Genomic DNA, 143,249 nt, shown 5'->3' with positions numbered 1-143,249 from the left:
AGATGGAGCAAGCATCAGAACTAAACATGGCAGGGGTGTTGGAATTATCAGACCAGGAATGTAAAACAGTTAATATAGTCAGAGTTCTAATGGATAAAGTAGACAGTAGGGAAGAACAGATGGACAATGTCAGCAGAGAGATGCAAATCTTAAGAAAATAAAAAATGCTAGAGTTAAAAAAAAAACTGTAACAGAAATGAAGAATACCTTTGATGGTGGGCTCACTGGAAGACAACATGATTCCAGGAAGAGTCTCTGAGCTGTATGATGTACCAATTTGTTGTATTAAGTAGCTAAGCTATGTCCAACTCTTTGCCACCCCCTGGACTGTAGCCCATGAGTCTCCTCTGTCCATGGGATTTTTTCCAGGTGAGAATACTGGAGTGGGTTTCCCTTTCCTTCTCCAGAGGATCATCCCAACTCAAGGATCAAACCTGTATCTCCTGCATTGGCTGGTGGATTCTTTTACAGATAGAATCCTGAAAATCTGAAAAGCAAAGAGGACAAAGACTGTAGTTGTGTGACATGCATGGAATACCAGGAGAAGAAAAAAAAAAAGAGCAGAGAGATATTTGAAATGATACTTTCAAGAATTTCCCCAAATTAATGTCAGCAGGCCACCCATCCAGGAAGCTTAGAACACCAGTTGGGATAAATGCAAACCCTCCTTCCCACCCCATCCCCGGATAACCCCTACACCAAGATAGATCATTTTCAAACTACAGAAAATAAAAGATGAATAGAAAATCCTGAAAAAGCCAGAGGTGGGTAGGGGGTTGGGGGAAGCCCATCTTAACTAAAGAGGGAGAAAAAGGTAAGAATTATACTTCACTTCTCCTCATGCAAGCAAGAAGAGAGTGAAATGAATTATTTGAAGTGTTAAAGAGAAAACCCCACTAACCTACAATTGTTTATTCTGGGAAGTTATCCTTTAAAAATTAAGGAGAAATAAAAGATTTTCTCAGAGAAACAAGCAAACAAAAAAAGTAAGAAACTGTTGCCAGTAGACCTGTCTTGCAAGAAATATTAAAAGTTCTTTGAAAAGAAGAAAATAAAGTAGTCCACATAAAGTAAGGAAGAGCATTGATGTAGAAATAGTGAAAATAAATACTTTCTATTTTTTTTAACTTTGCTGGGCCTCGAGGCATGTGGGATCTTAGTTCCCTAACCAGGAATTGAACTCTCACCCCTGCATTGGAAGAATGGGGTCTTAACTACGGGACTGCCAGGGAAGTTACAAAACTTCTATTTTTCATGTTCTTAATATAGCTAACAGATACTACTTTGTTCAAAATAATAATAGCAAGAATATATTTGATTATGTCTGTTAATGTGCATGTATGCTTATATGTGATCAGATATAAACAAAATGAAAGATAGCAGTAACACAGGGATAGGAGGAAGAAATCATGAATAGTTTCTTATTATAAGGCATTCACACTACCTGTGAAATGGTATGATGTTATTTGAAAAAGAATTTGGATTGCTTGTAACTGCAGCCTGCCAGGCCCCTCTGTCCACAGGAATTTCCAGGCAAGAATACTGGAGTGGGTTGCCATTTCCTACTCCAGGGGATATTTCTGACCCAGGGATCGAAGCTGCATATGTTGCAAACTCTATGACAACTACCAAAAACAGTTGGGGGAAAAAGTACAATTGATAAGCTAAGAAAATAGAGAAAATGGAATTATTTATATACTCAATTGAATTGACAAAAGACATACAAAAACAGAAACAAAAACAAAGGCAACAAATAGAAGATATTAACGAATATAGTAAATATTAATCCAACTATATCAATAATCACTTTGAACATTAGAGGTCTAACTGTACCAACTGAAAAACAGATTGTCAGAGTGGATAAAAGCAAACAAAAAGATCAAAGTATACATTGCTTACAGGAGATCCTCTTTAAGCATAGAGACACAGAGATTTAAAGTACAGTTGACCCTTAAACAACACGGGCTTGAACTGCATGGGTCCACTCTATGTAGATTTCTTTCACAAGGTACTACAGTACTACATGATCCAGGGCTGTTTGAATTCATCGATATGGTGAGTCAAATGGAAAGTTGTACCTGGATTTTTGACTGCACAGAGGGTCAGCTCCCCTATACCCAAGTTGTTCAAGGGTCAACTGTAAATGGATGAAGGAAAATAAACCATGCTAACACTAAACAAAAGAAAGCAGGAGTAGCTATATTTGTTTTAGACAGAGCTGACTTTAAGGAAAGCTACAGGGATAGAGAAGCCTATTACATAATGATACACAATTCTCCAAGAAGATGTAACAATCCTCAATGTACATGTGTATCAAACAACAGAGCATCAAACAATGTGAGGAAAAAACTAATAGAACTACAAAGAGAAACAGATAAATCCACTATCATCCTTGGAGACTTAACACCCCTCTATGAGAAATAGACAGATTCAGCCAACAGAAAATCAGAAAGGACACAGCTGAACTTAACACTAGTCATCAACTGGATGTAACATCCTCAGACTACATCATTCAACAACAGTAGTTTCTTCTCAATTTCTCACGGAACATTCATTAAGAGAGACCCCATTCTGGGACTTAAAACACACCTTCCCAAATTGAAGAGAAATCATACAATAAGACATTCAGAACCCAATGGAATTAAACTAGAGATCAAGAACAGAAAGGTGACTGGAAAATCCCTGTGATTGAACAAAACACTTCTAAATAACACATGGGACTAAGAATAAATCTCAACAGAAAATTTGAAATATGTGAAAATGAAAATACAACTTACCAAAATCTGTGGGATGCAGCACAAGCAGAGCTCAGAGGGAAATTTAAAGCACTGAATACATACATTAGAAAGGACAAAAGATCTAAAATCAGTCATCTTAGCTTCCAAACTAGGAAAATAGAGGAAAAAAAGAAAGAAATGACAGTGAGCAGAAATAAATGAAATTGAAAACAGGAAATCTATAGGGACAATCATGAACCCAATGCTGGTTCTTTGAAAAGATCCATTATGGCAATAAGGACTTCACTATAGATTCTATAGACATCAAAATGATAAAAAAGAAATAGCATTATTTGATAGTGATTAAATTGGCCAATTCTTTATAAGATAAAATCTACTAAAATTCATGCACGAGTAGATAACCTGAAAAGAATAGGCAATCTAAATGAACCTATCTATATTAAAGAAATTGAATTAATAATCTTCCAAAACAGAAAACAAGAGCCTGAGAGGGGCTCACTGGTAAATTCTACTAAACTTTTAAGGAAGAAATTATACTCATTCCCTACAACCTATAGTGGATTATATATTTTAGAAAAATATATATTTTAGAACTTTGTCTTCTGATGCACAAAATTTTTAAAGATTTTTAGGAAGTCCAATTTTTCTGTTTTATTGCTGTGTCTTTGGTTCATGCCCAAGAAATCATTGCTGAATCTAGCATTGTGAAATTTTACCCTATGTTTTCCAAGATTTTTACAGCTTTGGGTCTTATATCTTACATACATTAGATCTTTGATCCATTCTGAGTTAATTTTTTTATATGGTATTAGGTAAGGGTCCAGGTAAGGTCCATTTGTTAAAAACTACTCTTTTCCTCACTGAATGATCTTGATAGTCTTGTCAAAAATCATTTGATGATATATGTGTTGGTTATTTCAGGTCTTTCTAGTCTATTTCATTGGTCTATAGGTCTCTCTACATGGCTAGTACAATGTTAGCAAACACTGTTTTAATTTACTGTAGCTCTGTAGTAAGTTAAGTTTATCTGCTCTAACATGTAAACTTTTAAAGAAAGCATCTGATAGTAAATATTTTAGGTTCTGTGGAGGAAGAGCAAACTCAATGATGTACATACTTATATAATAAGAGAAGAAACAAGTTTTTAATTGATGAAATTCAAAATATAATAACTAATTTTTGTTATATAGGTGTGCTAATGAGAAGAATGGAGTATTTAGGGGAGGGGGATAATGTTTGCTTAGTTGCTGATCAAACTTAGTGTCCCTTATAATCAAATGCAAATATTCATCTGTAAACGCTGATCTGTGATGAGGTTTCGTTTTTCATCTTTGAAAATGCCCTTTCACACAGACAGGCACTTCCAAAACTGGCATCAGTGTGCAAGCATGTGATTTTAATTGAGCATCTTCATCACATACAAGGCAATCACAGAATTCTAGTAGGTTCTTCTCCTGACATTTCCATTTAGCACGTCATTGCATTACAGGTTAATCACTTCCCATTGAACATTGGGTAGAATCTACTCGGTTACAGAGTTAAATGGATTTTTGAATATGTAGACTTCTTTTGAGTTTGCATCAAAGTCTAAAAGACACTACTTGAACTGCAGTTTGAACTCAGAAACTACATACACTGTGAGTTTGTTTGAGAATTGAGATCTTCACTCTTGTTTCAAATTTGAAGCATGAGAGGTAAAACAACTTGACATTATGTGTGATTCAAACACTTTTAGTTAATAACGTTGAAATGACTGAACCACAGTATGTTTTATATATAAACTCTGTATAGCCTTTTGAATATTAGTTTGAATTCATTAAAACAAAATTTTCAAGTCCACAGCAAAATTCAGTTTCCAAAGCCATTCAATATTTGTAATAGTGGTTGAAGGAAAGAGGTTATTCTCATTCGGAAAAATTTTAGTCTTGACTCAGAGCTCAAAATATCTCGATAAAGCTTGGCTAATGATAAGCTTTCAAATTTCTGAGTTACAACAAAGTTACAATATTCTGAGTTCAGCATGTCCCTCTTACAGTTCTGACAAAATGTCACCGAACTAATGTTCATGTCCACAAGAAGAAATGAAGTTCACTATTGCTACTGATTCAGTAATACATGATAGATTCAGATTGAAGTACCTGCTGATAAATAATACAGTGAATTACCATAAACACCTTACATTTTCACAAGCTTTGCATGTTTTCCAGTCAAGCCAATTGCTGTTCCACCCATATTTTTTCCCGTTTTATTGAGAAATAATTGGTACACAATCTGTACAGATTTTAGGCATTATGATGGTTTGATTTACAGAGATTGTGAAATGATGACCACTGTAGCTCCGTTAACAGCATATCTTCTCATATAGATACAATAAAAAGGGGGGGGAAAAGAAAGGATGGGGCGGGAGGTGGATTCTCCTTGTGATGAGAACTCTTAGGATTTACTCTCTCACGTTCCCCGTGTGTCGTATAATAGTGTTAGCTCTAGTTCTCTTCTGCCTCACACCTTCAGCGCTTCTTCATCTTATAAATAACTGGAAGCTTGTACAGTGTGATGCACACATACTTTAACACCTCTGGTTGTAACACACCGTCGTTGATTCTCCTTCAGGCTGCGCTGAATTTGTGTTTTATTAATGTCTTTGAGAGCTCTAATAGTACACAACCTTCCTGCCGACGCAGGAGACCTAAGAGACGTAGGTTATTCCAGCCCTGGGTCGGGAAGATCCCCTGGGGGAAGGCATGGCAACCCACTCCAGTATTCTTGCCTGGAGAATCCCATGGACAGAGGAGCCTGGTGGGCTACAGAACATGGGGTCACAAGAGAGTCAGACACGACTGAAGTGACTTAGCCTGCACGATGTCTTTGAGTAACTACAGGTGAGACTGTTTTCAATCTGACTATTTAGAGAAGCTAGTTCTGTCATCACTTCTATCTTAGCACTGACTCCTTAAATAAACACCAAGTGAGTACTAACATCTGCCCTGTTTTTAAGTTGTTCTTGTTCCCAATGTCCTAAATTCCTCAAGCTTCTATTCTCAGTATGAGGCTAATATTCTTTAAAAACATTTTGTTTCCTGGACCCATTTATTCAGCTGTTGCAATCAAACACCATTTAATTAACTTACCACTTATAAATGGCTTCTTTCTTGGCTAAGAAATGAGCCCCTTGACAACCAATTTTGGTACTGGATTCTTTTTCATTTTTGTATGTGTGTTGAAGAAAAATTCTGTCACAAGATAGAATTTTCTGTCACAAGAAAATTTAAGACAATCTTTAAGTTTTCCAATCTTTCTAATCTTCCCTTTGATTTGGGAATATTTGGATGAATGCTTAGTGTGGTTGTGGTCCCACTAATGTATCCTGTAGTTTTTAAACACAGCTCTAGTGTCATCACACAAACACAGCATCTTGCCGTGTAATGTAACAACACCAGAACCCACACTCCATTATGCTTTACAAGCATGAGAGTCCGTCCACTTTGGTCTTCTTTTCTTGTTCTAACATAAACATGAGCACTGGAAACTTTTTGTTTAATCACAGTATGGCAATATATGTGGCACTCCAAGTGCTGCTGAGTTCTAACTGTGAAACTGCAATTTGCATTGTTCCAACCATTGGCATAAAGCCACAAGAGCACCGTCCAGTCTCTGCTACAGTTACTCACCTTTGCTTCGGTAGCAGGAAAACACCCACAGAAAGTATGTAAACGAATGAGCACGGCTGTGTAGCCTTAAAGTCTATGGACATTGGAACCTGAGTTTCAAATACTTTTCATATGCTGCCCAAGAGTCTTCTTTTATTGTTTTCAACCGTTTAAAACTGTTTAGAATGAAATAATGCCATTTGCAGCAACATTGATGGACCTAGAGATTATCATACTGAGTGCAGTAAGTCAGAGGAAAACAACATATGATCATATATCACATCTACGTGGAATCTAAAATACAACACAAATGAACCTACCTATGAAACATTAACAGACTACAGACTTAGAGAAGATGCAAGTGGTTGCCGTGGGGGAGAGGGATGGATGGGATTAACAGATGCAAACTTGTATATATAGGATGGATAAACAACTAAGATATATCCCTGTATAGCACAGGGAACTACATTCATTATCCTGTGATAAACCATTATGGACAAGAATATGAAAAAGAATGTATGTTCACACACATAACTGAATCACTTTGCTGTCCAGTAGAAATTAACAGAACATTGTAAACTGACTATACTTCAATTTTTTTTATAAAATATAAGAGCTGTTTAGCTGATGGGTCACACAAAACAGGAGGCAGGTCAGATTTGGTTCACAAGCCACAGTTGCCAACCCCTGCTTGCGCTCATTTAGTTGTATCTGACTCTTTGCAACCCTATGGACTATAGTCTGCCAGGCTCCTCGGTCCATGGGATTCTCCAGGCAAGCCAACCCCTGCTATATGTCAATAAATGTAGTTTTTATTTTTTAAACTTAAACTTCATTTCATTGTTTTTTTTTTCATTATTTGTAATAGGTAATTATTTTCACATGATCTAAAATGGAATAAGTTCATGAAAGGCAGAAAATATAAAATCTCCCTCCCACCTCAGCCACCAGCTCCTGATCCCCCTGGAAGAAAATCAAGGTTGCTAGTTTCTCATGTAACATCCCAGAGCTATTCTGTAATAATAATATTCTGTAAAATAATAAGTAATTACACACGTTTATACCCTTCTTTCCTCTTCATCTTTACATGAAAGGTAACACACTCCACACCTACCGATATGGCAACAGTCAAAGGTGGACAATAACAAGTGCTGACAAGGATGCAGAGAAATTGAAACCTTCACACATTGTTCGTGGGAACAGCAAATGCGGCAGCTACTTTGGAAAACAGATCGGCCATTCCTCAAAAAGTTAAAGAGTTTATATACAATCCAGAAATTCTGCCCCTGGACATAGACCCAAGAGAAATAAAAATATGTTAACACAAACATATATACACAAATGTTCTTACCAGCATTATTCATAACAGCCCCAAAGTGGAAAGAAATAACCATCACCTAGTGAATAAACAAAATGTGGTCTATTCATATAATGAAATATCATTTAATCATGAAAAGGAAATGAAGTACTGATATACAATACAACATGGTTGAACCTTGAAAATATGACGCTCACTAAAAGAAGCCAGTCACAAGAGACCACATACTATATGATTCTATCTATAGGAAAAGTTCATAAAAGGCAAATCCAGAGAGAAAGTAAGTTAGTGGTTGTTGGGGGCTGGGAGGCGGGAGGACTAGGAAGTGACTGCTAATGGTAACAGGGATTCTTCTTGGGGTGCTGAGAATGTTCTGAAACTAAACAGTGCTGATGGTGGTAAAATGTTGTGAATATACTAAAAACCACTGAATTGTACACTTTGAAAAGATGAATTTTTTTGAAAAGGTGTGAGCATTATTTCTCCATAAAATAAGGTAGCATCCTATACACACACCCTTTTCCCTTAACAGTATCCAGTGTGACCCCATGAACTACACAGTCCATGGGATTCTCCAGGCCAGAATACTGGAGTGGGTAGCCGTTCCCTTCTCCAGGGGATCTTCCCAACCCAGGGATCGAACCCAGGTCTCCCGCATTGCGGGTGGGTTCTTTACCAGCTGAGCCACCAGGGAAGCCCAACATTATCCAGAGGCCAATTTAAAGGGGGTGAGAAATGCAGAAGCTGGGAAATAGAGTGGCTGCCTCCCTCGGCATCAGCAAACTTTAAATTACCAGTAGCCCATATCTCGAGGAAGGGAATAGAATCCAAGAGCCTTTCTCCTATGTTCAAAGGCCTTTGAACTGGGTATAAGAAGGCCCTACACCAGCAAAAACCAAACCATCACAGATGGACCCTGTGGCTTGCAGAGTATACTTTGTCGAGTTCACTGTCTACAGTACATTTAACTGAAAGTTAGAGCAGTAGTTGAGAAAGGCTGACAAGCTGAAAATGAAATTAAAATATTCAGGAATAGTCTGTGATTCCCTGAGACCCCATCACCCTGAAACACCCCTCACTGTTCAGGGTCTCCTCCCGAAGACCCTCCCCTTCCCAGCAAAGACACCGTCCCCCATCCTCCTCTCTCCAAAGTTTGCTTGGCTGGGAAACAGCGTACAAACCCAGTGTGGTATGGGAGCAAAATGCAGAACCAGAAAAATGCATTACACTGTGGAAGAGGGGCAGGAACTGGCTAGTGCATAGAGGCACACACCTTGGAGGCACCGGTGAGAATGGACTTGGGGTGCATGGGGAGGGAAGGTGGGGTTCTCTTTTCCATTGGAATGAGGTTAGGGGTTTGAGTGCATTCTTTAGGAAGGCATGACAGCTGCTTCTGCAGTTTGCTGTTTTAGCTAATGTTCCAGACACTCCCCCATGCAAAGTGACAGGAGGAGGCCAGTAACACTTTGGCATCAGATAGAGGAAAGGATTCAAAGACTTCAGGAGAGAGGAATGCTGAAACCTGAATGAACTTCCCCAGTGCCCCCATCTCCTACCCCGCTCCGTCTCCCATTAGACCTGGAAAGACCACGTGTTCCTTCACCTTGAGGAATGGGCTGGGGAGAAGGACATCAGCCTTTTAAAATGGGCTTTAATTGACTGTTTTCCTAACTGGGAAAGGCTGGGGGGTGGGGGCGGGGGCTGCAATGGGCCTTCCTGATCAATTGCAGCAGGGATGGGCAGAACCAAGGGTGGCTGATCTGGGTGTTACCTGTCAGAAGTAAAGTGGACCTAGTTATCGTAACTGGCAACAGAACAGGTATGTTTATTTAACTTCACGAACTGGTGTGGTGCCCAGCGATCTTAACTGTGATTAGCTCATAAAGTTCTCAGGAATTAAAGTGACAGATGACCCATTTTTTCCCCCATAAAATAAGTCCAGGTCTAATGGGAATATGCCTAACTTAAGAAAACCAACAAATTCTATGTAATTCTTAATGCTGTGTCCATTCACTGATTTCAATCTCCATCTACACTAAAGTAGATGTCAGGTAGCCTTGAGACCAACCGAAGCATCATAGCAAATTATAAGTCTGCTTCCTCATGTTCCCTGAAGAGAAATGTGCCCCAGAGGAATGGACATACTCAAATCTTTGGTCTACTGGATACTTATTCCATGTTAATGCTAATTATCGGGATCCTATAAACCTTGTTTATTGCTTGCCTTCTGGAGTGAAGGCTACATGGATCTAGAGATAAATGGACCACGTGTACCTATGGCAAGTTCATTGTTGTTTAGTCGCTAAGTCATGTCTGACTCTTTGCAACTCCATGGACTATAGCCCACCAGGCCCATCTGCCCATGGGATTTCCCAGCAAAGACTACTGGAGTGGGTTGCCATTTCCTTCTCCAGATTTTCCTAACCGAGGGATCAAACCGAGTCTCCTGCATTATGGTAAGTTCATCCAAAGGCTATTTTCTGTTCAAACAGAAACAGCTGAGATGGACTGTCAGTATCATGGAGAAAGCCTGGACTGGCTTCCTAAAGCACGGAGTGACACTGTGGTATGCAGGGCCAAGAAAAAAACACCGGAACTCCTTCCTTTCAAAATAGCAGTCAAAAAGCAGTATCACCTCTTGAATAAAAAATACGGATTGTTATAACCACCAAATATTTAAAAGGGGTATGTTTGGTGGTTCTCATTGACATCCCCACTGAATCCACACAGCCCATCACATAAAATGTCAGTGAATTAACACAAACTTCATCAAGTGTATTCTCCTTACCCAACAAAAGCAACAATGTTGTCTGGAAACTGGTGCATACTTTGATTTAGCAAATGTTTTCTTAATTCCTTTACAGTCCTTCCTCAAAGCCCTCTCTCACTCTAGGGCTTAAATTGGTCCCATTAAAGAAACACCTTACACTATCTGGTCAGTTACACTGGAAGCATCATTTTTTGTTTGTTTTGACTGTGCCATGCGGCTTGCAGGATCTTATTCCCCTGACTAGGGGTTGAACCCTCACCCTCAGCAGTGAAAATTCCCCTGGACTGCCAGGGAATTCCCAAAAGCCTTGTGTTTGATAAACAAGGAAGGTAAGAAGTAACAACTGCCCTGAAAATTTCTTTAGGGTTTTTCTGCACCAAGAGATCCTTGAAGGGGCAGGAGTATGTTCATTCATCATGCAGCACATTGGTTTCTGCAGCAGGATGAGTATTATTCAGACACAGTCAAACCAGTCAGTCCTAAAGGAACCAATCCTGAATATTCATTGGAAGGACTAATGTGGAAGCTGAAGCTCCAATACTTTGGCCATCTGATTCGAACAGCTGACTCACTGGGGGAAAAAGAAAAAACCAAAACGTGATGCTGGGAAAGATTGAGGGAAGGAGGAGAAGGGGGCAACAGAGGGTGAGATGGTTGGATGGCATCACTGACTCAATGGACATGAATTTGAGCCAACTCCAGGAGACAGCAAAGGACAGGGAGGCCTGGCGTGCTGCAGTCCATGGAGTTGCAGAGAGTCAGACATGACTGAGTAACTGGACAACAACAACAAAAAGCCACGTGTGTATCTCACCCAGAGAACCCAGGCTTGCAGCTGTGTTTTAGTTGGCTATGACTTTGCGTTATCTTCATCTGGAAAGTAAGCAAGATTCTGGAATTATCTAGGAGATGGACGTGGAGGAATTTTAAACGTTACACGGGATTATGAGCAAGTGTCTATGCAAACACACATGTGTACATGCACACATGAAAGCTAAGAGGTGGATGCAGTCGGCAATTACTGGTTTGGCCAGGCACCCTGATGCCTTTAGGGAATAGTTATCTCCAGCTCCATCCAGTGGTGTGAAACAGGTGCCAATCAGAGGACCTCATTCTGTGTTCTAACCAGGACTGGAAAGTGACTCAGGCTGACCATAATTCTGTATTGGTAGGAACACGGTAAGTGTCAATACACAGAAAACCCAACAAACATGCTTTTGAAAGAAGAAAAGCTAAGGGGTGTTGATAGAACTACTCTACACAACAAGAGCAGATATTTCAAGGACATGTGGAACACTCACCAAGCTAGACCATACCGTGGGAAATAAAGCAAACCTCAACAAATTTGGAAGAGCTGGAATCATACAAAGTATATTCTCTGGCCACAAAGGAATTAAACTAGAAACCAAGAACAAAAAGTATTAAATACCCTCAAATATTTGGAAATTAAATAATACACTTCTAAATAACCCACAAGTCAAGGAAGAGCCTCAAGGGCAACGGAAAATATATTTTTAATTCAATGAGAGTGAACACACAACTAATCAAAAGTAGAATGAAGATAAATAGTGCCTCGAGAAAAAATGATAGCATTAAATACTTATATCAGGCAAAAGGAGTCAGTGATCTATCACCTTAAGAAGCAATAAAAAGAGTAAACACACAGTAAGCAGAAAGAAGCAAATAATACAGATAAAGTAGAAACCAATGAAATTGAAAACAGAAAAATTATAAAGTCAATTAAGCCAGAAAGTAGTTCTTTAGATCAATACAATTTATAAACCTCTAGCCTAACTAAAGAAAATAAAAAGGCAGAGAGAAGATATAAATTACAACATAAAAAAGAATGAAAAAATAAAAAGAATGAAAGATCTTACACTATAGACCTTAGACATTAAAAGGATAAGGAAGTGTTTTAAACACTATACCTCCAAATTTGATGATTACATAAAATGGACGGATTCTTTGAAAGATATAAACTTCCTAAGCTCACTAAAGAGGAAACAGGTGATCTAGATAGTCCAATATGTAATCTAGAAATTGCATTGTAATTTAAAACCTTCCCCTCAAAAGCCTAAATCAAACCAAACCAGAAGTCCAGGCCTAGATGTCTTCAGAGGTGAATTCTACCAAACATTTAAGAGAGAAATAATATACATTCTCACAAAATCTCTCAGAAAATGAAAGAGAAGCAATTGCTTTCTAACTCATTTCTGAAGGCCCTACTTACTGTCAAGACCTGAGATACATATTACAAGAAAAAATAACCTTCAGACCATATCCCTCATGAACACGAATACAAAAATTGTGAACAAAACATTACCAAATTGCATCTATCAATAGATAAAAAGAATAATGTATCCTGAAAAAGAAAAGGAGATTAGATTACCCAGGGAATGCAAAATTGGTTCCATACTCAAAGATGGATTAATTTAATATGGAATTCAATAAAGCATGGAAGAAAATCCATACGAACATCTCAATGCAAGCGAAAAAAAATTTTTTTTAAAGCATTTAACAGAATCTGACTAAGTTGCCATAAAAAAAAAAAAATCTTTCCACAAACTAGGAATAGAATGAATTTTCTCAAACCAACTGAAGGTAATTACAGAAAACTAACAGGTAATGTTACATTTAACTGTGAAAGACTGAAGCTTTTCTCCTAAAAACAAGAACAATGCAAGAATGTTCACTCTTATCACGTCTATTCAACATCATTTTGGAGGCCCCAGCCAGTGGAATAAGGTAAGAGCAAGAAACAAAGGTCATGTAGGTTGGTGACAAAAAAAAAATAAAACTGAGTTACAGATGACATGATTGTCTATGTGGAAAATATAAAGATTCTATTTTTAAAAACCTTCTAGAACTAATAAATGCATTTAGCAAGGTCACAATATTACAAGGTAAATTTAATCAACTAAATTTCTAGACACTAGCAACGAACAATTACAAGATGGAAATTTTTAAAGTACCATTTACAAGGACACACAAAAAAATCATGAAATGTACAGGCTAAAGTATAGCAAAATATGTGTAAGACCTGCGTACTGAAAAATACCAAAGACTGATGAAAGAAATAAGACCTAAGTAAACAAAGAGATATTTTTTGCCTTCATTGATTGAAAGACTCAATACTATTAAGATGTAATTCCACCAAAATTGATCTATAAATTCTGTAAAATGCCAATCAAAATCCTAGAATGATTTTTGTAGGAATATATATGACGACTCTAAAATTTTATTGGTAAAAGTAAAGGAACTATAAGTGCCAAAATAATTTTTTGAAGAAAAAATATGGGACTCCTGGTTTCCTGTCTGGCATGTAAGAAGCTTAGAAGTCACCACTCCATCCTAAACAAGTAAAAAACTGAACTGAAAAATCAACCAGTTTTGGCTCCCAAGTTAGAAAGACACACAGGCTGACAGAATCACAACTTACTTGGGCGGAAACCTCCAGAACCAGTGCCTAGGCAAGTAAAGTCGAGTTCGGAAAATCTCAACATTTTTTGGACAAATTGCTGGAGGCTCAGTATAGACAGTTCTGAGAGTTAAAAGACTTCAGGGGGACCCAGTGATATGAAAACACCCAAGCTTTCGTGGTTTTGCCTCCAGGAGCTTCACTGGGATCCCCACAGTGACCACCAGAGAAACATTCCCTCGTCCTTCCAGGGAGGTGGAGGAGAGTGGGTTTAGTCGCTAAGTCCTGTCCGACTCTTGCGATCCCATGGACTGTAGCCTGTCAGGCTCCTCTGTCCATGGGATTCTCCATGCAAGAATACTGGAGTAGGTTGCCATTTCCTTCTCCAGGGGATCTTCCCGACCCAGGAATCGCACCTAGGTCTCCTGCATTGCAGGCAGATGATTTACCAACTGAGCTATGAGGGAAGCCCCCCCAAAAAGTGAAAGTCGCTCAGTCATGTCTGACTCTTTGTGATAGTCCATGGAATTCTCCAGGCCAGAATACTGGAGTGGGTAGCCTACCCCTTCTCCAGGGGATCTTCCCAAACCAGAGATGAAAGCCAGGTCTCCAGCATTGCAGGCAGATTCTTTACCAGCTGAGCCACAAGGGAAGCCCTGGAGGAGAGTAGCCAGGTTTAAATATTCCAGAGCATTCTGTACTTAACAAGGCATGCCCTCAGGAGAAACTACTTTGGCAGAGCCCAACCTACTAGGCTTTTACCAGGCGTAGCCTGCAGGGGGCGGGGGGCGGAAATACACAACTCCAGCCGCCTCCAGCGCTCCCATCCCACCTAAGAGCCGGAGGCGGGGCGGGACTGGAGGCCTTAAGCCAGGAACTCAGGCTCACCAAAGACCAAGACCAGACCTAGGACTAGAGAACCCTTCCTTTACCCCCGCGCCATACCTCAGTATTACTAGAGAAGTGCAGGTCCCTTACCCAGGACAGCAGGTTGAAAGTTGACTTGCTTTTTTTTTTTTTTTAACCACACCAGGCCCCATGGGATTTTAGCTCAAGAACCAGGGATCAAACTCACAGACCAGGCATCAAACACATACACACACCCCAATGCATTGAAAGTGTAGAGTCTTAACCATTGAACCACGGGGAGGTTCCCGGAAAGCTGGCTTTAAACAAAAAACGAAGAGGCATACCAAAAGGTAAAAAATGCAATTTAAGGAAACAAAATAGACATCAGAACCAGAGAGATGGCAGGGAGGTTGGAATTATCATATCAGAAGGTTTTTTTTAAATCTGCTAAGGGCTTTCATAAAAAAAGAACTAAATAATGTCATTTGCAGCAACATGGATGCACCTAGAGATTATTGTACTAAGCCAGAAAGACAAATACAAATACCATATGATACTACTTACATGTGGAATCTAAAATATGACACAAACGAACCTATCTATGAATTAGAATCATGGACATAGAGAACAGATTTGTGGTTGCCACGGGGGAGGGGGTTGGGGGAGAATTGGGATTAGCAGATATAAACTATTATATATGGACTAGATAAACAACAGGGTCCTACTATATAGCATAGTAGGGTCCTACTATATAGTATATATACCTGTAGTACCTATAGTAGTATATATACCTATATGGGTATATATATGTATAGTACCTATAGTAGGGTGCTACTATATAGTTATTCTTGGAGAATCCTACTACATAGGTATACCTGGAGAATCCCATAGACAGAGGACCCTGGGGTGCTACAGTCCATGGGGTTGCAAAGAGTCAGACACGACTGAGGGACTAACACACACTGTATAGCATAGAGAACTATATTCAATATCCTATGAGAAACCATAAAGAAAAAGGATATTCAAAAACATATATATGTACAACTGAATTACTTTGCTGTACAGTAGCACTAACAACATTGTTAATGAACTATATTTCAATTTTTTTAAATATTAAAATTTTAAAAATAGGCTAAAGGCTTTAATGAAAAAAGCAGGCAGCATGCAAGGACATAAGAATAGCAGAGAGATGAACACTCAAAGAGTAAAAGAGAAATGATGGAGATTATTAAAAAAAAACCCACGACAAAAAGGAAGAATATTTTTGATGGAATCATTAGTACACTGGACACAGCTGAGGAGAGACTCTCTGAGCCTGGGGTTATGACAATATAAACTTCCAAAACCGAAAAGCAAAGAAAAAATACTGAAAAAAAAACCAAACCAGAGTATCCACGAACTGTGAAACACCTATGAAAGGTATAACATAGTCATTGACGGGAAAACCAGAAGGAGAGGAAAGAAACAGAAGAGATACTTTAAAAAATGATGATGACAATTTCCCCAAGTTAATGTGAGACAAAAAAGCACAGGTCCAGGAAGCTCAGAGAACATCAAACACAATAAAAACAGCAACATGAGGACCCTAGGTATCTCATTGAAACTTAAGAAAATAAAAGTAAAGAAGAAGGGAATTCCCTGTGGTCCAGCAGTTAGGACTTGTTGCTTTCACTCCTGGGGCCAGGGTTCAGTATCTAGTTGGGGAAATAAGACCCCACAAACTGAGGACAAAAAAAGAGTTTAAAAAAGAGATATATATATAGGAAAGAAGCCAGAGGAATGAAACCACATTATCTATAGAAGATCAAAGATTTCCTTCTTCTCAGAAACCATGCAGGCAAGAAGACAGTGGAATAAAATATGTAGTGTTTAGAGAAAAAGAAACACAAACCTAGAATTCTGTACCCTCAGAAATGATCCTTCAGAAGTGAAGGAGAAATGAAGACTTTCTCAGAAAAACAAAAATTGAAGATATTTGTAGAGCCAGTAGAACTGCCTCATAAGAAATGTTCAAAGTTCTTTAGAGAGAAGGAAAGTAATACAGGTCAGAAACTTGGACACACATATAGAAAGGAACAACACTGGAGAATAAACAGTAAAGGTAAAAAAATCCACTTTTATTTTTCTTATTTTTTATTGATCTGATGAATCCAAATGATTAATCCAATTGATCTTAATTAATCCAACAATATCAATAGTCACATTAAATAGCAATGGTCTAAATATGCCAATTTGAAAGAACTAGTCACAGTGGATTAAAAACATTACTTATCTTTATGTTGTCTGCAAGAAACCCATTTTAAACATAAAGACATGTAGATTAAAAGTAAGTAGCTAAAGGGACTTCTTGATGGTCCAGTGGTTAAGACTCCATGCTCCTAATGCAGGGGGCCTGGGTTTTATTCCTATTCAGGGATCCTGCATGCTTTAACTAAGACCTAACATGGCCTAGTAAATAAATATTTTTTAAAAAGTAGATCAATGGAGAAAGCTATAGCCTGCTAATGCTAATTTACAAAATGGGGGCAGGTATATTAATTTCAGACAAGGCAGACTTCAGAGTAAAGAAGGTTACCGGAGATAAAGAGAACGTTAGTGCTAGTGCTAAGTCGCTTCAGTTATGTTCAACTACTTGGCATCCTAGGGACCATAGCCCACCAGGCTCCTCTGTCCCTGGGATTTCCCAGGCAAGAATACTGGAATGGGTTGCCATTTCCTCCTCCAGGGGATCTTCCCAACCCTGAGAGTTCAGATGGTGAATAACACTAGGACCTAAGAAAAAACCTCAAGAGAAAAAATTTTTAATTTTGGCCTAAATGAAAATACAACTTTTCAAAATTTGTGGGATGAAATGAATGCAGAGCTTAGAGAAAAAGTTACAGCATTGACTAGATGTATTTGAAGAGAAGAAAGATCTAAAATCAATCATCTAGGGACTTCCCTGGTGGTCCAATGGTTAAGACTCTATGCTTCCACTTCAGGGGGCATGAGTTCAATTCCTGTTCAGGAACAAAGAGCCTGTCACATGGCCAAAAGAATAAAAAGAGAACTAAAGATCTATATCTCCCATAAGTATAGATGCAAAAATCACCAACAGAACATTAAGACATCAAACCTAACAATGTATAAAAAGAATTCTGAAGCATGACCATGTGAGATTATGCCAGGTCTGCAAATTTTGGTTCAACATTAAAAAATTAATGTACTCCCATTGTATCAGTGGTGAAGGACAGGGAAACCTAGTGTGCTGCCGTCCACAGGGGTCAAAAAGAGTTGGACTGAAAAAACATCATCAACAAGATAAAAAAGAAAAATCACATGATCATATCAACAGATGCAGAGATAGCAGGTGATAAAATCCAAAACCCATTCATGATAAAAACTTTCAGTAAATTAAGAATAGAAATTGAGCTTCCTCAATTTGACAAAGAATATCGACCAAAAAAAAAAAACCCCTTTACAGCTAATATCATACTTAACGGTGAGCAACTTGAAGCTTTCTCGCTAAGATCAGGGCTAACTGGGTGGCATAGTGGTAAAGAATCTGCCAGCAAATGCAGGAGACAGAAGAGATGTGGGTTTGATCCCTGTGAGGAAGATCCCCAGGAGTAGGAAATGGCAACCTACTCCAGTATTCTTGCCTGGAAAATTCCATGGACAGAGGAGCCTGGTGGGCTGTAGTCCAGTCACAAAGTTGGACGTGACTGAGCAATTGAGCACAGCACAGCACTAAGATCAGACTCCAGGGAAAGATAACTCCTCTGTTTTTCAACATCTGCAAGTCCTGGCTAAGGTAATCACACACAAATATAAAATAAAAAGGTATACAGATTGTGAAGGAAAAAATAAAACTATCACTGTTTGTAGATGACATGATTGTCTATAAAAGAATCAACAAAAAACTCCTGAAACTATTAATAAAAAGTGATTATAGCAAGATCGCAGAATTCAGTATTCAAAAGGCAATTGCTTTCTTGTATACCAGCAATGAATGAGTGGATTTCAAAATTAAAAACACAATACCATTTGCATTAGCACCAAAAAAAAGAGATGTGCTTTGGTATGAAATTTAAAAAAAATGTACAAGATCTATATAAGGAAAACTAAAGACTGTGATGATCAAAATCAAAGAATTAAATATGGAGAGATTGTCTATGTTTATGGATTGGAAGATTGAATAAGGTGAAGATATCAATTCTCTCCAATTTGTTTGAAAGATTCATCGCAATTTCAATCAAAATCCCAGTAATTCAGTTTGTAGATATTGACAAACTGATTCCAGAGTTTATGTAAAGAGAGAAAAGACCCAGAAGAGGCAACTCAATATTGAGAGAGATAAATAAGTCAGAAGACTGACATCAGCCGACTTTAAGACTTACAATAAAGCTATGATAATCATCCAGTGTGATATTGGCAAAAGAATAGACAAGCAAGGTGATGGAAATGAATAGACAGAGCAGAAATAGACCCATATAAATGTGTCACCTGATTTTTAACAAAGGATGAAAAGCAATATAATGGAGAAAAGAGAATGCTTGTAACAAGTGGTTAGTACTGAAACAACTGGACATCCACATGCAAAAAAAAAAAAAAAAAATCTAGACACAGCCTTTACACCCTTCACAAAAATTAACTGGGGTCATAGACTTTGATGTAAAACACAAAACTATAAAATTCCTAGAAGATAACATAAGAGAAAGTCCAGGGATTTCCTCGTGGGTCCAGTGGTTAGGATTTCGTGCTCTCAATGCAGGGTATACAAATTCAGTCCTTTGTCTGGGAACTAAGATCCCACATGCTGCACAGTGTGGCAAAGAAAAAAAAAATCCAAATGACGTTGAGTTCAGTGATATGAAAGAAATAATTGATAAGCTGGACTTTATTAAAATGAAGATTTCTGCTCTGCAATAGATGGTGTCAAGAGAATCAAAAGACATGCCACAGATCTGTAGAAAATCTTTGTAAAGGATGTTATCTGATAAGGACTCTTATCCAAAATATGGAAGGAACTCTTAAAACTCAACAATAAGAAAACAAACACACACAAAGCCCAGTTATAAATTGGGGCAATGACTTTAACAAACTTCCCACTAAAGGAAATGTAGAGATGGCAAATCAACATATGAAAGATGCTCCGTTTGGTAGGTCATTAGAGAAATGTAAACTAAGACAGCAAGGTGGTACCACTACACACCTGTTAGAAAAGCCAAAATTCCACACACTGGCAATGTCGACTATAGGTGAGGATGTGGAGCAAGAGAAACTATCATTAACTGCTGCATGCTGAGTTGCTAAGTCATGTCTGACTCTTTGTGACCCCATGGACTGTAGCCCGCCAAGCTCCAATGTCCATGGGATTTCCCAGGCAGGAATACTGGAGCGGGTTGCCATTTCCTTCCCCAGGGGACCTTCCCGACCCAGAGAGTGAACCCTCATCTCCTGCGTTGGCGGACCAATTCTTTACCAATGAGACACATGGGAAGCCCCATTAGCTACTGAGGGAGATATTAAATAATACAACTTCTTTGGAAGACAGTTTGGTGGTTTCTTATAAAACTAAACATACACTTACCATACATTTCAGCAATCAAGTGTTAGTGTTGTGTCTATTCTTTGCGACCTCATGAACTGTAACCTGCCAGACTCCTCTGTCTCTGGGGTTTTCCAGGCAAGAATACTGGAGTAGGTTGCCATTTCCAGGGTCAGCAATCAAACTACTTGTTATTTACCCAAAGAAGTTGAAAACTTATGTCTACACAAAAACCTGCATACAGTTGTTTAAGCAGCTTTATCATTAATTGCCAAAACTTGGAAGCAACCAAGATGTCCTTCAGTAGACACATGGATAAATAATCTGGGGTACATTTCAACAACAGAATGTATTCAGTACTAAAAAGAAATGTGCCATCTAGCCTTGAAAAAACATGGAGGAGATTTAAATGCATATTACTAAGTTGAAGATGCCAGTCTGAAAAGGCTACATATTTTATGATTCCAAATATATGACATTCTGGAAAAGGAAAAGACTATGGAAACATTAAGAGGAGGGCATGTCAACCCACTCCAGTATTCTTGGCCTGTAGAATCCCATGGACAGATGAGCCTGGTGGACTACAGCCCATAGGGTCACAAAGAGTTGGTCACGACTGAAGTGACTTAGCACGCACAAACCCCTGGAGACAGTATAAAGGTCAGTATCTATCAGGGCTAAAGGGAGGTGGAGAGATAAGTAAGCAAAGCACAAATGACTTTTAGGGCAGTGAAACTACTGTGCATGATACTGAAAAGGTGGGTATGTAATTATAAATTTGTCCAAACCTATAGAGTATACAACAGCAAGCGTCAACCTACGGTGAATTATGGACTTTGGATGATGAGGATGTGTCAGGGTAGAATCATCAATTTTAATAAAGTGCCACTTTAATGGAGGATATTGATATTGGGGGAGTCTACACACAGGTGAAGGCAGGAGAAATGGGAAATCTCTGTACCTCCCATTCAGTTTTTTAAAAATGAATGAATGAACGAATCTTTGACTGCTCATGGGCTTTCTCTAGTTGCGGTGAGAGGGGCTACTCTTTAGTTGTGGTGCATGCACTTCTCACTGTGGTGGCTTCTCTTGTTGCGGAGCATGGGCTCTAGGCCACTCAGGCCTCAGTAGTTGCAGCTCCCAGACTTTACAGTACAGACTCAACAGTTTCGGTACACAAGCTTAGTTGTTCCACACCGTGTGGAATCTTCCTGGGCCAGGGACTGAACCTGGGTCCCCTTAACTGGCATGCAGATTCTTAACCACTGGACCACCAGGAAGTCTTCCATTCAATTTTGCTGGGAAATTAAAAATAATATTTAAAATCAAAAGATAGTGATTAAAAAAAAAAAAGTCAGTGGTCAGGCCCAGGAAAAGCCTTATCAACATTTAAGTAGACCAGATTTTATCCTCAGAACATTAAAAAATGGCTGGTGAATGTTGTGTTAATTTCCTACGACTTCTGTAACAAACGACCACAACCTGCGAACTTAAGAGAAATTTGTCCTCTAATAGTTCTAAAGGCCAAAAGTCCAAAATCAAGGTAGGGGCAGTCCTATGCCTCCTTTGAAGGCTCTAGGGGATTTTTTTTTTTTTTTTTGCCTCTTCCATCTTTGCCTGGTTCCAGTATTCCTCGGCTGTGTCTACCAATGAATCTCTCCATCTCTGCTTCTGTCTTCACGCAGCCTTCTTCTTCTCTGTGGATAAGGAAACTTGTCATTGGATTTACGGCCCACCCAGCTAATCCAGGATGATCTCTTGGATTGAGTTAAGATCCTTAACTTAGTTGTATTTGCAAGACCTCTTTTGCAAATAAGGTCACATTCACAGATTCTGGGGATTAAGACATGGACGGAGGTTTTCGGGGGCCACCACAAAACCTAAGGCGATGTTAAGCCATATAACACACATCCATAGCGTTTCTGTGTTAGTTAAGGCTCTTTAAGTGCCATATGAAATCTACTCTGGCTGAACCAAGCCAAGAAAGGGAGTAGGGAAAAGAGGGTTATTGGTATAATACTGAGGTCACAAAGTTGACGAGAAGTGGACAAACTGGCTTTAGAGAGGTCCATCCAGAGCAGCTCTAAGGACCTCATCAGTGAGAATTCATGAATTATGCTTTAGATCAGGGATTGTCAAGTATTTTCTATCAATGCCCATTGTATATATTTTCAGCTTTGCGGGCTATGCAGTGTCTGTTGCAACTATTCAACTTTGCTGTTGTTTGTGAAAGCATCCATAGACAAGATGTAAATTAATAAGTATGGCTGTTTTCCAATATTTATTGCATGTTTATTAGTAAAACTTTCCAACTTTATTTTAAAAAACAGGAAAGGATTTGATTCAGTTCAGTTCAGTCACTCAGTCGTGTCTGACTCTGCAACCCCATGGACTGCAGCATGCCAGGCTTCCCTGTCCATCACCAACTCCTGGAGTTTGCTCAAACTCATGTCCATCGAGTCAGTGATGCCATCCAACCATCTCATCCTCCGTCATCCCCTTCTCCTCCTGCCTTCAATCTTTCTCACCATCACGGTCTTTTCCAATGAGTGAAACTGAAGCTCCAATACTTTGACCACCTGATTCGAAGAACTGACTCATTGGGAAATGATCTGATTAGTCTGCTGCAAGTCATATGCCCACAGCAGAGTGATGGAGGCACCAACCTCTCCTATTTCTCCTCCTCCTCTTCTTATTAACGACTTTATTTATGACTTCCACATGTGGCTTGCAGGATCTTAGTTCCCCCACAAGGGACTGAACATGGGCTCTCAGCAGTGAAAGCATGAAGTCCTAATCACTGGACTGTCAGGGAATTCCCTACTTTCCACTTCCATGAACTCAATTACTTTCAATACAGTTCAGTTGCCCAGTCATGTCTGACTCTTTGCAACCCCATGGACTGCAGCACGCCAGGCCTCCCTGTTCGTCACCAACTCCCAGAGCTTGCTCAAACTCATGTCCATCAAGTCAGTGATGCCATCCAGCCATCTCATCCTTTGTCATCCCCTTCTCCTCCTGCCTCAATCTTTCCCATCATCAGGGTCTTTTCCAGTGAGTCAGTTCTTCGAATCAGGTGGCCAAAGTATTGGAGTTTCAGCTTCAGCATCAGTCCTTCCAAAGAATACTCAGGACTGATTTCCTTTAGGATGGACTGGTTTGATCTCCTTGCAGTCCAAGGGACTCTCAAGAGTCTTCTCCAACATCACAGTTCAAAAGCATCAATTCTTTGGCATTCAGGTTTCTTTAGGGTCCAGCTCTCACATCCATACATGACTACTGGAAAAACCGTAGCTTTGACTAGATGGACCTTTGTCATCTATTTGTCAATTACTTTAGCTATCTCCTATAAGTGGAATTACTAAGTGTTTGTCTTTTTGTGACTGGCTTATTTCACGTAAGTGCTTCACCAGTGGCTCAGATGGTAAAGAATCTGCCATAATGTCCTCAAGTTTCATCTGTGTTATAGCAGGTGATCAGACCTCCTTCCTTTTGAAGGATGAGTAATATCCCATTGTTGTGTAGACCACATTTTGCTTATTCAGTCATCCATCAGTGGACACTTGGGCTGCATTCACTTCTGTTCTTCACTATTGTGAATCATGTTGCTACAAACATGAGTGTACAAATATCTCTCTCAGTTCTTTGAGATATATACTCAGAAGTGGAATTTCTGGATCATATGGTAATTCTATTTTAATTTTTTGAGGAACTGCCGCACTGTTTTCCATAGATGTTGCTGCACTTTACAATGCTACCCTTGCTGACTTTTTTTTTTTTTTTTGCTACTTGTCCACCAATTGTCAAGAGTGAGGTACTGAATTTTTCAATGATTGTTGTTGAATTTTCTCTTTTTCCTTTCAATTCAGTCAGTCTTTCCTTCATTTACTTTGGGCTAACCGATAGAAGTTGACACGTACATATATAATTGTTATATCTAACTCTTGTATTGACTCATTTATCATTATGATTTATCTGCAAGACTTAAAGTTTCTTCATCTGATACTGATAAAGAAACTCCAGCTCTCTTTGGTTACTGTTTGCATGGTATACCTTTTTCCTATCGTTTTACTTTCAACCTATTTGTGTCTTTGAATCAGAGTGTTTCTGTTAAAAACAGCACATGGTACAGTCTTGCTTTTTCATTTAGTCTGACAGTCTCTGCCTTTAGAGGTTTTAGTCTTTGCACATTTAATGACATTCCTGATATGATTGAATTTATGCCTACTATTTTGCTATTTGTTTTCTATTTGTCTTATGTCTCTTTTCTTCTCCTTTACTGACATATTTTACATTAAATGTGTTTTCATGAACTATTTTAATTTATTGCTTCATTCTTTTCTACTTTTTAAAGTTGGTTTTTTTTTAGTGATTGCTCTGAGGGATTATAACCTGCATCTTAATTTAGCACAATCTGCTTCAAAATAATATTGACTTCATTTCAGCAAAATCTGGAAACTTTGCTTCAGTATGTCTCAACCTCTATCTGTTGTGCTATTGCAAACCCAGCCATACAGTGTTACAAATATTGCTTTGTCCAATCATATATTTCTTAAAAGGCAAGAGAAGAAATGGAATCTATTTAAAGAACCCTTTATATTTGCCATTCCTGGTTTTCTTCCATTCTTCTTGTGAATTCAAGTTATGGTCTAGCATCAATTTCAGCTTGAGGAACTTCCTATGGTATTTCTCATAAGGCAGGTCTGCTAGCAACAAATTCTCTCAGTCTTTGTTTATCTGAGAATGTATGCATTTCACCTCCATGCTTTATATTTGCTAAATAGAGAATTCTTGTTTGATGATGTGTTTTATTTCAGCATTTCGAGTATGTCATTCTGGCGCCTTTGGTCTCCATTGTTTCTGATGAGAAGTTAGTCGTGAACCGTATTCCCCTCGTTGCTTTCAGGCGTAGAAGCCTTCTCAGGCAAAAAATAAAAATAAAAGATCTGATTTTCATACTGTTCTTACCTGAACTTTGGCGTGTGTGTGTGTGTTAGTTGCTCAGTTGTGTCTGATTCTTTGTGACCCCACAGACAGGCTCCTCTGTTCATAGGATTCTCCAGGCAAGAAAGAATACTGGAGAGGGTTGGCATTTCCTCCTCCAGAGGATCTTCCTGACCCAAGGATTGAACCCAGCTCTCCTGCATTGCAGGTGGATTCTTTACTGTCTGGGTCATCAGGGAAGTCCTAAGTCAACTATACTCCAATACAAAATGAAAAGTTTTTTTTTTTTAATAAAAAAGGAAATATGAACATAGAAAAAATAAAATCTTCTTGTTTTGAATTTCAAGAAAACTTTATCTGCACTTCTGTCACAGAAAATGTCAGTTTCATCTTCATAGTTAAATAATCTCTCTCCTTGGTAGATTTTCAGCTTCTTGATGGGATGCATCATAGTCACCTTGATCACCTTGCTTCCTCTGTGGTGTGTAACCTTGCATCTAGAAGTTCAGTAAGTATTTGTTCATTTTAGTTGCATCAGAGGGCACAAATTATAAGAAAAAATGAACATTTTGCAATCTTTGGACTCTTTTCTTTATGGTAAGGTGATGCAGCAAAGTTAAAAAGAAGAAACACTGTGGATGTTTGGAGAACAGACTAAGTGAGGCTCCTGTAGTCTCTGGGTGAGAGTGGAAACCTGGCCAGTGGGTGGTAGTGGAGATGGGCAGAAGTGAGAGATGTGAAGTGTGTTTTTAAAGGGGAATGAGGGGCTTTCCCTGGTGGTGCAAAGAACCCTCCTGCCAATGCAGGGAAGACGGATTTGATCCCTGGTCTGGCAAGATCCCATGTGCTGCAGAGCAACTCAGCCCCTGCTCCATAACTGCTGAGCCTGTGTGCTGCCATGATTACGCCCGCTTGTCTAGAGCCCATGCTCTGCAACAAGAGAAGCCACCTCAAGGAGAAGCCATGCACCGCAACGAAGAGTAGCCCCTGCTTGCTGGAACCAGAGGAAGCTCTTACAGCAAGAAGACCCAGCACAGCCAAACATAAATACACAAGCAAATAAAATGTAACAAAGTGGGACTGATAGAGGATTTGTCTTTGGATTGAATGGGGGAGGGGAAAGAAGTTAACGATGACTTGTAGGTGTTTGGGGTTGGTAACTGGAGCTGATGGCCTCATTTCTTGAGAGGGGATGAAGGCAAAAGCACCAGGTTTGGGGTGCTCACGGAGATGCTGAGGTACCCATGGGGAAGCCTAATGGTGAAGTCAGGGGGCAGTTGGGTGGGTAGATACATGAGTCTGGAGATGAGAGAAGACACAAGGGCTGCAGGTACAAATTTGAGAGTTCCCAGCACAGATGGCTTCAAAGATTGGGGGTGGAAAAGATGCCCTTGGGGAAAGTGAGGAAGGAAAGAGTCCAGGCCTGGGTCCTGAGGCTCCATGGTGCCTAGAGATCTGAAGTCGGAGACAGAGCAGCTGAGGAGGAGGAGGAGGGAAACCAGGAAAGCGAGGAAGGACAGCATTTCAAGGTCAGAGCTGCCCATGCCAATTATTGTCAACAGATCAAACAAATGAAATCACAGAAGTGTTCTTTGGGTGGGAAAGATGGGTTGCCATTGACAGGTGTAGTTCAGTGGCATGAAGAAGACGGCAAGACAGAGAGGGGACTTCCCTGGTGGTCCAGTGGTTAAGAACCTGCCTCACAATGCAGGGGACGAGAGTTTGATCCCTAGTTGGAGAACTAAGATCCCACAGGCCGAGTTGTGTGGTACAACTCGGCCTGTGCACCACAATTAGAACTGTGTACCACAACAAAAGATCCTGCGTGTCTCAAGGAAGACCTAGCATACCACATCTAAGAACTGACATGGCCAAATTAATTAATTAATTTAAAAATTCACATTAAAAAAGGAGGAGGCAGAGGAGTGGGCTGAAGCATGACTAGAAGATGAAGAATTGAAATATTGGGGTGTTTAATATACACTCATTGGATAAGACCATTCACTCTTTACCTGTCCAGCTTCCTAAGCCTCTCCCAAGTGTACTCACTCCATCCCCATGCCCGCCTCACTCTCAGTTACCATCAAGCCTCACCTGGACATTTCATCCACAGCATCCTAACTGGTACCCAGCCCCTACTTTGCTCCCTTTAAGCCCTTTCCCTATGGGGCCAGGAGAGCCTTCTGAAGACCTTACCTTTGATCATGTCACTCCTGTGTTTAGACACTTTGGATGGCTACCCATGACCCTGGGATAAAGTCCAAACCACTTGTAAGTTTTTAGGTCATCTGGCTCCTGCCTAGATTTCAGTATCTCTCAGTATTTCTCTGTCTGTCTCTCTTCCCACTTCATCTCTGCTCTTCGATCATTTTCTTTTACTGTCATCTTGTATTTTCTCTACTGTGCCCTACTCTCTTTGTCCTCCAGGTTCAAGTCTGAAGTCTGAGATTAAACATCATTGCCCTAGAAAGGCTTCCCTTGACCTCTATGAGATCATGCCCTCTCATCTCCACACTTCTTCTATCATCAGAAATGACATTTCTCTTTTCCACCATTAGCGTTAGATAAACTGTTTTCACAATTTATAGCTACATCACAGTCCATGACACTGAGTAGGCACTCAGTAAATATTTCTTTAATAGATTAAGTGAAACCACATTCTCATTTCTAAGGAAATTCTCCACCAGAATTTTTCTGAAATAGGAGAATCTCTTAAAAGACTTTAGAGCCCTTATTTTTAGTAATGTAAGCTAATTTGGGCATTTTAGACAAGGCTTTTTGAAAACAACCAGTCAACAATATCTTAGGAGGTAAGACCTACAGACTCAATTTTTCTAAATCATCACTACTTAAAGACTGAATGTAATGCTTTCATTATGGGTTGTTTGTTACTCTGCTTAATAGTAAGTAACCTTTTGGTTGAGAGAGAGGTAAGTTAAATAATCCCTGATTCCATAGAAGCAATTAGTTATACATACATTAATTTGCCTGCTTTCAACTCAGGTACTATTAAAAAAAAAAACAAGAGGAGAAGTAGTGGGAGTTTAACAGCCATCTATTCTTTGTGACATTTTCAGAAAGCAAATGAAAATAATCCCTGAAACAAGCCAACTGCAGGGACATTCATTAACTTGATATGCTTTAATCTTGTGAATAGAAGCTGGAGCCGAGTCACTGAATCAAGAACTGCACACTCCCAGCTCTGGATGCCTGCAAGACATCCAGGTATGAGTGTTCTGACTGCACCTCCGATCAGCACGAACCAATCTGAACTCAGATTTGGACTCGTGAGGGTGCCGTGCAAAACCTACCCAAACCCTGGACTCCCTACCTCTGTGGTGCTCCATGCCTGGCACAAGGCTGCAGGTCTCAGCAGCATCTTCCTGGGCAGGCTCCTTGGCCATTCCCAAAGCTGCTGCATCCTCAGGACTTAACCCTGTGCCATATAGTAGGTCCTTGTTGTTTACCTATTTTATATATTGTTGTTGTTGTTCGGTCACTAAGTCATGTCCAACTCTTTGTGACCTCATGGACTGCAGCATGCCAGGCTTCCCTGTCCATCACCAACTCCTGGAGCTTGCTCAAACTCATGTCCATCAAGTCAGTGATGCCATCCAACATCTCATCCTCTGTCACCCCCTTCTCCTTTTGCCCTCAATCTTTTCCAGCATCATGGTCTTTTCTAATGAGTCAGTTCTTTGTATCAGGTGGCCAAAGTATTGGAGCTTCATATTGGAGCTATATATTTTATATATAGTAATGTGTAACATGTAATTTGAATGCAGAGTTCCAAAGAATAGCAAGGAGAGATAAGAAAGCCTTCCCTAGTGATCAGTGCAAAGAAATAGAGGAAAACAATGGAATAGAAAAGACTAGAGATCTCTTCAAGAAAATTAGAGACGCCAAGGGAACATTTCATGCTCAATAAAGGACAGAAATGGTATGGACATAACAGAAGCAAAAGGTATTAAGAAGAGGTGGCAAGAATACACAGAAGAACTGTACAAAAAAGGTCTTCATGACCCAGATAATCACAATGGTGTGATCACTCACCTAGAGCCAGACATCCTGGAATGTGAAGTCAAGTGGGCCTTAGGAAGCATCACTACAAATAAAGCTAGTGGAAGTGATGGAATTCCAGTTGAGCTATTTCAAATCCTAAAAGATGATGCTGTGAAAGTGTTACACTCAATATGCCAGCAAATTTGGAAGACTCAGCAGTGGCCACAGGACTGGAAAAGGTCAATTTTCATTCTAATCCCGAAGAAAGGCAATGCCAAAGAATGTTCAAACTACCGCACAATTTCACTCATCTCACATGCTAGCAAAGTAATGCTCAAAATTCTCCAAGCCAGGCTTCAACAATATGTGAACTGTGAACTTCCAGATGTTCAAACTGGTTTTAGAAAAGGCAGAGGAACCAGAAATCAAATTGCCAACATCTGCTGGATAATCAAAAAAGCAAGAGAGTTCCAGAAAAACATCTATTTCTGCTTTATTGCCTATGTCAAAGACTTTGTGTGGATCACAATAAATCATAAAAATTCTTCAAAAGATGGGAATACCAGACCACCTGACCTGCCTCTTGAGAAATCTGTAGGCAGGTCAGGAAGCAACAGTTAGAACTGGACACGGAACAACAGACTGGTTCCAAATAGGAAAAGGAGTACGTCAAGGCTGTATATTGTCACTCTGCTTATTTAACTCATATGCAGAGTACATCATGAGAAACGCTGGGCCGGAGGAAGCACAAGCTGGAATCAAGATTACCAGAAGAAACATCAATAACCTCAGATATTCAGATGACACCAGCCTTATGGTAGAAAGCGAAGAAGAACTAAAGAGCCTCTTGATGAAAGTGAAGGAGGAGAGTGAAAAGTTGGCTTAAAGCTCAACATTCAGAAAACTAGGATCATGGCATCTGATCCCATCACTTCATGGCAAATAGATAGGGAAACAATGGAAACAGTGATAAACTTTATTTTGAGGGGCTCCAAAATCACTGCAGATGGTGACTGCAACCATGAAATTAAAAGACGCTTTCTCCTTGAAAGAAAAGCTATGACCAACCTAGACAGCATATTAAAAAGTAGAGACATTATTTGCCAACAAAGATCTGTCTAGTCAAGGCTATGGTTTTTCCAGTAGTCATGTATGGATATGACAGTTGGACTATAAAGAAAGCTGAGCACTGAAGAATTGATGCTTTTGAACCATGGTGTTGGAGAAGACTCTTGAGTCCCTTGGACTGCAAGGAGATCCAACCAGTCCATCCTAAAGGAGATCAGTCCTGAGTATTCATTGGAAGGACTGATGCTGAAGCTGAAACTCCAGTACTTTGGCCACCTGATGCAAAGAGCTGACTCAGTGGAAAAGACCCTGATATTGGGAAAGATTGAAGGCGAGAGGTGAAGGGGATGACAGAGGATAAGATGGTTGGATGGCATCACTGACTCAATGGAGATGAGTTTGGGTAGACTCTGGGAGTTGGTGATGGACAGGGAGGGCCTGGTGTGCTGCAGTCCATGGGGTTGCAAAGAGTCAGACACGACTGAGCTACTGAACTGAATGTGTATGGGTTAATCCCAAACTCCTAATTTGTTCCTTCCCTTTCCCCATGTTTGTTTTTTTTTATGCCTGTGAATCTATTTCTGCTTTGTAAGTAAGTCCATTTGTATCAGTATTTTAGATTCCACATATAAGTGATATCATAAACCATGTTGCCTGATAAGGCTGCCCTTCTCTTAACCCAGGGGTCACATGAGCAAAGTGATGCTCAGAGGACCAAAAGTCCTGGTGAGAAAGACATGGGACCAGAAACCAGGCCCTGTATGAGTCTAGTTTGAAACTTCTACCTATCTAGAGCCAACATCCCTGGGGCCCAGCCAGGTTGCCTTAGGGGATCTACTCCAGCGGTTCCCTCTGCAGCGTAGAGACCGCACTCTGCGCCCCGCCCCTTCGCTCCGACCAAGCCCCTCCACCTGGCCCCGCCTCTCCACCTGGCCCCGCCTCTCCGCCGGGACCCTGAGCTTCCTGCCTGGGGACGAGGCGCGCGACCGCAGGGGGCGGGGCCTCGGGGCCGCGCGTGTGCTCGCCGCTCCGCCGTGCGCATGCTCAGTGTTCTCGCGCGCGCTCGCGAGAGAGGATGGCGGGGGCCGCGCCGGGCGCCATCATGGACGAGGACTACTTCGGGAACGCGGCCGAGTGGGGCGACGAGGCGGAAGGCGGCCAGGTGAGGGGGGCACCGGGCGCCCCCGACGAGGGATGTTGGTCCCCGAAGCCGGCTGGCCGCCCCTGCCCCCGCCGCGTGATCCAAGCACAGCCCGCCCCGCCCCCTCCTGCCGCGCGTTTCGCCCCTGCCTCGAGCCCTCCCCTCTTGTTGCCGCCGCGGGGACCCACCGCGCGGCCTCTTTGGGGCGAGGGCGCGGGACGATGACCAGGTACCCGCAGGGACAGGCACGGGCGCCGCCCCCCAGTCGTCACCTGAGCTGACCCTCCGACCACCCTGGGGCGGTCTCAGAGGCGGGTCCTGGGAATTCTTAGCCCCCCGGGCGGGGCGGACGCAAGCTCCAAAGTAGAGGATGGAGCTCAGACAGTTTGAAAAGTAGTCATACTTAAAAAAAAAAAAAAAAATCCAAGTCAGCATCAGGAGGAGGGGAAAGTGCAACTTTGTACTTTCTCACACGTGCTTTACTGTTTGTAAACCACACTCTTGGCGCTCTGGCTGATTCAGTCAGTCCTTGGCCTAAGTAACGACAAAAGGATCGTCCATCCTTGACCTTCAAAATTTTGCTGTGGATGGTGAGGGGGCGGTCACAAACTTCTCTTCTGAAGTCAGGGTTGCAGGTCCCGAACTGGGCGCTCTCGCTGGGCCAGGGGACCCCAACCTGATTCTGATCCGAAGACCCTCCCGAAGTGATGTTTGAATCCCAGCTTCTCAGGCTCCTCCCCTGGGGACTGGAAAGCAGTTGGTTTAGAGGGCAAGAGGGAGGAACCTGCCTTTTATTTATCTGTTTATTTAATCTTTATTGGAGTATAGTTGCTTCCATGGTGGGTGAGCGGTTAATGAATCCGCCTGCCATGCAGGAGATGCAGATTGGATCCCTGGGTCTAGAAGATCCCCTGGAGGTATAGCTACCCACTCCAGTATTCTTGCTTGGGTAGTCCCATGGACAGAGGAGCCTGGGGTCTATAGTCCATGGGGTCACAAAGAGTCAGACACAACTGAAGTGACTTTTAATGCAGGGGGTCTAGTTTTTTTTCAAAGTGTTGTGTTAGTTTCTAGGGTGGAACCTACCTTTGAACAGGAGTCAAGGTTAGGTGTGTGTGGGACAATCGAAGTTATGTTTGAAGGAAAAAAGCCTGCAGCGGCATGTTCTTCCTTGAAAGAGGCAGGTGGGGCATGGGAAGACATCAAAGCCAGGGTGCAGGGGTGCAAAGGTGGGCACTGTTTTCCAGGACCTGAGAGGAGGTCTGTGTGCTTAGTTGTCTGGTGGAAGCAGTGGGCTCTAAAGGGCCTTTGAGAGCTGCTGAAGAGCATGACTTGTTCAAGAGTTGGAGCAGGGAGTGACACTCCAAGATTCAAGTGTTGGCTCATTCCATGGTGTTGGAGGCTTAGAGTGGAAGGATGGAGTCAGATTTAGCTAACTGAAAATCTGGGCTGGTCAGGTGCTTTCCTGCATTATCTCATTCCACGGACAAATACTGAGTTGGGTATCACTCTGCTCATTTTGTAAATGAAGAAAGTGAGACGGGAGGACCTGGTCCTGCCCACAGTCAAGAAAGTAGTACATGAAGGAAGGGGATCCCACCTACATCCTTTGTCTCCATCACCACTCTAGCAGATGCTGGACCACCGAGGTGATCCAGAAGAGAGACACGTAAGGCATCAGTCAGTTCAATGGTGGGTTGGTGGTTCAAGCATCTTGTTCAAAGTGCCCTAGTATTTGTCACATTACACCTTCTAGTCATAGTGATACACCTGGGGCATGTCTGAGGGCTGTCCAGTCAGTGCCCTCATTTTATAAATTGAGGGCTTATGCTGTTTTGAATAGCAGAGCCAAGCCTAGACCCCACAGCCAGGGGCTGGGGAGGCTCACTTTTGGGGAACTTGAAGCACAATCCTGATCTGGTCCTGCTAGGCTCCCACAATGGAGGGGTGGACTAGATGTTCATTTCCCATTCAGTCTGAGCATGACTGTGGAGGAGGGAGGGAAAGTCACCCAGTTTGCTGATCCCTGGCTCATCTCTTACCGCACTGTGTAAGGGTCAGTTGTACTGAGGTTGGTCTCTCCTACTAGTTTGTAAACTCCTTCAGCAGAGAAAAACTGTCCGTTGTCTTTCATTTGCTTAATTTTCCTGGTGACAAGTACAGTGCTCAGTACAGAGTGAATGTTCAAAACGCATCTGCTTGTTGGTATAACAGTGTTAGAGCTGGACAGACCTTGGGGTCATTGAGTCCATCACCTCCACATCCTCATCCTGCTTTGCCCTTGGATTCAATGACTGGCTAAAGGTAACTTCGGTGCAGAATGGGGACTAGAGTCCAAACAGCAAATGGATGGCTTGTGTCTTCAAGAACCACTTCATCAGTCTTTGTTGGGAAACTTTCTGTGGCACATAAGAGAGAGTAACAGTGAAGACAGTAATCGTAGCTGAAATATGCTGAACTCTTATTGAATGTCAGGTGCTAGGCATCGCTTTTCCAGAAATCAGCTTATGGGATCTCACAGCAACCCAGTGGGCAAGGGCCCTGCTCTTACCTTTGTTCAGGAAAAGAGAGACAGGTACTGGGCAAGGTGTCCTTTGTGAGATGCAGTAACTTCTGTGACCACCGTGCATGCTACGCAAGCATGGGGTCATGCTGCAGGCCCACTTGGTGTGATTCTCAATTCCATTCTCTTGGTCATTTGTCACTTGAAAGTCAAATGAAATGATAAATGTGGAACGCTTGACATGGACAGTGTTACATGGGCTTAAGGTGAAATTTCAGGGTGTCTGTGGTAATGAAAAAATAACTTGGCTCTTTCTGCCAACCACAGGAGGATGACTATGGAGAGGGAGAAGATGACGCTGAGGTCCAGCAGGAGTGCCTACATAAATTTTCTACCCGGGATTATATAATGGAGCCCTCTATCTTTAACACTCTAAAGAGGTACGTGAGAAAGTCTGGCTGTGTTGGGAGGAGAAAGCTGCATAACAGACCCAGAGATGACATGTAAAGTCAGAGGGACATGATGCATGAGTGGAAGGCTTCCAGGGGCCCCCACTTTAAAAGCATGAACAACCCGTCTTCCTCCTCCCTACCCCCCGTGGCTGTCCATCCCCATGCCCTCTGTGTCCATTCGAGTGCCACAGCTTGTCTATCACTTTTCTAGGTATTTTCAGGCAGGAGGATCTCCAGAAAATGTTATCCAGCTTTTGTCGGAGAACTACACAGCTGTGGCACAGACCGTCAACCTGCTGGCCGAGTGGCTCATCCAGACAGGTGCTTTGCGGGGGTGCCTAGGGCCTGCCTGTTCCCCACCCACATCTTTCTAATTGGATCTTTTTTTTAAAACTTTATTTTATGTTGGAGTATAGTTGATTAACAATGTTCTGTTGTTTTCAGGTGTATAGCAGATTCAGTTATACCTATACATGTATCTTTTCTTTTTCAAATTTTTTCCCGTTTAGGTTGTTACATAATATTGAGCAGAGTTCCCTGTGCTGTACAGTAGGTCCTTGTTGGTTATCTATTTTAAATATAGCAGTGTGTACATGTTGATCCCAAACTCCCTAACTGTCCCTTCTCCCACCCTTCCCATTCTCTCAAGTCTGTGAGTCTGCTTTGTAAGTAAGTTCATTTGTATCATTTATTTTTAGATTCCCCATATAAGCTATATCATATGATACTTGTCTTTTTCTGACTTAGTTCGCTCAGTAGACAGTCTCTAGGTTCATCCCTGTTGCTGCAAATATGGATCACTATAATGCTGATAAATTGGAAAGCTTTTCTTTGTTTTTCTGGTTTTAAGACTTCTGTAAGTAAGAGGGACTTCCCTGGTGGTCCAGTGGCTAAGATTCCATGCTCCCAGTGCAGAGGACCTGGGTTCAATCCTTGGTCCGGGAACTAGATCCCACATGCCTCAACAAAAGATGTCATGTGCTACAACTAAGACTCAGTGCAACAAATAAATAAATTTAAATAAGAGATAAAGACTTCTCTAAGTGAGAATTGAACTTACCCATTTTCATCTGCTTGGTTCAATAATTGAGGTTTGCAGAGAGCTTGCAAGTGTAATTCTCAGTGAGTTGTTCCCTGCCATGTTGTAGAATTGGACGGTGTATGTTCAGTGTGTTATTTTTAAGAAGTCTATTATAGCGAGCAGTGGATGATGGGTAATTGAGGACCAGGTATGATTATGGCTTTTAGCTAATACGATCAAAGTAGGGCCTTACTGGAAATCAGCTCCTTTGAGTAGGGATGACATGGTGGGGTAAGTGCTGCCCAGAAGCAAGTCGACTTGCTGCTGTCATGGTGACCACACCGGAGTGCCTCTTGGCTGACAGCGATCTGTTCTGCTGTGGGGGCTGTTCTTCTATCATCCTCCCTGTCTGTTTGGCAATCTGTCCTTGTTCCCTGCAAGCCTCAGAAGACGTCACCGTGCTTTACACATAAACAAGCATCTGTGTCTGTTTCGCCCTGGTCTCCTTTTGGGGTCTTACCAATATGTTAAATATGTGTAATATTAATTTTAATAAGAAACTCCAAATCCTAAATGGTTAGAAGCAGTTTTGTAATACATGATTTGCACATGGACTTTTGATCTACTTTCTCTAAAGTAATGCGAATTGAGAAGTAGCCATTTTCCATTCCGTTGCTTTCATTCTCTTCCAGGTGTTGAGCCAGTGCAGGTTCAGGAAACTGTGGAAAATCACCTGAAGAGTTTACTGATCAAACATTTTGACCCCCGCAAAGCAGACTCTATCTTTACTGAAGAAGGAGAGGTGAGGAACTTCCCCTTCCTCTGCCCCAGCTCCTAGAACACGTTGCTGATTCCACATGTACACCGGCGCCTGGCGTGCTGTCATGAAAGAGTTGGGGGCTGAAGTCAGGCTGGGAGACCCAACTTCTGAATCGCCTGCTAAATGCCCCTGCTTGGGGTGGGAGGGCATATGACCTCACCAGCCCTGGGCCTGCTTCCTCTTACACAGGACACTGCAGCTGAAGCCAGGAGCCCAGGGGCTCTTCTGTGATTGTTGGCACAACGTAACTTTCACTTAAGCTAGAGCCAGGCTTCTTACCTTGCTGTTTGTTTGTTTGTTGTCAGACCCCTGCTTGGCTTGAACAAATGATTGCACACACCACTTGGAGAGACCTTTTTTATAAGCTGGCTGAAGCCCACCCAGACTGTTTGATGCTTAACTTCACTGTTAAGGTAGGAAGGATCCTGGAGTCAGAGAAAAGATAAAAGTACTCATGAATGAGGGTTACTTTGAGTTGGTTGGTTGGTGGTCTGTTCCCTCTGAAAAGATCCTGTGTGCTTTTTTGGTAAAGGTCTTCATCGTTTCACTTTAGTAAGTCTTGTTAAATGTTGAGAAAGAAAAGCACAGAATGTGTATGTTTTGGGGTCGACATAGACTGTGTTTTAGGGTTTGGCAGTAACACGTTACAGAGCCCAACGTGTTCTGAGAGGAGCCTTTACGAGTGTCTGGTCAGTCTCCTCCGTCTCACAGATTAAGCGTCACGGGTTGGGGGTGGGGAGTTGGCTGGGGCTACCAGCCTAGTTAGTGGTGAAGCGGGCACCCAAGTAAAAGTTTGAGACCCAGAACCAGTGCATGGCCCTCCTCACCCCATACCCCGCCGTCGGTCACCTTCTTGTGAACCTGTGACCGTGGCTCATGTGTTTGGCTTCTCCTTTCTGTGTTGTAGCTTATTTCCGATGCAGGATACCAAGGGGAGATCACGAGTGTGTCCACAGCCTGCCAGCAGCTGGAGGTGTTTTCTAGAGTGCTCCGTACTTCTCTAGCTACAATTTTGGATGGAGGAGAAGAAAACCTTGAAAAAAATCTCCCTGAGTTTGCAGTAAGTTCTTTACTTTATGTGGCTCAGATTAGAAGGAGGTCATTTGAGGTCATGTGTTTTCAAAAGCAAAATGCTCTTTACTCTGGAGAATGTCTGGGTCAGAGGTCACCTCCCCAGAAGGTGTAGAACTGTTGGCGTCTGACTCCCATCTGCCTTTGCTGTTGCTGTGGTCACAAAGCCCAAACATGCTCTTCTCTCCATTCTGCAGAAGATGGTGTGCCACGGGGAACACACGTACCTGTTTGCACAGGCCCTGATGTCCGTGCTGGCCCAGGAGGAGCAGGGGGGCTCGGCTGTGCGCAGGATTGCACAAGAGGTTCAGCGCTTCGCCCAGGAGAGGTGAGAGGCGCCATCTCTGTTCTCTCACCTCCACACCATTGCCCTGTGTCCACAACTGAAGACCCTAGGTCCTCCTGTTTTGATATAACTTTCTCTTAACCCGTAGAGCTGGGAAAGAGAGCTTGCATTCTAAAGTCTTGCTTTGATGAGTATTTTGTAAAGGATTTGCTTACAGTTTAATTCACTGTATTTATGAATTTATTTATTCCCAATATGTTGGGATTCATCAGTAGTAAATGACAGTAGACTTGAAACAGTTCTTCAGTGGTCCAATTGTTAGATTGTGGTTCATCTTTTACAGAACAGAATTATTAGCTTTATTAGCTAATAAAAGTTTATTTTTACTAATTAGCTTTATTTTCTACTCATAGAGTCTTAAGATACTGAAAAGTGCATGGTTCCTTTTAGGAAGCCCGTAAGCTGCACTGGATCCTTCTTTCCCAGTTAGCTCCAAATGTTTTCATGGGTCAGTAGGTAAAAAATATCAGTGGGTGAGAGAAATTTGAAAAAACAAAGAGACTCCAACAATTCAAAGCATAAATGTGAAAGGCAGGAGGGAGAGAAGGCAGGGGAGGGCCGGGCAGGGAGCCACCTTACCAATGATGGGTTATTGATATTGTTTCATCAAGAGGCCACGATGCCAGTCAGATCACACTGGCTCTGGGCACAGCTGCCTCCTACCCCCGGGCGTGCCAGGCCCTCGGGGCCATGCTGTCCAAGGGAGCCCTGAACCCGGCTGACATCACAGTCCTGTTCAAGATGTTTACGAGCATGGACCCGCCCCCTGTTGAACTCGTGAGTGGCCTTTCATTTTAACCGTAAGGTGGGACACCTTCAATGCCAACTGGAAGTATATTCTTTTGGAACGTTGGTGCTCCTCTTAGTTCTCAGGTTAGGGAGTGCACATGCCTGTTGAAATGTTCCTGTCCTCTCCCTGGTCCGTCCTTATCATGTCCTCGGCCCTCAAGCCCCCTGGCACACTCTCAGTGAAGGACCTGAGCTGGCACTCCCGCGTGGGCTTGTGTGGACTCACCTCTCATCTCGTTCCTGCTTTCGTTTTCACTGAGTTGTGTTTCTTTGCAGATCCGGGTACCCGCCTTCCTGGACCTGTTCATGCAGTCACTCTTTAAACCCGGGGCCAGGATCAACCAGGACCACAAGCACAAGTATATCCACATCTTGGCATACGCAGCGAGCGTGGTGGAGACCTGGAAGAAGGTGGTGTCTGTGCTGAGAGCGCATGGGCTTTCGGGAGACATGCACCTCCTCTGTTTGGTGTTACGTGTGAATTTTGGCTGTAGAGTCACAGGCCCAACTAGTGTCTGAAATGTCTTTTCTGGTGTTTCTGCATAAAATAGCCAAAGTGCTAAATGTCTTAAGGAAATGTGCATCGCATCTATGATACTAATTCAAACTGTAATCTGAAGTGTGACTAAAGAAACGAAACTGATTCCCTAAGACACTGAGAGACACAGGTCCCTCTGGTGTGCAGTGTGTGTTCGCTGTGTGACGGGAACACTTGACTTCAGAGACGGGTTTGCAGAGGGAAGGCGGAGGCTGGGTTACCTCGACTGCAGGGACACGGTGCCATCAGGATTCACCAGCTTGCTGTGTTTGCAGAACAAGCGTGTCAGCATCAATAAAGACGAGTTGAAGTCCACATCAAAAGCTGTTGAGACTGTTCACAACCTGTGCTGCAATGAGAACAAGGGGGCGTCGGAGCTCGTGGCTGAGCTGAGCACCCTCTATCAGTGCATCCGGTGAGCAGAGGAAGGTTCTAGATGTAATTCTCTGGAGAGGAGCTGGTTTGAATTTTTATATTAACAACTCAAAATATATCACAAAAGATTCAGAGGTACTTACTCATTTGTTTTCTCTTTTGTAAATATATAGAGAGAACTTTGTTTTAGCAGCATGAGTAATTTTCAGATGTTTACGTGCCATTTACCTGCCAGAAATCTGTTCACAAATTAGACTAAGAAGGAAGATCAACCAGAATTACAAAAATTGATTTGAAGAAGAGGATCTACTCAGAGTAAAAGTTAGACCAACAGAGTTTTGCCTGGATAGATGTGTGTTACGTCAGTTCTATAAGAAAGTGCTCACTAGGAAAGCTTACACACAGGTGTCTTCATAGGCATGTGAATTTTCGTCTGTTCGTTTGTACTAGAGCCTAAGGGCTTGCTTCAACCCAGTCCACCAAGCTCTCAGAGTGCCTCATTAATGGCCTTCCTCTTCTAAACCAGCAAAGTTGGTCTAAAGTTGGTAGAGCATGGGTTTCGGGTTCTGGCACCCAAGAGGGTGCTGCTCTCATCAGACTGTACTCATGGCGTCTCCCTGGCAGTGCACGTCGAAGAGTGAAGTGATAGGCTGGACTGAGTTGTTTGGTTTTGGTGTTTGCATTTGCCTTGTTTGCCGGTAGGTTTCCAGTGGTGGCCATGGGGGTGCTGAAGTGGGTGGACTGGACGGTGTCCGAGCCGAGGTACTTCCAGCTGCAGACCGACCACACCCCGGTGCACCTGGCACTGCTGGATGAGGTAGGGGCTGCGAGGCTCCTGCGGCAGCTCTGTGTCCTCGCCTCCCACATGTCTGTTCCGTGCCTTCAGAAGACAGTCTTTTCAAAGCTAGTTATTTCTACTCCAAATGAGGAGTTTCCTTTTAAGGAACTAGTTTCGTTGATTCTGTAGACTTCTCAGTTTCTATCAAGTGTTCCTGAGAGGATGAGGAACGGGACAGAAGTTGACTGGCCCTGGGAACCACTGTCTTGCGCCACGAGCCGTGTTTGGTGGTGCTTCCCCGAGGCCGATGGGGAGCCCATAGCCGCAGCTGTGCGGCTCAGGGTGGCTCCCTCTGGCCTCTCTGTAGATCAGTACCTGCCATCAGCTCCTGCACCCCCAGGTCCTGCAGCTGCTGGTGAAGCTCTTCGAGACAGAGCACTCACAGCTGGACGTGATGGAGCAGGTGAGTGGCAGCCTGGGGTGAGATGGGCAGCGGGGAGGTGGCCATTCTCACACTTGTGGCTCCACACCCGCAGCTCGAGTTGAAGAAGACCCTCCTGGACAGGATGGTGCACCTGCTGAGCCGCGGCTATGTGCTCCCTGTGGTCAGCTACATCCGCAAGTGTCTGGAGAAGCTGGACACTGACATCTCCCTCATTCGCCACTTTGTGACCGAGGTCAGTGCCCTGGCAGCACCCTCTGGGCTTGATGTCACCTTGCACCCAGCAGTAGTCACGGTGATGACAGTGATTTGGATCCTGGTCCTTCAGGCACCTCCTATCCACAGGAGCTGTCATACCTTTATGTCCCCTGCCCATCTTCATGTTGGAGTTGGGGATGGTCTCCAGGAAGAAGAGGGTGGGAGTGGGGACAGGGTGGGGGTCCCTCCACGCTGCTGCCATCTGACCAGCTCACAGGCTGTGCTCCCCACAGGTACTGGATGTCATCGCGCCCCCCTACACCTCTGACTTTGTGCAGCTTTTCCTCCCCATCCTGGAAAACGATAGCATTGCTGGCACCATTAAAACCGAAGGCGAACATGACCCCGTGACAGAGTTCATAGGTAAGGCTGGCGTGAGCATCCCTGTGCTGCACTTTTGATGTCATTGTTTCCCTCTTTTTAACCCAGGTCCCTACTGTTTGTTACAGCTCACTGCAAGTCTAACTTCATCCTGGTGAACTGACTCAGACATCCCCAGAGTGGAGCCGGCCCCTCCGGGAGACCCCTGTGGAATAACCCTGTGCAGAAGCCGTTGTTGGAAGACGCCCCGTCAGCGTCTTGGAAATGGGCTCTGAACGGGAGGACGTAAAGAACTTGTGTGTAAAGGAAAATGTTAGCAGTGTAAGTGGAAAACTTGGGAATGGGCCCTCTCTAAGTCCAGGTCTGCCCCCTGGATCCCGTCTACAGTGTCACTTCCCCTGGTAGTGGACTAGGCTTCTAAGACCCCTTAGGATGTAGTCAACTGTCAGACCTGGGGTGGTAGAATTCAGAGACTGAGACACTCAGATGAACTGTTTTCAAAGTTGGCTTTTGTTTTTGCACAAGATCTGATTGGTTAGTTCATATTACTGTGATTACTTTTATTTTCCAAGAACGTATAAAAGCTTTTCTGTGGTGAGAAGGTGTGGATCCCGGTGTCATGTTGTTCTTATGTGTAAATAAAGCATTCAGATTCAGCTCTGGCGTGAAGTGTGCATTTTATTCATCACTTGGGCAACTCAAAATTGCCATCTGCCCCCTGTGCGCCCCATTGATTTCAAGGTGACAAAGGAACTGGTGGTGAGTCCGAGCTGTTTTACCTCACAGACCACAGCTGCCAGATCATCTGTTGTGGAGGTCACATCGTTCACTGCCCCTCGGATCCCTCTTCTCCAGGCTGTCCTCGCGGCAGGGAGCCATCCAGTGCAGGCACGGAGCTGGCCTCTCCCCGGTTCTCCCCTCTATCAGCCTGTGGCATTTCCACCCGTGTCTCCTCCATGCTCAGGGCCATCACTGGCTGTCACAGACGTGAACATCAACCCCCAGTTCCTTCAAACCACGGCAGCGCCACCCCGATGCCTGTGACGATGGGATCCCCTCTGGTTCCGGCTCTCGCGATCCTTTCTGTAAGAGCTGCTCTGCCTTAAACGATGGGGTCCCCAAACGTGCAGCTCTCCTCGATGGCCAGGTTGTAACGGGCACCCTCCCCACCTTTGTAGGTGCTGGTCACGATCCGCATCCAGCCGTGCTCACCCTGTGAGGAGTGGGACTGTGCATGAGGACTGGGGACACCCCCCACACCCCGCATCTCCTACCTCCCGTCTGCTCTCAAGAGACCCTCTCCTCCCTCTTCAATCCACCTTGAGCTCAGGAAACCCGCAGTGTCCAAAGTCACCTGCTCAGCCGCCCCTCCCCTTTCCTAAGACTCCTATTCAGATACCGCTTTTGTGAAATATTTAAACTTGGTTAATCCTTAACACAAGGGGTACATGGGTCTGTATACCAAGAACTAATTAATGTAGCTGAAATGTTGACTCTTTGAACCAGATGTTTGGACTACATATTACCACCCCCATTTATAGTCGTTGAATAAAAAATACTGATATTTCAACACTGACATAAATCATCTTCCCTGGATTTCATCATAAAGAATTAGTGTCTGAAGCTGAATCATTAATACGAGGTCTCAGAAATGAAAATTCTGGCAGTTGATGTAACTCCCCTGGGTTTTTAACCCAACCTGAATAGTGTTTTGAACTTCCCTGGTGGTAGAGCAGATGAGAGCCCACCTGCCAGTGAAGGGGATACAGGTTCGATCCCTGGTCTGGGAGGATTCCACACGCCAAAAAGCTACTAGGTCTGTGGGCCACAACTACCGAGTCAGCTCTGGAGCCTGGGAGCTACAACTATTGAGCCACACGCCACAACAACTGTGAAGCCCCAGTGCCCAGAACCCAGGTCCCACAGGAAAAGTCACTGCAATGAAGAGGACCCCCTGCTCACTGCAACTAGAGAAAGCCCGTGCAGCAACAGAGACCCAGCACAGCCAAGATTAATTCTTTTTAAAAAAGGTATTTTTGAGGAAACCCCAGTTATTACTTAGGAGACCAGAAAATATGACAAGAGAAAGAATGAGATGGTTGTAAAGGAATAAAGCAACTAAATGGAAACATTTAAAGTAGGGCTCCTCAACCAGGGTCTTCCCCACCTCCATGAGATGTCTGGGGATGTTGTGGTTGTCACAGCTGGGAAACAGAGAAGGAGCATCTGGCATCAAACGGGTAGGGGCCAAAGAGGCTGCTGAACACACTGCGATGCTCAGGACAAGCTCCCCACCACCACCATGTGGTGCAGAAGCCCCCCAACCTCACATCTGGAGCCCGAAGCCCCACTGCTCAGGGCTACAGTTCTCAGCTACAAATCCCCCAAAACCACCCACGTGAGAGCAGTCCCAGTAGATTCGCCTTACCCATGGTTCGCCCCACGAGTTCCGGACAATCCAGTACTCTGTGCCGTCGCTGACACCCCAACCGGCCACGGAGACGATGTGGTTTATGTAGGCTTGCTCATTGTATTCGGAGTAGATGCCGCCAGTGTAGTTAGACATCTTGTTTGTTGCCATTATGCCACAGCTGAGAGCAAGCAGGGAGAATGTGCACTTTCAGTGGCCACTGTTCACCACGGTTAGGAACAGCTCAGATAACTCACACCTGACGGTTCTGCCCAAACTTCTGTTGTTACTCACCTGGCGTCCCCCCTATGGTTTCTATACCGGCAGCCCCGCAGCATGGGCTGCACCCTGGGACCTTCCCACACACGTGTGCCTCCTTCCCAATAATCCTCCCAGGGGCACATAGACTGTTGAGCTTTACTTTTTGATTAGCTGCTAAGTTATGTTAGGCTCTTTTGTGACCCTGTGGACTGCAGCCTGCCAGGCTCCTCTGTCCATGGGATTTTCCAGGCAAGAACACTGGAATGGGTTGCCATTTCCTTCTCCAGGGGATCCTCCCAGCCCAAGGATCAAACCCGTGTCTCCTGCATTGGCAGGCAGGTTCTTTACCACTCAGTCACTGGGAAAGCCCTGAGTTTAATTTTGAGAAAACTCACGTGGCAGTTGTTTCTAGCCTTGCGGGTACAGTTGGCCAGAAGAAAAGGGATGAAAATGACCTGGGTCCCCTCAACCTGAAGCGCCCACTGAGGGCAGGGGTCTCAACTCCATACCTGATGGGGCCATTGGCGTAGATTTCGGCCATCATCTTCTGCCTCCCCGAAAGGGAGCCGTAGTCACCGACCTTCCAGAGGGTGTAGTTCTGGATGACGTGGCACTCTTTGAATTCAGTGCACGTCCCGCACTGGTTAAACTTGTCACACTCTGGGGACCACATGGAGAGGCAGCGTGAGACCCTTTCCTCGTTAACATGCAAACAAAGCAGTGCGTCCAGACCCCAATCTTCACTTTTCTAGCTGAGTGCTCCATCCACTAGCTAATAAAACAAATCACCTTGCGCTCAGGTGTTTAAATTACTCTCTTCCTTCAGCTATAGGAGTCACCATTCCTTCCCCAGCTCTCAGCAAAAAGACATTAATTAGCACGAAGCAGGCGCTCAAAAGCTCGACTTTTCCTGAAAGCCAGGAGAAAGGCCTTTGCATAAGACTCTACAGCTGAGAATAGAGGGTAATTAAATTCTTAATTTTTAATAATTTTTAGTAATTTCCTTTGATTTCCAAGGGGAGCAGCCTTTATAATAAGATTATATTGTTGGCTAGTGAATAGGTTAACACATCTGGGGGGAAAGTTAGCATTTTCTTGATTTGAGGAGGCATCAAGAATTAGGGTTCAAAACAAAGTGCGGCTGTTAGATTTGGAAGACGCCACACCGTCTCGTGCGTTCTCGCCTCATCCATCCTGCCTCCGGCCCACAGCCCCACTCTTGACTGCTTTCATGTTACCTATTTCTGCCATAATTTTCATGCCTGTCCAGATTCCTCCCCCCAGGACAGTAAACTCTTTGAGGATTAAACTGTTGGTTTAATTCACCCCTTGGACACCAAATGCCCAGGACACCCTGAAACATGGTGGATCTGTGGCCACATTTGCTAACAAAAAGACAAGACCACTTAACTGCAACCAGGGGCCGACGAGTTCCATCTGGCCCTATTGTTCTAGGTGGGCTCCAGGGCCTGGCTGAGGGCAGACACGACCAGTTCTGGGCAGAGCAGGGCCCCAAGACCACCTGGGTCCCCAGTTCTGAGCCCTCAGGGGCCCCCCTTCTCCTTTTCACCCTGGGCACCTCTCTCTGAGCCTCTGACCCCTATGGCATCTACCGCTTCAACAAGACTCACTCGACCAGTCTGGGGGGATGCTTTCTGGCTGGGAGTACAGCCAGGAGGCAAGACAGGGGCACCCGTGGGCGTGGGATGGCGCCATCAGAAGGCTCAGGGGCGGGAGCACACGTTTTATAGATGGGGTGGGGGGGGGCGGCAGAAAAGTCCCCTCCCTGGGCCCCTGATCATCCCCATCCTCCCCTTTCCTGTCTCAGAAGGCCTTTTGAGTTGGCCCCAGCTCTGTGCTCTGGTTACAAGGGAGCTCAGACAGGAGACTTAAAACTACCCACTATGGGTCTGGGGTTTGGACCCTTTCTCTCCTTTGGTTTCCAAGGGGAGCAGGTTGAAAGGAACATGCCAGCTCCAGGGACTGCAGGCCAGCTTGTGTCCACTAGTCCATGCAGTGCCCTCGGCTCAGGGTCGTGACTCAGGCCAGGCCTTACTGCTGCCTGCTGGCTCTCCCTACCAGGCTCTTGGAAACACTCTTCCCTGGACCCACGTTCCTCTTACAAAGGCTGTGAAACCACTAAAATGCCAGATCCAAACACCAGGGCCTGGCCTGGCCACAGTGCACGCAGGCTGGAGAGCCCTGCCCCAAGTCTTTCTCATCGGTCTTCTCAACAAGGACGCCAGGCCCCCACTTCCTGATCCCCCAGCCCCACCCAGGGGGCTCCGTCCCATCCTCCCCCGGGGCCGGCCACAGGACCTGAGAAGCGTGTGGGCCTGGGCTCTGGACCACACCTGCCCTGGGAAGAGGGAGGCGTGCGTGTGCCCATGTGCGTGTGTCTGGGGTGGGGTGGGGGGGGCAGCGAGCGGTGCCTACCTTGGTCCTTAGCCTGGTAGTTGTTGCAGGTCTCGTCGGGGATGCCGTGCCGGTGGGCATACTCCCACACCGGCAGGTCGTTACCCCCCTCGCAGGAGCCGGCGTCGCCGCAGTCGATCACGTGCTGCACGGACAGCAGTGTGGACGGCCACGCCCCCTTCCTCTTGATGTTGATCCGGTCTGCGGGGACAGCAGCCACATGGGTGGGCACCAACTCCCACCACCAACTACCAGGACAGCTTCAGGGGTGTCCTGCCTGAAGGCTGCTACTGACCAGCCCCCTCTAGGGCACTGCAGAGTCCAGACCATGGGGCGGTGGGGTGACCCCTCTCATTCCCCACGCACCTAGGCCCACACACCCCACAGGCAGCTGAGGGTGGCCATGCCCTTTACCCTGCACGTGCAGAGTCCTGGGGACCCTACAGCCAGTCCTACCCTAGCCAGCCACCTCACTTGCCCCCTCCTGAGGTGATGATCCCACAACTACCCACGCTGGCCCACATCTTGAGATCCCACCTCCAAATCAGAACTCCCAAGCCTGTTCTTTCCCTGATTACAGTGGGCAAGCAGCCAGGTCCTCCACCCCCCAGCAGCCCCCTCCAGGCGCTTCCTTCCTGCCCTCCTGCAGTCCCATGCCCCCCTACATCCCTGGGGTCACCTCCCAGGCTCTGGGCCCACAGGGCTCTACATCCGCCCCTGTGACCTGCCCTCGGCCTTCTGGAACCCACACCCAGTCACCAGCAGTGCCCTAGCTCTTTCCCCAGCGCCTGGACCACACTCCCCGGGGCTCTACGAAGACACACCTCTACAGAGCCTCAGGCGGCCAACCCCTCCCAACCACAGGTCTCCCCAAGCCCCTTCTCAGCAGCTTCCCACAGCCGTCTGCCCTCAACCCTCACAATCCCTCCCCAGCCTTGCTGACCCTCCAGCTGACATCATTTCACCCATTAACCCTACCCCTCGCTCCGTTGTTAATGGACCATCTCGCTCCCACAGTGCTGGCATAGCATAGCTCCTATGCTGCCTGGCACGTCGTTGGTGCTCAGTAAATAAATGTGTTCAGTCATGTCCAACTTTTTGTGACCTCATGGACTGTAGTCCACCAGGCTCCTCTGTCCACGGGATTCTCCAGGCAAGAATACTGGAGTGGGTTGCCATTTCCTACTCCAGGGGATCTTCCTGACCCAGGGATGGAACCCTTGTGTCTGCGGCACTGGCAGGCAGGTTCTTTACCACTGCGTCACCTGGGAAGCCTGCTCAGTAACCACCAGCTGCCTAAATGAACTCACTGAGGTTTTACTGATTGCAGCCTCACCCTGGCTGCCGGCCCCTGGAAGCCCCCTTGCCATGAATGTGGAGGTTCTCCATCCTGGTCGCACACTGGGCAAGGCCTGGAGGTGGGATGAGGGCCCCCTTCGCTCCCACTGCTGTTTTCCAACCAATCTGCACCTGACCCACCCCCAGAGGTTAGCACTTGGCACTTCCTCTTTCAACCCCTCATCCTCCCTGCTCATCCACGGTCGCCTGGTCAACTACTGTGCACCAGGCCCTGTTCAGTGAGCAAAACAAAGCTCCCACCCTATGAGCTTCACGTGGTCGGGGAGACAGGCCACGCTGCCAGGAAAAGAGAGGAGAGGATGGGGGGTACATACAGACAGTGGGGGGTACTCATGGGAGGTAGCAGGGGCCTGGCCTGAGGTCACTCCCCCCCACCCCCATTCTTCAGCTCTTGACATCCAAGCTGGGTCCCAACACCAAATAAGGAGTTAGCTAACATAGGGGCTGTGGGCAAGTCAGGGTTTTGGGCTAATCTGCCTGAAGTCTTAAAATAGTTTCAAGCAGGACAGAAAGGGGCCCCGGCCTGGGTCGGAGTTGTTTGAAGCCTGAGGCGGGGCAGCAGGGGAGCAGCAGGTGGACTGGTCGGGCAGCTCCGGCAGCAAGGCCAGGGCCCAGTTCCAGCAGAATCCCTGATATACCTTGAAGGGAGAACCCAGCCCTATGGCCTGATTGTCTGAAGGTTAAAAACAGGTGGCCGGCATGCTTCTGGGCTTCGGCCGGAGTGAGGGAAGGAAGGCGTTCTGGAGCGATCAGGAGGCTGGGGAAGAACTGGTTTGGGGGTGAGGGTGGTGGTGGAAAGGAGGAGCAGGTGAGGTTTGAGGTGTCAGGTGTCCAAGTGAGAAGAAGAGCATCAGGCGGATGTGAAAGCCAAGTCCAGATGTAGGGTCCTGGGAACCCAATGTTCAGAAGTTAAGTTGGGAGGATGCAGAGCCAGAAAGAGGGTCCAAAGGGGCCAGGGAGGCAGAGATCAGGGGCCAATGTGACTGAAAGCCAGGAAAGCACTGGGGTGGGGGGTCACGGATCAAGCACAATCAGGCAGGGAAGGCCAGGGGGCGACCACCTGGCCTGCCCATGGCAGCCCCATGATGGAGACCTTGGCAAGGAGCTGGAGGTGCGGCTGGTGGGGTTTGAGGAGGTGAGAGAGGAAGTGGGGGCTGCAGGCACCTCTGAGAGCCCAGAAGTGGGGTGGCAGCTGGAGGTTGAGTGGGGTTCAGCAATGAGCAGGGGTGGGCATTGGCTGGAGCGGCCTTGGCCAAGGGCTCAGGTACTGGACGCCCAGGGATGGGAGCGCAGGCAAACTATGACCAGCTGTGGTAGGTGGCAGCTGGGCCGGCACCCTGGAAGTCCCCTTCTGGAGTCTTCTGTTTTCTCAGTGAAAGAGGAAGAGGATGTCTGCTGCTAGGGAGGACGTCGAGGGTCGGGAGGGGGCAGCCATTGTTTGCCTGCCCAGGAGGGTCCACTCTGGTCAGTGGAGGGTTGACCTCTGAACAGGGAAAGGTCAATGGACCAGACAGCCCTTCCAGGCACCGTGTTCCTTTACAGATGCAAATTTTGGCTTGTGACTCCCTCCTAAGATCCCTCAGGCTTCCGCCAGGCCCCTCCCCTGGGCGCAGGGCCCCTGGTGACCTTCTCAGCTTCCCCACCACACCCTCAGCCCCCGCCACAAAGGCCCTCTCAGTTCCCCTAGGCCAGTGAGCGCCATTCTTGCCAGGCCTTTGCCACGAGCTTTGGGTTCAAGGCCGGCCACACCCTGCCTGCTGCCCAACACAGACTTCTCCCAGTGGCTCCTTGGTTAAACCTCTGGCTTCACATTTTCCAGGGGCCCTGTCCATCTCCATTCCAGTCAGCGGGGGCCTCCCCAGTTAAAAATGGGGCTCAGCCTACCAGTCCCTTCCCTCCTCCATCCTGAAGGGTTAGAAGTACCACCTAGTCCCCAGGAGAGATGGGGCAGGGCCACCACGGAGACCCACCAGGTGCCCCTGCTACAGTGGTGGGCCCTGGGGTCCAAATTCCGCTCTCCCACCCCGCTCTTCACCCTCAAGGCAGCCCAGCTTATGGGCTCAGGTTCTGGCTGTCATGCTCACACAAAGGTCTAGTCTCCTGACCGCTCAGCCAGGAGCCTTGGTTTCCTCTTCTACAAAGCGGGAGCAATCACAGGGCACTCAGGAAGCTTCAATGATACACAGAACGTTGGCCAGCGGCAGTAGCCACACTGTGGTCAGTCTGCCTAGCACAGTGCCTCAGGGCAGGCGTTTCAGAGACTCCAGTGTGGAACCCCCGGGTTGCCAGAAGACCCAGGCTGTTGTGAAGTCTGCAACCCACCCTCCCAGGCAGGCCCAGCAGCCTGCTCAAGCGGTGTGAACCTCTGATGTCCCCTCCTTCCAGGCCTCAAGCCTTCCAGCCCTCCCTGTGGCCAGGCGGCAAAGGTCCAGATGAGAAGAAAGCTGGACTTGCTCAATAGCCCAAGCCCAGGACAAGCATTCATTTCAAATATTAACTACCCTGAAAAGCAGCTTCACGTTCACATGCCCCACTCCAGCAGGCGACTCTGTGGTGTGGGCCCTGATGGCCCAGGTCACAAGCTTTGAGACAGATGAGGGCCTGGGAGCTGTTTGTCACCAGGTTTCAGTTCCGTGACCGCTGGGCACGCACAAGGCCCCAGATCGGCTCCCCGAGGCCTGACACAGACACCCCCCTCCCCATCCCAGGGTGACTCCCCGGGACCCTGGGCTGCAGCCACCCATGCGGACAGGAAGGCAGCTGGATGGGCCTCGCTGGCCCTTGACCTACCCGCCATGGCACTGGTGCTGCCATGCGCCCAGCAGGAGCCACAGTACTGAGGGATGTGCTGGTTTCTGGTGACACTGGCGTAGTTGACCCCATTCACGTTGCGCCAGTCCCAGCTCTTGGGGAGATCCGACGGGGACAGGTACTCATGAGGCCGGGGGTACGTCCTGGGAACAGACAGCACCAACAGAATCAGCACTGGGCACCTCTCCCCTCTCCCGGGGTAGGGGTGGGGGGCCCAGACATCCTCCCCAGTGGCAGGGTGAGAGGGAATGGGGGCGACCCATCTCACGCTGGGAGATCCCCGCCCTCTCAGGCTCTGAAGCTGGCAGGGCAACCCCCCCACCCCCACCCCCACCTCCAATGCAGGAACCAGACTGCTCCAGCCAGCAACGCCCCAAATGCAGGTCGGCGAGGCTGGCCTGCTTCCAGCACGGGTGAGGCCCGTCCAACCCCGCACAAGTGAAAAAGAGGGCCCCCAAAGCCTAGGGGCTGGCCCTGACCCTCAGAGGTCAAAGGAAGCAGGGCGCCCTGGTTGCTGGCACACCAAGGAGGCGGCTGAGCGCGCGCAGCCCAGGGAGATGGGCAGGGACCCCCAGCCGCCCCGACCTGCGCCCCAGCTGGGTGAGCCGGTCCCCCCGCAGAGGCCGGTAGCAGCCGCGGCCCGGGCGGAAGTGGAGGCCGGCCCGCGCCGCGCCAGCCAGCACCACGAGCAGCAGCAGCAGCGGCGGCACCAGCGGCCCGGACGACGCCATGGCTCCCTCGCCGGTGCGATCGGACCCCGACTCGAATCCTAACTCGGATCTCGCGCCGGTTACCCCTCCGCAGGCTTCCGCCCCGGCCCGCAGGCCCTTAAGGTGTCTGCGCCTGGCGGGACACTCCCCCGGGGCGGGGCGCGCAGCTGCCCCCGGTGACCCGGCCCCGCCCCGCCCGGCCGCCCGGCCCGTCCGGGCTCGGGTCACGCGCCGGGCCTCGGCGGACCCCGCCCGGACCCCGCCACTTGCCTCTTGCCTCTGATCTATCAGACCTCATTCATTCTTAGGGCCCCCCGCCCCCAGCCTTGGCGTCTTGGGACCCTTTGGTCTGGAGAGATGCCCCGGATCCCCGCATCCCGCCTGGGTCCAGCCTCCAGGGATGATGGGCAGGGGTCTCCCCGCAGAATTGTGTCCTACTCTAGCTTCCTGATGGAGGAGGGCATGGCAACCCACTCCAGTATCCTTCCCTGGAGAATCCCATGGACAGAGGAGCTTGGCAGGCTACAGTCCCAGGGGTTGCAGAAGAGTCAGACACGACTGAACACCTGAGCACCCTAGCTTTCCCTGAGGCCGAGACCCTTTCTGTAGAGACGTTGCCCCTACACAGAGAAGGAAGGCTGAATCCTTCTAGAAAAGGCCCCTCAAGGAAAATCTCACTTGGAACCTGAATCTTCTTTCTCCCTGCCAACTTCCAAAGCTGCCTGGGGATGTTTCTGCTAACAAAGCATTGCATCTTCAAACAACTGAAAGCAGAAGTGTGACCCCAGGGGCCTGGGTTTCGTAACTCAAGAGTTCCCTCCTCCCCCAGCTCCTCGTGACTGGTGGTCACCTGAGCCAACCACAGAATGGCCTCCCTGGTCTTGGGAGAAAAGGGTTCAGGCTTTTTGTCCTACGGTCCAGTGTTGGTATAGGGTCCTCCGATGTGGGGACCCTGTTCTTACCACATGGACACCTCCCCCCTGGCCCCTGTCTTTTGCCCTGCTGGTACCAGGCTTGCACACAGAAATCACAGTAGCTGCCCTGCAGACCTCCAGCCATTTCTGTGGCCGCCCTTGGAAGCCCTGAGGTACCCATGGAATCTCAATAGGGCTTGGTCCCCGCTCCTGAGAGGCTGTCTCTCGACATGTAGACATGGCCTCTATCCACTGAGGTGTCCTTTATCTTCTTGGAAAGCAGGCTCCTTGGTGCTTGCCCCAGCATGTGTCCTGGGCCTGGTCCCAAAGCCTTTCCCTTTCCCCAGGTGCAGAAGGTGTGGGAAGGGAGTTCCCAGCCGGGGTTTCCCCATCCCTCATGTCTCTCCTCCACAGCCAAGGTGAAGCAGCCAATGGGTCCTCCATCCATAGGAGGAAACAAACCAGCGGGGTTGTCCCGGGGTGACCCTGGTGACGTCCACCATCCAGGTGGGGTCTTCCTAAGAGGTGGGTTTTGGGTCTCCTTTAAAGAAAAATATGAGCTGCTCAGGTCGTGCAGTGTTAAAGAAACTGCCTGACAATGCAGAAGACATGGGTCTGATCCCTGACCTAGGAAGATCCCGCATGCCACAGGGCAACTAAGCCCATGAGCTGCAACTACTGAACCTGTGCTTCAGAGCCTGTGGTCCTCAACAAGAGAAGAAGTGAGAAGCTTGTGTGCTGGAGAGTAGCCTCCACTTGCCACAACTAGAGAAAAGCCTGAGCTGACACAAAGACCCAGCAGAGGAAAAAATAAATAAATAAACATTTTAAAAAATCATAAAAGCTCATCGTTGCTGAAGAATGACCATAGTGGTCCCCCTATTGTAGGGTGATGAATATTGTGGGGACCTCCCAAGTGCCTATAGATGGTCAGGGCCCAAGAGGTGCCACACAGGACACAGATGGCCCGTTGGCCCCACCTCAGGGGAGTGCTATGAGGTCTGGGGCTGCATCCCTGATGCTGGGTGGAAATGTGCCGGGTTACAAGCTCTTCTGTTCCTGCAGTGTTGGGGGACCTGGATGCTCTAAAGGTGTTCTGGGCTTCTCATAGATGGTCCACACGTGTCAGTATTATGATGGTCAGGGCCAGTGTCGTGGGCGTGTGACACCTGACATCAACAGGGCCCTGAGCACTTGGTGAGATTCTGGTCTGCCAAGGCCCCCCCATTTTCATTTTGAGCTGCACATTCTGGAGCTGGGCCTGCCTGATGACACAACTCCGTAGGCCAGGGTCTGTGAAAGGGTCAGAGTGGGGCAGTGGTCACACATTGGGCCCTGCAGAAGGCAGGTTAAAGGGAGGGACGGTGACATTCTCAGGCTGACAGGTGGTGGTGTACCAGGGTTTCCCTGCCCTGGAAGCTATGCAGACTCAGAGGATGATGGGAAAATCTAGCAGGTGGAGCGGGGAGGGAGGCCAGACATTTGAAACCACAACTTTCAAGGCAAGGAGAAGCGAGTGCGTTCTCCTGTGACCCACTCTGCCTCTTCAGCACCTGTGATGGGTGCACCACGTGGCGTCAAGCCTCTGGGCCATTTCTCCCCACTGAGGTTGGCTCTGGTCCATGGGTATACGTCTGCCTGGCTCCCAGCTCTGAGGGATGAGCTGGCCGCGTCACTTTGGGAGTCCCTGAAGGCTGCGGTCTGTTGAGGGAGGGGCCCTAGCTCTGGCCACTGCTGTGAGGGGAGGGCCTTTGACTCCAGGAGCTCTCTGAAGGTGCACAGATGAAACTCAAAACCTGCTGGGACTGCAGAGAGGAAGGAGTTGCTGGACCTGCTGCCCCGCCCACCCGCTCATCTCTCCCCAGAGCAGGTGCACCTGCGTTGCAGGTTTGGGGACCCTGCGGATATGAAAGCTCTGTCTCTTCCTGACGCCACCACTGCTCTGCGTGTCTGGGAGGGTGTTTTGTGGGTAATGACTCGTCTTATCTGCCTGGGACAGAAGCTCAGGGAGCCGGCCTGTAACTGAGTAACTGATTTGTCCCTGCCGCTCAGCCGTGCCCGAAGGCAGATACAAAGTCAGTCTAGACAACTCCTGTCTGGGAAAGTCTTCTCTCATTTGATCCTCGGGACAAGCCTGTGAGGTGGGAATCAGATGCTGCCACCCATTTTACAGATGGGGAGACTGAGGCTCCAGAGAGGATGAGAGACCTGTACTCAGACCGAGGTTCATGGGTGTCGGGTTTGAATCTAGACTGTTTATCTTTTTTATTGCCCCATAAAGTCTCCTGGCAAACACGTGATGCAAGGCCATGACACAAAAGCCTATTCATTTCTAAAAATAAGGTTGACTTGTCCCCTCGTCCTGATAAAGAAATCTCTCACACTTTACAGCCAGGCTGGGGCTGACCCAGCCTCCCCACTTGCACAAGAACACAGGTGAGTTTTCATTTACTGTGGACTTGCCTCCGAGCCCTCTTCTCCTTCTTGGCTCGTGCCATGCTGCCTACATGACACGAGCAGACACTTCCTATTCGCTCACCTTCCTGGGCTGAGCCAGGTCTTAGATACTGCCTTTATCGTGATGGGTGCTGGCGTGTTGGCAGGCATGTCTGGCTCGTGGGCAACATGGGTCCCTCGCCAGCTGCTCCTCTGTCCACACAGTCACTCGGTTAGATGTTCACGCTGACCCTATGCCGTGAATGTGGTCCCCAAACGCCATCGCCACCACACCCTCTGCTGGTCACACAGGCTGGCTTGGGAGGGGACTCGCCTCCTGGGGGTCACATTTGTGAGACTGGCCTGTCAGTCTCACCTTCAGAGCACGCCCCCCACCATCCACCCGGCAGGTCCCATCAGGCCCACCCAGGAGCCTGCCCTGGAGCCCTTGGAGCGTGGCCTGCCTTGTTCACTGGATCCAGTCTTCTGAGACCCAAAAGGGAACTTGGCAAGCATGCTGAGAATCTAGGATGCGCCATGTTGTTGTCCCAGTCCTGGGGACACAGGAGTGTCAGTCCCTGCCTGCCAGGAGTGGACATTCTGGTAGGGGGCCACATGGAAACAGGAAGAGTGTCCAAGTAGAAAGAGCTGGATGCAAAGATAGGGCCTCTGGGAGTTTGCTCTGGGGTGGTTCTCTTAGCCATCCTGTGAGTTGGGATTGACTGATGAGGATGCAGCCATGGAAAGTGCTGGACTTTTCAAGCATGTGCAAGGACCTTGAAAGGCAGACACTCTGGGTAGGTGTGACCAAGTGGCCTCAGAGATGGCTGGAGAAGAAGGAGGCTGGGCGAGGTCCCTGGGTTGTAAACGCACCTCTCAGCTGCTGCGCTCTGGGATCTAAGGCCAGCTTCCTGCTTCCCAAAGGCCACTGTCCTCAAATGCAGGGCTCCTCCTCCACCGCCAGGTCCCAGCCAGCCCTCCCTTGTCCCTCCCTCCACAGGGGCAGGCCTGTGTCTCCGCCTCCTTTGGCTCCCTCCCTGCTCCCCACTCACTCCAGGGGTTTCCCCATCAATCGGAACAATATATCAGCTGCGGTGAGAGGGTGGTTTTACCCTGGTGGCCGCTAGTTTCCTGGGGAGCAGTGGTGATGTCTTTATGTTCTATGAGCTCCCTCTGGGAGGAAGGATGGAAGGATGGAAGGCTAGGGGGTGGTGGTCAGTTAGAGGCTATTGTGGTCAAGAGCTGCTGCTGGTGGTGGGTTACTGATTCGGCTGGAGAGATGCTGAGATGGGCGGCAGGGCTCGCAGGACCCAGTTATGGACCAGAGGTGAGGAAGAGGCCTGGCTAACGGCTGTCTGGCCGACCTGCCTCTCCACACCTGGAATCATCTTTTTAGAACCACCTCTGGTTCTGCCGTGTCATCCTGGGACACGTGTCAACCCATCAGATCCCTGTCTGAGCTTCAGTCTCTTCCACCAAATGAAAGAACCATCCCCTGACTTCTTGTTGTTCAGTTGCTAAATTGTGTCTGACTGTGTGACCCCATGCATGCCAGGCTCCTCTGTCCTTCACTATCTCCAGGAGCTTGCTCAGATTCACGTCCATTGAGTTGGTGATGCCTTCTAACCATCTCATCCTCTGTCCCCCCCTTCCCCTCCTGCCCTCAATCTTTTCCAACATCAGGGGTTTTTCCAATGAGTTGGCTCTTCGCATCAGGTAGCCAAAGTATTGGAGCTCCAGCATCAGTCCTTCCAATGAATACACAGGGTTGATTTCCTTTGGGGCTGACTGGTTTGATCTCCTTGCTATCCAAGGGATTCTGAAGGGTCTTCTCCAACACCACAACTCAAAAGCATCGACTTTTTGGCACTCAGCCTTCTTTATGGTCCAACCGTCATGTCCATACATGACTACTGGAAAAACCACAGCTTTGACTCTGCGGACCTTTGACTGGAGGTGGGTGCAGCCAGAGAGATGGTGGCAGAGCACTTGGTAAAGGACAGAGAAGGGAGGTTTGGCAGGTGAGTCCCCTCTGGAGGGCAGGAACCACATTTCTGACATTTCTGAGGTCCTTCAAGCTCTTCTGAGTTCCTCAAAGAGTACTCAGCCAACATTTGTTGGCTAAACAAATAGAATTCTGAGGCTTGTACAGTGGAGGTTTCTTGGACAAACACTGGGCTAGAGGAAATATATATTTTTGTTTGATTTCATCCATGTTGTGTTATCTCTCTTTCTGCCACTGAACATGGCTTATCAGGAGCTGCACACCTTGGGAGATGGGAGAGATATGAGTGAGAAGGTTAATGTTTCTATATATCTCAGAGCCACGGCGGCTCACGGGAAGTGTGTGTGTGTTTCCTCCTGCAAATGAGAGGTGCCACATCCCAGGACGCTGATTCTCAATGTACCTAAGAGATGGCATGTCATCCCCATTTTGGACTTGAGGCTGGAGAGGGATGGGGAGCCGTCGGCGTGGGGCACCCAAGGGAGAGAAGGTCTCAAACTCTTCCGTGGAACTGGGCAGCCTGGCTTAAAGAAAAACAGTAACTAGTTTCTTGCTTACTTTTTCTCTTCTTGCAGTTACTTATTCATTTTCCCAGAACTTTCTTTTAGATTAGGAGAATGCATGAGGAGGAGAGTACAAGCAAGTGGAACTCAGTTCATCTGATGATCTGCCCACATCCGCTGAGTCACTCCTAATGGCCCCTCAGATGTCATTTTCTTACTAAGACATTTGGAAAAATTTCTGCCTCTGAATCACAAGCAAACACTGTAATTCACCAGCCTTCTCTAAGTTATGCAAGGAACTTTGATGCGCTCAGAAGTGGAAGCTTGGGGCGGATGAAATCAATGAATTCTCTGAGAACTTTGTTTTTCTCCTACTTGAAGTTCATTTGCTAAGTGGAGGATGCGGGGAGCTCCATCCGACCACTGGGGTCACCTCCGCAGGAAGTCTGGGAGCAGCTGATGTGGGGTTTCTTGATGACACTGGTTTTCCTTATCATCTTGGTCCTGTTCCCATAATAGACCCGAGTGTCATCCAGGAAGGGGCTTGCTGCCACAGCGTCTTGTCAAGGGCTGCTCCTCACAACAAAGGGCTGGCCTGAGGGTACTTAACCATCTCCAGGGGGGTGTGTGGGGTCACCCCCAGTGTGCAGGGGGCTCCTGCCCACTGCCCCCCTGGAGCTCGGTTCAGGCCCTATCACTGTCACCTGCCTTTGTCACAGTCCTTCTCGGGGGAGAAGATGGCTTTGTCGCTCATATGGTGGCTTTGAATCCCTTGCTGTGCTTCAGGGCAAGGGGTCACTTTCTGCCTGGCGGGAGCACAGACCTTGGGTCCCCCAGGGGGGGGCTGTTCACCTGTGTGTCAGGAAGGGGGCACTCCTAGGGGCCTGAGAAAGGCATTGTGTCTTCACCACCTCACTGGCTCTCGCTAACCTAGCAGCCAGAGGGGCGCGGGTTCCCCAGGGGAGCAGGTACCTTCATAAATAAGGACAGAGGGGCAGAGACAGGCTGGCGTCAGCCCTGCCATGTGTCCTGCCTCCTGGTGCTACCCAACATGTTAACTCCTGCGCCCACAGCAGCTCAGGCCAGACACACAGTAGGCGCTCAGGACCCAGGCCCGGGAGACAGCGGCGTCTACACAGTCAGTTGCATCGCTGCCATCCATCACGTGAAGCTGACTCTAAAAGCACTGCCGGTGCAATGGTTGAGGGCTGCTCAGTCCTTACTGCAGACTTGGGCCTTGGGACCTCTGTTGGGCTTTCCAGTTTGAGGGAGGTGGGCCTCCAATCCCAGCCTCCCTGCCTGGCATCCGCACCACCCCCATCAGCCCCCACCCCTGACAGCGCATGCCACCCGGGCTGAGTAAACACCACTGGCCCCACCGGAATCAGAGCAAACAGGGTTCCTCTTCTTCCCCCTTTTTGCTACCATTAACAGAAAAACCTTTTAAGCGCTCATCTGGAATTCTGGCAAACTCAGGTGACCCAAGGAGGGTGCTCCAAGGAGGGTGGAGGCTGGGGGCGCCCAGCTTGTTGGACTGCATTCCTTCGGAATGGAGTGAAAACACAGGTGGAGGGCACCCCCAGACCCTCCCAGCAGCTCTGCCCCTCACCGCCTCCCGCAACTTCCCAAAGTAGGTCTGTGCAGACTCCACGGACCATCCCTGTTCCCTGGAACCGTTCAGCCTGGACCACCTCCTAGGAAAGGAGGAGAGAGTCCCCCACCCCACCCCCGCCCGTTAGGACACACTCCTGAATAAACACATTATTGGCTGTGGGGAAGCTTGCCCTTCTGAGTGGGGCTGCTCACCCTCGCCCAGCTGTTGGTCTGCACTCAGCAAACATTGACTGAGGCACTTTGGGGACTCGAAGGTGAAGCGATGCAGCAACTCCCAGGCTGTTGGGGAGATAAGGCAGGAATATAAGTGATGTGCAAACAAGGTTGAGTGTTGGAAACTGCCATCAAAGCTCTAGGGCCACCAGAGTAGGGGGGGTGTCCCTGACCCCCCAGGGTCTGTCTCCTGCTCCAGCCTCAGAGACGCAGGGGCCTGCCGGGCCGGGGGAGGGCGGGCAGGGCAGGTGGGGACATGAAGGGAAGAGGAAGAAGTAAAGGCAAGTGGGGTGACGTCCATGGGAGCTGAAAGGCTCATTCTGTGTGTGTGTGTATATGTATTTCTTAATATATATTTAACTATATTGTGTTAGTTTCAGATGTTTAACACAGTGATTCTTTTTTTTTTTTTAAATAAATATCTATTCTTTTTCAGATGATTTTCCCTTAAAGTTTATTACAAAATATTGAGTAGAGTTCCCTGTGCTGTACGGTAGGTCCTTGTTGGTTATTTATTTTATATATAGTAGGGTTTGTCTGTTAATCTCAAACCCCTGGGACTTCCCTGGTGGTCCAGTGGCTAAGACTCCACTCCCCCAATGCAGGGGACCTGGGTTCGCTCTCTGCTCAGGGAAATAGATCTCATATGCTGCAACTAAGACATAGCACAGCCAAAAAAAAAAAAAAAAAGGAAAACTCAACTTCTGAATTTATCCCTCCCCACTGTATATTTTTTAATTCGTGAAAAATACTGCTAAGCACATGCATATTTCTTCTCTTAGATTTACACTGTCTCCTCTTTACCTTGGGGGCAGCCAAGTGTGGAGCAGACGCAGGTGTGAATGATGTGGTCATTCAACTTGGAGTAGAAAGAACTTTCCAAACTAAGAGACATGTTGCAAGAGTCCTCATCTCATTTCTAAGTTTGGAAAGATTCGCCAACTCTTAACACGTCCCAGTTTGCTTAACCTCTCTCTCCATGCGTCACTCAGTCATCGTTGCCCTGCTGTTTCAGAGAAAGTTGCGTGGTGGCCTTGAGTACCTCAAAGTGTCTCCTGAAAACTAGGGCTTGCATGCACGTGTTCCCCAGGCCAGGATCAAGTTCAGGAAATAGAACGTGACTGCAATGTTATTATCCTATCTACACAGTCTGTGCTCAAATGTCCACAATTGTCCCCTTCGTGTCCCTTACAGCAACTCTTCCCTGGTCCAGGACTTGTCCAAGGGTCATGGAGCTCTTAGTCTGCACGTGACAGGTGAGATCACTGGACAACAGACAGGAGTGGGCCTGAGGCCGGCACCACAGGGACAAAGTCTTTCTTCCCCAACTGTGGTTTCCCTCCCAGCGTTCACCTCAGCTCTTGGCTCTGTGGTTGAACTCCTGGGAGGACTGGAGACTATATTCCCCAGAAAGTCCACTGGGGATAACTTCCCTGCTCATGTCACTGACCTCACATCGAGGTCTCCCCAGGCCTGTAGGAAGGCAAGTGGTGTAGGAGCTGATGATGGTCAGGCTGGGGCTTGCAGGGTGAGAGGTGATGGGCAGGGGCTGGTGGTGAGCCTGGTTTGCTGGGAGTGCGGGGCTAAGCATCTCCTGTGTGGCCCTCACAGGGTATCAGGGACTTCATCATTTGGTAAAGGAACCAAAGTCAGTGAGACCCCCGTGATGAGAGCAAAGGGGCAACAGAGGAGAGCTGGGTGGCAGTGTAAAGCGGCAGCCGGGCTGTGTCCTGGGCAGAAAGGTGGGCGGGGCTGTCACAGGCTTTTACGTTAAAGGGGGCCTTGTCATGTCAGGGCGGGGCGAGTGACCGCCAGCATGAACATGTACTGGGAGAGAGCTGAAAACCCCACGGCCCAGTGTGGAGGAGGGAATATTCCAGAACCCTGACCATGCAGGACCGAAGTCTGGAGGGGGTGCTGGGATGGAAGCCTGGAACCAGGTTAACAAAGGCCTTGATGGCAAGCCGGAGAGTTTAAATCTTATGCTTCCATTCTGATTTCCCAAACTCCCAAGAATCACATGTCACCCATACAAATTTGGCCAAGTTGAAAAAGCAGACTTTCTCTTATCATTTTACTATTGGGCTTCCCAGGTGGTGCTAGTGGTAAAGAACCTCAGTAGACATAAGAGACGAGATTTGATTCCTGGGTCAGGAAGATCCCCTGGAGAAGGGCATGGCAACCCACTCCAGTACTCTTGCCTGGAGAATCCTCATGGACAGAGGAGCCTGGTGGGCTACAGTCCATAGGGTTGCAAAGAACTGGACATGACTAAAGAGACTTAGCAAGTTTTTTTTTTTCTATTAACATTAAAATATACAACATAAAAATCAGAACTGTCCATCCATGTTCCACCTTAGCACCACCAGTGGCTTTTAGCAAAGCACAGCTGAAGACAAGGGAGCCATGGCAGGTTCTTGAGGGAGGGTGGGGCGATGTCTAATTGGTTGTATGTGTGGCTGTAGTGAAGCCACTTCATGCTCTGGAATTTGTGGACTCATCTGTCATGCCATGCATTTAGACTAAAGGATTTCTGATAATACAACTGGCTTGGGTGGGAAAGGTCTCTGGAGGTGGTCCTGGTCACCCCGGTGAGCTAGGAGTCTGACCAACTGGGGGCCCGGAGCTGGTACCCAGACTCCACCATGCAAGACTGAGGCCTGGTGCCAGTCCTGTAGGCACCGCACACAACAGCAGCCTTTGGTCTTGAACTCTAGGAAATGATTGGGCAATATTCCGTGTTGGGAGAGGAAGAACTCCCCCTCTCCAAGGATGACAGAGCAGAGAGGGGCAGGGGCTGGGCCTCCAGGCTGGACACACCCTTGGGTCACTGCGGGAGGCAGCCTGGTCAGTAGGTCTTGTCACTGCGATGACCAGAGTTGTGTGAGGCTTGCGGTGGTGACCAGCAGCTCTCCCAGACTGGGGACTCGCTCCAGGCAGGTCTGATCCTCGGGCGCAGAGCAAGGATGCGTGAGATCGTACACATCCAGATTGGCCAGTGTGGCAACCAGATTGGAGCCAAGGTAAGAAACGTCCAGCTACTACTGTCCATAATCCACAGCATAGAAAAAGCCCCTAAGGTAGCAGGGAGGATCTGAACCCAGCAGATCTATGCACTTGTCTGTGTTTGACTTGCTGACATCAAATGGTCCCTGTAGTAGTTAAAGAAACTGAGGGCATAGGAAACGGCTTAAAGGGTAAATCTAACTCCTGTTAATTTTGTGGACAGTCACATGTGTATAAAACACCTGTCAATTGTTTTAACTTTGATCACTTCCGCATTCGTATCTAAAACCAGTAATTTTGTCTCAAAATAGTTTTCCAAATTTTCTTGGGAAAATTTTTCCACTGTATCACTAAGATATCTTTCCCTCCCCTCCTGTATTTATGTTCCAGTTAAAAAAGATCAACTACTAATTTATTTCGAATGCAACAGAAAATCTACTAATTTATTTCGAATGCAACAGAAAATCAAAGTGGTAAACCTAAAATTTGGGGGGTTCAGCAACAGAAATAATTAAAATATATCCTTTGCGATATAAATAAGTTTTTCTCCTCCTCCATCGCATTTTTTCGAAAAAGTACTTGGTTCTATTGACCAATGCTAAGAAACAGATACCAGAGCCCAATACCTCCAAGTCTAAGTTTTTTAAAATTTACTTTTAAAAAGATTTATTTATTTATTTTTGGCTGTGGTGGGTCTTCACTGCTGCATGTGGATTTTCTCTAGTTGTGTCCAGCGGCCGCTACTCTTCATTGCAGTAGGGGCAGGCGGGGGGAGCTTCTCATTGCAGTGGCTTCTCTTGCTTCAGAGGATGGGTTCTCGGGAGCCTGGGCTCAGTAGTTGTGGCTCATGGGCTTCGTTGCTCCATGGGATGTGGGATCCTCTCAGACTAGGGATTGAATTGGTGTTCCATGCATTGCAAGGTGGATTCTTAACCACTGGACTGCCAGGGAAGCCCTCTTCAACTCTAATTTTAGAGTGATCAGTTCTATTATGAAACAGCTGTCTGATTATTCTCTTTACTATTTTGAAATTACTTCTACTAGCATGAATTGCATTAAAAACTTTATTGCATTACAACTTAAAAGTTTATATGTGATGAGATGATGTAAAATTTACCATCTGTAACCATGTTTAAGTATCTACTTCAGTAGTCTTAAGTATAGTTACACTGTCATGCCTCCGATCTCTGAAATGCTTTTCTTGAAAAACTAAACTTAAATTGCTTTTTTCCTGTAAGACTAAAACTTCATACATACCATTAAACACTACCTCCCCATTTCCTCTCCCCTACTCCTGGCACCTGCAATTCTACTCTCTGTCTCTATGAATTTCATTATCATATAACAGTATTTGTCCTTTTGTGAGTGGCCTGTTTCACTTAGCATAGTGTCCTCAGGGTCCATCCCCGTTGTAGCAGGTGTCAGAACTTCCTTCCTTTTTAAGGCTGAATAACAATCCATCTGTATAGATAGATCACGTTTGTTTATTCAGTCATCTGCAAGGGCATCTGTATTGTTTCCAAATTTTGGCTACTGTAACTAACACAGCTATGGAAAAAATGAAAGTCTTTTAAAACAGGTGTTTAAAACCTGGGGCAGAGAAAATGACTGCTTACAAGGAAGATGTCATCCTTCCTTGCTGGAGTGATAAGACATTCGAAACTCAAACACACAGAGAAGGGAGGCATGGGCCCCTACTGCTCTGAAGTTGGAAGATAAGATGAAGATAGGATCCAGGCAGGGAGTGCAGGGTCTAGGCAGGGTCTCAGCTCTGGGTCCAGAACTGTGCTGCCTAATGGTTAAAGACCCAGCAAAAACTTATTATTTGGGCCCATAAGAACTTTTAGGACGCATTTTTTTTGTTAGTCTCACTCCTGATTTTATTTTTTGGTATTTAAAAAAATTTTTAATTGGAGGATAATTGCTTTACAATGTTGGTGTGTTCGTTTCTGCCATACAGCAATGTGAATCATCCCTAAGTATACACAAGACATTTAATTTGTGGTTTCAGAGAACTTTCTTTTTTCTCTGCTGATAATTCACTATAAAATAGAGTCTTATATTAATAAGATCAAGGCCGAAGCAGAGCTATCATTTACAAATGTGGTTGGAAAAACAGCCTTGGGGTTTGAACATAAACGAATACATTTTCATGTATATTTGTGCTTCTCTGGGGTAATGAAAAGGGGCCATTTCAGTAACTGTATCCATAAAAGCCTGGCACATATCTATATGAATAATATGTGATGTGACTGAAAGTATAATATGTTTCAAATAGTTACCAGAAAATAGCTATGCATAATTTTGAATTGAGCGCATATCTGATCATCCAAAATGCGCACTGTTTAAAAGCATGCATAGGTGTCCTCGTGATGGGCTTTTGGGAAAAACTGTATGAAAATAAATCCTCAAAGTGGAATGAGATGTTATCATGCAGTCAGATAAGAATTCAGTTTATTTTCACTTAATGGGATCTATACTCTGCTAGCTGGATGCACTGTAAGGCCTAACTAGAGATCACTGATGTGAAATTCTAAAAGAACAGCATTAATGTACATGGGGGCCTGAATTTCACAGGAACAAAATCCAATTTGACATTTTATGTGTTACATTGTATTAAAGCAGTTCAGGTGGATATAAAACGCTGTTTTCATCTTCATGGCTAGGAGCAGGGACAAAGCATAAATTTAGGAAGGAGCGGACAGGTAGGAAAAGGGCCCCAAAGATAAATCTCAGGGAGGAAAGCAGACCCAGAGCCCTCGCTTCCTGTCTTTCTGCTCAATCTGCCGGCTCCAACCTGGCCTTCAGCGGGATCCCTCTGGACACTGACCTTCTCTCCTTCTGCTTTCAGTTCTGGGAGGTGATCGGAGAGGAGCATGGGATAGACTGGGCCGGGAGTTACTGCGGGGACAGCGCTCTGCAGCTGGAGAGGATCAGCGTGTACTACAATGAGGCTCACGGTAGGACGCTGTGCTCTCGGCCACGGTCACCGGCCCTGGGGACACAGCAGAGAGAGGAGGGCCTGCGAGACCAGAGGGACAGGCGGGTAATGTTCTGAGAGCTACCGAGGGTAGCCCTGGAAAGGCTGTCTCTGGTCACTGGAGGGCCACACTGCCAACACAGACTGTTTAGGCCCTGACCTTCCTTTCTGGTTTTTATTATTTTACTTTTTCCCTTATCTTCCTTTTCTGGTTTTTATTTTTAAATTAATTAAGTATTTTATTAAATTTTGGGGGTTTTTTTGGCCATGCATTGTGGCTTGTGGGATCTCAGCTCCTGGTCCAGGGATTGAACCTGGGCCCTGGGCAGTGAGATTGCAGAGTCCTAACCACTGCACAGCCAGGGAACTTTCCCTTTCTGGTTTTTAAATAAAAAGTAGAGTCAGTTCCAATAGGAACAAAATCCTCATCACTGCCAAGAGAACAAACAAAATGGACAATGGTGGAAGAAGTGATTTCTGAAGCTTTTTACAGATTTCTGTGATTGTTGTCGGGGTCCAAGCTATCACTGCCAGTCTTTCTACCCAAGACACTTTCTAGAAGGACTCTTTCCCCCTACCTAGGTTCTACTTTGATGAAACATGAACCTTCAGAAAAACAAGTTAGAAGTTTGCTAACTTCATATCTTTCTAAGCAGGTAAGAAATATGTGCCCCGAGCAGTCTTGGTGGATCTGGAACCCGGGACCATGGACAGCATCCGATCTAGCCGAGTGGGGACCCTCTTCCAGCCGGACAGCTTTGTTCACGGTAGGTTTTTCTGGAAGGTACCACTGGGGAGAGAGCAAGAGCACCTCCTCGAAGTGTGCATCCTCCCCAGCCCCCACGCCCGTTCCTGGGGTTGGGGAGAGGGGTGACCGAGCCCCCTGTGCCCGCAGGTAACTCCGGGGCCGGTAACAACTGGGCGAAGGGCTACTACACGGAGGGCGCTGAGCTGGTGGACAGCGTGCTGGACGTGGTGCGCACCGAGGCCGAGGGCTGCGACTGCCTGCAGGGCTTCCAGCTAGTGCATTCACTGGGTGGGGGCACGGGGTCGGGGATGGGCACGCTGCTGCTGGGCAAGATCCGCGAGGAGTACCCCGACCGCATTCTGAACTCGTTCAGCGTGATGCCCTCACCCAAGGTGTCGGACACGGTGGTGGAGCCCTACAATGCCGTGCTGGCGCTGCACCAGCTTGTGCTCAACTCCGACGCCTGCTTCTGCATCGACAACGAGGCGCTCTACGACATCTGCTTCCGCACGCTGCGGCTCAGCACGCCCACCTACGGGGATCTCAACCACCTGGTGTCCCTCACCATGAGCGGCATCACTACCTCTCTGCGCTTCCCGGGCCAGCTCAACGCTGACCTGCGCAAGCTGGCCGTGAACATGGTGCCCTTCCCACGCCTGCACTTCTTCATGCCCGGCTTCGCGCCGCTCACGGCCCAGGGCAGCCAGCAGTACCGCGCGTTGACCGTGGCCGAGCTCACCCAGCAGATGTTTGACGCCCGCAACACCATGGCCGCCTGTGACCCCCGCCGCGGCCGCTACCTCACCGTGGCCTGCATCTTCCGGGGCCGGATGTCCACGAAGGAGGTGGACGAGCAGCTGCTCAACGTGCAGACCAGGAACAGCGGCTGCTTCGTGGAGTGGATCCCCAACAATGTCAAGGTGGCCGTGTGTGACATCCCGCCCCGGGGGCTGAGCATGGCGGCCACCTTCATCGGCAACAACACAGCCATCCAGGAGCTGTTCGGCAGGATTTCCGAGCACTTCTCGGCCATGTTCAAGAGGAAGGCCTTCGTTCACTGGTACACCGGCGAGGGGATGGACATCAACGAGTTTGCTGAAGCTGAGAGTAACATCCAGGATTTGGTGTCCGAGTACCAACAGTTTCAAGACGCCAGAGCGGATGTGGAAGAAAAGGAGGAGGTAGAGGGGGAAGCAGAAGTGGAGCCGGCAGACAAGGAACAGTAACGGCGAGAGGCCCTGCCTGAGGCTGGCTCGCCCGGAGCGCTATCAGGATGAGCAAGTCACCCCCGGATCACAGGCCGGTTCTGTGCTGCGACACAGCGACCCCCCGCAGCCACATAGCGTTAGCTTTGATGGGGGACTTTGGGGGGTGGGGTGGGGGGGCGGGGAAGTACTGAGGGGCACTAGGGTCTTGAAGAGTGTGGTATAATGTGCACAAGCTTGGTTATTCTTTTTAGTAGGCAGGTGAATTAACTGTAAAGTGCTCCCTTTGTTTAAACATCTGATTTGGTTATTTGCTGTGTGTGGAGATGGACTGGGCGGGGGGGTGTGGGGCAGCCCCTTCTGGTGAGGTTAAGATGTATAGGCATTAGCTACCCTGGTAGGCACATGGGGATCTGTACTTGTTGGCATCTCGGGACCGTTAAGGCTCTCACTGTAGGTTCTCTTTTAATGCATGGCCCGCTTCCCACCTGTTCACACCTGCTGACCTCCAGGAGTCAAGTCAGGTGACTGCTTGGTGTTTGGGAGCCACACAGAGGAAAACGGGAGTCAGTGACCACTAGTAAATTGTGGAGATTGTGTATATACTTCAGCATACCGATTGCAAAAGGGACAAGGGAGGAAAGGAAAGTGGCAGTCCTTCCCAAAAAAATACCCAGGCAAAAAACCCCACAAAATAACAACTCCAGTCTTCTGATCTTTATGTCTGAATCAGTTCAGTTCAGTCCACTCAGTCGTGTCCGACTCTGCGACCCCATGAATTGCAGCACATCAGGCCTCCCTGTCCATCACCAACTCGCGGAGTTTACTCAACCCATGTCCATCGAGTCGGTGATGCCATCCAGCCATCTCATCCTCCAGCTACCTTTTAAAAATGTTTTTAAATTGGCTGTGCTGTGCAGTATGTGGGCTCTTTAGTTCCCAGTCCAGGAACTGAACGTGCATGCCTTGCACTGAGAGCTCAGAGTCTTAACCACTAGTCCACCAGGGAAGTGCCCTGTATAACTAGCTCTTAACATATATGTAGATACTTTAAAGTTTCTTATTTATGTTTGATTCTGGGAATTCATTCATCATCTTTGGTTCTTGTAAAGGCCATTTCAAAATGCCCTTTTCACTTTGATGCAGCAGCCCTCCTCACAGGGCTCTGCAGCTGCCCTGCTCTTTAGAAAGGGCACGTGCACGCCCAGCAACCACTGAAACGGAGGAATTAAGCAGCGGTGGCTGTAGTGTCCTTCGAGGTTATGGAGGACACTGTCTCATTAGGGAACTTTTACAGTTGATATTAATTTGCAGAAGTTGCCATAAATGTTTGCATGATGACACAGCTTTAGCCATTACACAATTTTAATCTGTTCACATTACAACAGGACCAAATACACAAGAGCGTAATCAAATCATCCATAACTTCTTAATTACAGTTTACCTATTTCTGACATATAGCACTGCCATCCCATCCAGCGCCTGAAGGGTTTTAATGGCTTTCTAGAATTACCACGGAGTTATCCAATTGGATCCACGGGCAGTCGGTGATGGGAGGAACTATTTACTTGCAGGCAACTGGGTTTTCATCTATTTGTTTTGTAACCTGCAGTAATAAGGCAGCCAGTGGATGGGTGATAGTAGCTCATTTTGAGAAACTTCACTCTTTTCACATGCATATCACGAGAAAATAACTAAAATATGCACCAAGAGAAAAATTCTCTTGATGTTTGTATTGTGACATGCCTTTTATTTATAGAATTAAAAAAATAAAGTTTTAAACACCTTCTACCTGTGGTTCAAAAAGCACTAAATCCGAAAGCAGATTTAATAAGAAACTGCATCTGAATTACTCTTAGTTGGAGTTCATAACTTCTTTAGATGTTAAAAAGACTTATAACCTGTGATTACATAAGAATTTATACACATGCTTCCTCTGGCACTTTTTTCACTTTCTCAAATCTAAAAAGGCAATTAAATAGATGCAGGAAAGGATACCGATCTAAAGTAAAAAACAAAACCCTGCTGATTTATATTACTGTAAAGATTTTTGCTCGCTCAATAGTAATCATTAAAATACATTCAATTTTAAATGGCTAAATTGCTTTATTTCAGACTAAATAAATTCCTTTTCTTGGAGTCTAACTGCCCAGACTTATTAATGTTGAGTAGTTAAAAATATTTCAAAATGCATCCCACTATCCTACTCTTTTGTAAGGTGAAGTGAAAGTTGCTCACTTTCACTTCTGACTCTTTGTGACCCCATGTTCATGGAATTCTCCAGGCCAGAATACTGGAGTGGGTAGCTTCTCCAGGGGATCTTCCCAACTCAGGGATCAAGCCCAGGTCTCTCATATTGCAGGCAGACTCTTTACCAGCTGAGCCACCGGGGAAGTCCAAGCTATCGCAGTGCGCAGCCTATCTACTCTCCAGGGGATCTTCCTGACACAGGAATTGAACCGGGGTCTCCTGCATTGCAGGCAGATTCTTTATCAGCTGAGCTAAGTAGATATAGATCCAAAAAAAAAAAAAAAAGCAAACACACTAAAACCAAAAGAAATGTCCCAATTTTGAAGGGCCTCTTCCTTTAAATGTACAGTGGCTACAGCAACATTGGTCTCTCCGAGACTGAGATGGTAGACTCAGGATTTTAGAGCGTTTGATTCCTTCACTTCACACACAAGAACCTTGTGTGAATGAGGAGACTGAATCCCTCACAAGTCACGCAGGTGCTTAGTGAAATACCCACAACTCCATCTGACTAGGCCCCCTGGTGTTCTGGACACAGTGGTCCTGCCAGCCACCCAGTGGGGCGTGATGCAGGGCCTCATGGTAACAGTTCAGGACTGTTTTTAATCAAGAAGAACCACACAGAATCTCTACTGAGCAGTGAATCTGTCCTTTACTCAGTTAACTTTAATCCTTTCCTTATCACAAGGCCTGTCCCTAAGTCTCGACTCTAATTATTCCATCTGCCTCCTGAATAAAATGACTTATCTCTAATTAACTTGGCTGGAAATGATTCAGCCCTTTGCCTATCAGTTACTTTATTCGTCTGGTATCAGAGGCCCCATGGCCTTGTGAGTCATTTGTTTCTGTCCTGGTAATGAAAGATGCCGCCTGGTAACTTAATTGTGGGGACTGAAGCATGACAACTGAGGGGCTCTGACTTCAAAAGCTCAGGACAAAAGCCTCAGGCACAGGACTCAAGGGGTTCGTAAGCGGCTTCTGTTCAGCACCCCCGCTCCTCTTCGTGAGCCCAGTGCAGAGAACGAGATAAAACTTACATACAGGTCAAGAGTCGGGGGCAGGAAGTCCTCTCCAGGAGCCAAGAACAAAAGCCTTCTCCTGGGCTCGTCCTCAGCGTGGCTGAGTGGCCCTGATAAATTATATAGTGAGCTTAAGTACCAAGGTGAGAGCCATTCCTGGGGCAGAAGCTGAAGTGTTTCAAAATTTCCTGTCCAGCTGTATTTCTCCATCCTCCAGAAGTGGTTAACAATCAAGCAGTTTCTAGCTTTGCAGTGGGATTTTACTTAGCCAAGTGCTTTCAAGTTTCAAAGAAAGAGAAACACTACACTTTCAACAATTCTTTATCTCTAAGTATTTAAAGGGTAAATGAATTACCCCAAAAAGTACAGTGGACGGCTGTCATGATCACACCTGAGACCTGCAGTCCAGAGCCTTAGATTCTCATGTCAGCTCAGCCATCAACTCCATAAGCAAGTTACTGAGTGGTTTTATCTAGTTTCCTATGAGAAACACTCCCAGGATATAAAAGTTCATTTATAAAACAAACTGAAAGGTATTTTGTGCTTGATAATTTCAACATTAAAAGTAGATTTGAAGTGCATGATAAGAAATGAATACTACAATTTAGTATTTTGTCTTCTAATCTATGCTTTTAATAATCATTTTCACTATAGATTTGAAGTGCATGATAAGAAATGAATACTACAATTTAGTATTTTGTCTTCTAATCTATGCTTTTAATAATCATTTTCACTTAGCCTGCTGGCTAAGTGGCACCACTTGGATATGATGGGTGCCTGCAAAGGAGGATGAGGCCAGCAGACAACCCACCTCCCCTCCCCCACCCCTGGCCACTACCTCTGACACGTCTGCAATTAGAAGATAAGGAGTAAGACAGCTTTGATGACAGAGCCCAATTCTGTCAATTAATGTCATGAAAAAGAGCACTATTTTGAGACATTTTCAAAATGTCTCCTGGATCCCTTTGGTCACTAGATATGACATCTCCAACTTTTTGGGTTTTTTTTTTTTGGGCGGCTGTGGGATCTTGGGTCCCCAACCAGGGATCGAACCCACGCCCCCTGCAGCTCGGAGTGCTAACCACTGGATGGACAGGAAGTCTCTGTTCTCCCTTTATCATACTCCTGCAGCCATGCAGATGGCTCCCGTAAAGAAGTCTGACAGAAACCAAAAACCAACAGCTAGAGTGAACTGTACTTTAATTTACTGGCATTGTAAATCTATGAACAACACAGGTATTATTTTGTTTTTTTTTTTCCATGAAGGGAGATGGTTTCCAATATGCTATAATACGTGCTCACAGCTTCACCTTGAACATGCAGCATTCAGGCTGTACTCAGGGTCTAGAAGGAAAAGAGAAAATCCAAGTTGCTGGTCCTTTTATGTTTTCTTAAAAATTCAACACAAATAGGGGAAATAACTTCCTTACAATGAGCTGTATTAATACGACTGCAGCTTCAGTTCCCTCAACTGGTGATTTCAGATGTAAAAAGTACAGGTTCACGTGAGCGGCCCCAGCCAAAGGGGCACTTCCCTGCTAAGTAAAGACAAACGCTCTCCCCATAGTTAAGAAACACTCTGCCTTTAGAAGATGTTGAGGCAGTGAGGGCTCATTCCCTGTACGAGGTATAGACAATGGTCACTGTGCTGTTTGCTGGAGCCAGACCCTACTTCCTGGCCCCAAGGACATTGAAAGGTTGCGGGCATTCGACGGTTTGGCTCAGCCATGCTGCAGGCAGAGATGGGGTGATTTTTCTCAGTTAGCTGACTGTTAAAAACAACCCAACCTAAAGGTCTCATTCCTCAGAATGATGAGATTAGACAGAGAGCCCAAGCAATAATAGGGCTCAATTCAAAACACTGCATCTCCAGACTTGTAATAAAATATTTACTAATTTAAAATGAAAATGAAGAATGCTTAGGGGAGACAGTTCCAATAAGTAAAATTGCTCATAACCACAAGCTGCTAAAGGATTAATACTTATCACACTTCCTTGCTACTGCAGATCTGAAGCTTTTTTTTCTTTTTAAAGCAAAACAAGAAAATTAAATCTGAAAAACATCCCTCTGGTAATTTGCCTCACTTTATCTTTGAAATAATAAAGTCAAGAAAGTGGTTTAGAGATCAAATCACTTTAGCAGTTTGAACTTATCAACAGTACAAAACTGTCTTACTTTGCAGTGCCAACATCAGAGATGAAATGAGCCAAACTCTGAAAGCATAATAAATTTAGCAAACAGTATCCACTGCAGGGTCTTGATGATTTTAATGCTTGATATGAAATCAGGACCCTTGCCTATACTCGCAGCCCTCATGCTTGAGAACATTAGCAGATGTGGGGAAAATAAACTCTCAAAGAAGTGTAATTTTTCAAGCTTCTGAAGTAGTTACATAACTCCAATAACAATTTAAAAAGTTGGGAGTTTATCCTCTGACTTATTTGATTTTGTGCAAATGAAACAGGTTTAATTAAAATAAGATGGCCGATGGCTCTTTACCTAAGCTTCGCTAAATGAATTGAAAATCAATGTGGCAATTACTTCTGCTGGTCAGGGCCTCCCAATGACTTTCTTTGATTAAGCCATGGGACTTCTACAACCTGTATGCCTCAAATGATCATCCCACTAACTCTAAATGTACCAAATGACCAAACATGGACAGTTATTTCAGAAAGCTGAAATCTGATTTTTAAAAGCTTTCTGAAAACTTATGATGCAAATGTTTTTCTGAATGTATCAGTAACTTACAGATTATTCCTTTTTCACTTTCACAATTTTTACGCTGCTGCCAGAAGTCTTCATGGCGTTTGCTTTGAATTCGGTCTTCAGTGCATCTCTGACTGCTTTTGCACAGATCTGGGAGTATCGGATGTAGCTGGGAGGAAATGAGAGAGCAAGAAAGCTAATAATCAATGATTCAGCCAGACTGGTTGTGTGACTATGCTTTTGTTTGCCTTCCTATGCTTTTGGTTTCGTTGTACACTATTGTAGAACTGAACTTTAAAATAAATGACTGATGCAAAGGAATCTATACAAAGAGAAATAAGACCAGAAAGAAATGTATCAAAGCCTTCACTGGTATTAGAATGGGAGATTTTTAATTTTTCTTTGCACTGTTTTCTCTTCAATACATATTAATTTGAACTAAAAGAAGCATAGATTTATTAGAGGAAAAAACTCACAGCACAGTTCTAAATGTTAACAGAGGATATAACATGACTGTACTTTTTCCCATTTAATTCAACATTTTGCCTTTTATTATTCTTACAAGATAAACCATACATAATTAAAAGAGGAGGGAAAAAAACCTATTTTGAATGAAAAGAGCTCTACTTCTGATTATTTAAAGGTTTTCCTTAGAATATTGGATTCTGATTCACAGGTGTGCCATTGAAAATAACTTCCCAAAGTTTCTAAGTTAAACTGAGAAGCCCTTAGAGACCATCAATTCTAGCAAAATATCTGACAGCCTGCTTCCTGTTTGCTACATGGGACTCCCATCAACACCTTATTTTCCAGGAGATGTAAGCTCACTTTTCACACTTTTTGAAAACAGGAAGGGGAGTTTGCTGCTGACTATTTTCTCATGTTTTCAGGTTTGTTTTTCGGGGGGGCCAGAGGTAGGAGTTCAGATTCTTCCTTCCACTCCTAGGAATTGGTAACCTTTCCATCTTTTTGTCTAATTTGCTCACCTGTAAAAACAACAGGACAAAGCAGAGGATAACAGTATTTGTCCCACTGGTGGCTGGGAGGATGAAAGACCAAGTGAGATGAGCAGGTCTGCCCCACCTGTCTAGTGGTAGGCGTTGCCACTGAGGGGGACCATCATGCCTCCAATCCTACAGAACTCTGCTTCGACCTTGAAAATCAGGAAACTCTTGGGCTGCCCAGTCACAAACCCACAGGTCACCATTAGGCGGTGCTACTTAATCTAGTCACGTAACAAGGTGTGTTAACCTGAGCCAGGTGAGCAGCTCAACTGGGTGTACGGGCAAAGAAACCAGGTGTGATACCTAGATCCACGGTTTCTCCGTCTCATCAGAAGCCATGGCCTTCAGTGTGCTCCATATTCTGGCTTCCCAGGAGCCACCACTCACCTGTGGCAGAGCCCTTTACACCTTATCAAGGGCTTTTATCCGTTTTACCGATAAACCTGACAACAGGAGTTAATTTTTAATGATGCTGGAAAGAAACGCCAGCTATGGTGATCGTGGTTACACCCTGAGAACCCCTCCGCTCTCTCGAGCTCTGTTACTTCCAGAACCTCAACTGAGTCCAATTCAAAGCCCAAAGGCCGCGCGGGTGAGAAGCGCCGTCCTTGAGAACACATGGCACTTGTCGAGGGCGCTCCTGGGGGCACGCAGGTGCTCGGCGACACTCCGGCAGGTGCTGGCAGGTGCTCGGGCCCCGGCGGCCGGGACCCTGGCTCAGCGTCCGCAGGCCGCCATCTTGGGACCTCACTCGCCGGCCCGACCCCCATCCGCGAAGCACCCGACGTGACCTCCGACCCCGTGCAGCCCCGTACCTCCCCGTGCCCCAGAGACCCGATCTTCCCGAGTCCTGGGCCTACCTGAGTCCAGCCTGTCGCCAATACGCCACCATGATGTCGCGAGAGGGGGCGCGTCGGGCCGAATCGCGAAGACCTGTCAATGTCGGCTCAGACCGCGACCCGGCTGCCGGAAGGTCAGGTCCGAGAAGCGGAAGGGGCGGGGCTCCGAGCCTGCCAGTCCCGCCTCCTCCTGTCCCGCCCCGCCCTCCCGGGCGGCCTCGCCGCCTTGCCGCAGAATGCTCCCAGCGCCGCGAGCCAATAGGGGAGCGCGACCGGTGCCGCGGTTGCCAGCGCAGGTGTGCCCCGCGGGCTTCCGTAGTAGCCTTGGCGGGGCTAGAGGGGAGGCGCGACCGCGTGGCTCCGGGAGCGCGGGACTCTGAACCGCGTCGAGGCAGGTGTTATGGGCACGCCACCCCTACCCCGCCCCTGGACCCGACCTTGACGACGCGCCAGCACGACCCTCCCGCATTAACAGTTAACCATAGCGAGCCGACCCTCGACAGTTCTGGGGTTTCAGGCCGACCCAGGGTGGGTAACCACACCGGGCAGCAGAGTCCGGGCGTGGGGAGCAGACCGGACATCCGAGGAAGGGACGGCCGAGGCGCTGCACGTCCAACCTAGAATCTAAAACTTGGGCGCTGAGCCGGCTCCAGCACATGGCAATTAGGCGAATTCTTACAAGGATAAAACATTTCTTTTACTCCTTGCAGTTATTAGAAAGAAATTATAATCAGGAAAGACATCATAGTTAAAAGGAAGTTTTTATTAACAGGTTTTTCTTAATTCATATAAGGTCCACCTTTAATATTAAAAAATATGCTACATAGTCTGAGAGTCTTAATTCTAACCCATGAACACCAGTATTCCAGTCCTCTCAAATGCTTACTTTAATAGGTAAAAGCCATTAACTACCAGCTACTTTATTAAAAGTAACTACACTGGAAAGTGAAAATTTATAGAATTATTATTATAATAAAAAAGTCAGGTTAACATTTTGTTTAGAAATCTTTTTATCATTAGGCTATTCTGACACTTTTCAGAACAAGTATAATTTTCATAAATTACACAAGGCAATTTATTAAATATCAATATTTAGCAATGTTTTGTTTAGTTGAAATGTTATTTTAATTGTAAAAAATGTTATAAAAATAATAAAAAAAACCTACTGGCTTTAATGTGCTTTTACAAATGTCCTAAGAACCCTCAAGCTAAATAGTATTTTAAGTAGAAAAACACTAATTTTTAAATTGGTATATGATTTTTGTGGTTTATGTACCTATATTAACTGGTTTCTTTTGTAGGAAACCTGACTAGAAGTTTATAGCATTAAGTACTGTGAAATAAAAGAGCTCATCACCTTTTAATAACGATACACTGTATGCAACAATTCCAAGGATCAAAGATATTCTTATTTAGTGGTTGATAATTAATTGCCTGCTACAACATACACATACTGGACTGTTCATCCAAGGCAAGGATTTCCTATAAAAAAACTGCAAAGCAGTTCACAGGGTGCTTTAGGCCAATGCTTTTTTTTTCACCCTCTTTTTCTTTTTTCCCTCTTCACCACCCCCATCCCCCGCAGTGACACAGTGTTATTAAAAACATTAAGTCCCTGGGATTTATGCTTCAGATCAAAACATCATTTGAGTAATTTCAAATGATGTACAGCTCTTCATGTAACAAAGATGTTTTGTGGTCATAATTACTTCACAAAGTAATTATATTCAAATAACCTGACATATCATGCTTTAGCAATTACAGAACCATGATTTTGACACATGGCAATTTATAAGTTAGGCAAATGTGAAATGCTAAAAGATGTGAACAGCTGTTCTTCTGTTTAAGTTTAGAGCGCTGCAAAATTCTGATAATGACTTTATTTTTTCAGTTAACATAACCAGCCCACGATACAGCATACTAAATCATAAAGTACAAATCCAAATCCAAATCCAAGTAATACCTTTACTAAGTTACAAAACTTTGGCCAATCAGTACAGTACTTTTTATAACACAATAAAATGTACTTTTGTTGGAGTCATGTATTACTTTTGTGATAATTTTTACTCCAAAAAATATTGAGTATGAAATTAAAGCACTGTGATTTTTAATGGTGGTTTATAGCAGAGTAAATTATTCCATACAATTAATGTCTTTTTAAAATGACAGTTTCTCCTTTAAAAGTGAGTTCCCTCATGTAAGCTCTCCCAAGTTTACCACAGCAGGGCAGTCGTGCGTACACAGAAGGGGCTCTGCTTGGTTCTGGGGTTGGTCCAAAGCCAGGTAGAGTTCCAATGCATGAAAAGCTTTAAAATTCTACCTTAAGGAGGTTTCATCAGCCAATACCAATTTCCAAGCACACTTTTCAAAAAACTTAAAAATTTGCATAAATACTGGAATCCTCAAAATCAGTCATTTCAGACAATACTAATTTCAGCTGATCCCTTTTATTTAGAAATCTTGCACCTCTTTGTTTGATCAAGTCACATAGCTTTTCTTCAGCTTATTAAAAAAAAAAAAAGTCTACCTAAAATAGAGTTGTATTTTTTTAAATAACAAATAAATATACTGCCAGCTTGTAGAGACCTGGGGAACTGGGTGCCATCTATCAACCTCCATTATCATTTCTCCACAAATGCGGCTGCTGCCATTGGTGTCCGTATGCTTCCTCTTGCTGAAGCTGTCAGTTCCTCAATTTCAGCATTTAATTTATGTATTACCCACTCCATTGCTTCTCGGCCCTTAAAAAAAAAAATCCAGTATGTTTACTGATACCAAGTGAGAGCAAAGGCATGCATGAATAGTATGTCAGGAAGTCACAATGGGCAGGACAAGCATAACTAAACCTCACCAGGACAGTTTTTCTCTTTGTATTTTCTTCTTTAATGTTATTTACCAAATATCAAATGCTTTGAGAAACTGGCTTGATCTAAAACTGGTTTTTACTTTGTTTGCAAAAGATGTTCTATAAAGAATCTACAATTAAATGGTAGTGATGTTTTACTTTATGATTAGAACGGTCCCCCTTCTGATGGTGAGGTCAAACTCCATTTCTCTTTTTATGTCCATATTTTCCAGCAAAATCCTGTCCGAGGCTCTGAAGGCTCTGGTCTGACTTCCTCTCCAACCCCTCTCTCCTGGCACTCTACGCTGCCCTGAGGGACAGAACGAGGAGCACTGACTGCTTCTGGCCTCGGGCCCTCTGCACGTGCAGCTGCGCCACCTGGACCGCTCCCTGGCAGACCCCTCACGGCCTACCCACCCCTCGCTCAGAACTCAGCAGCAACGCAACTTACTCAGCACTCATGAAGCACTCTCGTACCTGTCTGTACTTTTCCTTTCCTAATGCCGTGTTGTATGATTAATGTCGCCTTCCTCTCAGTTCCACGGGGGCAGGCACCACGTTTGTTTTGCTCCCTGCTGTGTCCCCAGTCTAGCCTAGCACTCTGCCTGACATAGAGAAGGCATCTATGAATATCTTTTGGCTGCTGAATGATATTACACATGTTATAAAACAGTGTATTAGGCATCTCTTTCTCTAAACTTTATTTTAAATCATACATTCTCAACGGGGCAAAAATTAGTTGGGGGATAGTGGGGAAAAATCTCATTCTTTGAATGTAAAAGGCACAAACACAGACCCATATATCTCTGCATCTATAGACATAATGTTTGGCATTTAATAATTTCTCAAAGTGGGGATAGTTAGGAGAAAATATCTACAGTGGATCTGGGGGTGAAGGGAGATGATAATGAGAAACAGGCTGAGAATCTATACTTTCAACAGTGAGACACATCTTCGCCTTCCCCTGCCCTCTAAGTGCTGGGCCCCCAGCCACAGATTTCCCATGACATCTCATTTACTCTCCACACCCAACCCTGTAAGGTGGGTAATTAATCTTCACTTCGCATATAGGAAACTGAGGCAGAGAAAGGCTCACTTAGTTAACTGCCCAAGATGAAAGGCTGGTCAGTTACAGGTGGGATGTGAACCCAGACACACTAGACCCCAGTAACAGCCCACACGGCGTCACACTGCAGTGGCTCAGGCAGCTCACAAGGACAGCTCTTCTTAAGAAGTGACCCAGGAAGAAGAGCAAGTGGGGAGGGACTTCCCAGGCGACCCAGTGGTTAAGACTCTGTGCTTCCATTGCAGGGGGCCTGGGGAACTAAGATCCCACAAGCCTGCACCCCACCCCCCACAGTAAGTGAGAGCAGCCTTACTTACTTTATTAGCATTTGATGATATCGTACTTGCCATCAGCCCTTCAAGGTAACTGCCGAGACTGACTCCTTTCACAGTAATTATGGCTTCTTGAGTCAAAATAGTTCTAGAACAAAACACATTCACACAGCTTCAGGATGACCTAATTTTCATTTTTCATACTAAAGAAAAATGAAAATATATTGTAAAATAAGCTTGTTAAAATACTTTTCACTTACTTTTCTGGGTCTTGAGGATGTGGTTTGTATATAAGTCTCTCATCTACTGAAACCATATTTGTAAATGAAATCTACAGAATTAAAAAAAGAAGTCAAATAGTGTTGGGAACCAAGATTAAAAACATTTCCAAAATTAACTCACAAACCAAAATCTTGCTAGCTAAATATGCAAAACAGCATATAAACCACTTTGATATTACTATGTAAATAGAAGCTTTCAATATTCATTGCTTACTTTTTATTAAAAAAGTAATATATTTGACAAAAGCACCATGATAGTAGTAATATACACTGATTCCAAATTCATTTTATTGAGGTGCTACCTCCTAAAAGTAACAGGGCAGGCTCATTAGAGCACTGAGGCTGCAAACAGGCAGAGACGGTCCAGCATCTTGAGTACAAATTTCTTAGACCAGGCTGAAGAGTGTATGTCCACTTTTATATCAACTACAAGAGGGAATGGAGAAGGAAATGGCAACCCACTCCAGTATTCTTGCCTGGATAATCCCATGGACAGAGGAGCCCGGCGAGCTACAGTCCATGGGGTCGCAAGAGCTGGACACGACTTAGTGACTAAACCACCACCACCAGCACAAGAGGGAAAAACTAAGCCAGGTTAGTTACTTACATTTGTAGATTTAAGTTCCATTGTTTTCTCTACGGGATCCACTACAGAATGTTCTTGCACATATGTTTTGGTTCTTGCTGCACCAATAATCTAAGTAAAACATCTGGAATTAGTGTTCAGAGGAGGATTTCTTAACTAGTGTTATCAATATTTTATTTGAAGGTAAAGATGTGTATTTTGAACCAAAAATGTATTTTCATAAAAAACACAAGGATTGAGACAAAGATCAAAAAGGAGGCCCATTTGAGGGATGAGACTCCCAGACACAAAAACCCTCCGCAGAGACAATTTAGCCACCAGTCAGCTGAGAACATACGCAGGACAAGGCAGAATGCGGAAACCGCCTAGGCTGACGTGGAGCAGTGAGCCTGACATTCGGGAAACATAGATGGAGAAAGGAGAGCTTCATAGTGTCTGTCAGGGTTTCCCTGGTGCAGCCCAAGGGGGAGGATGTGGTGGCTCTGCTCTCCAGGCAGAAAACCAGCCACTTCAAGACGAAGGTAACATAGCACACCCGGGGGCGCTTCCAGGCTCTGACCCCAAGGCCATCCCAACCCTGCTCACTTCTTTGTCCATGTTATCTAGGGCAGTAGTTTATACAAAGGAAGCAATTAGCACATTCCTGGTGAAAAACAAGTACTTTCGTTTTCTGTGTGGGCCCACCTTCTATAAAGAGAGTTTCTACAGATAACTTGGTCCACTTATACCAGGATTCTCTCCCATCAGGATAGAATGGCTCCCTAAAACCTGCTCCCTTGAAAGAGCATAGAATTACATTTTTCAATGTACAGGCAGAAGCACCAGATCTTGGAACAAACACGGCCATGGCAAACTGAGATTATGCCTCACTTAACGTCGCAACACCACTGACCCCAGCAGCTGCCTGCTAACCACCAGCACCAAATCCCAGCTGCCATAGCTCTAGCTTTTGGCAAAGTAGGAAAAGCAGAATAAAACTTTCAGATCACAGAGCATTAGCTGGCTTCCTTCAGAAGGTTTTATCAGGTGACTTCATGAAGATTGTAATAATATTTCCAATTCATTATACACTCATAACCCAAGTTTATTATAATACAATTTGAACTGATGCAAAAATGACATTCAGAATCGGCTCCCACAACCTATCTGAAATTATAATGTGGTTTAGAAAACTTCTCTACAGCAGTCACATTGCTTCAGGAACAAAGGCACACTTACAGATTTCACAATGGAAGGCAGTCCCCACTCTGTGCTGAGAAGTCTATGGCTGTGCAACTTTCCAGAGGGATCTATGTGTCTGTCCAGTACATCAACTCCAACCACACTCGGATTCATAGGGTTTGGGTATTTCTGCATTGCAGCTGTTGTAACGGTTTCCCATGGATGGCTGCAGACACAAATCAAAAATCAAACCTCTAACAACATGCATATAAATTAAACCATTTATATAACTCATCAAATTATTCCTTATAATTAAAGTTTACTTAATTTGCCTAGGGAAATTATTTTCTGAAATGTTGACTGGAAGATGATTTCGGGGGGCTCAGTCTACATTCGGAGAAGGCAATGGCACCCCACTCCAGTACTCTTGCCTGGAAAATCCCATGTATGGAGGAGTGTGGTAGGCTGCGGTCCATGGGGTCGCTAAGACTCGGACAGGACTAAGCGACTTCACTTTCACTTTTCACTTTCACACATTGGAGAAGGAAATGGCAACCCACTCCAGTGTTCTTGCCTGGAGAATCCCAGGGACCGAGGAGCCTGGTGGGCTGCCGTCTATGGGATCACACAGAGTTGGACACGACTCAAGTGCCTTAGCAGAAGCAGCAGTCTACATTATGAACATGTACAGCTTTCAGTCTTTTTTTCAGTACACAGGTTATGTGCCACAGCTGATGCCTGAAAGGTTAAAATAACCTATAGAACACTCCAGTAGTTTCTTGAGTCATATTTTCCACTCACCAGTATCCTCTCACATGTAAATTTTGTTTCTAAGAATCACCGATTCATATTAAACATGTACTTGCCTCTAATAACGTAATAAGTAATTGTGACCGCTCCAGCCAATCTTTTTATTCATTACTTTCCTCCAAGGAGTGGTTCTGACATCTGTTTTGAAAAGGTCACTCAATACACTTTTTTAAAGGTACTCCTAATGTGCCATTTTCTAATAGTCTCTCTTCATCAGCCTTTGCTTATGAAGGATTAAGATGGCAACAGCATCACGGAACTTGCAGCATCTATTTCTGGAAAAATACATGTACTTGAGTGATTTACAACATAATGTGCATTTGTTCTCTTCACAGCTTACCTGAACAATATACTAATACAAAAGATACCCCTTTCAAGTGAGTCTCTGACTAATTACAATGAGCATTAAAAGTGACTAATTCTATGTCTTCACTGAAAGGAAAAACAAGATCTGGAGATGGTGTTTCAAACTACACTTACTGATAAACGACACAGCGTGGCTTTTTATTTTTCTAAAAGCAAAACAAGTAGGTACTAATCTATTTCAACTTTTCAGACAACTAAGCCTGATAACTTTTTGTGGACAGAAGGAAAATCTCGATCCCACTCGCTTTGCAAAACCCTGGACAACAATATCATTTTTCTTTTTTTTAAAAATTTACTTTTAATTGAAGGATAATTGCTTTACAATATTGTGCTGGCTTCTGCCATACATCAGCCATAGGTATACATATGTCTCCTCTCTCGAACCTCCCTCCCACTCCACCATTACTCTTTATGCCTTCATTTTTGCTATAATACTATACAGAAATGATTTCCCTGGTGGCTCAGATGGTAAAACATCTGCCTACAATGCAAGAGACCTGGGTTCAATCCCTGGATCGGGAAGATATTCTTGCCTGGAAAAATCCCATGGACGGAGAAGCCTGGTAGGCTGCAGGCCATGGGGTCACAAAGAGTTGGACACGACTGAGCGACTTCAAGAAATGAATCCCATTCCATTTTTAATCTCAAGCCTTATTCAGCATTAAGTGCAGGCATACAAGCGAAGCTATTTCACAAATCTAAACAGTCCCCATAAAAAGAAGTGATAGGGGCCAAGCACTCTGAGTGTTACCAAGGAAACTGTCTAAAATGAGAATCAGATGAGTGAGCCCTTCCCTGTCTCCATCTAGTCAGAGACTCTGGGTAGCTGGCTTCCTGGAACTTATCTCTTCCCTACCTCCTCTAAAAAATTAGCAATTCCAAGGTTTCAGGATGGTTGTATGTTATTTGTAATTCAGCACTTCTCTCCTCTCTGGGCCAACCTGGAAACACTGATTGACTTAGCTTTATAAAACACGTCTAGCTCAAAAATCACAAAGGATGCATATTACAATTAACGATCTTCTAGAAATTCATTTTAACTGAAATTAATGTAATCATGTGAAAAGACTTCACACTGCAAGACATTCAAAGATAGTGCCAAAGGGCAGGCAATCAGTAGAACTGGTGCTGGCTTGGTGAACTGTCCAATTTTTTCACCTATAAAACGTGGGAACACTGTTCACTGGGGCAGCAATGTCGTCTTGACAAAGTGGAATCGATCCAAAGAACAGCGCCTGGTGTCTAGTGGGCTTTCATATTTGGTGTAAGAATCAATGAATGACTTCAACCAGATACCAACCACAAGCTCAGCCTCAGAAGGAAGTCTGGCAACTCAAAGATGGGAGAGACACAGAAAGTCATCTAAGACGACTTAGATGTTAGTAACATCCTCAAGACGGGAAACACAGGGAAAGTGTAAAATTTGAGAGCGGAGATAAACAACTTCATTTTCAGGGATGCTGAGTTTGAAAAGCCCACAGAACACTGGAGCAGAGACACATTGCTGAAACCTGAAAATAAGGATTTGAAGGTTAAGAGAGGCTGGAGCCCTAGGTACAGATTTGGCTGCTGAAAATTCGTATGTATCAGCTGGGACGTTGATCGAGAAGTCCAGATTATCTGGGGAGAATCAGGGCTTCTCCCAGAACATGCAGGGCATTTATGTGAGTCTGTCTGTGTTCTGAGAGCAGAGTCTCAGAGTCTTCATCAAATTTCAGAGAAGTCTGTGACAAGAGAAAAATTAAGAATCTCTGACGAAATGCAAGAAGGCCAATAGCAGAATTTCACTGAGCATTTACACTGATGGGGAAAAAGAGAGGGAAACATTAAAGAAAAGGGCAGAATGAGTGTAGAGGAGGGATGGGGAACAACCTAGGGAGAAGAGTGTTAAGGAAGAAAGTTACAAGACAGTGGAAAGAACTTAAGCATTTAAACCCAGAAGAAAGCTGCGAAGAAGAAACCACCCATGATCCTAACGGCTCAAACAGAGTAGAAGATTTTGACCTGGTTAAAGAATATAAAAAAGACTACAAATTTAGGGTCTCCCCCCTAAAAAATGGTAAACATTAGGGAGAAAAGAAACCTTCCCTTTGATTCTAACATTCTCTGCTTTCTAGGATCCAGCGAACTCCTGCATGTGTCTGATTCAATGAGAATGTAGAAAGTCTACAACCTGTTTTAACACTGCCTTCAGAAACGTTGTTTTGTTTTTAAATCAAATGGTTATGCTAAAACATACTACCAAGCTATAAAAATTAAAACAGTGTGGCAACAACAGCAAGATCAGTGGAATAGGGCAGATAGTTCAGAAATGGATTAAAATACAAATCACAGCAGTGTTTTAGGATGAAGGTGGCATTTCAAACCGGTGAGAGAAAAATTATTAGTCAAGAAAGAGTGATGATATAATCGATCAACAATTTGTTCAGGCAAAAATAATACCAGGGATTCAAGGCATGGTTCTTCTGTACCAACAATCATGGAAGCAGCAAAGAATTTAATTCCCAACATCCAACTTGTTTAAGACCTTTTTCTTTAGTAAACATTTCCCCCTAACCAGGAGATGTAATGAACATGGCCTCAAAGACATCTCAGTGGTGGCAGGCCCTGACAACACCGTCATCTTCCAAGTCTCAGACGACGGAAATGGGTAACCTAAGGTCACACAGCTTGTCAGAGTCAGGGCTGTACCTTGGACTCCAATTCCAAGGCCATAAATTGCAATTCCTCAAGGCAAGAAGCTGCTGGAAAAGTTCCACTTCCTGGTCGCCTGAGCTCACCCTAAATCCACATTCCGAGGTTAAGAAACTACCTGAAGGTGGCGGGGCGACCAGAATCTCGACAGCCCACGCCTTTCTCCCGGATCCTCGGGGCTACGGGGCTGTCAAGGACCTCGTGCTCGGCGCCGTCCCCGCAACCCGAGGGGGCGTCCCCCAGAGGAAGGCCGCGTGGGTCCCGTCCCTAGGCCCCTCCCATCCGGCCGTGTCCCCTGGGAGCCCATTCTTGGGGCGTCCCCGGGGTCGTGACCTTGGACCCCACACCCCGGGCTCCCAGGCGCTCGGGCCCAGCTCCCCACACTAGGCCCGACGCCCGGAAGCTTCCTGAGGGGTTCCGGGGACTTGCCGCGACTCCGGGCCCAACCTACCCTCCTACCCCCAGTTGCCCCGTGACCCCCGCCGACCTGCTCCCACCCCAAACTTACTCAAAGACGTGCTCCGAAGTCCAGATCTTCATGGTGTCGGCGGTCAGCACGGTGTCCGGGCGGCGCTAGGGCACAAATGAGGCAAAGAGGCCACTCTTACCCCCGCCCCGCCCCTCAGCCGCCCAGCCGGCCACCCACTGCGCACGCGCCTTCGGGCCCAACGCGAGGGACGTCCCGACGCGCTGTCCCACGTCCTATCCCGGCCCGGGCTTTGCCCCAGGCTTGCGCGCGGCGCAACGGAGCCCCGCCCCTTAGCGCCCGGCGCACCGCGCCGGCGCAGTTCGAGGGCAGCGCTCGGGGCCGCAGGCGCGAGCGCTGTACTGCGCAGGCGCGGCACACGGCCCGCCCTCTCGCGGGCGTAGGCAGGAGCGCGGACGTCTGGGCAGAGTTGGGCCCGGCCCGGCTGGTTCTTCGGCGCGTAGGCGGGTCGTCTCTCCTCGTTCCACCCCGGCCCGTGGTTGCTAGGGGTTCTGAGGCCTGTTGAGTGGTTCAGCCTGGCCGCTTACGCCGACTGCGCCTGTGTGTTGGAGCAAATGTTCATGGTGACCTCCTGCCTCCTATCCCATTGCACCTGCCTTCCGGAGATTTTGCCCCTGGGCGGGGAGCAGATACGCAAGGTAGACCCGGAGACGCTAACATCAGGCAGCATGGTTAGTGCCCGGTGAGAGGAGGGTGTTAGGTTAGGAGATTAGGAAACACGGGTGTTCATGGAAGAGATGGAAAGCCTCCTGGCCCTGGCTTAAAGGATGGAGCTCAGTTCAAGTGTCACCCCCATCCCCCCGCCCAGAGAGCCCTTATACTTCATCACCTTCCTTCATCAGCTTGGCGGTTCCTCTAACCTTAGATCCTCCGTCACATAGCCTGTTGCATTTTTCTTAGCACTTCTGACTCTTTGAGATCATCTTTGTGTGTTTAACTTCCACGCAAACATAAGCCCTTGAGTGCAAGGATCTTGCCTGTCTTGCTCAATAATGATTCTCGATAAAGACTCAATGGTTATTTATTAAAAAATGAAAATTCTTCGTGGAATGAATGAATTACTGGAATCGTCTAGTTTACCTGTTTGGCTTCCACTAGACTGTGAGCTCCTAATGGGGAGGGCCTTGCAAGACTTGTCCAGCAATCCCCCTGCACTTACATAATCATTGTTTGTTGTATAAATGATTGAGTAAGACATGAGCTGGTGGGAAGGAATGCCATGCGGTTTCATCCACAGAGGAGCCTCCTTAAGTGGCTTGTCCTCTCTTCCTGGTCCCCACCACACTCCACAACCTGTACCCCCAATAGAACAATTTGCCGTTTTAAATGATAGCTCTGTAGGAAAATTTTTACATCCAGTTTCTTAGAAGCTAGTTAGAAGCACTGCCTCATTCTTGTTCTTAGCTCTTTCGATTGTTAAAAACAAAAGTCAGGTTAATTTAGGAGTGAGGATAATTTTTTAAAATAGCCTAGGTCCTTTATATAAAGAAACAGAAAAATTACATTAGACAGGAAGGAAATAATATGGTTGGGTAGTTGCTAAGTGTAATTTGTGGTACCCAGGACTTTAAAAACAAAACCTACAGTACTTAGAGGGAAGTCTTGGGGAGGTAATGCATTATCGGCTCCTGAGAGTGCCTCAGCCTTCATTAAGATGCAAAGTTAATGTCGCTGGGTGTTTAAAATACTGGTTTGGGACCCATCAGCACAGAACAGCCTGTCTCTGCTATTCCTGGAGGTCCCTGAAGCTGTTTACCATCCAGGATCCCTATTCTGTTTATTTTAGAGAAGGTTATTCTACCCCTTAGTTCAAAGATTTCTGGTTTTTTTTGAGTCATGAAAATTAAATGATGCCTACCCTCCTATCCCTCTATCAGTCTATCGATTTTACTCACAAAGCTGGAGTGATGGGGGTGGGAGTTCGAAAGGAAGACTAGAAGTCTAGGTCCAAGCATCTCTTCTGTGTGGAAGTAACACTGCCTTGTACTTGGGCTTGGAGAGCTGGACCTTTACATAGGTTATCTGCTGGAGACTCACTCAGAAACACACAGAGGAAATAGACTCAATGGACATAATGAATTTGACCCAACTCTGGGAGAGAGTGGACAGAGGAGCCTGGTGTGCTGCAGTCCATGGGGTCGCAAAGAGTTGGACATGTTACAGTGACTGAACAACGAGAAAGCCTTGTGTCACTTACCATGCCTCTCACAGAAACAGGGAAGTCATTAGCAGGTCATTAATTTGACTTGAGGTTAAGTAGGTGACTGGCTCTTATGGCACTTAATTACTGAAGTGACACAATGCCCAGAGCCTCATGCCCTTCCCTGTGCCTGGGGTGGGGTGGGGGATTCCTGTGAACCAGAAACTTAACACCTGGCTAAGCCAAAACACAAGCCAGAAAATAATTAGAAGATCAACAACAAGATGCTTTCGTATAACATAGGAACTATAGTCAATCTCTTATAATAAATTAAAATGGAAAAAAATCTGAAACCCTGCTGTATGCCAGAAACTAACACAATATTGTAAATCAGTTATATTTCAATAATTTCTTTAAAAGACTAGAGGACATTTAAAGCGGGGGTGGAGGGCTTAGGTGTTCAGAACAGAGGCCCGTGGTTGTGAAGATGGCTCTTCTTATGAGATGGTGGGTGAAGCCTTGTCGTCCTGGGCTCAGATCAGGGGCTGGGAAGTGAGGCAGCCAGCAGCCAGCCCCGGTGGCAGCAGAGTCCCCTTGGTTCTTTTGTAGGGCTCAGAGATGGGCCTGGCAGGAGGTGGGTGGAGTCACGTGCCCCAAATTCAGCTGGGCGCCAGCGCCTTTTATTTCCAAACTTCAGTCATTCTCATGCCATCTTCACAACGTGCCCTGTCTTCATACCATCTGTTCCATTATTAAGTTTCTTATATCAGCATTCTTACAAATACACTTTAAATGAAACTTTATGTAACTACCATCACTAGAAAATTGTTTTCTTTTTTCTCCTGGTTTTCATGCAACAGGTAACTATTAAAGCCAAACAGTAAGTCTGTGGGCTCTCCACCATCTTTCACAGAGTCTAGGCATGGGTGTGTCTCACATTGGGGTCAGTTTCCAAGCTGCTTTTTTTAAAAAAGATCCTTTTTTTGATGTGGACCATTTTAAGTTTTTATTGAATTTGTTACAACATTGTTTCTGTTTTACATATTGGTTGTTTGGCCCAGAGGCACATGGGATCTTAGCTCCCCAACCAGTGATCAAACCTGTAGCCCCTGCGTGGGATGGCGAAGTCCCCACCACTGGAAGGCAGGAAAGTCCCCCTAACTTCTTAACTGCTCTTCAACTCTCACCCGTTCTCTTCAAACTCTAAACCCACCTTGACCTCTGACCCTCTCAGCCGTGATGTTTGTCTGTGAATTTACTGAGAGCTTCTTCAACTTGTATCCCCTCCTCTTGAAAATGTCTTGTCATCTCATTGCGTGTGTGCTGTGCTAAATCGCTTCGGTCATGTCTGACTCTTTGTGACCCATGGACTGTAGCCTGCCAGGCTCCTCTAGCCATGGGAGTTTCCAGGCAAGATTACTGGATGGGATTGCCATGCCTTCCTCCAGGGGATCTGCCCAACCCAGGGATGGAACCTGCTTCTCTATATCTCCTGCATTGGCAGGCGGGTTCCTTAGCACTAGCACCATGATAATCTCATTAATACTCTTTATTTCTCTGCATTCAGAGAACATTTTCTTCCCAACCTTTTTGCCCCTGCTCCTTTCATTTCTTTATTCAATGAATAGCCACAGGTCACCTAGTCTAGGTCTTCCCTGCACTCATGGAGCTGATGCTACAGCAGCGGTTCATGATCAGGGGCGAGTTTCTCCAGGAGACACGTGACAATGTCTGGAGACCTTTTTGGTTGTTACAGCGAGGGAAGGGAGTGCTCCTGGCATCTGGGATGCTGTTAACACCCTGCAGCACACAGGACAGAGAAAGTCTCCCCCGGCCCCCCACATCTAGAAAGTGCCATAGTGTCCCGATGTAGAAACGCTGAGCTGCATCTAACAGACTCATAGTCTACCTCCCTAGACTCCATCCATCTGTGTCCTTCCAGCCACCAGGTCGCCTGAGCCCCAAAGCGATTAACTAGCTGTCCCCCAACAGGCCACACGGGCCACACCCTTGAACTCTGTACATGGTGTTCCCTGCCCAGAAAGCACTTTCCCCTTATTTCCTCTAAAGAGTTTTGCTCCCGTCTTGAGGCTGCAAATGCTCCCCGTCCATACCCCGGCTGCCTCTCCCCTGCACCGACCAATGCTTTGTTTCTTCTGTGCTGTTGGCATTTAATATAGGCCTTACGATCACAGTGTGTGTGTCTGTGTGTGTGTGTGTGTGTGTGTGTGTCCACAACTGCAATGTAAAGTACAGGTGGTGTATATTAGTTTAGGCTGATATAACAAAATACCATAGGCTGCTTGACATATAAACCACAGAAATGTATTTCTCACAGCTCTGGAGGCTCCATGGAAGTCTAAGATCGGGATGCCTGCAAGGTTGGGTTGTTGAGTTCTTTTTGGAGCCTCTTGGCATATACTGGGGCAAGGGGGCTCTCTCCTGCCTCTTTTGTATCAATCTCATTCATTTGGGGACCTTCTAGAGGCCCCACCTTCTAATGTCAGCACATTGGGATTTCAACATGAATTTTTGGGGGGGTGGGTGGAGGGATGGGGCACAAATATTCAGATCATAGCAACCTCTGTGTTAGAGGGATGAGAGGGCCTCCTTGTCCAACTCTTCATTTTTCAAGTCCTTACTTTAATGTGGCCATATGTTCACATCAAAACATGGACGTGTTTGCTCCTGAGCCAACCACTTAGAAACTTAGCACCCTCTGAAGACACTAGCCTAGACCCTGTTGAGCCCAGCTGTCTTCTGGTTAGTCTCTCAGTACTTGTCCATGGCTGAGAGTACACCACCCATGGCTGGAAAGTGAAGTGGCAACTCTGAGGAAAGATGCAGGATTTTATCAGGTTTGTGTAGGTGACCCTCAAGACCACCCCCATCACATGTGAAACCACCGGTGGATGACTTCCTGTGGAATTAAGGCAGCTAACAACTGAGAAGAGAAAATTGATGAGAGATGGTTCCTAAAGTAAAAGTGTGTCATAAGGCAATGCTTTGAATAGCTAGGAGTAGGAGGGACCCATGGGAAAACTAATCAAGTCTTTGAATATTTCTGCAAACATATTCATCCCTGTAATTGGGCTGTGAAATTCAAACATATTGTGTAGCACTTTTTCCAGTTTGGTGGGGAAAATGACAAAAACTAGCCCTTGATTCATCTTATGTAGAAGAATTTGCATAGAGTTACAATTTTAACCTAAATTATACACGTCTGTGTCTCATTCAATATATAAACATGTCTTAAATATATATGTATCACTTGATATATGCATATGTATACATGCGCCTGTGTGTGTATGTCTCATTTTCCAGGATGAAGTCCTAGCCACACTTTTTTTTGCTGTACATTCTTTACTATGAAGCATTGGTGTTGGTTGTAAGTGGACTCAGTGGGTTTACTGGATACCAGATGGATGCTGAGAATGAGGTTCCTTAAACCTCAAGAGCTGAGACTTCTCGGGGTCACTCAGGGAGATGGTTTAGGAGGAAAATGCAGAAGCATTCAATACTTTGGGTGAGAAAGAGCAGGAGCAGAGGTGGAAGGAAGGGAGGGGTTTGAGGCATGTCTAGGCCATCTTCTTACCTTTCCACAACCTTTACAAATGGAGAGGAAGGGTCTACATGGCCAGGGGATAAGCGGGAGAGAAGCAAGCTGCACAACAAGACCAGGACTTAACCGTCCCACAGCCTCTGCTCCCTGGGGATTTCACTGGCCAGGAAGGAGAGACCAGAAAGTGGGAGGGACCCAGAGGCCTGTGGGGACCCCAGAGACCACCTGCTTGACTCTACAAAGGGCACCTCCTCATCTCAGGAATCTGTCATTACTTTTCATTCAACAAGCATCTTGAGTCCAATTCAACTTTGCTCCTATTAGTGATTGCAGATTTTGGCTAATTGTCCAGAGCTTCCTATCTATATGATTCCCCCACTCCCCTGCCTGCCGCTCTCTGTTTACCTAAGTACCTAACCAAGTTATCCCTAAGTTCCTATCATAAGAAATGAATCCCTTCTCCTGGGAGGACTTTGACTATTCCAGTAATTCCTCATCCTGAGAAATTAAGGATAATTTCTTCAAGCTAAATCAATTTATCTTATGAGCCATCTTCCCATAACTGGGCAGTCCATGACAAAATTAGCTTCACTCTCTTTCTATGCTGAAAGCTTTAACTCTGAAAAGACTCCCTTACAAACACTCTCACACAAAGACATATAAACCTGGCCAGAAATCCTTCCTGCGATAATAAAAATGTCACCATCATATATGTCTCTGAGATGAACAGTTGTAGCAACCCTTTTTTCATGGTCATTTAATGGACTTTGTTTGGTTCCTGTGACCATATCAGGAGATGGAGAGGTGGAAGGAGGTGACTTAATGGATTGCCAAGGGTCTGAAGACCAGAGAAGGTTCATAGCAGGGTCTACCTCCATGTAGGCAGGGGCTGTGTTATCCATTTTTCTTGTCTCTTATAAAGGACATTTTTATTTGAAGTCACCCAGACCATGACTTGATGTTTGGTGATCATGGTCAACATGGCAAGACCATGGCCAACATAACTCAGCTCTGTGCCATCAAGAGAGAGGGGGTGGGATTTCCCTGGTGGTCCAGTGGTTAAGAACCTGCCTGCCAGTACAGGGGACACTGGTTTGATTCCTGCTTCAGGAAGATCTCAAATGCTACAGAGCAGCTAAGGCCATGCGCCACAGCTACTGAGCCTGCGTGCCCTAGAGCCCGAACTCTGCAGCAAGAGAAGCCGCTGCAATGAGGAGCCTGAGCCCTGCAACTAGAGAGCAGCCCATGCTCGCCACAACTAGAGAAAGCCTGTGAGAAGCAATGAAGACCAGTGAAGCCAAAAATAAATAAATAAACTAATTAAAAAAGGGTGTGTGGGGGAAGGGTGACAGTCTGCACTGAGACCCAACCTCTTAGTGAGAAGAGTCACTAGATTTACAAAAGAGGGGTCAGCTATACCTCAATTAAAAAAATAAAAAGAGGACTGAGTGTTTTCTTTGCTGGCTATTGAGCTTGGCAGTCTCTTCCGTTTTGCTGGAGGCAAATTTATTCTTTATTTTTGCTGATGGGCTTCCCTGGTGGCTCAGATAGTAAAGAATTCCCCTGCAACATGGAAGACCTGAGTTTGATCCTTGGGTTAGGAAGGGAATGGCGATCCACTCTAGTATCCTTGCATGGAGAATTCCAAGGACAGAGGAGCCTGGCAGGCTAGAGTCCATGGGGTTGCAAAGAATCATACACCACTGAATGACTAACACTTCACCTTTGCTGGAGGCATGTGGACCAACCAAGTCAGAAGCAGAGGGTCCTTGTTCAGGACTCCCTTTCCTCATCCACAGGGGACCTTGGAAACGGAGTTAACGAATGCAGCCACATACTGGCCCCAGGATGGATTCAGAGAGCTTCTTTTTGTGTGGCCTATTCTCTCTTGACTTTATCTGGATGACCTTTTGGATCTAACATTTCAGTGGTTGACAGCATGAACACCAAGTGAGCAAGCAATTACTGCCCTGATACTCTTCCTGAAAGAGATCCAGCTGACTACAGTTTCAAAGGATCAAGCTGGCACCTCTTTCAACCTCTTGGGGTCCAACCGACTCAGTAATGAGTGTTTGGGCAGAATTCTAGGTTGAATAAATACCTTGTCTTTCTTCAAGGCAGCTCTGAGCCATCCCACACATCCTCTCATTGGTCAGTGTGACATCTTGTAAAGAAAAGAAGTAGGGACTTTCCCCTGCTTTACAGCCAGAAAAGAGTTGGCAGTGCCTTTTCCCTCACACGTGCCTTCCACTGGCCACCCTTGTCCTCTCATCACTGGATTGTGTTGTGGGGACCAAGGGGGCAGGGCAGGGGGGCAGCTCAACACAAAACTTGTGCAACATATTTGCCTTGTTTCCCAGGTCGGAGGTGGCAAGACCAGCCACCCAGAGCTGGGGGGTGTGAAATCGCAGAATCTGACTTGCTTGGTTACTGCTGTTCACTTGGTGAGGAGGTGGGTGTGTTATAATGTTCTGAACATAGGTGGAAGTCCAATAAATATTGGCTGGATTCTATTCACAGAATTTTGGGTAGATCCAGCTCTTACGGTCTTCCTGAGAGGTCCCTTCTGCAGAAAGGTGACATCTTATGTATGTTCAAGAAATTGTGTGAAAAAACAAGCACAAACATATGGGAGGAAAGTCAGTGGATTGTCATGAAACATCTTGAAATGACTGATGTGGATCTTTTTTTTTTAAGATTTATTTATTTGACTGTGTTGGGTTCTAGTTGTGGCATATGAGATCTTCATTATGTCATGTGGCATCTTTTGTTGTGGCACATGGACTGTCTAGTTGTGGTGTGCAGGCTCAGTAGCTCTATAGCATGTAGGATCTGAGTTCCCTGACCAGGGATTGAACCTGCATCCCCTGCATTGCAAGTTGGATTCTTAACCACTGGACCTCTAGGGAAGTCCCTGGGTCTTTTGCAAAAAATACATAACTTTATCATTGAGACTCAACTCCCTAGCACAGAAGGACCACATAATACTGTGGGCCACACTGAGGTGCTTCACAGCATGTGGGTAGCAGGTTCTGGAATATGGGTCCAGGAGGAGTATTTGATGATTCTTTTCCAAGGCCCTGAGTTGGGAATACTAACAACAGGTACCTGTGGGAGTCAGTTGCTTTCATGTTGACACGATCCCCAAACTAGGTGATTCAATCGGTTAATGAAAGGAAAACAAAGCTGGATTATTGGCATCCAAGATGGAAACCAGGATACTGGGTGGTCATCCTCCCTGGTAGTGTGTGGGCTCAGCCTTCTGCCCCGGGCATCAGGTTGGAAACCCCCTAGGAAGAGACAGTATGCCGAGATGTCAGCTTCCCTTCCCCCACTGTGTTCTCATGCCTCCTCCCAAACAAAACAAAACAGTGTATCCTTCCTATCTTCATGTGAGCTTCTCCACTGAGAAAACCGGTCTTTTCACATCTGGATGCTCCAGCATGATGTGGGAAATTTGCCAAGAGATCTTTCTATGGAGGATAAACTCATAGTATTCTAGATTATGAGGCAAACCAGACCTCAGCATTTAGGCTCAGAGGGACTTGGCAGCCTATAAGAACCAGGGTTTTGATCTTCTTAGTTTCAAGGGACCCACTTGGGCAGAGGGAACAGTCCAGAGAGGTGGTCTGTCTTGTTCACAGCCAAGTCCCCAGTGCCTGCCCACGACCTAGCACAGTGCTAGGCACATAGTAGCTGCTGAATAAGCGTCAGTTGAATGAATAGAAGAATGAATGGAGAGCAAGCCAAGCCCTTGCCTTGGTGACACTATGCCACATGTATTAATGTCTCCCCCATCCTTGGAATTTTTCAGGCAAGAGTACTGGAGTGGGTTGCCATTTCCTTCTAGGGGATTGAACTTGTGTCTCCCACATTGCAGCCAGACGCTTTACTCTCTGAGCCACCAGGGAAGTCCCTTGTATTGATGGATGTTAGAACTAGTGTTGACAGCTTTATGAAGTTGGGTAATTACAAGAATTTGGAACTTGCAAGGCACAGTATGAAGGCAGAAAGCTAGAAAGAACACAAGGGAACTGGGAGAGAACCAGCAGGTGCCTGAGTCTGAGCAGTGCTCCCCAGTGCTCTACGATGGGTCAGTTGGGGGAGCATGGTCTTGGAGGCTGGAGCAAGGAGGAGCAGGGGCAATGCTGAGTGCAGGCCCGGAGGGAAGGATGTGCCTGGAGCCCAGTCTGCTGTCGTTTGAGAACAGTTGTTGGTGAAAAATGCTGAGCCATGTGTCCTTATTAAGTCAGTGCCAGCCCACTTAGAAAAAGTGCCCAAATGATTGATTAGAAAATAATCAACTGGCCCCTGCGAATTACTTTACTTATGTGCTGTGAGGTAGTTTAATGTCAAACTGCACCAAAACCTACTCAACTCCATCCACTTCCAGTTTTCCTCAAAGAAATGTCTGACAAATGCACATACAGTAACCACCAGAGAAGAAGGGAAAGTCAGACAGTTTCTGAAGGGCTGGGTGGGGTGCAGGAGGGAACCAGCAACTCCAGCAGAACATGCCCTTTTACGGATTGTGTCTTGACGTTAAACAAGATTAATATGTTTGTGAGCACCTGCAGACTGATATAGCATGATGGAATCTTACATTTACATAGACCTTCCTTACAGATGCACCAGACACCTAACAGATGGGGAAACAGAGGCACCAGAGCCCCTGTGTTGAGAGTCTTTGGAATGCACTTGAGTAAGACCATATTGGCATGTCCAGGCTTCTTCCTTTCCTGATGTGTCTGTTCACTAAAGAAAAATGTAGAAAAAGCCTGCTGTAAGAAGTCATTTCAGTGATTTCTCATTTCTTTATTGACTAACTCTGAATAAGACAAAATCCTCACATAGCTTTAGTTATACCCATCAGCCGACCCAGTGCTCAGCACAAATATATACAGATGTTGACATTTTTAACAGTGTTAATCAGCACATAGAATTGGTTGTAGTTCCCCTAAAATTATACTTTAGGTAACTGTGATTTATTTGAAAAGATAAAATGAAATTATTTACATTTAACTTATAACTAATACAAAAATAGAAAAATCAATAGCTTTCTTTCATACCAGTTATGATTACTTATAAGCAATAATGAAAAATTTCCATTCAAAATAACACAAAATATGAAATACCTAGGAAGAAATCCTAATGAGATGTGTAGGATTTATATAGAGAGAATCATGAAGTTTTTCAGAAGAATATAATAGGAAACTTGAATAGAGGAAGAGCTACCATGTTTCTGGGCAGGAAGATTGAATGTTTTGATATGGTCAATTCTCCCCAAATTAGTTTAATGAAATTCCAATCAAAAGCCCAACAGGAAGCTTTTGAAACCTGACAGAGTGATTCTAATGCTCATTTGGAAGAAGAAAGAGTTGAGAATTGCCAAGAAAATTTTGAAAATACAAACAGGAAAATTTGATGTATTAGGTATTACAACGTATTATCTAGTTACAGCAGCCAAAACAGCATGATACTGGGCAAAAATGGGTGGGAAGTAACGGAGAGCTTTGAAATTAACCTTAGTAAATATGATATTTTAACATTTGGTTTCTTTTCTTTTTTTTTGCTGAACTCTGTGGCTTGTGAGATCTTAATTCCTTCACCAGGGATTCAGGGATTGAACCCGTGCCCCTTGCAGTAGAAGCATGGAGTCCACTGGACCGCTGGCAAGTCCTAGTATTTGATTAAAATCAGCATTTCAAACCCAAGGGGAAAGGACAGCTTAGTACATAATTGGTGCTGGGACAGTTAATTAAGTATTCAGAAAAATAAGTTAAATCATCTCACGCTATACACCTAAATCAGTTCTTAATTAACTAAAGAGATAAATGTTAAAAATCTAATTATTCAACTACACAAATAGCACAGACTCACAAAAGTAGAAATCATGAAAAACAAAACTGAAAGGAAAATATTGTATGGAAATATTTACTACAAATATGGTGGGTTAAGTATTAATTTTCTTAATATGCAAAAAAACTCACATAAACTATTAAAGCTCCAATAAAATCTTTTGGAAAATAAAAACACCACAAACAGACAATTGGTAGAAAAAGAAAAAATAGTGACAAGATGTGAAAAAATGCTCAATTGTACTGGTGATCAAAGAAATAGAAACCAAGACAGTATACAACTTTATTATTATTATTATTATTTTGCCTATGAAATGAACAATGATGAAAATATAGCTCTTATTCAGAGGTGATGAGTGTGAAGCAAAATAGGCACTTTTAGCTGCTTCTATTGAATGTATAAATTGGTACAGTCTCTCTGGAGAGCAATTTGGCAACATCTCTTCAGAGACTTAAACATTCTTCTTTGTTCTTTGTGATTCCTAATGCAGGAATCTATTGTGATGAAATATTCCAAGACTGCACAAAGATCTGGATCACAGAATTATTTGTGATAATGTAAATTTGGAAAAACTTAAATGTTCATACAATTATTCCCTGGTTGGACTGGGAAAGAACACAAGCTTTCCAAAGGGAAGGAAGAAGAGGGGGTGGAATTCTAGGGAGGAAAAAGAGCTTGGCTGGTGTCAGGGGTGTGTGAGAATTCAGTGCAAGGCTAATTTGAGACTGTCACGTGCTCTGTGCTGGCGAACATGGGACATGTGGAGGGGTAAGAAGGGGTGAGGCTCAGAAGCTCTTAGGCAGTTGCCTGTCTCTCTCATGGATTTCCCTGACGGCTCAGGTGGTAAAGAATCTGCCTGTAATGCAGAAGACCTGAGTTCAGTCCCGGCTCAGGAAGATTACCCTGGAGAAGGAAATGACAACTCACTCCAGTATTCTCTTACCTGCGAGAATTTAAGATGTAGGGATTTCATGTTGGTCATCTTTTTCTTTCCAGTGTTTTCTCTTTTTTTATGTTAGTCATCTTTCTATCCTCCCAAGTTCCTATTAGGTGCTTAATAAATGTCTGTTAGTTTATAAATAAATTTCTTTCAGATGATGAGTGACTTTGAGTTCCATGTTATTGAGTCATGGTGTTACTCTACCATAGTGAAGATACAGCAAAGTTTTTTAGGAAGAGAATTGATAAACTCTTCCTAAGTAACTCTATTGATTTATTTTTATAACATGCACTAAATGATATTTTAAAATAAATTTATTTGAACTTCAGTCAGTAGGGGGTGCACCGATGCTGGAAATTCTAATATTAATACAGAGTAATGCTTATTTGTTAATCTTATGGTTTTTTATCCTGGTCACACTCTATTTCCTCTGTGTCCCTTTCCCCACAATTTTTCTATCACATACATACATAACTATTAGATAAATAATGCCTCAAAACCATCAGTTACAAAACTGGGTTTGAAAAAAAGCTAATTTAATATTGCATTTATTATAGTTGTTACAGGTAAGTGGAAGATTTTTAAAAATTAGTGCCATAAAGAAAAGAGTTTACATTGTGTTTATCATTTACTCAGGACAAGTTTTCCATAAGAATAGGTGGGAAAGTACTAGGGAAAAAAATGGAGGTGGTATTTTAATGGTCCATGTGAACAATATTACTATAATTGAAAAAGAATAATAGTGACCACTAAAGAAAGAATATTTCATAAAGCATTCATTACAAAAGAAGGAATGGACTTTTGAGACATTTTTTTCTCAAAGTTTTTCATGAAACAGAATTAATAGCATTTTATGGTTTATATATTGAAATTTCAAAACAAAAAAGGAAACTGTTGTGTAGAAGAGTTGAGAAGAAAGTAAAATGAAGTTTGTATACAGTATTTTTGGTACAGAAAGGAACCTGAATGACATATTTGAAATTTGAAGATGATAAAACCATTGGACCAGAATAATACATCTCAAAATCAAAACATAAGAAATAGGAATCAGCATTTGAAGATAAATGAACAATTACAGAATTTAAGAAAGCATGATCTTAGTACAAGAAGAGAGCTGCTTGTGGTGGTGGGGAGTTTGGAAACTTGGAGATGCCTACATTTCATCAGTCAATGCAGTGCTCTTTTGAAATGATGATATAAGGAACACTAGGGATCTGCTTTCCACCAGGTCCTTCAAAATGTTTATCAAGTGGCTTAAAACAAAGAAAAATATTAGCTATGAAAATGACCACTCAGATGAATCAAATTCAATTAAAGGTTTTAAAACTTTTCTAGAAGGAAAAGGAATGAAACTAAAAGAAAAAGAAAAACATCAAATGGAACCCTCACTAAAACGCAAAGATGCTCAGAAGGAATTCTAAAAAATAGTTTGGCATTGTCCTGCTCACAAATAGCATACATATAAAAAATAATGCAGACAACCTAAAATTAAAAGTGTTTGCAAAGATATAGCAAGGATAATAAGTACAGTAAAGTTTGGAATAATAATTTCAAATAATTTAAGATAAGATATATTAAGTGAAATAAATGGGTGGTTATACAAAGATAAACATAGTACATATTTAAAGGTATAATTATTGTGAATTCATATGCACCAACTAACATAGCAACAAAACACACAAAGCAAAAAGTGTAAGAATTTCATGTAGAAACAAAAATTCAGTTATAGGGAAGAATCAAATTCCTTACAACCAAAACTTTAATAAGTAGGCAAAATTTTGTCATATATAAATAAGATATAATTCTCTAAGGAATTACTCAAAGAACACTTATCAATCTTACCTCTTGGTGGTTTACATAAAATTAAATGAATAAAATTCACCAGAGGTTTTATAGGCTACATTCTTACCAAAATACAACTAAAACTTAAAATTAGAAGCCCTAAGAATAAAAAAACAAAATTGTAAATTACTTTGATATTTTAAAATAATCTCCTAAAGAACAACTGGGACAATGGGAAAATCAAGAACTCAATAAAAGACAATTTAGAAAACATAGTGATAATATCCTGCATACCAAGATCAGTGCTTAAAGAAAACATCAATAATAGTTTTAAATGTTTTATTGCTAAAATTAAAAAGATAAAGCAAATAAATTATTCAGCTTAATATCTCAGAGAAGAAAACACACAATGAAAGAAATTAAAGATAAAGTCATAAATTGGAAAGCAAAAGACAGAGTGAACAGAAACAAGAGCTGATTCCTTAAAAGTCTAATAATATAAAAAAAATTCTGATAATTCTAATTAAGAAAAATGGAAAAATCACTTAAAAGTAGAAATTAGAAAGGAAAAAGAAATTACTGAAATAAAAGCCATAAGAAATACATATTTAAAGTATGCTACTATATTTGTAGTTCTCAAAGAAATTCCATATAGAATAAAAATTTCTCAAGTTGAAGCAAGACAAAGATAACCTTTACATATTGATAAGAGAAGAGAAAACCAGAGAAGTCATCAAAAAAGAATTACAATTTCATAAAAAAGTCTCTGAATATGACTGAATTTTTTAAATATTTAGGAAATAGATAACACTATGTTACAAAGTGTGTTCTTGACTAGAAATACTTAATATAATACTGATAAGGATAGGCACTCCAAACAAATAGCCAATGTCATAAATACAGATGGGGAAATCAGAAACAAAGCCCTTTAAAAGGGGATTGCATTAGAAAGTAAAATGTTCTCCTGGAATTCAAGGATGGTTCAATTGCAAAATCTAAGACATCAGTGAGTTAAATGAAAATTCACATATGGTCATTTCCACAGAAGTTAAAAAATAATCTGAAAAAATTCAATACACATTCCAAGCACATATTTTCTTAAAAGGACTAAACATATTATGAAACTTTTTTTTTTCAATCAAGTGAAGTGAAGTGAAAGTCACTCAGTCATGTTTGACTCTTTGCAACCCCATGGACTATACAGTCCATGGAATTCTCCAGGCCAGAATACTGGAGTGGGTAGCCTTTGCCTTCTCCAGGGGATCTTCCCAACCCAGGGATCAAACCCAGGTCTCCTGCATTGCAGGCAGATTCTTTATCAGCTGAGGCACAATGTTAAATCAATGGACAATCCTAGAGATAGTTCTTTAAAAGTAGAATTAAATTAAGGTGCTGCCTTAGTTTAATATTGTTTTATTCTCTTCAATACAATTAAAACATAAGAATAATACACATTGGGCCCATAAAAACAAAATATTCAATTTCAGGTGATTAGAAATGTAAATAAATCTGCAAAAAGTTGCCAGATAAAGAAGAAATGTGTAAAGTCAATAATATTCTTGTGTAGTAGCATTAACACATTAACATCTCTTTAATCATAAGAAATAAATTATAAAAAGAAAATTAATTGCAAGTCTATTAATCAGGGATACATTTAATAAGGGATAGATGTATGAAAATAATAAAGAAATGTACTGGAAAGTATAAAGGGAGACAAGGGCTTCCCTGATGGTTCAATGGGTAAACAATCCACTTGCAACACAGGAGATGTGGATTCAATCCCTGGGTCAGGAAGATCCCCTGGAGGAGGAAATGGCAATCCACTCCAGTATTCTTGCCTGAAAAATCCCATGGACAGAGGAGTCTGGTGGGTTACAGTCCAAAGTGTCACAAAGAGTCAGACATGACTGAAGCGACTTAGCACAGCACAGCACATAAAGGGATATGACGGAAGATAGAGCAATCTGTTCTGGAAAATAATAAATTTTCTAAGAATGATAATTCTCTTTAACCAGAGATTAAACCTGTGCCCTCTGCAGTGGAAGCACAAAGTCCCAATCACTGGACCACCAGCAAAATCTGCTAGACCACTTATATAAAATAAAAATTAACCAAATAAAAAAGGAAACAACTATTAGGGAAAAAATGTAGGAGTCAAATATGACAAAGGGTTAATATCTAAAGAAGCCACTTCAATACACATCAGTGAAATGATGAGTACAATAAACAAAAAGACAAAGTTCATAGGGAGACAATGCACAGAAGAACAGAAATATGAAAAATCGCTGGGCTTCCATATTATTAAAGAATTAAATAATGTACAATAGGTGCTATTTAAACAGCTTATATTAGCAAAAATATTTAAAAAGATAATACCTATTGCTAGTATACTGATAACTGTATATGTTACAGGTGATACTTTTGAACAGAAATAAAAGGAATTATTTGCAATATTAAAAATAGAATAATTAAAAAAAATAGAATAATAAAAATGCTTCTACCTTTTAACTCCATGATCCCACATCTGAGAAAAAGCATAGTATCAGAAGAGAATGCAGAATTTTGAGTTGGAAATTCTAGGTCTGATTTCTGATTCTAATACTTCAAGGCTGAGTGATCCAGGGAAAACTGGAGCATCTCTCTGATGCTCAGTTTCCTCTGAGGGTCTGAGCGATGCAATCGTGCGCATCAGCTAAAAGCCCTGTGTTGTTGTAACAATTTGTACCTCTGTCAATGAGACTCAGTTTCCTTATCTTATCTGTTGAGTAATGATGCCTATCTCAATAAGCTTGTTGGGATAGTGAGGTCAGATAAATGTATTAATTCATTTAGCCGCCAGGCTTGAGTAGTTACAGGGCGCTGACTCGTGCTGGCCACACTGGGGAGGACCAAGTATACCCAATTGGCCATTCTGTGTCCAACTGGAGCTGAGTTCAGGGATCGTTTTGTCCCATGCTGCAGTTCTCAACAGACACGACCACACTGTAATTAATTAGCAGTTCTGACTTCGAGGTGCAGACCATACTCAGGGCTCCTTGGAGGGGATTTCACATTTGCATTCCGTTCTTGTACCCTCTGAGAAGAACAGGGGCTTCACTTAATATTCCATCCATTGGGAGGATGTATATATGCATGCATGTGTTTACAGGAGGGTAATTTGTTTTAATGAATAATCTGGAGTCACCTAGATGTCTAATACAAGAGGAGTGGATAAACAAATGATGTTGTAATCACTTAGCAGAAGAGTTTGCAGCCATTAAAATGGAAAATCATGAGGGTCACGAAAGACAGGAAAATATTTGATATAATATTACAGAGGGAACAAAAACAGAATACAAAATAACATCTATTTCCCAGCCACAACTATAGGTCCAAAATGAGAGCAGATACTGAAAAACAAATATTTCTATTACAGTCAGGAATTACTGGTAGATTTTAAAAATTCTTTTTTAATTATTTGAAAAATATTATTTTGGCAATAGAATTACTAACATTGAGAAAGAAAATGGCTGCTGTGCAGAGAGAAAAAAAAATGGGTAATTTTACTTAATTTTTGCTTGAGGTATAAACTTACCAAGAGTAAAGTGCTTTTCAGTGTTTTTACATATGTATTATTTTACATACACATATAGCTGTTTAATGTCCACCCAGGTCATTTACAGAACATTAACAGTGGGTGAGATAAAAAGGAGAAAATGGTTTTTTGTGTGTCCTATGGGGTGGACAGAAAACTAATGGTTGATATCATTTTCCAGAAACTGTCCTAATGTGGAGATGAACTGTTAGAATGAGTGAACTGAGCCCAGACTCTCAAGCCCATTTTCAGATGGAGGTCAGAAGCTGACAGTTTTTCCAAGGTAAAACAATGTGAGCAGACTTCTCTTTTACACTAAATGGCCCAAATGGAGGAAGATCCCTTTAGAATGATTGCATACAATATGCATAAGTACAAATCTGACTCCCTCAAAACAGATGCAGAATCTAGGTTTTCCTTCCAGCAGGATAAACAAAGCCACACAGACAAATCCAACTGGAAATATGACCCTCAACTGCTATACCCCAATCCCCGCCCCAAACTGGGGACTGGGAAAAGAGGAGAGTCTGGGAAGGAAGTTGGAAACCGGAAGCCTAAACCTGTCCTGTTTTCCGCCCTCGTCCTCCCCCGCCGTGTCCTTCCAAGATGCGAATACTCATTTCTATATTCCTCTCACAGCCATCCTAACTCCCCAACCGCAAACACTGACGCCTTCTGTAATTTCACAGTGTTTTCTTTTCGGTGGGTAATTTATCTGAAGTGTTGCCTGGCTGCTTTATCTTCCTCTCCCTGCACGGCCTCTGAAATTGCTTGAGCAGATCCTAGCCTCCCAGGAGACGGGAGACAGGCACGCAGCTCTGCGCGGGACGGAGCAAGGCCCCGCGTCCGCGTGGGCGTTGAGTGATGCTGCGTGATGGCAGCGTGAGTCACCGAGAGTCGGGGGAGTGAGGAGGAGGGCGAGGATGAAAAGGGCTCTGGCACCGCGGGAGATGAACGCAGGTCAGGAATCCTGACGTCAGGCCCGAAGCCGGGCTTTAAAAATAGTGAAAATTCACTGTGAATCAAAATGATTCTATGGGGGAAAAGAAAAGAAAAAAAAAGCAACAACAACTAAGTGAACGATGCAAGGTTTTGTGGCTTCGTGAAAGTAATTTATGCTTGACCTCCAGACAAGCAAAAGTTACCAATCAAAATAGATTCAGAAGTGCTTTAAGTATTCAGAAACTTAACAAAAAGAGTTGGAGTGAACTTACTGTGTTCTGTACAAGTGAAGATGATTGGAGAGTCTTGAAGAGAGATACCTGACTCTATTCTCACTCCCCTTTCCCCTGGGGTCACCTGCTTGGGTGGAATGACTGGCTTCTGCTGTAGGACAAACAGCATGTCTCTGCTGGATCCTTAAGATCAGGATGGGCTTGTCAGTGGGTGTGGATTAACCCCAAAGAGGAAAGAACCTGAGTCTGCTCTAGGGTTACATAAGACAGCCAAACTTGAACGACCCCCTGGAGGAGGGGGTCCCACTTCAGTATTCTTGCCTGGAGAATTCCATGGACATAGGAGTCTGACAGGCTATATAGTCCATGGGGTCGAAAGGCCTCAGACAGGACTGAGCGACTAACACTTTCATTTCACTTTCATCTACCTACTCTGCCAGATTCAACCTGACTTAAGAAGGGCCAAGCCAGCTTTAATTTGATTTTCCTCTTTAGATGGAAAATAGAAATGTATTAGTAATTGTTCCAAATTACCCCCTCCCTGGAAAGTCTTTGTGAATTCTCTCTCATGAGGTGGTTAAGTTCTTTAGTGAATGATTCTGTACAAGCATTTAATCACAAAAATAATATTTTTGACACAAAGCTGGCATTTAATAAATCACAAATAACGAGTCAGACCATATCAGTGGTTCTAAATTTAAAAATCTATTCTGTGATATTAATAATAAAAGCAATCACCTGTGGGAATTAGGCTTTTTGTTTTCTTTTAGTGATTCACAAGCCTGTGGTAATAAGTGCAAAAATAGGATTTACCTACAGAATAAACATGTTCTATTCATAAAAACCAAGCAAGACCAATAATTAAACCCTATAGTTCTTTAAAGTCACATTTAAATTTTAGTCTTTTTTATAAAATTAGTTCTAATTGATAAATAGTAGGAGAGACTAGAGGACCTATTTTTTTTCCCCCCTTAAATAGACTGAAGCAGCTTAGGGACAAAAATTAATTTCAGTTTCTGTTGTTAGTCTTTGTGTACCATCAAGCTGGGGCCATAAGTTGTGAGATGACAGGGAAATGGTGGCTTTAATGAAGCACCCTTGATTTTTCCTGTTTCCTTTCATGTACATTTTGTTCACATGACAAAACATCAATGTAGAATTAAATATTATACTAGCAATAAAGGTACAGGAAGTAAACATGCTCTCAGTTCAGTTCAGTCACTCAGTTGTGACCTCATGGACTGCAGCACACCAGGCTTCCCTGTCCATCAGCAACTACTGGGGCTTACTCAAACTCATTCTCATTGAATCGGTGATGCCACCCAACCATCTCATCCTCTGTCGTCCCCTTCTCCTCCTGCCTTCAATCTTTCCCAGCATCAGGGTCTTTTCAAATGTCAGTTCTTCACATCAGGTGGCCAAAGTATTGGAGTTTCAGTTTTAGCATCAGTCCTTCCAATGAATATTCAGGACTGATTTCCTTTAGGATGGATTGGTTGGATCTCCTTGATGTCCAAGGGACTCTGAAGAGTCTTCTCCAACTGCACAGTTCAAAAGCATCAATTCTTTGGCACTTAGTTTTCTTTATCATCCAACTCTCACATCCATACATGACTATTGGAAAAACCATAGCTTTGACTAGATGGACATTTTTTGGCAAAGTAATGTCTCTGCTTTTAATATGCTGTCTAGGGTGGTCATAAGTTTTCTTCTAAAGAGCAAGCATCTTTTAATTTCATGGCTGCAGTCACCATTTGCAGTGATTTTGGAGCCCCCCAAAATAAAGTCTGTCACTGTTTCCATTGTTTCCCCATCTATTTGCCATGAAGTGATGGGACCAGATGCCATGATCTTAGTTTTCTGAATGCTGAATTTTAAGCCAACTTTTTCACTCTCCTACTATCATCAAGAGGTTCCTTAGTTCTTCATTATCTGCCATTAGTGTGGTTTCATCTGCATATCTGAGGTTATTGATATTTCTCCCAGCAATCTTGATTCCAGCTTGTGCTTCATCAAGTCCAGCGTTTCTCATGATGTACTCTGCATTTAAGTTAAATAAGCATGGTGACAACATACAGCCTTGACGTACTCCTTTCCCAATTTGGAACCAGTCTGTTGTTCCATGTCCAGTTCTAACTGTTGCTGCTTGACCTGCATATAGATTTCTCAGGAGGCAGGTCAGGTGGTCTGATATTCCCATTTCTTGAAGAATTTTCCACAGTTTGTTGTGATCCACACAGTCAAAGACTGACATAGTCAATAAAGCATGCCCTATTTTACCTTTTATTTTCTCTCCTTGTGCTTAGTACTATCAAGGAGTTACAAATAAGGGATCGCTACCAGGATCAGTTTGTGCTATTGACTACAGTTCTAATAATTTATATCAGTAAATGCTGATGCACATGGCTTTAGGGAAATCAGGTACATCTGCAGAGAAGAAGATGTGTGCACGTGCATAACCAGTTGTCAGTCGGGTCTTACTCTTTGCAACCCTCTGGACTGTAGCCCTCCAGGCTCCTCTGTCCATGGAATTTTTGTCATGGAAAACTGAGTTGGGAATTGCAAAGTGAAAAGAGCATGAAACATAAAACTTTAGGCTTCATTATATTTTTCAAAGAAAATCACATGGATATCAAGAAAGGTAAAGATTATGACTCTAGAACTGGACACTATGACTTTAATTCTCTGATTACCATAAAGATAATGTAAATGGCCCCAGGGGATGAAAAAGAATCGTTTTCTCAGATGAAATCTCATGACTTCTCAGTGGGAAACCACATTTGTGTCACACTGAAGAAGAGACAGTCACTGTCTTCTTTTCCTGAAAGGATTCAGAGGCATAGAATACATTTATGATAAGTAGGCAGCTATTATATTGGAGTCTGCAATGATTTAGAATGGTTTAGAAATGAAATATGTTTAAGAATCCTCTTGCACTCTTCTCCAAGCTATTCTGAACAACTGATTCTATAGATTGGATGAAAACTGTCAGCCTAAAGGATAAACAACAAGGATACTGGCTCGGAATAAATAAGTTAAATATTCTCCCTTATGACAGAGTAATGCTTTTACTTTCATGATTATAAACATTAACCAGAAATGTTTTAAAAGACCTATTTAAGAAAAATGTAATTCAGAAACTGCAATGTGTTGTCCAGAATGTCTGGCATATAGTAAGAAATTAGCTGATTTGAGAATAGACAAAAGATGTGACTGTTCAACTGAAAGTTCGAAGAATCAGTAGAAGCTGACCTGGAGGTTATTTACATACTGGAGTGAGTGAAAAAAAAAAGTACTTCAGAAGAACTGAGTAAGAAAATAGAGACAAATGTGGATAGATGAAAAGATGAAGTATTTAAAAATAAGTTAGAATCTATCCAAAAGCTTGTAGTACTGGCTACACTCTTCAACACAATATTGGCTAGCTGTAGTCATAATAATCATCTGTATCTTGCTCCCATCTTAGTAATGATGTTAGCTAAAGGGTTTTTGTTAGCTGTGCCCTTAAGATCGGAGTACTGTACTATCATAAGTTATACCACAATAAAGAAGAAAAAGAAAATAAATATTCTAAGAGGTATTTTTACTTGGGTGTTAAACTGTTCTGAATGGGTCTAACCTCTATCCTTTATTTAAAATATGCAAAAATGCACAATCTAATCTCTTTCTAGTTACTAAGAAGTGCAGTTTTAGGATTTTGATGATCTTCTTAAATTATTAGGGACATTTAACTGTAAATAAAACAGGAAGCAGTTGCTTGGAAACCTCAAAACTGATATAAAATTATTCCGATCAAAATATTTTTACTGAAGTGTTATTGTTTCAGAATTTGGCAGTTGGTTTCTGGTCTCACCACAATGCCAAGTACTGGTAAAAGTTAAATATTCAGTGTGTTTGGAGGAGGAGTTGTCAATTAACATTTTGTTGTTCAGTTGCTAAATCGCGCCCAAGTCTTTGTGACCCCATGAACTGCAGCACACCAAGCTTCTCTGTCCATCACTGTCTCCCTGAGTTTGCTCAAGTTCAAGTCCATTGAGTCAGTGATGGCATCCAACCATCTCATCCTCTGTTGCCCCCTTCTCCTCTTGCCCTCAATTTTCCCCAGCATTACGGTCTTTTGCAATGAGTCAGCTCTTTGCATCAGGTGGCTCAAGTATTGGAGCTTCAGCTTTAGCATCAGTCCTTCAAATGAATATTCAGGACTGATTTCCTTTAGGATTGACTGGTTTGAGCTCCTTGCAGTCCAAGGGACTCTCAAGAGTCTTCTCCAACACCATAGTGCGAAAGCATCAGTTCTTCAATGCTTAGCCTTCTTCATGGTCCAACTCTCACATCAATACATGACTACTGGAAAAACCATAGCTGTGACTATATGGACCTTTGTTGGCAAAGTGATGTCTCTGCTTTTTAATACACTGTCCAGGTTTGTCATAGCTATTCTTCCAAGTCAATTAACATAGACTTAAAATCTCTGTTGCATGTCTATGTTGCTACAAATGTCAGCAGTTTAGTAACTGTGATTGAAAATGGGCTGGGGATGTCATTCAGTGATGATCTGATTCCATTTCCATTCTCAGATCAAATGAGAACCCAGAGGAAGCAAAACACCCTCGAATCCAGATCAGGGGAGGTATCTTCATCTCTCAGCCTCTAACCCAAGAAGCCACAAAACTCTTCATTTATGGCTTTCATTAGAGACTCAAACACAGGCTATGAAACTTGAAACAGGTTTTTTCACATAAAAGATTTCTGATGGCCATTTCATAACTTGTTTCAGTTTCCTGTTCCTTCCACACACTACTGTCTGGGAGCAGCATTTAATTGTAAGATATCATGCATCCCCCTCCCCATCCCAAATATCTTCAGCTACCTGATGGGAAACAGGATGGCCTATTCTTTTAACTGAGCAGCGTGCTTGTTTCCTTGGTTTTCAATGCTGTCTCCAGTGTTTCCATTTTCTGAGTGTTCAGAGGCTTCCACTGACTGATTCTCCTTTCTTCAAAGGTTGTCAGGGCTGCTGCAGGCCTCAGATGCTGCCTCTCTGCAAATTGTTTTGCTTTCACATAATAGACAAGGATTAGATTCTTGCTTCCTGCGTTGTTTCAGGCATATTTTGCAGTTGTATACCTCCCTGTACAGAAGTGCTGTGGGAAGAATGTATACAGATGCTCTTAAGCATGAGTGGGCAAATCCAGCCAGCCCTGTTTTTGCACAGCCCATGAGCTGAGGATGGTTCTTAGATTTTTGAGTGGTTGGGGGAAAAAAGTAAAAGAATAATATGTTGTGACACATGAAAATAAGAGATTCATATTTTATTGTCCACAAAAAATGTTTCATTGGAATGGAGCCACCCCCACTCATTCTCGTATCATCTACCGAATATTTCATGGTGTAGCCACAGGCAGGAGTAGTTGCTGAAGAGACCCCATTGCCAGCAAAACCTCAAAGACTTACTATTTGGCTCTTTATGGAAAAAGATGGCCCAATGTTACACATTAAACTATGCTCCCCAAACCCTAAAGTTGCTGAAGTCCTATACTGGCGAGTGTGACCTTGCATGGAAATAGGGCTTTTGTAGGTCATTAGGATGAGTCCTAAACCAGCATGTCCTTATAAAAAAGGGAAATCTGGATACAGACATGGACCTACAAGGGACAGTCACATGAGGATGAAGGCAGAGATGAGGTGATGCTTCTGTTAAGCCAAGGATGTCCCAGATGGCCAGCAAAGCCTGGGAAGCTAGAGGAGAGAACAGATCCTCATGTGGACCCCATGGAATCCTTCTCCAATCTCTTTACGGTACCCAGACTGCATCCCTCTTTCGAGGTGCAGCTGAATTAATGTCCATTTCCTCCCCAGGGTTTCATGACAGCTGGGAGGACCTTGCTCAGAATATCAACTGCACGTGTAAATCTTTCCATCCATTTAGCCCTTAGCTGTATAATTTTCTAATCTTTGAAAGCAGGCTAAAAATGAATTCCATAAATTTACTGAGGTCAAAGTTTATGTCTCAGTACATTTTTCCCTTCATTGCACCAAATTTAGAACTTGGCCTCTAGAAGTTTCTCAGTCAATCTTTTGCTTGATTATTTGATTAAGAATTGGAGACTTTTATTTTTTTTTTAATAATGTGCTCTGAAATAAGGTAAAACGGTGAAATCATTTGCAAAAGAATCCCAAAGCCCTATTGTTAAAGTGAATAAATCGCCCCTTTTTTTCTAGCTTATATTTCATACCCATGTCGATGTTCATTAACAGCTTATATTTGTATTGAAATGCATTCCACAAATGATTTAAACATTTTAAAAAGCTGTAACTAATTGTAGAAAATAGATGGGGAGAATTTATTGTTTATTCTCAATGGTAATTTTGCTTTCATCAACTATTTCAACTGAAACCTCTTTGGAAAGAAGGTTTGGTTCCTTAAAATGTTTTCTAAAAGGAACTCCAAACATTTATTTCCTTGTTTTGTTATTCAGGGCATTTAAATGAAAAGTTGAAAGTTTCCCTGTGTCCTAGGATTTTACTGAGCACTTCCACTGGTGAATGTTCTCAAAAATATTGGTAGAAAGAACATCACACTCAGTCATCCTTGTTTTATCTTTTAAAAGAAAGCCTCCTTATAAAAAAATTAATTTTTGAATAGGAGGCTATGAGAAGTTGGTTCAGGTGGGAGTTTAACTGTCAGTTCTTAATTCATTTGTTATTGGGAAAAATAGGTGCAGTCACATGTGGGGAGTTTGCAGGTGCACAGAGGGGAGCCAGGCATTACTGAGGAGCCTCAGGACCAAGGGAGAGCCCGGATCACTCGAACTGGGAGGGAAGGCAAGACCTGTCCATGGTGTTGTAAAAATCAGATGCTCTTAAGGATGCTTCCAGTGAGCAACCTAGATGTCCATCGGCAGATGAATGCATAAGAAAGCTGTGGTACATATACACAATGGAATATTACTCAGCTATTAAAAAGAATAACTTGAATCAGTGCTAATGAGGTGGATGAAACTGTAGCTTATTATACAGAGCGAAGTAAGTCAGAAAGAAAAACACCAATACAGTATATTAACGCATATATATGGAATTTAGAAAAATGCTAATGATGACCCTATGTGTGAGACAACAAAAGAGACACAGATGTAAAGAACAGACTTTTGGACTCTGTGGGAGAAGGCGAGGCTGGGATGATTTGAGAGAATAGCATTGAAACATGTATACTATCATATGTGAAATAGATCGCCAGTCCAGGTTCAATGCATGAGACAGGATGTTCAGGGCTGGTGCACTGGGATGACCCTGAGGGATGGGATGGGGAGGGAGGTGGGAGGGAGGGTCAGGATGGGGAACACATATACACCCATGGCTGATTCATGTGAATGTATGGCAAAAACCACCACAATATTGTAAAGTTATTAGCCTCCAATTAAATTTTAAAAAAAGATTAAAAAAAAAAAAAGAATGCTTCCAGTGATGGGAAAAGGGCATGAGCACCTTTCAGTGGATGATGTTATGTTTTTAGATTGAGAGTGAGTGTTTCTGATGGCTAGGGTTGCCATGAGAAAGTACCATAAGCTGAGTGGCTTAAACAGCAGAAATTTATTGTGTCATGGTCATGGTGTCTAGAAGTCTAAGATGAAGATGTTGCCAGGGCTTCTGGACAATGCCCCCATCCACCACGTAAGAAAGGGGAACCACTTCCATGGGCTGGCAGCTACGGTGCCACTGACCAAGAAGAACTGCCTGGGGAGTGGCTTCTGAATAAGCCAGAGGTCAGGTACCAGGCTGGGGCAGAGACTGGAGGGCCCCAGAGGACAGGGACATGTTAATGGCAATGGGTGGGTTGGGGGGAGGGAGGGATGCCAATCATTAATTAATAAGATGTGCAACTTCAAAGTTACCTTTTCCGTGGCCCTAGGTTTCACCCAGGTGATAACCTATTAACATCTTGCCCTCTTTTTCCCAGGCTGGGGACCTGCTTCTTGTGATCCCCCCTCTCCCTCACTCTTACCCACCTTCATCCCATCAGTCCCAAACTCTAACGTGAAAGCAACATCACTGCTGCGGCCACTAAGCAAGTTCAGACTTGAAGAAAAATTTAGCTAAGTTCACACAGCTCATCACTGGCAGGTCTACAGGCTTCAGGCCCCACTCTTCTTCCCTGGCAGCACCAGGTCTCCTCCCTGGTCCATGAATGATTAAGCCAGCACAGCTTCTGGTGCAGAGCAATGCTTTGCAGTGTTTCCTGACCAAATGAAGAATAGTATCTTTCATTCTGATTCCACTTAGTAGCTTCTTCCAAACAGGATGTTTTCAGATTTTGAGGACTGTCTTGCTGTTTGGTCACAGAGGGCTTGATCTCCCCCATTGCTTTATGTTGCTGCTTTTTTAAGAGAAACAGGTCATAGATGGAATTACACAGCAGTCTTTGGAGTACATGGAATTGTTCTTGGGAGTTCATTAATCTCTTTCTTGGGGAGGTGGGTCGGAAAGATATGGGCAGGGGAAGATCAGCTTAGGACATACAGTTCTTAGATCAGGGAGCATGGGATAATAATGAGTGTGGGAAGGCTCCCATCAACTGGTGATGACAATGATGAAATGTACAGACACCAAACAGGTCACTTGGTGATATAGATGAAGAGAAAGTGACCGATGAAACTTTCTACCTCTCAGAAACAAGTGAAGGGCAACTCAGATCAATTCAGAAACACTCTACTAAAAAAGTGGATGTCTTTTCCTCAGGCACTCTGCTTAGAAGGCATTGTTATTTGATTCTATGGACTCTTAAGAAAGAAGAATCAAAATCAAAAGCCGAATTCAGTGAAGCAGTACGTCGAGTAAGGAAGACTGAAATGCATTAAAATATGAGGTCACATAAAACTCCCATTTCACTGCTTGACACACGGTAGCACCCCACACAGTATGTATCTTATCTGTAAGATGTAACTCCTCCAAATATGTACTTTTATGCTTGAAATTCAGTATAAATTTACTAAATATACTTTATTCTGATCAACTCCTTAGCTCTTCTGAGATAGAAAAGCTTGCTAACTATCCTCCCAGCTCTCAGGCCCCAATGAGGAAAAACAACTTTCAGAATTACCATGTTGAACTTGGATGCTGCTTAATTCTACAGCTCTTATGCAAACTGGGTGGCACACGATTTCATTTCAACTTATTAAGTCAATTACCTGAAAAATAGACACCAAATTACAATGTATACTGTTTTTTTCCCACTCTATAGAGAATCAAAATGTCACAGGTAGGTGGGATACAACAGAATTTAAAAAGTTTTCTGCTTATGAATGATACATAATTTCAAATGACTCATAGCACTTGTTGAAATAAAGTATCCAACCTGGCTGACTCATAATAACACTGACACTGGAGTTTCAAATAGAGTTTCATAATGACAAAAAAAAAAAAAAAAAAATGACCCGACGTATGCATTGCAGAGAGTTATCTTGACCATAAGCAATCATGAATGATCAGGCCATTAATCATTAAAAAAAGCAATACTATTCCAAGATAATGCACTTAATTACCTAACCTCATCTGGAAGTTCCATAGGTACCACTTTCATAACTTTTACAGAATGCAATGGGATACACTGAAAAGTCTTTTTAAATGCAGGCTCTATTGTCAAGCTCTAATGAGAAAGGAAGGGCTCTTTATTCACCTATAATTTTGAAAATGGCCTCATTTATTCTCCAAGAACAGTCAAGACGTTTTGGATAATTTAAGAATACTGTATTTTTTGAAAGCACGGTGTAAGAAATGTCAGTGTCTGGGAAGGAGAAATTTGGGGTGGCTTTATTTGTTTCATCTCCTTTTGCACCGACGGAGCCTGGAGAGATGGTACAATGGGTTTTTTACTTTGGTGTCTTTTCAATGACAGGGTATTAGGACAGAAAAATGGAGCCCGAAGTAATTAAGACTGATTCACACTTACCAGCTCGCAATCATGTTCTACTTGCTTCTGCTGACTAATTTATAACACCTTTATGAAAAGTCAGATCTCCTCCATTTCAGTTTCTTGCTCCAATATGGAAGATGCAGATTTCACTCTGGCAGCAAAACTTCAAAGCAGAAAACTTCAGAAACAGACTGAGTGTTCTTTGCATTCTGTCTTCGTTTACAAAAGGAGAGAGACTAATGGATTTATGCAAGGAGGGTTAGCAGGTTAGCTTTGATTCAAGTCCTGTATTCATATCGTTCAGCTTCACTGTCACTATAAACACTTTCTCCATGTGAAAGCGGCACCTGCTATTTTTTCTCCCAAAGGAAATTTCCATGGAGGAATTTAGAAGTTCTGAGGAAATAGTATGAATCTCCTGAGAGAGATGATTTTTTAAGACTTTTCTACAGTTCTAATCTAGGCAGCTGTGCATTCAACCAGTATTTATCTAGTATCTACTGTGTGCCCATTGAAAGGTGAAAGGTGAGAGGGGAGTCGTTCAGTCATGTCTGACTCTTTGTGATCCCATGGACTATAACCTGCCAGACTCTTCTTTCTGTGGGATTTCCCAGACAAGATTACTGGAATGGGTTGCCATTTACATGCCCATTAGAGACGTCTCCAAAAATGAGGTGGCATCTGACCTCATGGAGTTTTCCCTTTAGTAGGGGGGAGGGGGGAGAAGATTATTCTTAACAAGCAAACATTTTGTTATTTACAAAGCATGTGAGAGCACAAGAGATACAATTATGGTCAAAAAAGTGAGGATGTTGTGTGGGAGCAGAGAGGCAGATGGCTACTGAGGCAGGTCATTTTGGCTACCTGAGCCTGACACTTAACCTGAGATTTGAAGGGTAAAAAAGATGCATGCAGCCCCTGGCTGGCAGGAAGAAGAGTTTTTCAGGAGAGCGGATAGCTGCTGGACCCCTGAAGTCTGAACGACTGGGTTATGTGAGGATGCAGGAGGCAAGAGAAAGGAGGAGCAGCATTCATGTTTCTTCTCACCCTGGTTCCGCACCCCACATCCCCTCCATTCTTAGGAGGGAGCCAAGTCAGATTCCAATCAGGTGAGGGAGTGGGGACTTGATGCTGTAGGGCTGAAAGCATCCCTGAGAGCATGTGTTTCAGAGAACATGTGCATACATGTGCCCCTTAGTATGTGAAAGTGTGGGTTTACACAGGGGGGCTGCTCCTTGTCTGTACCAAGACTTGTCTGGAAGGCCCAGGATCTCTGTGCCACCTGTGTGTTCTCGTGTAAGTTAGTCTATGCTTTGAATGGCATCCCTTTAGATGTGGTGTAATGCACAGCCTGGACACTGGTACATAGCTTCCCTGGGGGTGAGGAGAGCATCACAGATGAGGCAGGGGTGTGGCTTGTCCCATTATTGAGCGGGGAGAACTTGAGGACACAGGTGAAAAGGAAAGAGGAAGAAAATGCTCCCCTCATTTTGTGGCTATTTTTTTTCCTGTTACACAATGTAAAATGTCACAGGGACAATGTGCAGTCTAGATTAGTGTTTTCACCCTTTAAGCCCAATGGCAGGCCCAAGATGAATGTGAGCTCTAGAACTGTTGTGCAGAAGAGTGAAGCCCACAGGTCTGAGGTCAGACTGCTTTGGTTTCTGCTGGACCTCACTATTACGTCCCTTAACCTTCTGAGCCTCAACGTTGTCATCTGTAGAATGGGACATTCACATGGTTCTTAAGAGGAAACATTTGGGTTGGGACCCAGGTCTTTGTGATTTCAAGGGGGGCTGTTTCCTGCTATTCTACATTTCAATTTTTTCACCTCCTCTGTATCTGGATTTGCAGACCCATGGTCTTGGTTGGAAGGGCATTTCTTTAGAGAAAGCATTTAAATTTTACTTTTAAAAATCCTTACAAAAGAAGTAAGGTTAGAAGTAAGATTTTCCAAGTAAATGAATTTTAAATGCAGCATGCATGCGTGCCTGCTGAGGTGCTTCAGTCGTGTCCGACCCTGCAACCCCATGGATTGTAGCCCAGCAGGCTCCTCTATCCATGGAGTTCTCTAGGCAAGAATACTGAAGTGGGTTGCCATGCCCTCCTCCTCTAGGGGATCTTCCCAACCCAGGGATCGAACGCATACCTTTTGCATCTCCAGCACTGGCAGGTGGGCTCTTTGCCACTAGCGCCACCTGGAAAGGTCCAAATGCAGCATGTCAAATTTTAAAATCAATACCTCTTCTTGGTCTATGTAACATATGGTAACAATTTTCAAATTGTTTCAAAATATTTTTCCTCTTTGTTATAGGAAATTAGAGCTAAGAAATGGCTTCTTTTTTACCTTGCTCAGATATAAAATGTTAGTTGAAATGAAGTGTCCAAGAGTGTAGCATAGTCATAATGAAACTTAAACTTCTGTTCTATTTTTCTGATTCTTTTACTTATCTCTTTAATTTTTTTTGGAGCCAGTAAAGCATGACAAAGAGTACTTAGATTTGGGTGGGAGAGTGGTGGTGAGGAATTCTGAGAACTTTGAAACAATGTCAATGCTACTAGGAAAAAGGTGTTAATGACAAGAATGATCTGCTCAACCTTCAGTCCATCCTGAGAGAGATCTGCATTTAAACCATCTAAAAATTTTTTTAAGGAAATCACTGACATTTTGTTTTACTTTCTCTTTCAGCAGAAAGGTTTCTCTCTGCACAGGATGACACTGGACAGCTGGCCTCAAGATCAAACTACAGTGGTAAAACTACACAACACACCAGTCAGAATGGGCATCATCAAAAAATTTGCAGTTGATAAATTCTAGAGAGGGCGTGGAGAGAAGGAAACACTCCTACACTGTTGGTGGGAATGTAAAATTGGTGCAGCCACTAAGAAGAACAGTATGGAGGTTCCTTAAAAAACTAAATATAGAACTACCATATATGACCCAGCAATCCCACTCCTGGGCATATATCTGGAAAAGAGGGAAACTCTAATTTGAAAAGATCCACATACTCCCATGTTCATAGCAGCACTATTTCCAACAGACAAGAGATGGAATCAACCCAGATATCCATCATCAGATGAATGGATAAGGATGATGCAATATATACATACAATGGAATACTACTTAACCATAGAAAAGAATAAAATGCCATTTGCAGCAACATAAATGGACCTGGAGATTATCATACTAAGTGAAGTAAGTCAGGCTGCTGCTTCTGCTAAGTTGCTTCAGTCATGTCTGACTCTTTGAGACCTTATGGACCATAGCCTGTCAGGCTCCTCTGTCCATGGGTTTCTCCAGGCAAGAATACTAGAGTGGATTGCCATGCCCTCCTCGAGAAGAGCTTCCCAACCCAGGGACTGAAACTGCATCTTTTAGGTCTCCTGAACTGGCAGGCAGGGAAGGACAAATATCATACGATATCACTTATATGAGGAATTTGAAAAGAAATGATACCAATGGATTATTCACAAAACAGAAATAGGGCTTGCAGACATAGAAAGCAAACTTATGGTTATGGAAGGGGAAAAGGGGGGATAAATTAGGAGCTTGAATTTGCAGATATACACTATTATATATAAAACAGATAAACAATAAAGATCTACTGTATAGCACAGGGAACTATACTCAATATATTGTAATAATCTATAATGGCAAAGATCTAAAACTATATACATATATATTCATTTTTTTAGGACTTCCCTGTGGCTCAGATGGTAAAGAATCAGCCTCCAATGCAGGAGACCTGAGTTCGATCCCTGGGTTGGGAAGATCCCCTGGAGAAGGGTATGGCCACCCACTCCAATATTCTTGCCTGGACTCTTCCATGGACAGAGAAGCTTGGCGGACTACAGTCCATGGGGTTGCAAAGAGTTGGACATGACTGAGCGACTAACATTTTCACTTCATATATATATATGGCTCATTTTGCTGTACAGTTGAAGCTAACACAACATTGTATATCAACTATACTTCAATTTAAAAAAGCAACAAAAAAGACTGGTGGCATGTTCTTACACTACATATATATATGTGTGTATATATATATATAGTGTTTTTTTCTAATCACTCTCCATGAGCTGTTTGCACATCACCGTCCTCAACAAGAAAATGATACTGTCTGGCAAACTTAGAGGGATGTGGCCTGACTCAGCCGCCTATCCTTCAGAGAGTCTCTCTGGATCGGTCAAGTGAGAACGATTTCCCCCTTCCTACAGGCCCATGACTTTCGGCTTCTGCTTCAGCTGCAGGACTTCGAGTGAGCTACCCTGCAAGTGTGATCAGATGGATACATGTCTTTACTAGATTTTGGGTCCAAAGAAAAAAATCGAAAACATGCTTAGCCTTTCTTCATTCCTCAGAATAATGTGGAGGATCATTCCTCCACAAATATTGAGTGAATTTGAATTTCAAATTTATTGTCTATTAATAGATTCAATCAGTGACAAGCCCAAGATTTGTATCTCAAGTTTAACCCCAGATATAGACGATATCAATCAAGGGTTCTGATTACCAAACAACAGAAGTGGATTCTGATTAACTGGAGAGGACAGGAATTCATTGGAAGGATGTCAACAGTTCACAGAACCAATGAGAAGGCTGGTGACAGAGTCCTGGGGTGTGAGCCAGCTGTGCGGGTAGGGAAGCCAAGGACACCAAGACCATCCCATAAGGAGAGTCTCGTTGTGCTTCCCCTCTGGCATCTGTCTGTCTGTGCACTGGCCACCCTTTGGCTCCTAATTCTGCAGCCATCGTGCTCAGTACCCTGTAGGTGCACTTGTTTCTTAGGGTCACTCCCTACAACTTCAAAGCCATGGACAGGAGTGCCATTAGGCTGAGCCTGGGTATGTTCCCATATCCCAGCATCTGGGAAATGGAGGGAGGGGACATCTGCATCCCTGCCTTGACTCCCTTCTGAGAGGCAGGGACCTCACAATGGAGAATTTCACCAGGATAAGAAGGGTATTTTCAGAGTGGAGAGAGTGTGGGGAGGGAGAGGGTGGGGAGGAAGGAGGAGGAGGAGGAAAAGGAGGAGATGATGTCCACTAGGTCACGGAACAAATTTTGCTTTTGTCAACCGTGATTTTTTAAAGCAGGTTGAACAAATTCTTCTCAAAACACATGAGCCTTTTCTGAACAAATTGATCTGAAAAATCTAAATGGTTTGTGTGAGTAGGAACAGCTTAACTAATTATACAATCTAAGTGACAAACTCATATTAACAACACAAAAGACAAGAAACTTTAAATATTTAATAAAGCTAGAATGCAGAGAATGAAAATTATTCATTATTTCAATACTAATAAAGAGGGAACTGTTTTAGAATAGAAATCAGAAAATTAGATATTAACTAGAGAGTTATTAATTAGGTCCCAGTGGTTGAAACTAATGAACTGTGTGATAAATATTCTCATATTTTGGCTCTACTTGGGATCTCTCTGTCCTGAGACCAGTTGTGACATCAGGAAGTATTATGCTTTCAAAACATGCTAACATATTGGGAGTGTCAATTAAGAATCATTTCGTTTTCTCACAGTAAATCAAAGCTGTTCTTCCTAGGGCAGAAATGATCTGGTCATTATAATCATAACGATTGTCTGTGCCATACATCTAGGCTAAAAATTCCCCTCTTTAATATCTTCCAGTTTCTTTCCATCTTCATGAATTAGTTATGTTAATGTTCCCAAATAGTCCAGCTGAACTCAAAACCTCTGCACACTCTTCAAGCTACAGTAACACGTTCCTTTAAAAATAGGGCCTGCCATTACTTATGCCACATCAACTTTATTAAGTCACGCTTCAAAAAGATAAAATATTATGATAAAATAGCATGCTGTCAAAAAATACCACAATTCATGGTTACTAAGTTTTTCTGGAAGTGAACATCCAAATTCATGCTATGTAATTTATTCATGTGTGTTAGTCACTCAGTAGTGTCCAACTCTTTGCGACCCCATGGACTGTAGCCCTCCTCCAGGGGATCTTCCTGACCCAGGGATCGAACTCAAGTCTCCTACATTTCCTGCATTGGCAGAGAGATTCTTTAGCACTAGCACCACCATTGCTCAAGCCAAATTACTGAACCTGAACAACTCAATAGTTGTATTTGACTGTTTATAAATTGAGCTGTCTCGATAACGGGTTTTCCACTTATATTTAAGAAAGTGTCATGTCACTTCATGGAAAATAGATGGGGAAACAATGGAAACAGTGACAGACTTTATTTTCTTGGGCTCCAAAATCACTGCAGATGGTGACTGCAGCCATGAAATTAAAAGACACTTGCTCCTTGGAAGAAAATTTATGACAAACTTAGACAGCAAATTAAAAAGCATAGAGATATACTTGGCTGACAAAGGCCCATCTGGTCAAAGGTATGGTTTTTCCAGTAGTCATGTATGGATGTGAGAGCTGGACTATAAAGAAAGCTGAGTGCCTAAGAATTGGTGCTTTTGAACTGTGGTGTTGGAGAAGACTCTTGAGAGTCCTTTGAATAGTAAGGAGATCAAATCAGTCAATCCTAAAGGAAATCAACCCTGAATAGTCATTAGAAGGACTGATGCTGAAGCTGTTAGTTGCTCAGTCATGCCTGACTCTTTGCGACCCCATGGACTGCAGCCCACCAGGCTCCTGTGTCCATGAGATTTTCCAGGCAAGGATACTGGAGTGGGTTGCCATTTTCTTCTCCAGGGGATGCTGAAGCTGAAGCTTCAAAAAGTTGGCCACCTGATGTGAAGAGCTGAAAAAACCCTGGTTCTGGGAAAGATTGAAGGCAGGAGGAGAAGGGGACAACAGAAGGTGAGATGGTTGGATGGCATCACCAACTCAGTGGACATAAGTTTGAGCCAGCTCTGGGAGATGGTGAAGGACAGGGAAGCCTGGAATGCTGTAGTCCCTGGAGTCACAAAGAGTCGGACATGACTGAGCAACTGAACAACAACATATCCTTCAGATACTTTTAAGGCATAGTACTAGTTGTCCTTTCTAGCAAAACCATAGGGAAAAAATCCATGTGTGCAAATAAGTGACAGAGATTTATACAAACTTAGTATCAGCAGGTTTTAATGCACATTGTAATTTTTAAAAAGTCTGTTATATATTTTGGCAGAAATAAGTAACTTACCAAAAAGATGTCAGATATGACAGGAAATGTAAATTGGATTGATATTTTTTGAAGGCAATTTGTGAATACATGTTCAAAGCCTTAGCTTTATTTTTGCTCCAACAAATACACTTTTAGAGATATATATTAAAAAGACATATAATCAATTTATGTAAAGATTGTGTGAGGAGGATGTTCACTACAGCATTGTTTATAAAACCAGAAACTTGTTATTAATTCAGTGTCCACCATCAGAACACTAGGAAAATAAATCCTTCATAGTGGCATGCTAGGCAGACATTAAAAATTAAGCTGGAGAGGACCTGCAAATGAAACCCACAAGATACCACTTCATACCTGCTAAGTTGTCTGTATTAAAAACATTGGAAAATAACATGCTTTGATGAGGATTGGAGAAAGTGGAATCCTCAGATTCCTGGTTTGAATGTAAAATGGGTCAGCCATTGTGGAAAATACTTCAGCGGTTCTTTGAAAAGTTAAACACAGAATTACTGCAAGACTGAATAATTTCACTCCTAGGAATATACCCAAATAAATGTATTTGCAAACAGAGATTCAACATTGGAACATGAATGTTCATAGCAGCAGTATTCACAACAAACAAAAGGTGGAAACAATCCAAATGTCCATCAACAGAGGAATGGGTAGAGATGATGTGTCTAGCTATACAATGGAATATTCTTCAGCCATAAAAAGGAATGAAGCCTGATACATGATACAACATGGATGAACTTTGAAAACGTTATGCTAAGTGAAAGAGGCCAGACATAAAAGGCAATGTATTGTGTGATTCTGTTTATATGAAGTGTCCGGAATAGATAAATCCATAGGGACAGAAAGACCACAGGGGCTGGGGGGAGGAGGAGGAAATTGGAGCACAAATGCTGAGAGTTCTGGGCTTCCTACTGGGGTGATGAACATGTTCTGGAACTAGACTGATGGCTGCATACATGGACTAGATGCCACAGTACTGCTTGCTTTAAAATGGTCAATGGTTAATGCTTAGGTTTACATTATGTGCATTTTTCCTCAGTATAAACAAATGATAATGGAGAAGAAAATTTCATGATAAGAGAAATGTCTATTAAATATTTAGTGGGAAAAAAGTGTCAAAGTAGACAAGAAAAGAATGGATATAGGAATTTATTTTGCTTGCTTAAAAATTGTATATATATACGTGTGTATATAATTATACCAAAACATCAACAATGGTGACTCCTAGGTTGGGGGCTTTAGGGGACTGTGTGGTGAGTTCCTCATTGACTGAATTCCTTTCTTATCTGTATTTCCAACTATCTCATAATTAGCATGCAATACTTTGTATTAAGGAAAAAGTATAGGTCATGTAATAAAAATAGGAATAGAAAATCAGGATTAGTTCTGATGACTCACAGAGTGCCTCCATAGAACCTCACAGTAACCTGGGGAACTTTTACATGAGCTCATTTGTATTACTGGGCGAATTATGTCCTGTGAGACAAAATAACACAGTGAAAAGCCGGATATAGCATGCTGAGCAAACACTTGGGGCTCTCCAAAGAGCTCTATGGCATTTCTGTGCAAAGGCTTAAGCCTCTTAGTTGAGATAATATTGAGGCAATTATAGCAACATAATTACGTTACGTGGCTTTTGAATGCACTCAAAAGAAATCTACTTCCAAGAGATAGCATGTCAAGAAAGTAAATTCACAAACTGCATTTAATAAAGCATAATTTAATAAAAATATAGTTTGCTTATTAATAAGAGCCCTTTATTTTTTCATAAAGTGTATCAAATAGATCAATTTAACCAGAATCAAATAAAATATATTTTATTTACCACTTTCTGGATAAAAATGCAAAAACTGGATAAAATGCAAAAACAGGGAGTTCACATGAGCAGCAAATGCTCTATGACAGGGAGTTGCTCTATGAAAGAAAGAGCTCTTCCAATGCGTTGTGGAATTTACAGTTTTTTTTTCCTTGTGCGGGGTTATTGCAACTCTATGTTTCTGTCTGTATCCACGATTATTTGTCTAGATGGTACTAACTGTTATCATGAAGTCCTGTCCACCCCCCCACTCCCCATCATGTCAGATTTTCTCTCCTGTTAGCAGAGACTGACACTCACTCTTTCACCAAGGGCTGAGGATCATCTGCCATGCTCCAGGCAAGGCGCCCAGTATTGCCAGGGAGAAAGCTGGGGACACAGGGTGAGGCTCAGCAGAAGGGAGGGGAGGAATTGTTATCCCTACCAGGGTAAATGAAGAGCTTTGGAGACTATGAGGTGGGAAGCAGGGACTTGAGGACCTACGCCAAAGGCAGCCCAGAGCCACGGTGAGGGCGCTGACCTGGCAATCACACTGTTCTAACCCTGGAGAATGAAGTACTTAGATGGTGGTTTCTTACTGTTATTGTGAGATGCTTTCATCTTAGTGCAATTTCAGGCACTGTGATCTGGAGCAAGACTGAAAATGAGAGGCACAGAAAAGGTTCAGAACGGAAGTGACGGGCAGGTAGGCCTAATAGTTGCTTAGTCATTTCATAGGGCGACTTTCTGTTCCAAGCTGGTGATAACTGGTTTTTCCGTCCATGGTAGTTTTATGAAGCTCACTTTGAAAACAGATCTATTTAGGTAAAATAAACAAGTCTACTTTTGGGAAAAATGTAGAGTGAGTAATGGTACAGATAATACAGGGAAGGACAGTAAAGACTCAGTGTAGGTGAGCGAAGGCTGGATAATATTGAACTTGGGAGTATATGTCCTAGTTAAAATCATTAAAAATTTAACATTTTAAAAAAAGTACTGTTAATTGCTTCACCTGGCCAGGCAGTGCCACATCTCAGCCAAAACCAATACCCTCCCTGACAGAAGAGCGGGCTGAGTCCCTGGCAGAGCTCCCCTGGTGTTGGCAGAAACCATGGCCTAAAGAAGTTGTTCAGCCATTTCCAGCTGTGCACCCAACAGGTTCCCTACAATAAAAAAAGGAAAAAAAGAAACAGCTAAGCTACCCTTATTTCAGTACTCCATTAAAACAGTTTTTAATGTTCCTTCTCAGGCATTTATCATTTCATCCACTCCATATATGTGAAACATTTCAAAAGAAAGTGGAAAATAAATCTTCGCTCTAAGAGCCAAGTACCAGAGTAAATCAAAATTTTATCCAATTATGTCCTCTGTGGCAGACATTACTGTGTTTCTTTGGAGCATCCAAGACTTTTGTTCGTTACGACACTGAGATTCTGGATGCTGGGACTTAAAGAGACTTTAAGACAAATGCTGGCTTCTTATTAGGTTTTGATCTATTCAGGTTTTCCTTGGGATACTGATTGAACAGTATATTGGTTGATTAACCAATTGTCTCTAACTCTAGAAAATCAAAGGATACCTGCCATGTAGAGATGAGAATATGGTAAGTCCCAGACCCCTTTCCTTCTATTAAGGTGTTCATGGGGTGCTTTGTAAGTTATAGACATATGGTGCAAATAAAAACTCTGACATAAAGGGAAAGTACGGACCTGCCTTATATGTTGGGTTTTATTCACAGATGGGGCAAATTACCCTATTCATTTCCAAATTTCTTCCAGCAAAGTATCATTAGCTGTTGAAAAAAAGAAAACTAGGAATAAGGTACTCTAGCCTGGGTCTTCTGGATCTCCAGTGGCTGTAGACCTACCATGGTTGATGACTGTCTGCAGCAAAACAAATACAGAATTGCATTTAAAAATGAATCTGCTTGATACACACAAGATTGTGTCAATACCTCACCTGTAAGATTCTTAAGGAAACTGGCATATTGAGTAGTTTATAATCTCAAAATAAAGGTATTCCTTCTCATCATGAGGGAAAAGTATGGTTCAAAATGAAAATATTCTACATAAATGAAGATTTGGCTAAAAATCCACAATATTAAAAAAAATCAAAAGACACAATCTTGATTGGTCTTACCCTCTAGACAGTTTTTTCAGACATCAAAAAACATCAAGATACAGTTACATAAACTGCTTTCAAAATAAGATCCTTGATTACTGATACCCTGAACTGGATAGGAGACAAATTTCAGATGTCATAAAAACACCAAATCTGATTTTACAGCATTCCCTTCAAAACTCTAATTAAGTTAAATGCAAATAATGTAAGCATGTATCAGCCAGAAAGCTTATAACCCTTCTAATAAAATTTATACAATTCTTTAGGAGATTTTATATAGAACAAGACAGACATTATAATGAAAATATAAAAACATGTACTTGCCTAAAACTTTTGAGATAATAACCAGAATATATACCTGGGAAGGCAAGAATTCCTGTGGGTGGAAGAGAATTATGTTTTCATCATTTTAATGTCTGTTAGAAGGCTGCCCAGATAATGATAATAAAAAAAATGGGTTGGTAAATTTTTGTAAGTAAACTATAAAGATGACTTATGTACCATATGACAAAGTATTAAACTGTTGTAACTTACTCAGATGCAATAAAAAGTTTAAGATTTAATACATTTCTTCATAAATATCCTTCAATATACAATCAAGAAAATACCAAGTAAATACTAGTATAGTAGGAATAGAATTATGAACTCCATATTATTACTTGACATTTTTAGTATGTATAGTCCAGAACTGTTTTCCAAAATGGAAGGCACCAATGGAGAAAAATGGTTCACTATAGTAGGGGTCAGCAGATTATGGCCTGCAAGCCAAATCTGGCATGCCATTTGCTAAATAAAGTTTTATGGGAACATGGCCACATTTGTTCATTTACAGATTGCTTCTGGAAGCTTCTGTGTTGCAACAGCTGAGTTTAGTAGTTTCTACCAGAAGGTAGAAACCTTCTGGCCGGAGGTATCTAATGTATTTCCTCACTGGCTCTTTATGGGAACGTTCGCCAACCCCATAGAATCTTTCAGAATTGTGATGATTTATATGTACTTTAATATTCACTGATGATAGTGGGTTGGCAAATTAATTCGTTTTGCTTCTCTTTGCTCTTCTACACTCAAGTGTTTATCTTAGAACTTGTGCCTGATCAATGCTCAAAAGCAAATAAGCAAAATCATTCATCAGAACTAAAAACTCTGAAAGGTATTTTCATAAAAATAAATGAGGCAGAGAATAAGTAGGACATACGATAGATAACATAAATAATAAGATACTAATTCCAAGCTGAAGACAACCCTAAGGCTGCTAAGATAATGTTAGTTACTTGTAGGAAATGATTAATCTCCTTTGCGATGTACTCATCCTCTACTCTATGAAATAAACATTTCCCATCAAAGGCATAATGACTATGTTAATGTAAATAAAGCTTGAAAAGTTCTATATTGAGTGAGAGATGGGTTTGGATTCTCTTGCTGTGTTGTTGTTGTTTATGTTGTTTATGGTGAAGAGTTGAAATTTTAATTCTATAGGTATACACTACTAATTTTTGAACTTGGGATGCAACTGTAAATAAGTATATAATAAATAGTCTCTAAAATATAAGATATTCATCAAAGGGTTAAGATGAAAATAATCTCAACGATCAAAACAATTTAAAAAACTGAGATAAAATGAATTGCTTGGTGCATCGCAGCAGGTGAATAGAATTCTCTGGAATCTGCCATGAGCCCTGGTCAAGAGGACCACCAGGGGGCGCCTCGTTTCTAAGATTTCCCCAGGGGTGGTTGTAGTTGGGCTGCGTGGCATTATTTTGCCAACAAAGGTCCGTCTAGTCAAAGCTACGGTTTTTCCAGTACTCATGTATGGATGTGAGAGTTGGACAATAAAGAAAGCTGAGGGCCGAAGAACTGATGCTTTTGAACTGTGATGTTGGAGAAGACTCTTGAGAGTCCCTTGGACAGCAAGGAGATCAAACCAGTCAATCCTAAAGGAACTCAGTCCTGAATATTCATTGGAAGGACTGATGCTGAAGCTGAAACTCTAATATGTTGGCCACCTGATGCGAAGAACTGACTCACTAGAAAAGACCATGATTCTGGGAAAGATTGAGGGCAGGAGGAGAAGGGGATGACAGAGGATGAGATGGTTGGATGGCATCACTGTCTCAATGGATATGAGTTTGAGCAAGCTCCTGGAGTTGGTGATGGACAGGGAAGCCTGGCGTGCTGCATTTCATGAGGTCACAGAGAGTCAGACATAACTAAGTATATACCATTCCACTGCGCATATAGATCACAATTTGTTTATCCATTTATCTGTCCATGGGCATTTGGGTTGCTTCTACCTTTGGCTATTGTGAATAGCACTGTTATGAAAATAGATACAAATTTTTGTTTGAATACCTGTTTTCAAATCTTTTGAGTATATACATAGGAGAGGAATTGTTGGCTCATTAGGGTAATTCTATGTTTAATTTTTTAAGGAACCACTGATTTTTGACCACTTTAAAATTATTTGCCTTTTGTTGGTGTGTTGTTTTTTATATAATGATACTAGACTTTTTTGATACATGGTTTGCAAATATTTTTCTCCATTCTGTAGGCTGTCTTTTCACTTCCTTGATAGCATCCTAATTACTTACCCCCTTTTTAAAAGTCATATTTATCTGGTAGAATTTACATAAAATAAAATTTACCCTTTAGCAGCATTGGGTAGTCATGACTTTGTTTACAGCCAGCACTGCAATCAAGCTGGAGCATTTTTATCCCCATAGCAAGTTTCTCTTGTGCCCTTTCAGAGTTCATTCCCTCCTGATGCTAATTACTTGCAAACTTTTGTCATTATACCACAAACTTTAGCTTCCTGAGAAATTACTAGGGAACATTGAACAAAACAACAGTAGATAAATGATGCATGACTGTATTATTTGTACCAACACCATTTAACTTGTGGAGTATTGACATTCCATATTTTTAATTTTCTCTTCCCTGGCACCCTGCTGCCAGGGTAACACTTGTTTCAGCTGTGTAGACTTGGAGTGCCAGCAGGAAGCATCGGAACTCAGCTTCTCTCCTTGTGATTCACTAAGAAGACTCGCTGTCGTAGGAACATAGAGGTAAATTTCACCACCAAATGCATGCCATCCAAATGACTTCACATGCAATCTAAAAAGATAATGAAGGCTGAAATATTTCTTTAGCAATGTTCTTTTCTAAGAGCCAAAGAGGACTCATGATTTTCTGGTTTCTCAAAAGATATAGGAAACTTATTTTTTAAAAAAAAAACTGAAGTTTTCGCACTAGTATGAACTTGTGTTGACACTTGTCAATGCTTTTGGACACCTACCTGCAACCCTGAAGTTCCTATTCTTCCCTGGAGTTTTCTAATTCCATGCTGAAACCGTCCTAGAGATGTCTTGTGCCATTCCTACACTGCAGAGGGTCTTCAGTTATTATCTTTTATTTGAGTTGGGCTGAGAAATATAGATTTTTTTGAAGTTCAAAGAGCCTGATCCAAACCGAACTGATACAAAGAGAGAAATTTCACAGAGCAGGCCTGAAGAAGAAAGCAGAAATCTGGGATGCCTGTAAGATTATCAGGATGTAGTTGGCCACGCAAAAGGGAGAATGCCCTCCAAATCCTATGAGATGCTAGTGCTCTGTGGTAGTGAAAAACTTGATTGAACTCATGCTAGAGACTCAAGTCCAGGACTTTTAAGTCTCTGAGAATAAGATGAACGAGTAGTGCACTAGGATTCCGCAGGTGAGCAATGGGTCTCGGCATTTATGTCACTGACCACTTTGTATTGAAGTGGTCTGTGTACCTATTGAAAAGACCTGTCATCTCTTCCAGAGCAAGGGTCAGTTGTATTTGTACCCCAGTGTCTCTGTAACTTAACAGGGGATCACTTAGATGACACCATGCACCTGAGCACAGGGGTCTCTTAAAGCATGTAACCAAGGACTCAGCTATACCATTTTTGATACTTACAATGGTTTGCAAACATGAGATGTTCACTTGTACCTTTTCAGTGTTCTTTCTATCTTTTCCACCCTTCCTTAACTTCCCTGCCAATTTTCAAGATACCTTCACTTAAATTACATTCCAAGAATCTTTCAGCTAGGCCAATGGATGTTTAGGGCTGATGTCCAAGAAGTCCAACTTAATAAAGAAGAAGTCAAAAGTCAGTTATTTCTAGATGCAAGGCATCATAGTGGATTGGACACTGGCCCAGAAAAAGTTGCTCTGAAGGACATTGCTGAGATGGTGGGTGGAGGTGGAACTTGGAGCAGCACTCATTATTCATCTGCCCTCTGAGTCTATCTTTTCTTTCATCCCAACTACCACTCCCCCACCTCACAGCTGTAGACTAGGTAAGAGTATTATGTCAATGAACAATTTCTTGATTGTGATAACTGTACTGTCATTACACTAGAGAATGCCTCAAATGCACACTGGGGTATTTAGGGATAAAGGGACAACATGTATGCAGTTTAATCTCAAATGGTTCAGACAGAGAGAGAATGATAAAGAATACACTGCAAAATACTAGCAATTGGTGAATTTGGGTAAAAGATACTGGGAACTCTTTGTACTATTCTTATAACTTTTATGTAGCAAAATTATTTCTAAGTAAAAGGTTATCATTTCTAAGATCATTAAACCTTTTGTTCGATGCACTGTGAGCAAAGGGCACAGGCCACAGATATCCAGGCCTCAGCAGCTGAAGCAATACCTCTTTATCCATCCACTTCTCATTCTTCCTTCTGCTTCATCTGCTCTCCCCTCTGCCCTTCCTAACTTGTTTTGTTACCTAAATGTGGACAAGCCTTGAGGCCCCCTTTTTGCTTTCCCTTTAAATAAGAAACATTACACTGTCTACACTGTCTGGGTGCTCTTAACTGTGCTCCTGGCTTCTCTGCTGGCATTTGCCTGATGTTGTTGAATGGTATTGTGAAGGGTGTTAAAGAGACTTGTAGACGTTCAATTTATGGTAGTGTAGATAAGGCAGGTGCCCATAGGGTACTTCTGATCTGGGTTTTAAAAGAACTGTGGCTACTAAATGAAGATGGAGACTTTCACCTCACTGCCTACTCATTGCACACAGCTAGGCTGGTTTTGATTTTTGTTGTTTTGCTGTTTAGTTGCTCAGTCATGGCCAACTCTTTTGTGACCCCCATAGACTGGAGCTCACCAGGCTCCTCTGTCCATGGGATTTCCCAGATAAGAATAGTAGAGTGGGTTACCATTTTCTTCTCCAAGGGATCTTCCCAACCCAGGGATCGAACCTGTGTCTCATGCATTGGCAAGTAGATTCTTTACCACAGAGCCACCAGAGAAGTCCGGTTTTGGTTTTTATTGCCACTCAAATCAATTGCCATTTGTAGGATCACCAAGAACTAATTGCAAATCCAATGGGCAGTTTTCAAACTTTGTCACATTGACCTCTTCGGAAGGTATGTGGCCTAGGATAACAGTAATAGCAAAATAGAGAGCGGAATATAACAGGCTCTGTTCTTGGCACTTTTTCATTATTTGCTGGTTTAATTCTCTCATCTATCCTAACTGGATGTTACTATCTCAGTCCATTTGGGCTGCTATAACAAAGTACCATGAACACGGTGGTTCATAAACAACAGAAATTTACTTCTCGCAGTTCTAGAGACTGTGAAGTTCCAGATCAAGGTACCAGCATGCTTAGGGTCTGCTGAAGGCCCTCTCCTTGGTCTCAGACTGCCACCTTTTGTGTCCCACATGGTGGAAGGGACAAGGGAGCTTCTCTGGACCTTATAAAAATAAGGGCATGTAACCTATTTTTTTTTCTTTGTCTTCTTTATGATTTTTTAAAATGTGGCTCATTTTTAAAGTCTTTATTGAATTTGCTACAATATCATTTCTGTTTTATGTTTTGCTCTTTTGGCCCGGAGGCATGTGAGACCTTAGTCCCCCATCCAGGGACGGAACCCATACCCCCTTCATTGGGAGGCAAAGTCTTAACCACTGAACCACCAGGGAAGTTCCTAAACCTATTTCTGAGACTCTACCTTAATGACCTAATCACTCTCAAAGGCCCCACTGTCTAATCCCATCACCTTAGGGTTTAGGTTTCAACATAAGAAATTTTTTGGGTGAGGGGGACATATTCAGACCCTAACATTTTAATTTAACATTGTACTGCAAGGAACAGGCACAGAGACATAAAGGAACTGGCCTCATTTAGTAAGCCCTGGTGCCAGGACTGAAGGTTCAATCTGTGCACGTACCCACATTATAACCCATGTAAAGTGCTTACCAAGGTCTTTGGTATTCAGCCAGCACCTAATACAGGTTAGCTCTCATAGCTATTATCATTAATAGCTCTCAGGACTGGAAGGTCTGTGGCTGATGATCTCGCGCTGTGCTTTCCAACACCATCTCTGAGCCCTATGTGGCTACTGAGCCATTGAAATGCAGTCGATACAAACTGAAATGTGGTTTAAGCATAAAAATATACATCAGATCAAAGATTTTACACACACACACACACACACACACAATCTTGATAATTAAAAAACAGTTCAGATATAGTGGCTTAAGTATATTATTAAAATTAATTCACATTTAAATTTTCACTTGAAAAATGTATTTACTAGAAAATCTAAAATTATATTCGAGGTTTGTGTGGAGTTTCTATTGCTCATTGTCTGCTTGGGGCCTGAAAGGTAAGCACGAAGCCCAGAGCTTCCATGGGAAGAAGCACGATGCCCTCTGAGATTATGAATCTGGGTGCTGAGCAGAAAAGTTGGAGCCAGCTTTGGTGCAAGAGACCTCAGGAATCCTCACAGTCACCAGTGCAAGCACACATGGCCTCCCCCAACCAGACAGTAAGGGCTGCAGAGGAAGGAGGCTGCACAAGCCCTTTCTGTTTCCATTAGAATTTGGCCATGTACTGCCACCATCAGAGACTGAGGGGACCAAGAAGGCCGCCATGTTGGGGGCCTTCTTCAAGTAGAAGAGATGCCTTCCGGCCTCAGCGGAAGTCCCGCCCTTCCCCGTGGAGTGAGGCATCGGGAGGTATTCTCATCGCACATGGCAGCCGCTGTATCCTATTGTGGATTGTTCTGGAAACCCTGATTTTTCTAGGGCACTTGTAGTTTTCAGCGAAAGGGTTGCCTCAGAACTTACTTGCTGGTCTAATAGTTTCTCCTCCTCTTCCAGGCTAGAGATGAAGGGAGGGTGGTGCACTCCCATCACTTGCAGTAGACTTATTTTGAAGCATCTCCACCTGGCTTTGCCCCAGGAGTGCCTTCCACGTCCATCTCTCCAAAACTGATTGCAGAAGCTGTTCCCTGTAAGCTGCCTCTTTGGTGTGCTGGCCCAAGTAAATTCCCCCACTGCTCCTCTCGCCAAAGCCTAGGCATGATCTTGGAGTCTCTATCTCCTTCGATCTGCTCGTCCAACCAATCAGCAAGCTCTGAGCACTCTACCTTTTAGATATATGTGGAACCTCTCAAAAATGGCGTCCCATCCTGGTGGGAGTCAGGTGGATGACTGGAAGGACATGGAAGTGTCCTCAGGGGTTTTCCCATTCAAATTTGCCTTGCACACCTCCATCCATCCTTGCACACCTGCACCCATCCTTGCACTCCAGCTGATGGCAGCAGCTGTATCCTTTTGTGGATTGTTCTGGAAACCCTGATTTTTCTAGGGCACTTGTAGTTTTCGGCAAAAGGGTTGCCTCAGAACTTACCTCCTCGTCTAATAGTTTCTCCTCCTCTTCCAGGCTAGAGATGAAGGGAGGGTGGTGCACTCCCATCACTTGCAGTAGACTCATTTTGAAGCATTCTAAAGCATTTGATGATGTCACATTACATTATTTCCCTAAGGTACTTGCCCCTTCAGGCGGCTGGCTGGCAGGACTTTGAGCAACAGGCTTCTCATTGATTCATCAGTCTCCTTGCTCATGCGTCTTCTTTTCCCTCTTTACAATTCATCCCTCTAAGACTTCTTGCTTTTCTGTCCCAAGTTCAACTTCTATCAGTACTAATTCTGTACCCCACCCCACACTTCCACTTCAAGCAAGCTTGCTGTCTGTTCAGGTCTCAGTTTAACTATCTTTTGCTCATCCCATCAACTTTGCAACCCTGCTTCATAGGCTGATGTTGAGCATGGCCTGCTCCTGACCACTATGTGTAACTGCAGAACTGGTAAAGTCTCAAGGAGAGAGCAATTGCCCTTAAGTATCTGTTACCTAAGTGAGTGGGTTCAACATAGCTGACTACTGCCAAAAGGCAGCGAATACTCAGGTCCAGAAGTCTTGAAAGCTAGGGGCGACAGAGGGTGAGATGGTTGGAGGGCATCACCAACTCAATGGAGATGAGTTTGAGCAAACACTGGGAGATAATGAAGGACAAGAAAGCCTGGCGTGCTGCAGTCTGTGGGGTCAAAAAGAGTCTGACACAGCTTAGCGGCTGAACAACAACATATGGCTGCTCATGTTGGCCTGATTTTTAACTTCATAAAAAGATAGAACTGTCAAGGTCAAGGGCATTAGCCTGCTAAAATCCAGACTCCTTTCTTGGGTAGCTGATGAAATGTTCATCTCTTCAACCCCCAGGGTCCTTACTTGCTCCCTTTTGCTTATGTTTTTGAGGGTATCCAGGCTAAGAATGTGTTAATAGAGGTGATGCTGGAGAGAAATTGGGTAGAAATGGTTTCTGCTTAGCTATGGAGCATGAACTAACTTCAAAATTGTTAACTACTTAATACTTTTATCAGCTTATGCTTTTCAAGTATTGTTCCCAAATTAAATTTGAGTCATTTTCAGAACCCGAAATATCCTTCTGAATTATTGGATGTGGCTGGGAATTGTGTTCTCAAGGAGCCCCTTGTAAATTTCCATGAGCTCTGTTATTCCTAAGTCACATGAAAGCAGTAATCCATCAGAGTTACCCCATGTGCATGAAGAAGGTCTGTCTAGAATCTAATTTTATCTCTAACTCTATAAACAGCCAAGTGGCACCATTTATTATTTTACATAAATCAATCCTGAGACCAAATTCTCCTTTAAAATGTGTCCTTCCATCTTTTCCAATTCTGCTTAAAAAGTCTCCATCGCTTGAAATAGTTCTGTGGCTTCTGCATTCAGGGAAGGAGAAGGGGCAGGAGGAAGGACAGAAGAGGAGGGTCTTGAGGGGGCAAGCAATGACCCCTCATCAGCAAAACTGTCAGACAAGACTTTGGCCCCATGAGCCAAGACACCTGGACGTAAAGCAAAGCATCAAGTCACTGGCCAGCCTATTCTCAACTTGACCAGATGCCTTTTTCTAGTCTCTTTGAAAATACCTTTCGGAAAATAGGAAATTGTAGGTCCACATTAGTCACCATTAGGAAAGCTTGTACAGGAATTCACTCTCTAGTGATTTGACTTGGAGAGTGGCCGGTATCCATGGGTCGTTAATAAACGTTAGTGAGAGATCAGGGCCTTGATGAAGATTGATGCTAAATGGGCCATATGCTTCCTGTGGCTCTAATGGAAATAACGTTGCATTTAGCATAATGTTAATATGGAAAATCCACTTCCTTCTCCCAGCCATATTTTTACTAATATAATATTATAATATGATTTCTCTTGTTTATCCCGTTATTTTTTATAGTTAAAATTTTAATTTGGTGTTTAAATGTAATTTGAGGACTGCCTAGAGCTCTCCAGAGGCAAGGTGATATCAATTCTATGCAACGGGATAATTGTACTTTTCATATCGTGTTGGATGGCGACTGAGGATGCGGGCTACCTCATGACTGGGTATCTGTAAGCGCCTTCCGTCAACTTCAAAAGGGCCATCCTGGGCAAATGAGAAACCGATAAAAATAAATGGTTCTCTCCTTCCAAATTCAGTTACCAGAGTGGAAAATCAACTTGTTATCTTTTCTTGCCATACTTTATAGGATGAAATTCTAGTCTTTAAAAAATATTTAGGAGTAAATAGCCTGGTTTCTTCTTTCTGTTCAGCTAGAGGCTGAATTTCTGGGCAGGTAAGTCAACTGTAACGCTTAATCCTTTTCCTGTCTGATTTTGGATGCTATGCTTGGGGACAGATTATATTCTTGTTGTTGTTTTCACTTGTTTGTTATTCTCAGTCCAGTGAATTCTCCTCTAACTTCCATCTAGGGTTGATTTACATTCCCAGTGTTGGACGTCCTTGGATGAGATCAGAAATGGAAAACAGTTTTTAGAACTTTGTGTTCATATGGTTTTAAATGTTTGCCTGTTGGACGTTGTTGGCTTTGGTTCAGTTGAAAGCTGATATTGGTTTTGGAAATGAAAAAAGAAATCCCAGGGAAAAGTCAACAACATAAAAACCAATTATTCCATGAGCATTAATTGAGAGCCTCATGTGTACCAGGCTCTTATCCTGGCAATAACTTTACAGAGGAGTCACACAAGACCTCTGCCTGCAAGGAAGGGGTGTTCATCTGTCTATCTATCTATCATTTATCCATACACAGAGACACGCACAGTGGAATATTACTCAACCATAATAGGAAGGAATCCCATCATTTTTTACAACATGAAACTAACTTTAGGGCATTATTTGTCTGTCTGTCTGTCTATCTATCTATCTGTCTAGTCACACATTATTCAGTCATAAAAAAGTAAAATCTATTGTTTGTTACAACATGAATGTAACCTTAGGGCATGATGCTAAATTAGATAAATCAGACAAAGACAAATACTGTATGATTTCACTTATATATAAAATATAAAAAAGTCAAACTTGCAGAAACAAAGAGTACATTGGTGGTTGCTGGGGGCTTAGGGTGGGAGAAGTGGAGAGATGCTGGTCAAGGGGTATAAGTGTCTAATTAGAAGATGAATGAATTCTGGGTCTCTGATGTAGAGCAGGGTGGCTACAGTTGATAAGATTGTATTGTATGCTTGAAAGTTACTAAGAGAGGAGACCTTAAATGTTCTCACCACACACATTAAAAAAAAGGTAACTGTGTTCAGTGATAGGTCTGTTAACTCATCTTATTGTGGCAATTATTTTATAATATCAGATTATCATATTATACAACTTAAACTTACACAAAATTTTTTTAAAAAATTTATTGAAGTATAGTTGATTTACAACATCATGTTAATTTCTGCTGTAAAGCAGAGTGACTCAGTTATGCAGATATGCATATGTATACACATATATACATTCTTTTTCATATTATTTTCCATTATGGCATATTACAGGGTATTGAATATAGTTCCCTGTGCTATACAGTAGGATCTTGTTTATCCATCCTATATATAATAGTTTGCCTCTGCTAGTCCCAAACTTCCAATGCTTCCCTCCCCTACCCACTTTGGAAAGGCACACATTTTATATATCAATTACATCTCAAAAAAGCTGCAAAACTCTCTTCAGGGAAATGCCTCCAGGAGAGTTCATGTTTGCTTTTAGAATGAAAATGAAAAACTCTAGATGTTAGACACTTTTTGAGTAGCAGGTGATTGAATTCCCATAATTTCTATGGCTCTAGAACTTCAGAGTTTTAAAAAGTAACTTAGAAGGCTTCCCTGGTGGCTCAGCGGTAAACAATCCATCTGCCAATGCAGAAGACATGGCTTCGATCTCTGGTCCGGGAGGATCCCACGTGCTGCGGAGCAACTTAGCTCGTTGGGCCACAACTATTGAGCCTGTGCTCTAGAGCCTGGAAGCCAAAACTAATGAGTGCACGAGCTGCAGCTACTGAAGCCCATGCACCCTAGAACCCTGCTGTACAACAAGAGAAGCCACTGCAATGAGAAGCCGGTGCACGGTAACTAGAGAGCAGCCCCAGCTTGCTGCAGCTAGAGACAGAGCCCACACAGCAATGAAGAACCAGCATAGCCAAAAATAAATAAAATAGAATAATATATTAAAAAACAGTAGTCGTAAAAAAAAGTAATTTAGAGTCAAACAAGCTCAATCTTGTTTGAGCTTCTCCAAAGTTCAGAGCCAGCAGGGCAGCGATAAGGAAAGGCAGACTCAGAAAGGTGAAGGGGTCAGCTTGAGGTCAGACTGCTAGTAAGTCACAGAGCTGCTGCTTCTCCACCAGGAGTGGACATCTGGCAAGGTTGGGGGACATTTCTGGCTTTCAGACTCTGGGGAGGGTCCCCTTGGTATCTAGTGGGTGGAGGCCAGGGATGTTGCTAAACATCCACCCCCCTCACCCCAGGCAACAGATGTCAATGTAGCCGAGGTTGTGAAACTTCTTCTAGATCCTTCCTGCTCCAGTCCTGTGCCTTTCCAGTACTTTCTGGCATCACCCTCCTCAGTTCTGCAACAAGTTCTCCTTTCCATCTTGTTGAAAAGGGAGAACAAGCTGTCAATCACACCCTCTGAAAAGTGCCAATGTCTGGGAATGGAACCCTTTTTGATGTTCTCTTTAGCTTATAAATAATCCTTGCCTTTATTACAATGTTCTGCCAGATAATGTTTAACTTGGTACTAACTGAGAGTGTTATATTTGTATGTGTTTTCTTCAGGAGCCTATTAAAATAAAATAAAAAAGGTGGTGGCGCTGACTGGGTCAAGCAGGAGGCTATGCTGCCAGTGCCTGGGAAGATGTTTAGAGGATGGTTGGTTCATCATCTCTCCCCAACTCCTTCCTGCCCTTTCCCAGGCACTTTCTCACGTGGAAAGCAGTGGCATCTTCTGTTGTCCTTCACTAGAGCATCCTGGCTCTGGCCATCCTCATGGCCCTTTTTCTCAACAGGCCTCATGACTTAACCTTGCCCTATCAATGTGGTCAAGGTGAGGGTGATTTGGCCCAAATTCTGGGCTAGCAAGCTATAGGAACATGGTCAAAGTGAGGGTGATTTGGCCCAAATTCTGAGCTACCAAGCCGTAGACTTGATGCAGAGATCTAACTTTTGGAGAGCTGAGGATTCTAAATTGGTGGATGAGACTTCCTTTGTGGTCCAGTGGTTAAGAATTTGCCTTCTAATGCAGAGGACACGGGTTTGATCCCTGGTCAGAGAGCTAAGATCCCACATACTGCCGAATAATGAAGACTGAGTGCCACAATTAGAGAGAAGCCCTCTCAACAAAGGTCTCACGTGCCACAACTAAGACCCAAAGCAGCCAAAAATATTAAACAAAAAATTAAACTGGTGGGTGGACATGGGTTCTTGGACTTCATGGAATGGGTGGTATTTTATGATTAGTAAAGTGTTTTCAGTTTTTCTCTGGCCTTGAAGTCTCTCTGGGTCTTATCAGAAACCTTCTGCCACAGTTTCCTTGGATTTATTGTCGGCTTAGCTTTTTGTTTGTTTTCTTTTCAGTTATGGTTATTTCCCTGGAGTTTTGAGGCTTTGAGGGCAAAGATCAGGGTGCTGAGCATCAGCTGGGAAAGCTCAGAGACAGGGACATTGTATCTCATGTCTGGGGTGAATTTGCTGTGACCTGAAATGGTCACTCCCAGGTCTACAAGCTCATTCCTCAGTGTCCCTACTTAAAGTCAGCCTCTTTTTTTTTTTTTTTTAGAAGAACAATTTTAAGTGATTTTTAATTTTTTTTCCATTTATTTTTATTAGCTGGAGGCTAATTACTTTACAATATTGTAGTGGTTTTTGCCATACATTGACATGAATCAGCCATGGATTTACATGTATTCCCCATCCCGATCCCCCCTCCCACCTCCCTCTCCACCCGATCCCTCTGGGTCTTCCCAGTGCACCAGGCCCGAGCACTTGTCTCATGCATCCCACCTGGGCTGGTGATCTGCTTTACCATTGATAACATACATGTTTTGATGCTGTTCTTTCTAAATATCCCACCCTCGCCTTCTCCCACAGAGTCCAAAAGTCTGTTCTGTACATCTGTGTCTCTTTTTCTGTTTTGCATATAGGGTTATCATTACCATCTTTCTAAATTCCATATATATGCATTAGTATACTGTATTGGTCTTTATGTTTCTGGCTTACTTCACTCTGTATAATGGACTCCAGTTTCATCCATCTCATTAGAACTGATTCACATGAATTCTTTTTAATGGCTAAGTAATATTCCATGGTGTATATGTACCACAGCTTCCTTATCCATTCGTCTGCTGATGGGCATCTAGGTTGCTTCCATGTCCTGGCTATTATAAACAGTGCTGTGATGAACATTGGGGTGCACGTGTCTCTTTCAGATCTGGTTTCCTCTGTGTGTATGCCCAGAAGTGGGATTGCTGGGTCATATGGCAGTTCTATTTCCAGTTTTTTAAGAAATCTCCACACTGTTCTCCATAGCGGCTGTACTAGTTTGCATTCCCACAAACAGTGTAAGAGGATTCCCTTTTCTCCACACCCTCTCCAGCATTTATTGCTTGTAGACTTTTTGGATAGCAGCCATCCAAAGTCAGCCTCTTTTTATCTGTAAGTCAAGAAGACGCTCCAGGTGGATGAATGAATAAAGAAGATGTGATACATATACATATATGTGTAAATGAATGGAATATTACTCAGCTGTAAAAAGGAACATAATTGGGCGGTTTGTAGTGATGTGGATGGACCTAGAGTCTGTCATCCAGAGTGAAGTAAGTCAGAACAAGAAAAACGAATACCATATGTTAATGCCTATATATGGAATCCAGAGAAATAGTACGGATGAACTTATTTGCAGGGAAGGAATAGAGGTGCAGACATAGAGAATCAACTCATGGACACAGAGGGGGAAGGAGAGGGTGGGACAAATTGAGAGGGTAGAATTGACACATATACACTACCATGTGTAAAACGAATGGCTAGTGGGAAGCTACTATATGACACAGGGAGCGCAACCTGGTGCTCTCTGATAACCGAGAAGGGTGGGATGGAGGTGGGGGTGGGAGGGAGGGTATATATGTTTATGTATAGCTGATCATTCGTGGTACAGAAAAAACTAACATAACACTGTAAAGCAATCATCCTCCAATAAAAACAAGAAGATGCTCCAGTGATAACGTCTTAGGATACAAGGTGCTCCCCCATCCCTTATTCTGCAGAAGAGAATGCTTTCCTGGAGTCCACACACTAGACCCTAATGCACCCGCATCTCTCAGCACCATGACTCAATGTAGCCTCCCAAATACTGATCAGCCCCCATTCTGACCTTAATGCACATCAGTAGGGTCAGAACCACAGTGGGTAAGTGTGGGGTCTGGGTTCTGGTCTATGCCACGCTGAGGACAGACTGCCTGCGGGCATCTAGCATGGCAGCCTTTCTCCCAGAGAGGCTGGACATCCCTCCTGTGTTCGTCTTCTGTGCCGTGTAGCAGATTAGCACGCATCTGGTGGCTTGACACGACACACGCATTTCTTATCTCACAGTTTCTGTGAGTCAGGAGCCGGGGCACGGCTCAGCTGAGTCTCTGTCCAGGGTCTCCCCTGGCTGTGATCAAGGCATCAGTTGACCTACACTTCCATCTTGGGGGCAGAGGTCTTCTCACATGCTTACCTGGTGGTTGGCAAATTCCGAATCCGTTTCCTTGTGCTGCTAGAGTGCTGGGCCCCAGCTTCTTGCCAGCTGTTGGATGGGGGCTACTTTCAGGCTCTAGGGGGGCTGACAGCTCCCAGCTGTTAGGGCTGAATTCTGTTGTCCAAAGATGTTGAAATCTCAATGCTTTAGTACCTGGGAACGGGACCTTGTTTTGGAAACAGGGTCGTTGCAGATGATCAGGTTCAGATAAGGTCAGATGGGGGCCCTAATCCAATATAATTGACTGTGTCCTTTTGAAAAGGGGAACTTGGGACACAGAGACAGCCATAAACAAACATCTATTGTTTAAACCACCCAGTGTGAGGAATTAGCAGCCCTGGAAAACTTTGACACCTGCCATTCGAGCATCCACCACATGGTTGCTAATTCCATCAAGCGCATAAGGGGAATCTTTCTCTCCAGTTGGCCAGGAGGGAGTCCTACATAATGTAACCCTATCTGGGGACTGACCTCCTGCCGCCTTGGGCATATTCCATGGGTTAGAAACAAGTCGCAGCTCCTGAGGTGAGAGAGTTACACAAAGACGGGGCTACCAGCAGGGGTCACCAGGGCCGTCCTTCCTCACAGATGGAGGAAGTCAAGCTTTCACGTAACCCTAGCCAAATGTAGCCTGGCAGTCTTCAGCCAGACATGGGGGGCAGGGCCTTCTTAAAAGTTGGTTCAAGACCAACTTCTGACTTCACTGGTGAAATAAGGGGGAATAAATAGTCTCAAGGTAGTGGGTTTTTCCATTAAGCTAGACTTATACAATTTAAAGAGAGAACCTCATTTTTCAGTATAAACTGCCCTCACCTCCACTTTAAGGAAATAACAATGACAATCGAGTGGATGAGGCATTTTGGTGGAGGGGGGAGGCGGTCCATATTTGGCAAAATAACAGTTGGAAACTCTATATAGTTTCCTATAAATAAGGAAAGTGAAAGAAGTGAAAGTGTTAGTAGTTCAGTTGTGTTCGACTCTGCCACAGCATGGACTAGAGCCCGCCAGGCTCCTCTGTCCCCGGGATTCTCAGCAAGAATGCTGGAGTGGGTTGCCATTTCCTTCTCCAGGGGATCTTTCCAACCCAGGGATGGATCCCAGGTCTCCTGCATTGCAGGCAGATTCTTTACTGGCTGAGGCACCAGGGAAACCAACTTATAAATTTGTCAAGTGTGAGAATCCTTGGCCCAGTGCGGGAGGCTTTCCTCTGAGCAAGCAGCAGAGCAGAGCCCGCTGCCTCCAGGGCCGTGGAGTCCGCCTTCGGCTATGTTGGCTGCTCTTTGGAAGGACTCAGCTCCCGAGGACAGACTGGCTGCTGCTTGTCTCGGTTCCTAGAGCCCCACCCTCAACAGGGCCAGCTTGCTAGAAGGAGCAGACCTGGAAACTCCCTGCAGAACTGCCTTTACAGAACAGGATTTAACATCACGCTCTGAGCTTTTATCCACCATCGGTAGGAGAAATGGCCATTTTCTGAAAAGCTGTTCTCAGAAACACCAGTCGTGAATTTGTTCTCTGCCCTTTATTCACAACCCTTGGGAGAAAAGTTGCTTTAAAGTTAGGGCTTGGAAAAAGCTTGCTTTTCTTGGCAAACTTGCATATATTTTTTCTTCTTTAGACAATAAGAGCTCTGTGACCATTAGAATTGTTTCTCTTTTTGCCTTGGTTTCCAGGAAGCTTAGAGAAAGCTGTTGTGTTTAGCTGGTCTGGTTTTCCACAATGAGGTTGTACTTGACCTGCTGCCCTCACCCTCCACCTTCTTTTAGGCTTGTCTTCAAAGTTTTATGGGTTGATGGTATCTGAGGCTGTCATCATAAGTCAACCCAAGTCTTTGGGGGAAGTATATGGATATAAATAGATGTCATGTTTCTCAGGGCTGCTGTAAGGATTAATGAGGTTGTGTGCGTGAGAATGTTCCATAAACAGCGGCTATGGAAACACACACATACACCTCTCTCTCTCTCTCTCTCTCACACACACATACCAAACACACACACATGCACACACACATATACCTCGGTATCCAGTTCAATCAAAAGGGGGCTTGAAAAGTCATAGCAGAAGTCTTGTGAGTTTCAAACACAGGAAGTACGAGGTTTTCATCATTCTTAACAAAAATTTATTTTATTGACGTATGATTGATTCACAATGTTGTGCTTGTTTCTGCTGTATGGCAGAGTGATTCAGTTATACATACATACATATATACCTTTTCATATTCTTTCCCATTACGGTTTATCACAGGATATTGAACATAGTTCCTGATGCTATACAGTAAGACCTCGTTGTTTATCCATTCTATTTATCAGGATAATAGTTTGCATCTGCTAATCCCAAACTCCCATCCACGCCTCATCACTTTTAAAACATCATTTATTTATTTATTAAAAATTTTTTTGGCTGCACTGATCTTTGTTGAGGTGGGCAGGCTTTCTCTAGTTGCCAAGAGCAGGGGCTACTCTCTAGTTGTGATGATCAGGCTTCTGCATGCCGGCGCTTCTCTTGTGGAGCACAGTCCCTAGGGCGGACTCAGTAGCTGTGGCCCATGGGCTTAGCTTCCCCAAGGCATGTGGATTTTCCCAGAGCAGGGATCGAACTTGTGACCCCTGTATTGGCAAGTGGATTCCTAACCACTGAGCCACCAGGGAAGTCCACATCGCTTTTACTTTGTGGTTCTCAATAGGCCTTTCTATCCATGTGGATACATCCTTTCCTCTCTGGATAGACATCAGACTGCTCTCCTGTCCCCATGACT

The 143,249-nt window shown here is 43.9% G+C and overlaps 5 protein-coding genes and 1 long non-coding RNA gene across 7 annotated transcripts; 3 read left to right on the top strand and 3 right to left on the bottom strand.

Annotated features, from left to right (window-relative positions):
• Positions 1-31,337: 31,337 nt before the first annotated feature.
• NELFCD (negative elongation factor complex member C/D) lies at positions 31,338-41,795 on the top strand. The gene is made up of 15 exons (XM_020905172.2): positions 31,338-31,446; positions 34,256-34,368; positions 34,592-34,701; positions 36,094-36,203; positions 36,527-36,634; positions 37,129-37,281; positions 37,490-37,620; positions 38,250-38,415; positions 38,704-38,838; positions 39,241-39,380; positions 40,043-40,157; positions 40,486-40,581; positions 40,655-40,795; positions 41,052-41,181; positions 41,268-41,795. The coding sequence occupies exons 1-15, from the start codon at positions 31,360-31,362 to the stop codon at positions 41,300-41,302; spliced, it is 1,770 nt and encodes a 589-aa protein (XP_020760831.1). The 5' UTR covers positions 31,338-31,359; the 3' UTR covers positions 41,303-41,795.
• A 4-nt stretch (positions 41,796-41,799) lies between these two features.
• On the bottom strand, positions 41,800-51,244 carry CTSZ (cathepsin Z). Its single transcript, XM_020905173.2, has 6 exons — positions 50,981-51,244; positions 50,375-50,538; positions 46,247-46,426; positions 44,320-44,470; positions 43,568-43,730; positions 41,800-42,352 (listed from the first exon to the last, which is right to left on the bottom strand). The coding sequence occupies exons 1-6, from the start codon at positions 51,124-51,126 to the stop codon at positions 42,242-42,244; spliced, it is 915 nt and encodes a 304-aa protein (XP_020760832.1). The 5' UTR covers positions 51,127-51,244; the 3' UTR covers positions 41,800-42,241.
• A 10,455-nt stretch (positions 51,245-61,699) lies between these two features.
• Positions 61,700-66,857, top strand: TUBB1 (tubulin beta 1 class VI). Its single transcript, XM_020905125.2, has 4 exons — positions 61,700-61,813; positions 64,648-64,756; positions 65,433-65,543; positions 65,672-66,857. The coding sequence occupies exons 1-4, from the start codon at positions 61,757-61,759 to the stop codon at positions 66,748-66,750; spliced, it is 1,356 nt and encodes a 451-aa protein (XP_020760784.1). The 5' UTR covers positions 61,700-61,756; the 3' UTR covers positions 66,751-66,857.
• Positions 66,858-71,181: 4,324 nt separating this feature from the next.
• On the bottom strand, positions 71,182-74,706 carry ATP5F1E (ATP synthase F1 subunit epsilon). The gene is made up of 3 exons (XM_020905171.2): positions 74,570-74,706; positions 72,748-72,874; positions 71,182-71,342 (listed from the first exon to the last, which is right to left on the bottom strand). The coding sequence occupies exons 1-2, from the start codon at positions 74,599-74,601 to the stop codon at positions 72,751-72,753; spliced, it is 156 nt and encodes a 51-aa protein (XP_020760830.1). The 5' UTR covers positions 74,602-74,706; the 3' UTR covers positions 71,182-71,342; positions 72,748-72,750.
• Positions 74,707-74,750: 44 nt separating this feature from the next.
• On the top strand, positions 74,751-78,077 carry LOC110145029 (uncharacterized). The gene is made up of 2 exons (XR_002316064.2): positions 74,751-75,320; positions 77,627-78,077. It is a non-coding gene; the product is annotated as an uncharacterized lncRNA (long non-coding RNA).
• PRELID3B (PRELI domain containing 3B) lies at positions 76,414-85,290 on the bottom strand. Of its 2 annotated transcripts, XM_020905169.2 has the most exons (7): positions 85,138-85,232; positions 81,626-81,844; positions 80,817-80,985; positions 79,620-79,709; positions 78,992-79,062; positions 78,777-78,879; positions 76,414-77,289 (listed from the first exon to the last, which is right to left on the bottom strand). In XM_020905169.2, exons 3-7 carry the CDS (start codon positions 80,952-80,954, stop codon positions 77,170-77,172), a joined length of 522 nt encoding a protein of 173 aa, XP_020760828.1. In that variant the 5' UTR covers positions 80,955-80,985; positions 81,626-81,844; positions 85,138-85,232; the 3' UTR covers positions 76,414-77,169. The 2 variants fall into 2 exon arrangements, with proteins under 2 accessions (XP_020760828.1, XP_020760827.1); XM_020905168.2 differs by lacking the exon at positions 81,626-81,844 and having other exon boundaries at positions 85,138-85,290.
• Positions 85,291-143,249: the final 57,959 nt, after the last annotated feature.

This window comes from Odocoileus virginianus, chromosome 9 (assembly GCF_023699985.2).
Source record: "Odocoileus virginianus isolate 20LAN1187 ecotype Illinois chromosome 9, Ovbor_1.2, whole genome shotgun sequence".
Classification (NCBI taxonomy): Eukaryota; Metazoa; Chordata; class Mammalia; order Artiodactyla; family Cervidae; genus Odocoileus; species Odocoileus virginianus.
This window is presented reverse-complemented; position numbering and strand designations above follow the sequence as displayed.

Bases quoted from the DNA above. Each gene is read 5' to 3' on its own strand.
- NELFCD (XM_020905172.2), top strand. From the start codon at position 31,360: ATGGCGGGGGCCGCGCCGGGCGCCATCATGGACGAGGACTACTTCGGG. The intron at 34,702-36,093 runs GTGCTTTGCGGG...ATTCTCTTCCAG, and splicing joins CGAGTGGCTCATCCAGACAG to GTGTTGAGCCAGTGCAGGTT. The intron at 38,839-39,240 runs GTGGTGTCTGTG...CTGTGTTTGCAG, and splicing joins TGGTGGAGACCTGGAAGAAG to AACAAGCGTGTCAGCATCAA.
- CTSZ (XM_020905173.2), bottom strand. From the start codon at position 51,126: ATGGCGTCGTCCGGGCCGCTGGTGCCGCCGCTGCTGCTGCTGCTCGTG. The intron at 43,731-44,319 runs GTATGGAGTTGA...GCTTGCTCTCAG, and splicing joins TACGCCAATGGCCCCATCAG to CTGTGGCATAATGGCAACAA. The intron at 42,353-43,567 runs GTAAGGCGAATC...CACTCCTCACAG, and splicing joins ACTCGTGGGGCGAACCATGG to GGTGAGCACGGCTGGATGCG.
- TUBB1 (XM_020905125.2), top strand. From the start codon at position 61,757: ATGCGTGAGATCGTACACATCCAGATTGGCCAGTGTGGCAACCAGATT. The intron at 61,814-64,647 runs GTAAGAAACGTC...TTCTGCTTTCAG, and splicing joins GCAACCAGATTGGAGCCAAG to TTCTGGGAGGTGATCGGAGA. The intron at 65,544-65,671 runs GTAGGTTTTTCT...CTGTGCCCGCAG, and splicing joins GCCGGACAGCTTTGTTCACG to GTAACTCCGGGGCCGGTAAC.
- ATP5F1E (XM_020905171.2), bottom strand. From the start codon at position 74,601: ATGGTGGCGTATTGGCGACAGGCTGGACTCAG. The intron at 72,875-74,569 runs GTAGGCCCAGGA...ATTTCCTCCCAG, and splicing joins TGGCGACAGGCTGGACTCAG to CTACATCCGATACTCCCAGA.
- PRELID3B (XM_020905168.2), bottom strand. From the start codon at position 85,169: ATGAAGATCTGGACTTCGGAGCACGTCTTTGA. The intron at 79,710-80,816 runs GTAAGTGTGCCT...TGTTTTACTTAG, and splicing joins TGCCTTCCATTGTGAAATCT to ATTATTGGTGCAGCAAGAAC. The intron at 79,063-79,619 runs GTAAGTAACTAA...TTAATTCTGTAG, and splicing joins TGGAACTTAAATCTACAAAT to ATTTCATTTACAAATATGGT.